The sequence below is a fragment of the Pezoporus wallicus genome, unplaced genomic scaffold (genome assembly GCF_028554395.1).
Source record: "Pezoporus wallicus isolate ANWC-B61680 ecotype Strahan unplaced genomic scaffold, APGP_CSIRO_Pwel_v1 scaffold_7392, whole genome shotgun sequence".
Classification (NCBI taxonomy): Eukaryota; Metazoa; Chordata; class Aves; order Psittaciformes; family Psittacidae; genus Pezoporus; species Pezoporus wallicus.
This window is the reverse complement of record NW_026639923.1, coordinates 4,767,392-4,870,930: the sequence shown is the minus strand read 5'-3', so window position 1 is coordinate 4,870,930 and position 103,539 is coordinate 4,767,392. Positions and strand designations below refer to the sequence as shown.

General features: G+C 40.6%; 4 protein-coding genes across 9 annotated transcripts; 1 reads left to right on the top strand and 3 right to left on the bottom strand.

Moving 5' to 3' along the window:
• The first annotated feature begins 12,656 nt into the window (after positions 1–12,656).
• RAC1 (Rac family small GTPase 1) lies at positions 12,657–29,779 on the top strand. Of its 3 annotated transcripts, XM_057416885.1 has the most exons (7): positions 12,657–12,912; positions 21,723–21,794; positions 23,199–23,316; positions 25,575–25,631; positions 27,120–27,182; positions 27,862–28,021; positions 28,171–29,779. In XM_057416885.1, exons 1-7 carry the CDS (start codon positions 12,878–12,880, stop codon positions 28,299–28,301), a joined length of 636 nt encoding a protein of 211 aa, XP_057272868.1. In that variant the 5' UTR covers positions 12,657–12,877; the 3' UTR covers positions 28,302–29,779. The 3 variants fall into 3 exon arrangements, with proteins under 3 accessions (XP_057272868.1, XP_057272866.1, XP_057272867.1); XM_057416883.1 differs by lacking the exon at positions 25,575–25,631 and having other exon boundaries at positions 12,661–12,912; XM_057416884.1 differs by lacking the exons at positions 12,657–12,912; positions 21,723–21,794; positions 23,199–23,316 and adding an exon at positions 25,359–25,487.
• A 1,301-nt stretch (positions 29,780–31,080) lies between these two features.
• On the bottom strand, positions 31,081–44,116 carry DAGLB (diacylglycerol lipase beta). Of its 3 annotated transcripts, XM_057416864.1 has the most exons (15): positions 43,979–44,116; positions 43,244–43,395; positions 41,006–41,180; positions 40,112–40,373; positions 38,876–39,001; positions 37,772–37,899; positions 36,712–36,838; positions 36,252–36,335; positions 35,735–35,812; positions 35,258–35,338; positions 35,035–35,162; positions 34,480–34,548; positions 34,311–34,383; positions 33,074–33,327; positions 31,082–31,628 (listed from the first exon to the last, which is right to left on the bottom strand). In XM_057416864.1, exons 1-15 carry the CDS (start codon positions 44,071–44,073, stop codon positions 31,436–31,438), a joined length of 2,025 nt encoding a protein of 674 aa, XP_057272847.1. In that variant the 5' UTR covers positions 44,074–44,116; the 3' UTR covers positions 31,082–31,435. The 3 variants fall into 3 exon arrangements, with proteins under 3 accessions (XP_057272848.1, XP_057272849.1, XP_057272847.1); XM_057416865.1 differs by lacking the exon at positions 34,480–34,548 and having other exon boundaries at positions 31,081–31,628; XM_057416866.1 differs by lacking the exon at positions 43,244–43,395 and having other exon boundaries at positions 31,081–31,628; positions 43,979–44,092.
• Positions 44,117–45,142: 1,026 nt separating this feature from the next.
• KDELR2 (KDEL endoplasmic reticulum protein retention receptor 2) lies at positions 45,143–58,627 on the bottom strand. 2 transcript variants are annotated; one of them, XM_057416881.1, is made up of 5 exons: positions 58,400–58,625; positions 51,555–51,655; positions 48,472–48,630; positions 47,175–47,427; positions 45,143–46,397 (listed from the first exon to the last, which is right to left on the bottom strand). In XM_057416881.1, exons 1-5 carry the CDS (start codon positions 58,488–58,490, stop codon positions 46,363–46,365), a joined length of 639 nt encoding a protein of 212 aa, XP_057272864.1. In that variant the 5' UTR covers positions 58,491–58,625; the 3' UTR covers positions 45,143–46,362. The 2 variants fall into 2 exon arrangements, with proteins under 2 accessions (XP_057272864.1, XP_057272865.1); XM_057416882.1 differs by lacking the exon at positions 47,175–47,427 and having other exon boundaries at positions 58,400–58,627.
• An 8,270-nt stretch (positions 58,628–66,897) lies between these two features.
• OTOA (otoancorin) lies at positions 66,898–102,502 on the bottom strand. Its single transcript, XM_057416890.1, is given in 28 exon segments — positions 66,898–66,978; positions 66,981–67,187; positions 69,050–69,147; positions 70,152–70,288; positions 70,681–70,823; positions 72,247–72,402; positions 76,436–76,623; positions 80,192–80,321; positions 82,527–82,620; positions 84,398–84,588; positions 85,965–86,100; positions 87,661–87,734; positions 88,232–88,349; positions 88,717–88,772; positions 89,392–89,532; positions 89,844–90,011; positions 90,557–90,772; positions 91,152–91,275; positions 93,776–93,915; positions 94,366–94,472; positions 97,059–97,162; positions 97,382–97,617; positions 98,784–98,915; positions 100,388–100,475; positions 101,384–101,411; positions 101,505–101,535; positions 101,628–101,656; positions 101,947–102,502. Coding segments are annotated over 28 exon segments (3,432 nt in total). The 5' UTR covers positions 102,026–102,502.
• Positions 102,503–103,539: the final 1,037 nt, after the last annotated feature.

The following is a 103,539-nucleotide window of genomic DNA, read 5'->3' as shown; positions in this document are numbered from 1 at the left end:
TCCAACATTTCTCTCCATAACACTCATAACCAGGATCTCCTCTTCATCATCAAGGACTCTGTGCAAACACCACATTAGATACTCTACTGGATTTCCAGGTGAATTCAGTTCAAAATAAATGCAACATCACTTACTCTCTTTCCAAAAGGAAGCAAGCTAGCTAGCAAAAAGGATACTTGGTGTGTGAATCACTGGCATGACTTTACCCTACATTAAGTCCTTACTTTTAACTCAAGAGTGAAGGATGAGCTGAAAATGCATCCTAACCATATCAAACCCTCGCTCCTTAGGTAAGCCCACCTACACCAACTCTTTTATTGAGAATTTTGGAAACAAGAGTTCAAAGTCTGACCTACTGCACAATGACCTTCTCCAACTACATGCTTGTGGAAGCCTATTCCTGCAATTCTTTTTCACAAGCTGCTCTATTGATTCCAACATTGTTCTCCATTCTTTGCCAAACCCTGTTGTCAGAAGTTTGTCCCAAAGCCAAAGTCAACAGGCCCAGAAATTATTACTGTGCTTCAGTGATAACAATCACTTTTTCAAGGAAAGAAAACATTCTTTTAAAAGTTGTTTATAGCGTCTATTGTCACGCAATAAAACTCATGAGATAGTTTAAATTAGAGCAGTACCATCCTCAAAAAGGAACACTGATGAGAATTATACTGTGTTGGAGATCACCCCCCCCACCCCCCCACCCCCAACAGCTTTCCAGTTTAAAGTATTTTAAGGACTGGTACATTAGATAGTGCTGGATTCAGAGAAGGAATTTAACTCTACCAGAAACAGTTTCAGTGGAAATGGTTGTAAATAGCAGCCAGAATACTCTGCTAATACAAACCCTAAAGAAAACAAAGGATCTGTGGTAAACAATCAGATTGGGTTCTAGTCTAGTGTTAATGGCAGACCTGCAGAAGTTGCAAAGAGTTTTGAGATTAACAAGTTCTTTCCACTCAGATGCAGATATAACCTACAAAAAAAAAAAGTCCCTATTTTTACAACAGCCAGTTTTACTAGCAATTACACAATATAATTTTTACTTCAGCTACTTCTCCCTGAAACTCACTGTAACCTTTTCTCCGTTAGTTTTCTATTAATGTTAAAAATAGTAACTATTAAAATCTAGTACTTTTTTACCTTCACTACTGCATACCAGAGACCTGGTAGTGCAAAAGCTAGCACCCAAATTACTAGCTGTATGATGTGAAGACTGTTAGTCACATATTGTATATTTGAAAGCATTTGCTTGTATCCAAGTATTTGCTCTGAAGATACAAGGTTTAAGTAACAAAGGAAAAAACATGCTTTCTCATTGTTTAGAAGTCCCATAACATATTCATTCAGTGGAGCAAGTCGGATAGAACAGAGATCAGGAATTCCACCAAGACCGAACTCTTTAAGAAATGCAAGCTGCAATTCATTCTCTTTGCTACTGCTCATTCCTAATTCCAGAATCTGCGCATTTTTATTAGACTGCAAATTTCCCAGCCAGAAGTGTGCAAAACATACAAAGTTGTCTCCTGGACAGCATGACCCGAAGTCTCCAGCAAAACTACAGGCTTCCTCAAACCAGCCTGGTACTGAAATATTGTTAATATCAAGGCTGTCTTTCCCAGAAGAAAAAAACAGATGAAATGAATCCTTCCAAGGAGCAGCAGCTGCACTTGAGGTCTTCCCTGCTGATTCACTCCAACCCAGAGGCATTTCCTTGCCAGTAGAAAGCAGAGGTATAGTGTTGAAGAGAGAACAATTCCTGGTGTTAAAATAAAATAACTCATGTAAACTGCTACTGGGATTTTGAGAACTGTTCAACACGGAATGCGCATGTGTCAGGTGAAGCGCTGCCTTGTGATGACCTGGGCCACTGTAATGAACTCGTTTCTGGTGCAAGTCTTCTTTCTTCATAGTCCTAGAGAAGATGAGCACAGCTTTGCTGTCTCACGACAGGCTGAACTAGAAGAGCATGACTGTCTCTAGTTGCAAGCAGCACACCAAGTCACAAGTCAGTGGATCTCAATATGGACCTAAAGAGAAAGAATGCAGGAAGTTATTACATTGATATCCCAGTTTTTTGGTGCCCAGTACATGGAAAAATAATTAAAACAAAATATCTTTAACACAAAGAAAATAGCAGGTACAAAGTAACAGTAGCCCAAACAGGAGTCTTCTTACATGCTGCTTGGGCACATCCAGAGGGCTGGGAAGCATACCCAAATACAAACTTTATTCTGTAGTTTCAGTTTTATCTGCTACAAACTCTCTTTTGGTAACAGGCATCCAAGTGAGTCAGCAAATGAGCAGCTGGAGAGATTCACTCTGTAACTGTACCACTTTCCTCCACCAGCAGAAAGGCAGACTGTAACTGATTAGAAGTGTAACATTAAAGGCCAATATTAAAGCAATCTTTCTGCAAGCTGCAGTCAGACACACAACACTGGAACCAAACAACACACCATGCACAGCTTCCCAAAGGAACTGGTCAGACTGGCTGTACCGGCACAGTCAGAAGGTATTGGCTCTATTGTAGACAAATGCCAAGCCAATGTTCTTACAGGAGAACTATTAGGTACCAGATAACAAGCAAAGGCAAAGCATTTTCAGCCATCCAGGTTACTAAGCTATGTGTACAACTCAGCAGTCTGGCTCCATTTCAAGCTTCAGCACTGTAGGATGAGTCCCAGAAATAAAAATATGAGATGCCACATTTTGACCTCTTCCCATTTCAACTTACCTTTTAAAAGGCACAAACTGCAACCAGACTTGTCTTTCAGCACTTGGCCACTGGCCACATGTCAAAGCTTTCATTACAGCTATGTTTATGAGGACAAATAGTGTCCAGTCTTTGGCTGGAACAGATGTTTGCTCTGACAGCCCATAGTCTGGTTCTGTTGCCAGTTAAAAAGTAAAGCTTTTCGTTTCATCATGAAACCAATGAAACTTCAAACCCTACAAAGAGCATGAGCTCCTAATGCCTTTAGGTCAAAGCTGGTTTAGGCAGTTCAATGTCTTGTAGAGACAGGCTCAAGGCAGGAGACACAAATTAAATCTGAACTTTCATTTTCAAGCAATTATATTATTATTTAAATCTACCTCTATTTCTTCCCTGCTACAATTGTTCTTGGCTTAAAAAGAAACAAACTGATGAAGGAAATTATTTTCTTTGCTCCTTACAGGGTGTCAGGGATGTGCTATCGAGGTGCACAGTCTCACAGGTTACTACCGGTCTGCAAGTTAACGCTGAGTTAGCAACACGAGCGAACTCGAATGCTGCCCGTTTGGTGCTGGCGCCCGGAGCAGGCGGTGTAGCGGGACACTCGCACATACACCGCCCGCCGGGTGAGAGGACGCATCCCACGGCACCTGGCCGTTACCCGGGGGAAGCGACAGCGGCCGCCGCGGGGGTGGGGGAGTGCCGCTGCCAGAGGCGGCACCACCAGTTGAGGCCCGGGATCGAGCCCTCCCCCAGCCCCCGCCCACCTGCAGCCGCACGTTGAGCATCATGGAGGCGACGATGTAGAGGTAGGGGAAGTTGATGCGGAGCTTCCAGGCCAGGTCGAAGAAGATGAGGGCGGAGCGCGGGCAGGGGCCGCTCCCCTCAGGGCTCTCAGCCTCGCAGGGCGCCGCGGGCTGGCTGCTCCGCTGTGGGGCCCAGCCCTGCAGTGTTGCAGTCGCCCGTGGAAAGATGCTGTGAGAGTCCTGAGCTCCGCTTTCATTTCAGGTAGCACCTCAGAGGGGGAGGGGACGCCCGATGGCTTGACCCGGGTGTGTGCTATAACCTGAACAACAAAACAATGGGCCATTGATATAACGATTTCTGGGTTTGGGAGGAGGTTTGTAATGTTTTTTTTTACAAAGGCTAAAGTGAATTTAAAATACACTGGTCAAGTACAGATTACATGTAAAGTTTCATCTCCCTCCCTCTTCCCCAAACTGTTCTATACCGTTTCCATTCAACCAACTTTTAATAACTAAAATAAAGCAGAAAAAGAAATACATTGCTCTAAACTCCTTGTAAAATTCCATCTTACTGCCACAGAATCAAGCAGGGGCACAGAGAAAGAATAATTCCAGAACAAAACCGGGCACCTGCCCAGATTTTTTCTGTGATCCTTTTGCCTATAATCCATTAGTAGCATAATAGAGTGGAAAATACTGGAAAACCCTGTGTGTCTAGAAACTGTAAATAGTTCAGTTAAAGAAACTACAGGCACTACCTTGTGCTCTTGGGAATGGGACTATTTTAAGGATAGAGGGTGTTTCCAGAACTTGCCCCTGCCTGGTGTCAGAAGGGGTAAAGCATGTTTTTACATGACAGAACCAGCCAGTGAAGCTATCCCTAATAGTTTTTAACCCCATCAAGTCTCTGGACAGACTTGAAGGAACACATCTGGATCTCAGGCCTTTAGATAGCTCCTTAGCATGAAAATCCCTGATCTACTTCCTTCAGACCCAGTTCTCCAGATATTGCAGGTCATTGCTGTAAGGTCAAGTAGGGCTGACTGAATTTCAGCTGTGGACTTAAATGTTCTCTTGGAGCTAAGATATCCTACTGATTCTTACAAAACAAAGCATCAATCACTCATTCAGATTTAAAAGGTTTCAAAAAGAGAAGTACCTCCAAACCTGGTTTCTCAAGAACTTGTCCATCTTCCACAGGGTATTCTAGAAAAAGCAAAACTCTTCAGACTCCTCTTTAGCCACAGACTTCTGTCAGTTCTTCTAATCACAGATGAAAGATCCTCTCTGACACCAGGATTGATCTGTCCATGATTTCCCATCTTCAATGTGCCTGGGTGTCTTGAGCCTACCTGTTACTATTCCAAAGAGGAAAAACGTCAGAGGACATGTTATCTGCACTGTTTTCATTATGGAGAACTTGAAAGAACAGCTCTCACTGTCCCCATGAGTTCATTCAAAAAGTATCCTTTGGGTTAATGTTACAGCAAGTTACAGAAAAAAAAAAGCCAGAAGCTATGAATATTTTCCATAAACTCCTAATTCCACAGTGTCCTAACGTGTGTCACAGTTTTTCAAAAACAGGTATAGTGCTGCCAGTGGAAAAGTAACGTACACAGCAGTCGTTTTACCACTGTGTGGTGTCCCCATCCTCCCTTCTACATCAGCTCAGCACATCTGGTTTGTGAAGACAGTGGAGATCTTTTTCCTCCTCATCTTAAGTTTTTAATAACCCTGTTAGTACTGGAGGCACAAGGAACTGAGGTGTGTCCAGGCCCTACACTGGAATTCCAAGGTAATTCAAATTCCCTATTTGGGAATTCCCTATTTTGGATCTCCCAAGGTAATTCAATATTCCCTATTCAAATTCCCCAATTCCGTTCCCTCCCTCTGTGAGTACTGAGACCATCTCCTCAACAGCTAAGCACAAATGCGATTTAGCTGCCTCATGATTAAATTGGAATGCAATGTGATACACAAAGGTTACATCAGGAAGCTGATTAACTTGTATCAGTAGATGTCTGCCAGATGCTCATCAGTTCTGGCTCATGTTGCACATTGAAACAGATGTGACACAGTATCAACTTTAAAATCTTCATAACCATGAATTACTTTTTACACTTGAATAGGCAATATAATTAATGAATTAGGTCATAATAACAGGTTAGCTTTAGTATTGATTTGGATCTAATTATTTAATTAAATAGTGAGATTGATAAAACACTCTTTAGCTTTCCAACAAAGAAAGTAGAGGATAATGCAACTGAATACCAATTGAAAAGATTCACCAGATTTTATCACATCCAGATCTGGAAATTAGCTAATTATTTTGACAGTGTAAACCTCAAAACCATCCCACACTTCCTCCTTTGGTTTCAGCTATGTAATGGTGGTAAATCAATTTACAATTTAGCCAGAAGTTGCAGAAGTGCAAAACTACTGACATGCCTTTTGTGGCTGATGGCTGCAGAGATCATTTTCCATCACTTTAATGCCATCTTCCCATTTTTGCTTCCTAACCCTGACTTGTTTGTCTCTGTTGCATCAGACAAGCACATCCTCATCTTTTCAAGTCTTTTCACGGTTTATTTTATTTTACCTAAAATTTCTTCTCAGGCATTCAAATATTCCTCTATTCAAAGAAAAAAAAAATTAATAAAAAATGAGTCAACATTGCTGAGTTGTTACATTTTAAAATGTCCTTGTAAGCTTTTTCAACATATATCCATTATATTTCAAAGTAGTTCCTTGGAGATTTATGCAAAGATTCCTCTGTTCTCCTTCAGGGCTCTTAACTTAACCATTCATCCAAAAGAACAAAGAACTGGGCCCTTGATGTGCCTACCACATAGACCACTATTACCTAATTGTGCTCCCCTGTCTGCTCTCCACTTGGGATAGATTTATTTTGGGAAGGGACCTCTCTTTGCTCTGGAGCGTGACAAAGAACAATTCTTACACTTGAAATCAGGTCTCCAGGGCTCTCTGTAAGAACTAATGACAACACAGATAAACTATGAGCATTTTGTATTTAAATGAGACAGAGCTTGGGGTTATTTATGCTTACACCTCTTTTTCTGGTGCTTTTTATATTCATTGCTATGTTTGCAAAAAATTATTGATAAAATGCTTGCAAAAGACTGAGATCGTAATAGTAACTTGAAAAAGGGGAAAAGCCGTAGACTTTAAACAATAAAACATTTTGTTCCCTTCAGTTCCTATGATCTTCTGTACCTTTTTGACTGGAAGATCAGTTTATGAAAAGCCAGACGGTTCCTAACAAACCCCTTCTCGTAAGCGGGTTTTTTTAGGACTGCAAGGAAACTTGTCACTAGCTATAGCAGGCTGTCTGCTGATGCCATGCTTGCCTTCCCCAGCAGTGATCTGCCTTGGCACTCTGGAATCCCAGGCACCCTTCAGAGAATGTATTGTCCCTGGTGACAAATGTGTTCACTTTATTCTTGGTTTGGGATGATGTCAAGCTTAGAGCCTCCTCTCTCCAAAATCTTTCAGAAAATTAAGTATATGACATACTTTTGATTCTAACAACAAGGTTTTGGCAAGTTACAGGTTGATACATGGAAGGCTATTGACAATATGAACAACTCTTGCAGAAGGTATTGAACACAGGCTGCACTTGAGAAGTGTTGGTAGCATAACACAGGCCATATTAAAAAGGCACAAGACCTCACTGGAACCAGTATTTTTTGTCTGTTTAATAAAGGCAGGATCTAACATTAAATCAAAGTACCAAGCTGCCTAAAGTATGCAGAAATAACAGTCACCCAACTGCATCTCTTGGTAAAACAGAAATAGGTGATTGACCAATGTCACCACTAACCTAGACTGTTTTACAAACAGGACATCTCTATATTTAGGAAATGGAGAATAAATCAAGCATCTTCTTTTGGGAAGTCTTTCACAGAAATAGCAGCTTATCAGTATACAGTCAGTTGGGGGGGGCAAGTAATTTGTGCTAAACTATTTTGTACTAATTTATGATATTTAGCCCTCTTACAAGTTCTTCAGAATTTCTACAATAGTTCCAGTGAGGAACTGATTCCAGAATATATCATCACTTTTTGACAATTGTCTTATTTCTGTAATAGACGGACCTTTCTTTGCCAAATGCTGACCGTGCTACATGAGAAGCCACTGATTTATATGATTCTATAATTTTAATTTCTGGGTTTCATCTAACATGTTTTTTGAAGCTGTATGGTTATTGGCTTCAAGCATGACAGCAAGAAGTAGGCTCCACAACACTCTATCTGTCCCCAGGAAAACTGACCACAAAAGACTTGGTTCTTTTAGGCCCCAGCTCTCTTTAAAGTCCATAAGCATGTCTGCAAGCCTGGAGCAAAAGAAACACTAAATCTTTCTAAGCAAACCAAGTGGCCAGGTCAAAGCCTGTAGCCTTCTGTCTTTACTCATGTGAAAAATGATTGGACAGCGGAAGGCAGTAAAACTAGTAATGTTGAATAGGCTTATGTAATGGTCAAACCTTTCTCCTTTGTCTTAATATTTGAAGGCTCAATTTCTTTGAAATGTTTGATATCAAGAGATGTGGAAGTTGAAAGGAATTTGCAGCTTACACATCTGTGTACATCTGTGTACTTCAGCAATGCCTCACCTCAAGGCATGATGTGATCCTTACAGTTATAAAAAGGCTTATTCCCATATTTCTGCTGAGGGAGTTGCAGCAGTAAAAAAACTGAAGTGACTCAGAGAAGTCTCAGACCCTTGTTTATAAATATATAATGATGTCTCTATTCCAAAAATCTTACAGCCATATAGAGGGATTACTGTACATAGTCCCACCGCCTTCAACAACAGCTCTCACTGTAGTAAGCACTGTCTGTTACTGCTTGCTAAACCTGAGGGTAGACATAAGTGAATGCAAAGCCTTATGCAGTTTTTATGACTGAAATTCTTGACAGAAGAGATACTTCTCAGAAGCTACCTAAATAAAATACAGGACTTGTTTCTGTTGTATATGTATGTCAGCTGAACCATCCATGCTAATATCACATGAATGTGCTGCATTTATTTTACAATGCTTTATTATTAATGTAGAGATTTATATACTAACATTTTATGTTTATGCTTCTTTAATCTATTCTCTCTGATGCAGTGATGCTGACATTTAGAAGTTGTGGTTCCCTTTTTATTGCTGCCTTTGGTTCCTCTAAAGCAGACTGAGCACTGTATTTGAACAGCACACATATCACATGGCAGTACAGGGGTATTTTTTCATCTGCCAGGAATATCCAGAAACTGCAGACCGTTACTTGTGGATTATAGTATTTTCTAACATGAATTTTATGTCACAGTATCTCCCCAACTTTAGTGGAGATACTCTGAATTTCCTCCACAGCAATTGTGTCACTTTCCTAATTAAAAATATGTGCATTATTAGCTTGATAAAGACATGTAACTAAAGAATTGAAAGATTATTAAGGGAAAAACTTCAGAATCTCAGGCAGCTGAGTGTTGGGTGTGAACCTTTGTGCTACCTACTATCCAAACAGCTTGAATAAGTCATACTTATCTAAAAGTGGCAAGGCATAGGGGTCAGTGAGAGACAGGCCACAAAGGCAGGTAACACGGGTGGAACTAGAGGCCACAAAAGAATTTTGGATGCCTAGTGTTGTGCATTAAGATTTCTTTCTACCGTCACTATATCCCTATTACCTCATCATTAATCACCTGACTTTTACCACCAACTCAAATTAGGATAAAATCAAGCATTAAGTAAAATTTTAAAGGCAATTCTTTTACCTATTTTAAGATGAAAAGCATCTGGAAGCCTTGTTTTTCTCCAGTAAAGAAATCTCTCTTCAGTTGTTTGGGGTCTTTTTGCTTCTGATTCCAATACAAATACCTAATGAGAGAAGAGTGCAATATGCTGAGAACCATAATTTGCCCTCCCACACTTTGTGATACACCTTTGCTTCCTTTAAAATTGGCTCTTGCACTTCAGTCCAACCCCTAGTTTGAAGTGGCTGTCAATTATTTGCCCCTAAAAAAGATTTTTTTCCCCTGAAACAGACTTTTACTTTTGACCTAGACATTGTAGCATGGCGTTTCCTGAAGGCAACTGAACTGACTGGTGTCAGCAGGAAGTGTCATTTAGGAGTAGGAGAATACACCTATGAATCACTCTTTCGTGTTCTGTTTCTTTCAGTGACATGCTTCCCTGTATATACAGTGTGTATACTGGTCCTTCTCTACTTCTCTGTGGCTTCATTAATGAGCTAACATGTTAAAGAACACAGTAATAGTCTGGGATGAAAGATACTATAACCGTGCAAATAATTATTGTCTCTGTAATGCTGATAGTCTGTGTCATGGTGAGCAGAAGTTTCCAGTATTGCATCAACATGATTACCCTGCCACTCCCCATCCACAAAGGAGAATAATTCTCCTTCAGTGCCAGCACATACACAATACACAGACAGTATCCAAAACCATTTTAAATAATGGTTTCCTCTCGATTTCTAAGAAAAAGACTTGACAACAATTGTAAGGGATGAGAGAAGATGAAGTATTAGATTGTGGAACAATATTAGGACTGATCTAAGCCTCAGCTTTATAATTCATGATCTTATCAGAATTCTGGAAAAATTTATAATTGGTTGTTGTTACTGCCATTCATTATTTTATTTTTTACATACTCCACTGTGTAGTGCATATTGTAACTATATACAATTCAGCACTGCAGTCATGTCTATCAAACTAATATTTTTCCTATTGTTACAAACTTCTCACTCCTTTGCCTTATCTTTCATATTGTTCTCTAAGTTTCTTTTCTAATGTTTCAGTATGTTCTCTGTGTTGATCTCTCCTCTCATTCTCACTGAAAAAAAAATACCTGCAAAGAGTGTTAAGCATTTGTAGCACCATATTAGCATTTAAAAACAAATACACTACATACTAGTGAAACTAAAAAGATGCAAGAATAAAGTAAAATGTAGCTGAAATATAGTAAAGTTTAATAATAGAATAGTTAATACAGCATGTCTTCTAAGGAGCGTACACACAAGTAACAATTTGTCTTCCAGGGCATATAAGGAAAGTTACCTTAAGAGAGATATCAACTAGGATTTCAAATGGAAAATTTTGAACTGTTCCAAAAGGCTCCTTTTTATCACATATGAGGAAATAAATATTTACAAACGTGTGGGGAAAAAATGGTATTAATCTGTTACCATCATCATCTATCCAAACTCTAATGTTGTTTTTAATGACTTACAATAAATATTTATCTAGGTATTTTCTAATGTTGGCAATTTATACCCAGTTGGGTATAGGGTTGTAAATTTAAAACATACTCAAAGCATACGCTGTGTTTTAACCTCATGTTTTTTTTGACAATGCAAAAAAAACAATTGATCCCAACAGAATAGGACGGAGGAGCACTAAAAAGAACATATATAAAGAGATATTGCTTGTCTCCTGACAGGATCATAAAAGCAATTTGTGCTAATGTTTTTACTCTATTACAGCCTTCATCCTTGTCTTTGTACACTATTTTGTAATAATATTGTAAATTTGTTAAACCTCTTTTTAATATAAAACCCTCTGATCATCCATCTGGTTTACACTGGATGAAAAAGAATCAGTGGAGGAATAAGCAGGTGGTGGGAAAATAGGAAACAGTTTTACACTTCCTTTTAATCTTCCCATGTTCTGTGTCTCCTCAGGACCACAACATAAATTAAGACAGTCTTCACGTCTGCTCTATTTCTGTGCAGTATCTCAAAGGCCCCAAAAGCTGCTGTAGCAGCCAGGAACAGCATGAGCACTTTGATACTGCCCACCTCTTCCACAGCTCCCGGCTGCTCTGTAGAGAACAGTTGCCAGGTCACTGGCAGCAGCTGAGTCTTGGGTTTAGCTTGAATGACAAGTCATTTCAGCTTCCATCTGTATGAGGTAGTGGACATAGAAGTGTTGCAAAAATAGTCTTTCAGTTCACAGCAATAGTTATGATGTGTTCCTCACTGATGTAAAATTATCTTTGTGCAGCAGAAGAAAAACAGAAAACAGTAAATACCACGGAATGCTCTGTCCACTGATGAGGTTGCTTTGTGTGGTACCAGAATAATTTAGAATTTTTCTGAAATTAATAGATCAAATCCTTAGAAAACCACCCATGATGATGTACTGCATTGATTTCACTGAATCCATCATCACTCTGCAGAAGCAGCATGTGCATGGGCCCTTTCCTCACACTTAGTCTCTGCAGTGGATAGCAATGCAAACAAAGGAATAGCAGTCATGTGCATTGGTTCTACCAGAAGCTTCTCTGCAAAGCAGAATTATAGCAAGAACTAACCATAGAAATTAAAGGACTGATGAGATCATTGGACCTGCTCTGCTTGACTTTTACTTATTAATGAAAATAACTGTTTTGCTTAAGGAAAAAGGAAACCAAAGACTCTGTGTAGCCTGAGAGTCTCTGGGCTGCCCCAACTTACGCACTGATCACAGTGCGTAAGACTGTGCTCTGAAGGCTGGGCATTGATCTAGTCTCAAACTTGCCAACAGTTATCTAACGTCCTAGCACATCAGGAGGAGAGAGGGTAGCATGCAGATCCCTCGATGAGGGAGATGTTCTGGCTCCACAGTGCTGGCATGCTGAGAGGGACCGTCCCACAGCGGGCGGCTGGATGAGGAAAATGGCAGCAACCCACTGCAGCACTTCAGGAGCATTGTGGGTTGCCTCTGGTAACTTGAGTTTCATTCGCACAGTACATCTGCAGGGCAAACGTTAATTTCACGTTAAAATGCTTCACAAGAAGAATGAGATTGCTGCATGGTGTCCTGACAGCGGACGGTCACAAGGTTTGTGCAAGACTTGTGTCAGGAGCAAGACAGGACCCTTGTTTCTCAGTGCATGCCATCACATTTCACCAGGGCTCTCAATGATTAAACAAAAACCAAGGGATCACCCTGGGGGCTTCCCTGGTTCTGAGGCCAAGGGTGCCAGGGGAAAGCCGCCTCACCCCCTTGACCGGGTGGGTACCTCAACCATGGCAGCTGCTTCTGCTCGGCGGCGAGGGGGGCCGAGCGCTGCCGAACGCGCCGGAAGCCCTCCGGCGTGACGGAGAAACCCGAGCGCTGCCGAAGCTTGCTCAGCGCCGTGCGCTGCCTGACCGAAGAGACCCGAAGCAGCAGCGCCGAACCGGCCCTCGTGAGGGCGGGACCGCGGGCCCGAGCGCAGCCCGGCCGGATGTGAGTGGAGCGGCCGCTTCCTGTTCCCCGGAGCCCGCCCTCTCCGCCTTGGGTGGTGGCCGCTGCTCGTCCCCGCTCCCAGGCACAGGGCGGAGGCGGCCGCGACCTGGTGCGGAGACCGCCGCCGGCTCGCTTCTTGCGTGGCCTTCCCCGTTCAGCAGCAGGACCCGCGGCGCAAGCGATGCAGGCCATTAAGTGTGTGGTGGTGGGCGACGGGTAAGTCTGAGGCGATCCTTCGGCCGGGCCCTCGCTTCGAGGAGCACTGCCGGCTCCGCGGGGAAAGGGGAGAGTGTCCACCCGGGGAAGGAGAGCGCCGCGGGCTGCATGGGCCCCGCCACAAGTTGTGGGTGACCCCGCCGCGGGGGCCTTTGCGCGGCCCCACCGCCCTGAGGGGGGCGGAGCTCCGCGGGGCTGGGGGTGTCCGCGCCGAGGCGGGGTGCGGTGGGTGTGGGGTGGTGGCCGCGGCTTCCTGCTGGTGGCGGGGGAGGGGAGGGAAGTGTGGGGCAAGGCGGTGACTGCTGCGAGCAAATGGTGGCTGCCTTCCGCGGGAGCGAGAAGCGAGGCTGCCGCGGGGGTGTCCGTGAGCGGGGGGTGGCTCCGGTGCTGGCTTCCTCCTCGAGTCCCGGATTCCTGCTGGGTTGCAGATTAATTCATATTCGTGCTGACAGAGGTGGCTTTCTCTGGCCGTGATGCGGGAGGGGTGCACTAAGGGGCGCGCCGCTTCCAGGCTCGTCCAGGAGCTGCCCCTTGCGTCTGGTGATCTTCATATCACTAGAAATACCGAAGTAATCAAAGGGTATTAAAAAAAGACACCATGCCTTTAATAATATGAGAAATTTAATACTGATCTGAAATACATTTTGCGGAAGTAGAAAACTTATTTCTTATTCCTGCTTATAGCTTGGCTTTTGACATCTGATTCTTGCAGTAAAAGCAAGTGAAATGTGCCAGACTCTAAGCAGATCATAAATACTTGTGAGCAGGGACTGTTTTCCTGCATGCGTACATCTAGTTCTGTAAAGCTCCTACCTAAAGGAGACTGATAAAACATGTAAAATTCAAGTAATTCGCAGTATACTTGTCTGTAAAGAACTGTTACTCCTACAGCTTTTTAATATGGTGTTACTTGTAAGTGAAACCACTTGAGGATGCTTTTTAGAATCAAGTTAACTCGTTGGATTTCAGTGTGAGGAATACTGGAATTGTGGGAAAAGAGTGTGTTTGCTACTTTTGAATAGTCTCCATGATGCTATTCCCATCAACTTGGAGGCATTTGTTCTCTTACTGGATGTCAGAGCTCAGGGGAACATCATAGGCCAGCTGGAAAACAAAACTTCTCTTATGCAGAGGGTTTTTTCTTCCCTTAAGAGAAACAAAAATCCCAGTTCCAATTTCCTTTGGAGAAACAAAAGAATAGTGTAGGCTGAGCATAGTTGGTATCACAGCAAACTTCTGTAGATGGCGAAGTGAAGTGTAGCTAAATGGTCTTGCCCCACTGTAATTTCATGTTGTGGGCTCATCTTCAGTTTGTCTGGATTTTTTTTTTTTTTTGTTGCTATGCTTTTTAAGATGTAGAAACCCTGAAAAGGCGGCTAAGTATGGTTGAGAGATAAATTTACCCTGTGTGACAAATTTGTTTTGACTTGCTGTGTAAGGTTTTGAGCAATATGAACATGAAAGTGGTATCCTGACAAATGAAGACTGTTCATAGTAACATAGTTCTTTGATGCTAGGTGGGATTACCATGGGCTGTTCTTTTGGTTGTATTGATTTTGAACCCAACACATTGGCTTTTCTATTATATATTTTTTAATTCAGCTGATCTATGTTGTCCATGACAATGCTGTAAATAAATGCAATGCATCATGTTTGGGTGGGGGAAAAATTTCAGTCTACTTCCTTCACTAGATTTGAGAACTCAGCACAGAAAAACTGTATAATATTCAGTAATTCATTCAGCAATACAGTTCTTTTGGTCATTTCCTTTGTAAACCATCCCACTTTGTAATGTGTTTATTGTTCTTTGTCTTGGAAGTGAAAGTGATGTAATTCTACCTGAGTTCTGTACATGTGTGAACAAGATACAGTAGTGTGTTTTCCTTCTTCCTTAGTTAGAAACAAGTATTTCTTTGGGTTCCATTCAGGTAATATTGCTCATTTTTGGTAGCTTTGTATCATTCTCCATTCAGTTTTTTTTAATATATGTATTTTTTTAAATATTTAACTATTTGTGTTTCCCTGTGTTGCTGCTGCTGCTTCAAAACTTCAAGCATTACACGTATTCTAGGAAATGTGCAATGTTTGCCTTAGATAAGGCTGAGGCTTTCTGTGAAACAATGTGAGTTAAAGATTTGCTTATGTGATACGAAACTTAGGTATTGTTTTATTTACCCTCCCCAAAGATCTGCTGGGAGCAAAGTAAACAAAGCTGTAGAAGTACCTGTGTGATTCTTAGTTTCTAAGTTAGTGAGTGGGCTGATTCTCATAAGTAACTCATGTTTGTTCTTAGACCGTTGTCTAGTACCTGTTTAGACAATTAATTTAACTAGCAAAACCTGGCATATATGCTAGTTGTGCTATCATATTTTGCCCTTGTTTTTTTTCCCTCTGTGAGGCTTGATAGAAAATAAATGGCAACTGTTGCTTCTTGATGAGACAGAGCAGTAGGAATGTGCAGGACAGATGAAGAGCACGCCACTTGAATAACTGCAGGAGTTGCTGTTGATTGATACTTGAGAAAAAGCATTGGTGTAAGTTATTTTTAGCAGCTTTTGTTTTCACTCTATAAATGCAGCTGTTAAGTGGTATGAAATCTCCAGTGATGTCATGTAGGGGAAGTTAGGGGAAGTTCTCTGTTTTGGAGGAGTGATTACTAGATGCTACAGGATTTGTCATATTTCATGCTCTTTTGTAGGCATTTTCTAATTGCAGAAGTACTGTAAGAACAAGAGCAGTCCCTGCTTGGAATTCTGCTTAATTGGAGGCTTTATTTGCTAGAGCAATGCAGTGTTTGTATAAGATGCAGAACACTTGAGGTCCCTCCCATGCAGTATGTAGCATGTGGTGACCTAAAATTTAGTAACTTGTGTTAATGAACTTTTCAAGTTTAAAAAATGTAGTAGTGTTGCAGGTACTGACCAGCATATTTGGGAGAGGGTGTGTCACAGTGAGTAAAACAGCTTATCTGGCAGAGACGGATGTAACTAAACCTGCTCTAGTAAAAATACGGAACCTTGTATCTCAGGATGGTCCTAGAGAAACTTCAGCTACTGTTTTAATGTTTTGAGTGAAAACCTGTACTGCTGTGCATCATGTCTGCTAGGGAGGTAGTTCATGTGGATCAAAGAAAGAAATGATATAATCAAAGCTTTTTATGAAGGCTGCCACCTGTTTGCAGATACCAGCATTTCTGGAATTAAACCACAAGTACTTCAGCTGGCCTCCATTACCATGGCTGCAAATGAGAACTAAATTCTCACAATTAGTTTTTAGTTGCAGGAAAGTTCTCAACCATCTGTGCAGCTCTGATGCCTTTAGAGTGAAAGAAATGCTGGTGCAGGTCATCCAATGGCATTTTCAGTGCATGTCACATACCATGGCTCCAAGTGGCTCTAACGCAGTGGGGAAACTTCATAAAGCTTGTTAGTGTCAGTAAGGCCAGGAAAGAGATGACACGTTTGTTTTCAGGAATTAATACATGTGTGGTTATATAAATACATTGATTCCTGGATGGGACCCAGAAGCAATAAGGGGCTCGGTGCTGCCTTTGCTTTCACTTATTGTTAAGTGGTTAAAATGCTGGATTTCTGTAAGCCATATTTTTAATTACAGTCAAATGTTACTGGTTTCATTTATGTAATAGTGGGTGGACAGAGCTATGATTAAGTAATTGTTAGAAATCTTGTTATGACTAATCTTGGTTTGGTGTTATTTTTGCTTCTTAGTCTCAGCCTTTATGTACGAGGATTTATATTTTGCCAAGCAGTTTTACTTCTGTATTAAAGCAACTCTCTCTAAAGAGAAGTCTCAAAAGCTTGTAAAGTATCTAGAGGAGGTACTTTATAAATAAAGGTAGGCAGTAGTGTTTATTTTTAAGACTGGTGACCATAATGATATGATTTGTAGGGCAGGGAGCCAAAAGGCGAGGAAAGCAGGAAACCTGGATGGAGCAAGTCTGAAACAGGGTTGTTGAACGTGTTTTTTCTTGTTAAATGACTCTGGCTGATTGGTGCTGCAGAAACACACTGCAGCCACTTCTAAGCTTGGAATGAAATCTCTTGCCACCTCCTTCCTGGGCTGTTTTGATTAGCCAGAGCAGACTCACCAGTTTCAATGCAAGATGAGCAAAGGAGCCAGGGTGCGGAGAGAATTATCCACTGCTGAAAATGTAGCACTCAACATTAATTTGTTGTAAGCTGAAATTATCTGTAATAAACCTACTGGAAAATGAAGCCTCAGACCAAACAGATTCTAGAAGCACGAGAGCACGTAGCCTTTGCACCTCCAGAAATTTCTCAAAGTAGCCAGCTTTTGCTCCTATTAGTATTTTGAAGGATTTCATGTTTGTCCTTTGTAAGCTGGAGCAGCAGATCCTGCTTTATAGTGTATTAGAGCGCAATTCAGTAATATATTCAAACTGATCTGACTGATAGCTCGGGGAGCTTTCCTGAAGTTCTTGTCCTGGCTTGTCACAGAGTCAGTGAATGCCAGTGCAAGAGGTAAGATGGGATCCCTTCTTCCGACAGCTGTTAAATGAGCTGCATTGTCATAATGCTACCTGATGCTTTCCCACGGAAGTTTTTGAAGGGTAAATACCTTGTCTACTTCTGAGCACAAGTACATCTGTGGAGTAATAGGGGAAGTTGGAGACCACCCCCCAAATCCTCAATTATGTTACAATATTAAAGAAACTTTAGGGTAAAATGTAGCTGCTAATTCTGGGATGGAATGTGGTAAACACGCGCCAAATCTACCCTACAGCAATTCCCCAGGCACCCCTGTGACCTTAGCTTATGCCAAGATAGAACCATAGAATCATAGAATAGAATCATAGAATAGTTAGGGTTGGAAAGGACCTTAAGATCATCTAGTTCCAACCCCCGGGCTATGGGCGGGGACACCTCACACTAAACCATGCCACCCAAGGCTTTGTCCAGCCTGGCCTTGAACACTGCCAGGGATGGAGCATTCACAACTTTCCTGGGCAACCTATTCCAGTGCCTCACCACCCTAAAAGGAAAGAATTTCCTCCTTATATCCTATCTAAACTTCCCCTGTTTAAGTTTTAACCTCTTATCCCTTGTCCTGTCACTACAGTCCCTAAAGAGGAGTCCCTCCCCAGCATCCCTGTAGGCCCCCTTCAGATACTGGAAGGCTGCTGTGAGGTCTCCATGCAGCCTTCTCTTCTCCAGGCTGAACAGCCCCAACTTTCTCAGCCTGTCTTCACATGGTGCTCCAGTCCCCTGATCATCCTCGTGGCCATCCTCTGGACTTGTTCCAACAGTTCCGTGTCCTTTTTATGTTGAGGACACCAGAACTGCACACAATACTCCAAGTGCGGTCTCACAAGAGCAGAGTAGAGGGGCAGGGTCACCTCCTTCAACCTGCTGGTCATGCTCCTTTTGATGCAGCCCAGGGTATGATTGGCTTTCAGGGCTGCAAGCACACACTGAAGCTGGCTCATGTTCATTTTCTCGTCGACCAACACCCTCAAGTCCTTCTCCGCAGGGCTGCTCTGAATCTCTTCTTTAGAAGAATATAAACTGAAAGGAGAGTGAACTCACCATGGCGAGTCTCTGTTACACTCCTCGCAGGTTTGGGGATGTGAAGAGGCCCTGTACTGATAAACCATCTAGCAACTGACTAACAAGGATTGTAAAGTGAGAGTGTCACACCAAAATAGGTATGACTAGAGCCACTAGAAGCTCCATAGGTACATACTCAGGCACCATAGGTGTTTAGTTAAAGCTCCATAGGCATATATTTAAACTCAGAATCATATTTTGTTAAAATTCCATAGTTACTTAGTTAAGAAATTGAAACTTGTATTACTGTGAAAGAGCCTGAACAGATACAAGGGCCTCTTAAAAGTGTCAGGAGGCCTGAGAAATGGCAGCGATTTATGATGAGAACTGATAGCTAGAGTACGCAGACTGAAAAAAGCCAGACTGATGGAAAACAGAATTGAGGAAAATAAGACTGAGGAAAAGCGAGACTAAGAAACCTGGAATCAAGAAGGACTGTTCTTGAGATCTGCTATATTCTGACAACACCTGGGCAATTGTCAAAATATGTTATTCATGAGTGAGAAGAACATTATTGGGTATCCTGTGGTGAACTATCTTAATTGTAATCTTATCTTAGTACTAAAAATCACACCCACAGGTCAAAAGACCCCTGCCTGCATAAACATATGTAGTTAAGCATTTAATTATGTGATCCTTATACAAGTTAGTTGATCAGTTGGTAAAAGATGGGAGTGTTATGGGGAGTTATTATTCCAACTAGATCCTATAAATCTGTGAAATTGGAGGGGGGGAATGAGAGGGAAGACTCCATCATCACTGGTGGGATCATTGACAGGCTGAACCTGTCGTTTCTCCCCCCTAGGGTCACCTGTTGGTTGGTCTGTGCTCATTTCATGATCAATTTTTATCTGGCTTTATATATTATTTTCACACTTGTTCTCACAGTATTTTATATTGTCACTCGTAATCTTCAAATCTTAAAGCTATTGCAAAATTATATAATAAAAATTCTCAGTTAAGATATATTTTGTATGAGTTTCTCGAGACTTAAATTGACTTACAATTGGCTTAAAAACTTAGAAAATGTTAACTTGGTGGGTGAACCTACTCCTGCGTACCCTGAATAGGACAGTCAAATCCCTCTCCGACACAATGTGCTGTCCTGGGGAGTGCCTCCAGAGGGCTCTGAGGGCTCTGACAGGCTGATGGGGCTCAAGGGTCTCTTTCCTGGAGTGGTAACAAACCTGTCCCACTTACAGGTGAAGGGCTGAAATCTTCCCCTTATGGGGAGCAGTGTGTGTGTGTGTGTAAACTGCTTACTGGGGTAAAGACCCTCTTAAAGTGACAACATCCCAAGTCTGCTATTACAGGAAAATGTTCAGAGGTTGTACGTACCAAGAACAGAATTAAATGCCCCCTTTTTGTTGTTGTTACAGCTTGGTAAAAGAGAATGCATGCTGAAAGGACAAAACAGTAATCTGTGCAAGGAGCTGGCATCTTCCTTCCATAGACGCAGGAGTGTAAAGTAGCATGGAAACTGCAGGGTATGATCAGAGAGTTGCAGCAGATGGGATGTTGTGCTGGCTGACAGCTCAGGAGCACAAAATGAAAACTAAAAAAAACCAGGTAGGATAAAATCCTAGATAATTTTGCACACTGAAGCAACTCTCATAGCTCAGGCATTTAAGGTAATGTTGTCAGGTGCTGCTAATAACTTCTTGGGCTATTGCAGTATGGAACTGCATAAAGTTCAGTGGAGAGACTTGTTACAGGTTGAGTTACGACATAAGCAGTAATACACTTATGGTTGTGACAAAGCTCAGGTTTCCTGAAATTGTGAGTCACTAGCTATGGCTGGCTGGCTGGCTAATAATGCCGAGTGTTACATCCTCTTAAACAAAATTTTGATATTTGAAGGGGCAGTCCCCATGCTTCCAAAGCAGGAGGAGAAATGCAGTGATTTAAGTGGAAGATACACAGTAAAATTCAGATATGACTGCCTTGGAGCATTTGCAGCTGGAAAGCCAGCAAGCCCTTGACAAAAAGTTTGTGAGTTATTTTTTTTTTTCTTCTGCAGAAGCTAAAGGATAATAGGATAATTTTAGCAATAGCATTTGGTATTTGGTTCTTGGGGTGGGTTTGTTTGGGTGTTTTATTCTTTTTGTTTGGTGTTTTTTATATTAACCATAGTTCTAGACTAAAACTTTAATGAGTTCCTTTACACAGTTCAGGAGGCTCATGAGAGAAGCCTAATACTAATGGCAAGATTGTATGTGCAAGTACAGTCAGGTTTCAAAGTTAACTGGCTTTGAGCAAATTGTTGTAGTGATAAACCATCTGCAAGACAAGGCAGTTTTCCTTGCATGGGAGCTGGAAGGGAGTGATGGGAAGGCTGCAAGCCTGGCTGGGCATTAGCGCTTTTGAGGAGCTAGATGCACACATATGTCTGGGAGGCAGTCTGCAGCATCAGAAACGCTCTTTGCAGTCTATTTTAAAAAAAGAAATATGGTTCAATTTAAAGTTTTCCAATCCTTTAATTGAAACTGTAACAAAAACTTAGTGATCTAATTTTCACTCTAGATAAGATGTGGGGAGGAGTGTGGAGAGGGAAGGAGCTGACTGCCAGAGTTTTGAAAGAAACCTTGAACAGAACCTTGCCCTACCCCCATTTGAGGCTGTTCAGAATTAGAGCAGTGGGGAAAGGTTCAGTATTCCAAGTTCTCCAATATTGGAATGTATCTATAAATCAGTTTATGAAATGTTTGAATAGTTGATGAATGGATGTGGGGAGTCATTCAGATACTCAGAAGTAATGATGTGTTGAGGAATTCTACTTTTCAAGCTTTTTCGGACTTAATGTGAAAGCATACCATTTCCTGGGAAAAATAGTGGGTTCAGAATTGTGTAAAGGGTATCTGGAAATACTTCTCAGGTTCGTTTTCAATTTCAGGGGTTTGGAGTAAGGTGGTCTTGATGCATATTCACTCGTGTCTAGCAGATGTTGGTAGTCTTAGTATTTGTGGGATTTTTTTTCCTAAAGATTGAAAAAAAAGATGGTAATTTACCATTTCATAAAGTGGGTTTTATATGAGGTGTGTTTTCACTACTGGTAATCTGAAGGCTACAGTTTATTGACTGTTCTCCTGTACAAAAGTGGCTATTGACACTGAGTTGTTCCTTAGCTGACTGGATGTAATTAGTCTTTTTTCCTAAAAGGAATATTATTTCTCATTATTCAAGATGAATTTGTTTTACTTGTGAACTTTCTCTTTTTTACAGTGCTGTAGGTAAAACATGCCTACTCATCAGTTACACAACCAATGCATTTCCTGGAGAATATATACCTACTGTGTAAGTACTAACAAAACCCTAAGAACTCATTTATGTCACATTCTCTGTGCTTACTGCCAGCCCAGGTTCCTTATTTGAATTGTTTGAATTGGCTGCAGACACCCCTCAGTTTCATCTTAAATGTTTAACTGAGTATCTATGTGTGTATTGTAAGGAGCAGCACTTCGAGCTTTTACTGCTCAGCACAGTCATACCAGGGCTGCTTCATGTCCTGTCAGTTTTGCCTCCATCTGCCCTCTAGCCCTAGCTTATTAGGGACTAACATTTTATCAGATGCTGTTCTCTTTTAAACTAACATATTATTTCTGTCTTTAGTATCATCCATAATAAGTAGTCCCAAGACTGTGCAACTTGTAAAGCATTGTATCATAGCCAGAAGTAGTTGGTTTACATGACTAATTTTTTTCCATTTGTTCCTTCTACTTTCTGTGCTACTGCCAGTCTTGCGCTGAGCCAGCCACAGCTCTAGAGTTCCACAGGCAAGATTGTGGGGACTCATTTATTTTGGTGCTTCCCCTTTTCTTGCAAGTAATTATTTGTCAGTATCAGTATTAGTGTAGTTCTGTTTTCAAGGGCCTGTGTGGAGGAGGCGTTTTATACACGAGCAGCTTCTTTGCCCTTTTCAGATGTCTCTCTGTTTATCTGGCTATATTGTTCTCTGTGAGTATGGATGAGTTTTTCAGACAACAGAACACATTCTAATGAGATTTACAGATGATTTTTACTACCCTTCCAAGGAAGTGTTGTCTTGATTACTCCCATTTCCTTTTATTTTTCTTTTTTTGGTCAGATTAATTCAGATTTTTGCATTACAGTATGCTTGTGTTCCCAGTGAGCTTAGTTTAGCCTCAACAAGTCATTAAGACCTTTGTGCTCACAGTGGCAATGAGATAAAAATGGTGCCTCTACTGGCCCCTGGTTATTAACTTTGATATTTCATTGGAGGGGGTTTTGGTTAGCAGCATTACCAAGTGTTTTGTTGTGCTTTTCCTTTTCTTACCTACTGTTGTTAGGAAGGATTCCTTGGTTGTTGCAAATCTGTCTTCTATCTCTTACAAAATGAGACAGATTAACTTGCTGACTGTTCCACGAAGACTGGAAGGTACTTGCTGAGTATATCATCTGCTTTCCTGCACTTACTGAGATTAACACTTCCTTTAGAAGAGCAGTGAAAAAGATGACTTCTGTTCGGACTGGACAAAGTCTGTTCCACACGTCTTTTTCTTCCATTACTCAATACCAGGCTCAGTATTTAAAGAACAACTTTACTGTTTCTGGGGAGCAGAAGGATGCAATAAAAATGTTCCCTTTCCTAGTGCTCCAAATTAGGACTCTGTAGGGAAAAAGTGCTTGGTGCCCTGTGTAATGCAAGCAAATGCAGCTAACTCTTCCTTTATTTTTTAGTTTTGACAACTACTCTGCTAATGTAATGGTCGATGGAAAACCGGTGAATCTAGGTTTGTGGGATACAGCTGGTCAAGAGGACTATGACAGGCTACGTCCACTCTCCTATCCGCAAACAGTAAGAACTACAGTGTGAAACTAGAAACAATCTATACAGCTTTGTCTAACCTAAAGGTTTTCTCTTTTTGAACATTAGGGAAAAGTTATCACTTCTGGAGATGTATTTTTTAGTAGCAGTGACTTGCTGCAAGCTATCTTCAATCTTTGTACAGTTGTACAAACATTAACATTTGCATGCTTGTGTATTTGCGTGCACCAGTACTTGTTGGCTTTTGTGTAGTTGCAGCCTCAGACTTGATTTAAACCAGGAAAAAACAAACAAAAAAAACCAAACCAAGCCCCAAAACAAACCCCAAAACCCCTCAGTGAATAGTCTCATCAGCTAGTCCATTGATTTTAAGGTTAGCATGCCTGCCAAAAGCAGGGTTTGTTTTTGTTTTTAGGCACATGTTTGGCTGCAACCTGACACTGTCACTGCTAAGCACTTGATATTGTTAGTCTGTGAAGATGTTCTAAATGTGAGAGGCAGAATGAATGAAGATACTATTGGGATTGACAGTGGCTGCATTAGAGCTTTCAAATGTACTTAAGACCATGGCTATTTTATTACTTACTGTAGCTTGTGCTATAACATCAATACAAATGTGCTTCTGTCTTCCATGCTTGCAACTGGTTAAGTCTGCATGCTGCATCCTTCCATGTATAAGGAAAATGCTGAAGTAATCTGCTCTTTGCTGTTCAGTGCGACTCCAGCTACAGTTAATGTGTGCAGAACCTGGTTTTCTAGTCTGTTTAGAGCAGTTACTTTTATATGGTGGAGCTGTGCTATAAGAAAGATGGTAATTTTCAGGGGGTTTGGCATTGATTATTGTTGTTGCTGTCAAATATACATTCAATGCTAATAGTGTAAAAAAGCAGAATTGTTCCAGTTACTCTACAGAATAACCGAGTAACTGCTCTCTTGAACAATGTGACTCTTATTTAAGAAACTCTGGTGCTTTTTTGGTTTGGGTGTTTTTTGTTTTTTTTTTTTTTTTAAGGAAACTGTCTTAATTCACAATTTTCCTTAACTCACTGATCACTAACAATTAGGCTTTCCCCTCCATTACTATACCCAGGATAGATGTGAACTTGCCAGTTGTAGGCAGCTCTAGTAGAAACGCCAGAAATATCTGCCTTTCCTAGGAAGTGAGACAATGGAAAGCTGTTTTTCTTTAATACCTAGATCTTTACAGGCTATCTAAAATACGTCTCAGCATAGATAAAGTTATGATGAAAGATCACAAAGTAGTGTGAGAAAGCAGAGCTGTTCCTGCTGTATGACAGAGACAGAATGCTTGTGCCTGTCTTCAGCCTCCTAAAATAACAGTGGCTTTCTGATACACTGCAAAAGAATTCCTTGTCAATCTAAGCATACTTTTTGGGAAAAAAAAATCTGTGCAAGCATGGGTAACTGTTAAGTAAAGGTCTGAAGTACTTCGAGTTATTTGGATTGTTTCTTACAGCAGAAAGTGAAACAGGGTGGTAAGTCTTGAAACTCCTTATGAAGCAGCCTTAAGATGTTTGCCTTGTGCAATATGTAAGAATCATCATCACTTAAGGGACAGAACCTCCAAAATACTAAGGAAAAGTACAGGGGAGCAGAGCAGTAGAGCCAATGAAGCCTGACTATTCTTAAGATCTGTGTTCAGCTTTCTTCTTCCTTCAGTGTGATACTTAAAACCCACCCCTCACATTTTGGTGGCCCTCCATTTCCCTGTATCTGCACCTGAGCTATGTTGTGGTTGAGGTGAAAGCAGGTTTTGCTGGGGACTTGGCCAATGTTTGTATCTCCATTAGCCTCCTGGCAGTTCAGCAGCTGTCGACTTCACAGTAAGGACTTTGCTGTAGTGGAGGCATTAATTTGGGTCTTTTTCCATTATTATTATTTCCTCCCTTAAAATATTCAGGAGTTTAATACCTTCTCCTGATTGTATTTGAAATCTACCACTATTTCAAAATATTTGGGCAAGGAAGTTGGGGCAGAAAAGGTGGCTTCCTTGGGAGACCTAAAAGGAAATTAAGTTAGGAGGATGCTTTTTGTGAGAGGTTTCCTCTCGCGAGTGTCCTCTAACAATGAAGACAGACATTTACAGGTTTGCGGGGAAGTCTGGTGGCCTGTTCTGGATGGAGGCAGTTGGTTGTGCTGAATCACAGGGCAGTGTCTCCCTTGAGAAGAAAAGCTGTTTTGTGAGCATTTGTGAGCACAAATTGCTGACTGAGAACATTTCCCCTTAAATCCGTTTTAGGAGTAACTTTATCTCCTACTGTTATTAGGTTGGAGGAACCAATGGTAAGAATCTATCTTCCAGTCTGACAGATCAACCTATTGCCGTATGTAAAACTTTAAACAAACTTCAGTTCCAAGTTCTGTCATCTTGTCTTGCTTATGATAGTGATAAATTGGCCCCTATTTTTTAAGCAGCTACTTTTCTTGGAACTATTGCATTGCTGCAACTGAGAAATCCATTACCAAATCTCTCTATATGAGTTGCTAAGACCAAACCTTTACTTGGAAATAAATAACTTTTCTTCCTGCTTAAGATTGATAGTGTGCAAGACACAAGAAATCATGACTACACTGAAGCTAGTAAAAGAGAGTCTGCATAATGTGCAGAACTTCAGTCACCACAAACATGCAGATTGGAAAACAGAAGTAGTGGCCATAGTATCACGTTATTTGATGTTGTTTCTTTCTTCTTCTGGGACGCTGCTACGGAAACTTGTTGGGGTGATGCATGAACAACTGGGTTGCAAGTGCTTAGCAGTGCAGATGTCAGCTGCTGACCTAACAAAATGCCTTGAAATGCAGCACAATCAACTAACATTCTGAAATGCCTGATTCTGTAACGCATTTGATGCCGGGATAAGTATGGATGCAGAGGTAGGTTGGGGAAAGTTGGGCTTGTTTGAGAGATGCTGATTGAGTTTGGGGTCATTCAGCAAGATTACAGTCTTCATCAGCTTAGAGAAAAGTAATTTTGAGGTTATTCTGAATGCTTCCAGACAACAGTGTATATGAAGCTCATTGGTTTTTGAAGGGAGTTGGTATAAATGTGCTCTAAAATGTTTTTACCAGGTCTTATGATCTTTCTTTTGCCTTCAGTTGAAAAGTGAGATGTGCAAGATTCCTAACTTCTGAACCCACTTCTGAAGTTTTCAAGGCTCTTAATCCTAATCTTGTTACAGAGGAATTCTGAGATCTTTTTATATTGGCAGTCAGTAGAAGTGATAGTTGTGCAAGACTCTTCTGATTTGGACACAGAAATAATAATTGTAGAAGTTATTGTATGACTCTGTTATTCCATACTGTATATTTTGCCATTGCAAAGACTGTAGTGTATTAATAGTATATTAATACTTAAAAAGGGGGTGTCAAGGGTTAACTCACTTAGAGGCCTGCAGAGAGTATCCAACCCCAGGTTAGAAGGCAGTCTTGACTCTTCCTGTGTTTGTGTGGTTTTGGTTTTTTTTTTCTGAATGTCAGTGAAGGAGAAGGGACATCTAGGGGGGAAAAGAAGCTTGCAGTGCAATGCTGCTAGACTTGTAGTTGCTGGCTCCTGCAGTAGCTGATTGTAAACCTGACTACAGTGTATTTGTTGTTGGTTCTCCCCCTCCTTTTGTCTGCTTGTAGCTGCCTGGGAATGGATTTCCCACTGGGACAGCTGCCTCCAACTGTTATGTGCAAGTGTACTATTGACCTTGCTTTTTGCAAGTGTGGTGCAGCTGACAGGGTGGTACAGGTGTGGCTGGTATTGGCCTCTGCATGAGCTTTTACAATAGTTGCTCTGATGTGCTAACTTCTATCAACTTGTTTTGTAGGATGTCTTCTTAATTTGCTTTTCCCTTGTGAGTCCTGCTTCCTTTGAAAATGTCCGTGCTAAGGTGAGTAGAAGCTGGTATTTTATTTAAGCATTCAGCATACTGCTCACTTTGCAGCAGTGGCTGGAAAATAGGAAGTGATTTATTTTTGGCAGGCAAAGTTTGTGAACTATAGTCTGAAAAGTCAGAAATCCATTTGCCGAAGTCAGCCATGGTAGTTTAGGGCACATGAAATGCTATGAATTGTTCTCTGATACAGTGATAGATTAGTAGTAGTTTAAGAGTGTTCAGCTGGTGAGGTGCTGAGATCACAAACAGGAACTTCCCTTTTAATGCAATTTACAGAAAAATATTAAAAACCAAATGCATATAATAATGAGGTTGATACCACTAGTGTGCTGCTGCTGCTGTTGCAGTCCGTTCGTGTCTGTGGACAACTCAGCTGTATGGCACTGGGGAAACCTCACAAAGGACAGGTGGTCTCTGTGGGTGAGGGAAGTGCAGATCAGGGCTCTCTTGGTGTGTGGAGAAAATCCAGCCCTTGGTAGGGTGAGCTTTTAAAAAGTATATGGAAACGACCATTGTATTCATGAGAAGTGTTTTGCAATTGTCTGCTCTTTTCTGATACTGCTTTGATGAGGTGTCACATTCTCCCTTTCCTCTTTTACTCTGGAAAGTGTCATGAAGGGCTGGAAGCCCTTGTGGGAATCTGCCCCCCCCAACCCACGCTGTTTCTTTGCAGTGGTATCCTGAGGTGCGGCACCATTGTCCCAACACTCCCATCATTTTAGTGGGCACCAAACTTGATCTCCGGGATGATAAGGACACTATTGAAAAACTGAAGGAGAAGAAGCTGACTCCCATCACCTACCCACAGGGCCTTGCAATGGCAAAAGAGATCGGTAGGATGGCAGCGGGGTTAATGTTGAGCTACACTTGGTTTGTGTTAGATGTACCTCAAAATAAGTGCCTGGCTTTTGTTGCAGTTAGCTTGCAGCAGTGCTACTCTGACTGGGAAAGCTGCTTTGTAACAGCCTTTCTGCTTCCGCAGGTGCAGTGAAATACCTCGAATGCTCAGCACTTACGCAGCGAGGCCTCAAGACAGTGTTTGATGAAGCCATCCGAGCAGTTCTGTGCCCCCCTCCTGTAAAGAAGAGGAAGAGAAAATGTCTGCTGCTGTAAACATTACCCTCCCCCACCCCACTCCAAACCCTGTGCTTTGCTCAGAACAATGGAGCATTCACACTCAATGCCAAGTTTTTCTGTTATAAATTAGTTCTTTTCCACAAATCCTTGAATCAATCAACAATTTCACAGTTTCCTTTTGTTTCAAGAATGACAGTTACCTTCTAAAAGCAAACTCCTGAAAAGACAAACGTATGTAAAGCCTTATTTTTAAAATCCTATTCTTGCTCAATTAAGTGTTGCCAAACTATCTGCTGAACTAAGTTGCGTTGTTGTGCTACGAACACTAAGCACTAAACCGTTTTTTAAAGATTCTTGAAGATGACTCTAATTTCTGGTAGGAAACGCAAAAATACTTTCTAGTTTTTCACAGTAAGTAGCAGTACTGGGTCATTAGTGAAACACTGCACTCGAATGTGGCTATTACTAAATGGTTCCTCAACCCACAGTCATTGCGCAGCGTCGTAGATCAGAACCAAGTTGCTGGCAATGACTGACACCCGTGAGTCACAGTGTAAAATGCTTTATCGTGGGTAAGGGCTTGGTTGCAATCTAGTTCTTGCTGCTGTGATCTAAAGAATAACTAACTATTTGTACTGAAGTGTATCTAGTCCTTTTGACAGCTTTGTGTTGTGATGGATAAAGGAAATAGTGGGTTGGATCAAATGATAGTGCCAGACAGTATTTCGACGCCGTACAGCTGACTTACACTACACTGCCAGGGTAGTTGAAACTGAACTGACTCTTAGTGCAGGTTAACACCGGGGCCTGCTGTCCCAGAGGAGCAGCAGTGGAAGAGAGGTTGGTGTTCACAGGTAAATTCCGTTGAATTTCAAGTAGGGCATTTGTTTAGGTACAACTCCAAACCAGTCATTCCCACAACTGTTGTGTAGTAAATGCTTTTCTTGTAGGACCTCTTCTTACTGAGCAATATAACTTGTATTTTAAAACCTTTCTGATGATACACATTTGCCTCTTTCTTTTTTCTTTGTAGAGTAGAATGTTGATGCATATCCTCCTTATTTTCCTGTTATTTCTGACTCAGTAAGTTATATGCTTTCTGAGGAGCTTTATTAACTAGGTGTAAAAATCATGTGAAGCAGCTTTACACATTTTAGTAATTTTTGTATTTTAAACCTCTATAAACTACGAACTTTTTCACCTATCCCTCTTTGCAAGCTCTCCCCACTACTGTAATGTTACTAATGCAGACAAGTGTTCTTTATGTCACTACATGTACGTGTGCAGCATAGGCTGAGTAATGGTAACCTGGGTCTGTGAGGTTCTGTAAACTAGTGCTCATGTTCTGTACATTCTAAGCAGGCAGGAATACGATGTTGAACTACACCCTTTCAACCACTAAAGCAAAATTTACAAGTAAAAGTTGCAAAATTGTGAAGTTTTTACATTGATCTTTTGCTAATGCAATTAGCAGTATGTTTTGCATGTATGACTTAATAAATCCTTGAATCATATGTGTGGTAATGTTTGAGTTTCTCAGCAAGTGTTCTCGTTCTTGCACCACTCTGTTTCAGAGTTGTTCTGTGCTGGCACCAGCAGGCTGGTGCAGTGCGCCACACTGGTGGTGTGAGGGGTGCCCTGATGTGAAGAACCAGAATTAAATACAGCAGTGGGCACCATTTCTTCGGAGGCCATGCATTATCCGTCGAGGTGGTAGTTAACGCCTGCATCTGCTTGTGCAGTGTTTTAAAGCTGCTGCCACCCAGCGGAAAAAACACCCATTTCACCATGTTGTGTACAAAGAGTGCTTTTCCTCTAAAACTGGGACTTGCTTTTAACAGCTGGCAGAATGATGGCTCTGTTTGTGTTTAAAAGCCTTGCATTTTAGCCTTTTAAAGTTACAGCTATGCTGTTGCATGTCAGGGCAGCAGCCTGCTGTGCTCCTGCTCACTCCAGGGGCACTGGGGGTGACTGCAGTACCCTGCTTGAGGAGGAAACATGTGCTTGGCCTTCACTGGTGGTGGTGCCTTACCTTGCTGCACAGCCTCTAGGCTCTCTGGACAGCTCTAACCTGGTAACTTTCATCTCACACCAGCATACCTCAATGTAATAAGACAGGTTTTTAGAGTGCATTTTATTTAGTCTCCATATCAAGTATCACAGCAAGAACAGCCACGCAGTTTTCTCAAACACATCATATTAATTTTTTTCTTTTAAATAAGAACTACTGCTGAGCCTTAAAAAAAGGGTTAAAATGGTTGCACGCTTAGAAACAAGGGATCCACTAAAAATCAGTATAACTGGTTATGTATTTTTGGCAGAATTGGGATCAGTGCTTTCAGCAGTCAGAGCTAGTGACTAAGATGATGCCACTAGCTAAGATGAATAAAGGGTTGAGTTTTTTAAATCTTCTCATTAAGTAGTCCTAATAGGGGTTAGTTTAAAATCAATAAAAGTAGTTATGTGGCTCAACAAATACAAACAACAGATAAAAGAATATTGCACATGTATGTCCAAGCAGCATTTAACCACGACACCCCCTGCCCCTGGGTGCTACCACAATCAGTAAGGAAAATAGTGCAATCAATGAGAACCACCCAGCGGGGCTGCCTGTTTCACCACAGTCTGTGCACCCTGACCTGCCCCAGACCTGCCCACTTACCCCTGCCAGCCGCTGTGCTGGGGCAGCTGCTCGTGCCCTGTGGGACTGCTGTCACTGAGCTCCCGCCACACTGCACCTCCAGGCTCCGCACAGGCTGGTCTCAGGCAGCAGCAGTATGTGACTGAAGCAGAACTGGAATTTTTTTACCATTTTTAAGGTCTGGCAGGGCTCTGCGCTCACCCACAGGCTCAGCTGTCCACACACACACGCTTGCTCTGGTTGAGTACTCAACTGGCACCTTGGCTCTCGTGCTCCAGCATCCACAGGCTCAGCTGGGACGTGTCAGACCATCACGGTTTGTAAAAGCTCAACCTTCAGCACAAGTGCAGACTGCTTTAAATCAGCCTCCTGCCATGCAAGGTTGCTGCACAGCCAAGGGCATGAAGACCCTTGTTTATTTTATGCAATGTGAGAAAAAAGTTCTGAAATCCACACGGGTATGAAAGTGGAATGGTCCCTGAATACCTGAAGCCTGCAGTGAAAACCCCCTCACCTTGGTGAACTATGGTTACACCACGTTGGTGTTACATTCTCGTGCCTGACAAGAAATACATGATCTGTGTTCCTGAGACAAACTATTCAGTGCTTTGAGCACAACATCTGGCATGTGGTCTGTTATCATCTTGGGACTTATTAAAATGCTGCTGAAGACTGCTTCATTTGACCATCTTGCTGTGTATTTAGTATCTGAAGAGCACCACCTAAAACAAAACACACCACAAATAAAACAGCTCAGCCTGTTGGATCTGGTGCCAGTGCCAGGCCTGGAACTGACAAAACCTCGAGGCTTCTGCCCTTGCTCAGGGAAGAACCAGAATCTTTTCCCAAACAGCCACCATTCAGCCCTCCAGCACACAGCTGGAAATGCTACCCGTCCTGAAGGCAGAACACCACCAAATTACACAGTGCTTTAAACAGGGAAAGAACTGAGCAAATCATCCCACCCACAGAAACAGGCTACAGCCTAAGCAAAGAGTGTGAGCGGTTAAGCACTGCAGAGCCACATAATTAATGTCAAATGTGGGGAGTAAGTCCCAGATGTACCAGTAGGAAACCGAACACTGGATTTAATGCTGCACATAGGATGTATTTAGGATTTTATTTTACAGAACAATACATGATAGGGGCTCTTGTGTGCTAGTCCAATTGAGAAAAAAACATGACCAACTGCTGTGCTGTGGAGTAAATAACAGGAAATGAACTCAAAGTAAATCAGAAGAGCAGCCATGGAGGAAACCTGCCAGGTCACAGGTGTTAAAGTATCTTAACTTGTAAAATCAGTACTAAAATTGTTCAACAGCAAAGATATGAAACAACAAATAAAATCCTAATCTACTGAAAGGGAGGAAAAAAAGGGATTTCTTCTCCAGCCCTTTTCTCTTTTTTCCCTTTGGTAGGATGGTTTTCTGCAACTTAACAGACATTCTTATTTCTGTTTCAGAGTGAAACAGGAGAGGATATCGAGTGCAATCTAGCTTGCGGGCTGGTTCAGATTGCTTTGTCTAAAGGAAACCTAACATCAACAAATCTCGAATAAACCTGCTAAACACACCATTGCCCCAACACCACAACCCTCACCCTCCCAGCAGTTTCAGCTTTCCTGCTTTGTCCCACCTTCCTGCATCCACAAAAAAGCAGGCAAGAACAGGAAAGCAGAGGCTGCATGGGCACACTGGTTACTGTGGGGCTGGACCTCTCCTATCTGTCTGGGCCAGTATTATGGGCAGTATTTTGCCTCCTTCTCATCACCAATATTCCAGTGACTACTCAGCAACAAGGTATTTTGTCATCACTTCATTATTACCAGGACATAAGACTTCAAGATCTGCAGCCTGGGGCAGGAACTGCAGCATGCCAAAGCTGAGCTGAACAGTCTGGTTAAAATCACCACCTGAGCATGTGCAATATACAGGCAAAGAAAGGCACATGGGCACAAAGAGGAACAGTTTCCAGGGCTTGAAGTGAAATTGAAAGCAGCAGGGAGGCACAGAATGAAAACTGAAAGGATGGCTAATGATTGATAACCGAAGATGGGTACTGGAGATGCAGATGAGACACAGAGCTGGAAACACGTACTTTGAAAGTGAGAAGCAGCTTTAAGTAAATTTTAGGCAAACAGGACAGTGGTATTTGTTACTCTACTTACCTCCTAGAGCTGGATTCTTCTACAATATGGATAATCTTGCCAGGAAGATAGAGACGAGGATACTGTGGTGGTGAACTGAGGTGTGGTTCATCCTCAAGGGTGTTGTATGAAGGTGACCGATGAACCATTAAGCTCTCCTCAGCTAGAAGTGGCTGGGTGAGGGCATCTTGGTTTCTACCATCCAGTTCAGTTGGGAAGTTATCCGGGTCTCCTCCAAAGACTTCATACCAACACCCATGCAGCAAGATCTGGTACTGAATTCAGACAGAAACAGTCAAATTGAGGTTTGGCAACTCTTCAACTAACTTACTCCAGTTGGGCACTTGCACACACATCACCCGAAACTACAGTCAGAAGATTAAAAATGACTGCATGCACATGCTCCTCTAACTTTCCGACTGATAAAACCTTCTTACTGGATTTTCCCCACAGTAGTATATATTTCAGCAATAGCTAACCCAAGCCACTAGTAACACGACTGAAAACATGACATTCTTCACAAGTCGAATTACTCAGTGTGGATTCAGCTCTGCAGATGTAGGTTTTCTTGTACCTATAACTTCTAACTGTCCATTACCTTATTCTGTATTTACAACATCACCCAGGTCCTTTACATGACACCTCATCCTGGGATTACATGGACACCCCCTGGGTACAGCAGGTTTAGCTTTAGATATTCAGAAGTGGCAGTTTAGAATCTTTAAGCCACTCCTCTATATCTCCACTATCACCTGCCTCACACCACAATGATTCAGCACCTTCAAGACTCTGTTACTTACTAACAGTGAAAAGAAGAGGTAAGCAATTAACACAGAGAAATATTTGCTTTCCAAATGAATTCTGAAGGTAAAATCTAGGTAAACCCACTACTGATACTAAGTGGTTCTTAGAGTAAATAATCTTACTTATTTTGAATCATTTTAGCTGGTTTGTTTTTTTTCTCCCCATTTTCATTTTTTTAGGTTTCCTTATCAACAGAACTAGCAAACAGGTAATTTGGGGCCTTGGAAGTTGTGCACAGGTATCTTCCAGGTCTTGTTGAATCTTAATTTCCGACAAGACAGCTTTATACGATAAGAGACTAAAACAAATGTCACTGAATTAAGAAACAAACACTTCTGTTCCAAACCCTCATCATTAAGATCAAAAATACACACACCAAGTGTCAATTCATTAAAAGTGTGGCTGAACCGAGGTAGCAATTCCCCTGACTTCAACCAGAACTACATTTAGTTACCTTGGGTCTGTTGCAGTTTGCCACAATTCTCACTATCCGCCTCTTTAAATCCTCCATGTTGGGCATACTTAACCTGTTTAAACACAGAGAACAAGATAAAGCCAAGCCTGCCATCTTCTGCAATCTAACACATGCCTGAAAGGGCAATTTAAAAGTATTTCCACCTCACCTTGCCACAAGATCCTTTCCAACAATGACTGAAACAATGAAGCGCTTCGTGTAATCTGCAAGTGATTTGCTTTAACAAAAAAGAGACACATTTTAGCTACACTAAAAGTATGCACACTTCAGTTTTATGATGATAAATTATAATTCAGTAAAAAAACAATTATGAAGCAACAGCAGCAGCATCTGCAGCCAGTTCTTCAGTACGCTTTCAGATCTACCTGCTACAGATGACAGAGTAACTTCAGTGCCGATTATAATGGTATGTGTAGATGTTACAGGCCAAGATAGGTGAGTCAGGTGATCATTTTATTTCCCAAACTTTTAATTTAAACTCCAATTATACTACCTGATAGTACATAACATTCACTAGATACATTTCATTCTGTAATATTCCTCCAAGAACTCGACTGTAACTCAGGATGGAGCAAATCCAGTTCTAGTGGAGAATATATAAACAAACTCTGAACAGAGAGAGTTATCATCTAACGGGTTTGTCAACTACCTTGAAAACATTTTTACATCTGAGACACAGAACCAAGTCATGCAAGTTTCTTACCTTAACAGTCCTCCTGGGGGAGAAAAGGCATAACACCTTAATGTCGGGAAAGAGTTCCTGAGCATGATCGCCAGTATAGAAGCCGTTCCACCACCCAAACTGTGACCAACTATCACAAGTTTATATTCCTATAGACAGAGACAGAAGACCGAAGTATAGACAGACACAGAAAAAGCTATGTGTAATTTTTGTGTCAAACCAAATTATTTAGAAGATAACTTACCGGAGCAATTGTGAAAGCCTGGTTTAAAATTCCATCATTTATTAGCTTTTGATAGATGTAGTTTGCAGCTTGAGTTATTCCCTACAAGACAGCATTCGAAGTTAGACGGATATATCTAATCAGAAGTGTGAGACATATACACTTCAAATACAACACCATCACAGAGCAACTTCCCTTTTGCAAAGCTGATCTTCTCTTTCTCATGCTCCTGACAAAGGTCTAGTTACAACCAAATGGTCTTATATGTAATGGCTAAAAAAGTTTTTAGAACATTTAATAAGGACATGGAGTCTGACAAGAGGATTACAAATTCTACCTTGCAGTTCCAGAGGCAGTATGTGATGCCACAACCAAGTCACTGAAATAATTTTGTAATCCAGCTCACAAGATTATTCCTGTGTTTAACTAAAGGATCCCAGGTGCTCACAGATTCCTTACTGCTGAGATGATCTATCCACAGCCACAGACTGCACACACCTTATGCACAAAGCCATTCTCTAGAACATCCTCCAGTGTCAAGTCTTCACAATCTGCTGACAGATCAGTGAGAATGTCCTGCGAACAAGACAGCTTTCGTCAGACCTCACTGCAGGGCTTCATGGCTCATGCTCTGCTTGCCAGCACTGTCACAGGGACATCAACAGCCTGACTTACAAGTGTGTAAGCAACAGAACACAGTCCCCTATAAAGCACCACCCAAGCAAATACAGCCATCACAGTCCTGATTTCAGCAACTATTTCCAAGCTGCAAACACAAGCACTACAAATGCACCTCTGCTTACAGAGGAATTACCACCACCCACCCTTCACACTCTCTTCCAGTGGCACAGGAATATTACCCATCCAAGGACAGGAGGGCTTACAACTTAAGCATGGAAGACTCACACCTGTGAGCGAGTTATTCTTAAATGTGCCAGTGTAAGACAATTTACTCTCATTACTGGGAGTTCACCCCTTTCTATAAAGCTGATTATTTCTATCAGATGGATGATACCTCAAAAGACAAGGTTCCTCTCACTGCAACCACAATAGCTTCTTTTTTGTGATCCAAAGCAACAAAAAATGGAATCTCATAGATCTGGAGAGGAATAAATGTAATAATTAAAGACACCAAGTTTTTGTAATAGTAAGCATTTGTTCTCACCTTCTGAAAGCTCCCTTTCTGAGCTCTCCATTGTGTTATGGAAAGAAGCTGAATTACTTACTTATCCCGTTACCTTAAGTGTCTTTTTTGCAATACTGACACAGATTTATGTCAATGATTTTGTGGTTGTTCCTTTAGATTAGAAAAACAAACAAACCCAAAACCAGAACCAAAAGTTTCAGGGCCTGTTTTCATTTGGCTTTGATTCTCACACCTTATAAATGCTAAAGGCAAACAAGAAACTTCACCCATTGCTTTCCCTGAATTAATCACTAAGTGTTTTTGCTGAATGCCTGTGCAGACTGTTTACCTTGTTATGAAAACTGATATGAATGAAGTCTCTGTACTGCAGTCCTGTTATTCTTAGGATGGATCCAAAGTGAAAGTTATGATGATCACTGCCGGTTATATCAGAATCTGTTGTTCTATTTCTGCAACTAACAAATACACAGAAGAGAAAAACTTTCATGCTCCAATTTTTTATGCTTCCTTTCAAGGAATCAAACTTAGTTACTTTTGCAAAAAGATTTCTGCCAGGAATCCAAAGCTCTTTTTGGTTTGGTTTCACAATAATACCATTAGCCTGATACAAGATGTTACCTCTGCCCACCAACCTGGTTTTGCCTGAGCAGCATGCCACACATTTTAAGTTCAAGGACTGGCAAACACACCGTTGCTACAAGACTATCAGCAGAGCAAACAATGCAATAAGAAAAGAATTCTTAAGACTACAGGCCAATGACAGAAAATACAACCAAAAAGGAAATTCAATACAAGTTCTGTACATCAGGCTTATCTCTTGTATCCATCTTACTATGTGGTGATTTTGTTCCAAGTCATTTATATTTCAGGATGTTGTATTTCTATTTCACATTTCTAATTAACAGAATCATGGTTACAGTCACAATTGTCAGTGGTCACTTAAATATACAGTAATCCTACACAGCATTACACATATTTCAATACAACTATAAACTTTTTTTTGAGTAAAGGAGGCAAGGGGAATAAAATGGAGGCTGGAGGGACAGGCAACTTTGCTAATGCCTTCAAGACAGGGAGAACTGTTGATACACTTTTATTTCTATACATATATATGTGTGCAAAAAGTGGCTCTAAAAAGCTGCATTTTAAAACATATTTGGTTTAATTCCAATTAAAAAAATAAGCTAACCTTTTTCTGAGGGTGGAAAGATGCTGGAATTTTGTTTCTACAGAATCTGTGAAAGATAACTCTACCAGTCAAGCTCACGTACTCCCAAGAGCAATATAATTTAATGCCACAAAAATACTGCTATTGAAACTATTTTATTTCTGCTAATGCTAGCTAAATAAAAGGAAGCCATGTGTCTTAAGCTCTTGATCAAACCTACCAGTCACCATTGAGCTTACAGAGTGCAGTAAATGGGTTGGTGTATACGTAATAGGGCCAGCCATAAGCAGCTGCAGCAAACAGCATATAGTGAGCAGCATTCTCCAGTTCAGCATCCAAATCATCTGTCTGAAAGGACACAGGGAAAGAAAAGGAAAGAGAGAGAGGAAGAAAGGTGCGTCAGGCAGCCCCAGAATAAAACCTGAACACAGACTAATGGAAATGAAGCCCCAGTGAAATACACACTATCCAAAAGGAAAACCTTGAGGTCAAAGAGGAACTAAAAATAGCCACTCATATTCTGGAAAAAAGTCTGTGTTTGTTTACATGGCTATAGAGCTCAGGAATCTTGAAATGCTCCTATTAAATCTGTTTCTTCCAGTACTTACGCACTGATCAGCCCAATACTGAAAACAACATTCACTCCAAGTATGTTACTTAAGGATGTCAAAAGAATAACTAAAGTGTCTGGGGCAGATCTCTTTGGCAAAGACTTCTAGAGCATGATCCCATCGTACTGGCTGGATTCAAAGGGAAGTTGACAGTAATGCACTGCTTGAAGTAGAATTATATACTTCTATGAAACACAGGCCAAAAGAAGGTAAAATAACTTACAAAGGCATTTTACTACAGAAGACTAGCAAAAATCAATTGGCAAACTGTAACCCATCATCTGCAAACATTTTAAAGATGCTACTTTTGTTTCTTACTTTGTCTTGTTATTTGCAGCAGGCATAATTTAAACAGACCATAATACTAAAAGGCTAGCTTTTCAGTTCTATGCAAATAGTACTAAATATGAAATTTTCTCTTTTCCCTTTCTCTCCTAGCTCTTCAACAATGATCACATGTCCTAAATGGTTCTTTTTTGCTGTTAATTCCCCATTAGTTATCCAAAAGCAGACAACTATTTTGATTGCATACCCATCAAGATGTTTTCACTGCATTTATTAATAATTTAAATTGTGGACTTTTATAGTAGTGTTTAATTTTCTTTAAAAAAAACCCCAAAACATAAAAACCCTTGCACCAAGAACTGCATTTCAATTTGACCTGGCACCATCTCCTAGAGTAATTACCAGAGGCTGCAAAAATCCTATCTTACCACAAGAGATGATGGAGAATGACACAGGACTTCTTCAGGCTCTTTTGGGCAACTTTCCATTTTATCCTGCTCTTGGTGGAGCAGAGTCAAACCAGCTGCTATGTCACTTGGCACCAGATCAGTGTCCTGTACAAAGAAATGAAAGAACGCTTAAAACCATCCCACACCTCAGAAATGGCAAAACCACCTCACAGGAAAATGCTTTATAAAGAAATACAGTGTGGACTGAAAACACAAGTCATAGCAGCATCCAATCTCCCACCCCTTCTGTACATACTGGGTATTTTTATTCAGTAAGACTGATGACTTCTACCTATGATTTTCATCACTTAACAAAATACCAAGTAAAAGGTATTTTTTTCAGCTGAGGACATGCTCAGCCATATAGCAAGTGATACTGATCACTGTTCTACATCACTGTGTAGAACACCGTGTAGAACTGAACACCCTGTGTGAAAAGTCCTCTACACTGAGAACAACTGAAAGGGATTTTACACAGGAGAAGGCTGAAGGGTTTATATTGAACTATCTGGGTCAGACATCTCGCCACAGTACTCACACCCTTTACCCTATAAGACACTGAGTAGGTTGTTGCTATAATCCACATGCCCAAGTACTTCTTAATAAACAAGAACTACTAGTCTTGAAATCATGGACAGATTTCAAAGTCAACACTGAACTACGACTGCCCAAGCAGTTAAGTGACACAAATTTGAGCTGAATCAACATGATGCAGACTCCAATTTGGCAGATGCTGTTGCCAAAAAGCAGCTTCTGGCATGTGCACGCTGTAGTCTGGCACGTGCTCGAAGTGGCTTAAAATGGGAAGACTGTCAAAACATACTGTGGGGCTCATTCTTTAACAGTCAGAAAGTAGTCAGATTATTTGTCGTAAATATGACTCCTTACTCATCAACAGGAAAAATGCCTGGATCTTCACAAATTGAGGAAAATAAACTCACCCTTGTTCTCCTGACTAGAAAGATACCTAAGAAAGAAGAATACTCTTTTCCCACAGCCCTTCATGCTTGTAAAGGGAGAGAAACCTTTGTTAAAGGGAGGGGAAAATCGGTGTTGTATACACTGCATGAGAATCACCTTTAATTTTGAAACGGACATATTCAAAACCTGATTTGAAGGCACAGGGACCTCTGGCTGACCAAAGGCACATGTGTGTTGCAAGGTTTGCAAATTCAGTTAGTCAAAAGAGAACATAAATAAAGCTTTCCATCTTACCGAAAAGTAGGTGCGGAAGAGCTCTGCGATACTTGTAAAAGCCACTCGATGGTCATCATCTTGCACAATGCAGCAGCACAGTAACCTGATTCTTTTTTCCCAGACCCTGGTGGCAGTGTTCTTCACATTGTACAGCAACTGCCCTGACTGACTGCTCTCCAGGTTCCGACAGACACTATTGGTGAGATAAAATGTCTTTTTCCCCCCAAGCGGATCAAAGACTATTACAACTCCAATGATTGTAAAGATGATGATAACCCAGCTGCAAAACAGAAGGAAGTGGGATAAAAAAAGGCTGTGAAACCAGATACTGACAAGAAAACACAACTGTAGCTCTTGACAGACAGAAAACTTATTTGGGTATGAAAACCATCTGCTACTGTCTTATGGGTGCATGCTTTGTTATCAGGCTTTCAATCCACCAGGCACATGAACAAGGCTGTCAGTTTATTTCACACAGGGCACCAAACTCAAAATCACAGCCCTGTGCTTTGGAAATAGCAACCCAGAGGTGTGATGGCTCCACTTTTCACTACCAGTGAAGAGATATAGCTACTACCCTCTTCACATTTATCCAGTTTTCTACATTCCCATCTATCCCTCTTACTCTTTCTGATCTTCACCTCCCTTCCATTACTCTAGCAAATGCTCTCTCCAGGCAAGTAGCTAAAGCTGGTTTAGGGAAGGGTACCAACTCATTCTAGCTGTCCAGATTCAAAAATTCTTCTCCTTTTACAATGAAAACTCTTCTATGAGAAACCACAATAATTTACAAGATACCAAAGTCTCCCACTGCTGGAAAAGCCTTCAATAAACATGTACAAAACCCACATCAGCAGTATTTTCCATTTCATATACACTATCAAGCCTGGATCTGGGTGAAGGAACCTTTACCTTGCAATAACTGTCCCCATGATGACATTTATCACAGTCTTCTCACACTGCACACTGCTGTCTGACACCCATACAGCTCCTACAACAGCCCAGATGAATTCAGGAAAATAGAGAAGTAGGCGAGTATAAAGTAGCTTGGGAAGTGATTTTCTTGGACCTGGATTAGAAATTGTTCCTGAAATCACAGGGAGAATTTAAAACAAAAACTGTCTATGACCACATCTTAAGTACACAAAATCCTACCTGAATATCTGAGCTTTTCAGAAAGAAATTTAACTGAAAATACAAAGTATTTTCATAGTCAATGCAAAGTTATTACTGAAGCTGAGAAAAGAAAAACAATGGATTTATCTATGTGGTTCTTTCGATCTCCTCTACTGATGCCTAAAACTTACTCTCTAGGCAGAACCAGTTCTGCAGCAAATGTGAGGCAGCAGTGCTGTGCCCAGCATACACCAAAGTGGCACGCTTGGAGTGCTGGCTCATGTACAGTTCCTTTTCACTTCTGGTGTCTGCTTTTATTATTCTATTTAGCTTTCAGTTGCCCGAGTATTTCATTTTCAGATGCTGTTTTGCTGGGCCACAATATACTTCTGCCAGGTCTCTAAATAATGAACTAATTTACGTTTTCATTTAGCAGAATGAAAGTAGGACCATTACCAGCAGAAATATTTCTTAGACTGTTTTCTGTATCAGCAGCTTAATAATGCCTTCCTTTTAGTACTCTCAGGCAATAAGAAAGGGAGTAATTTTTGGACAGCTCAGCTCCTTAAACCACTTTGTTGATCACAGGGTAATCAGATGGTGGGTATGTGTGCGCATGTGTAGGCAGGATAATTTGTAAAGGCTTAAACCAGAGCAGAACAAAAGAGACCAATTGTAAAGCTGTGGCTCACACCTAGTGACAAAGCTGTTTAAAAATCCCTTGATCCAGTGGTAACTTATTCCCATTCCCAGATTGCTGCCTGTTATGCAGCAGCATGGTTGCTGACAGAGACACAATCAGACAGAACTGTGATTCCTGAAAACAACTTCTTTCCTTTCCCAGCACCACAACCCAGTGTAAGAGTTCTCCGGTCAGGTTCACCACTTACATCACTAATGCCCACGTCAGTGCACTGCAAGGGGTCATGCAAAAACCACTGCTCCCAAACCCTCACATTATAACCAGGCCAAGACATCTCACCATTTTCTTGGAAATTCAGCCTCAGAATTCTTCCATGTCTTAGTTCTAATGGCCATGTAGCTGTATATATATATAAAACGAGGCTCTTTTCTCACTGCTATTTACAGTTACTTCTCCTGCCTCCTCAACTTTGATATAAATGTAAGGATCATAGCTTGGCTAATCCTCCTTTTCCCTCCTCTGGAAACTGTAGGAAAACCAGCGGTTAGATTCAAGGCCAGGATTATCATCCACATCCCTGCTCTGGCATAGTTTCTCTTGATGCTTCCTCCCACTTAAATAATTTAAATACTTTTATTTACAGTGTGTTTTGAGAACCAGTATATTAGAAATTGTGGGGTCTTGTCTGTTACTGCAGAGACCACATACGTATTCTGAATTAATCTCACATTACTTTGATAATGAGCTGCCTCACCAGGAAAAAAGCTCCCTACTGTTTTTTAGCTCAAAATGAACATTTCTACAAATGACTAAAGTTGCATTGTGTTCCTTACTCTTCACTTACTTGAAGTGAATGTTTAGCCATTCACTTCAAGCTGTAAGCTGTGTTCTATTTAACAGTACTTACTGAGTTACTTGCACTATGACATGCACACAGATTTCTTTCCTATGTGTGTTTTCCCCCAGGCTTCACTGCAGCTACTGATCTTTAACAAGTCATGACAATATCTACCTATGCAAGGCAAAGCTAACAAGACATTTTGGATGAGAAAACTATTTTGGATAATTTCCCCTGAATTCCTGTTGGAGAGGCTGAACAGTGTTCTGTCTGAGGTCATGTATTGATGGTGAATGCATAGGAAGGTTTCAAGGTGCTTTGATGACAGTGAACATATCACCATTAACTGCACTAACCTGTTGTGTCCACTTATGTTAGATTCCTGACTAACAGAGGCAAAACTAATACAGAAAATACATTGATACTGACAGTTTCTCAAGTTTGACTACCATTAAAGCACTTGAATTTTATTTCATTTTTAATGTCAACCACAGATTAAAAAAGCATATATGCTACAATCCTACTAGATTAATATAAACTATTAACTATTTACCTTGCATACTGATGTATACAAGAGCAGATAACGCACATATTATAGCAGCCAGGAGAGCGAGGAGGACAAGCAAGTAGCTGTGCAGCAATCCTCCTCCAGGACAGTTAAACCGCCCCTTGTGAACCGCATAAAGAGCAAGAATTCCAATCCACCTACAGGAAAGTAAGATAACAGAGTTCTAGTTGGAACCATACAAACCGCACAGCGATCACCTGATAAAGTCTTCATCTTGATGACAGCATCCCACAAAGATTAACAGAAAGGGAGCTGTTACATTAGGACTCTGTCGGGATGAAAGGCCTAAAGGGATGCTCAACAGTAATTACAACTGAGCAGAAGTCGCTGCAGACCGAGAAACGCTCTCTGGGGTGCGCTACTCACTGCCGCAGGTGCCAGACAACCTGGGCTCATCTCAACAAAAGAAGGAATCACCGTATTAACTCTGGCAGGACGAAACCACGTTCACACCAGTCACGGCTTAAACACAACCCAGCAGTTTCGGTTCCGCGCACAGCACACACGCGGTAACGCCGCGCTGGGCCGTTACGTCAGCCCAGGGGCTCTACCCCCAGCCGCCGCGTCCTCCGCGCCGACCCACGCTGCAGCTGAGGACCCAGCGCCGCCACCACAGCGCCTCAGGCGGAGGAGCCCTGCCGCGGGGAAGCGGCCGACAAGCGGCCACCGAGGCTGCCCCGGCCCCGCTGGCGGAGGTAGCGGCCGCGCTCGTCGCCTTACCACAGCAGCCTGACGAAGAGCTCGAAGGCCCCCGGGAGGACGAAGTCGTCGCTGCCGATGGCCCAGCGCCTGCCGAACACCACCAGCCCCGGCATCCCGCCGCCGCGTCAGGGGCACCCGAGCACCTGAACCGGTCCCTAGCCCACGGCCCGCAACGCCCGGTCCTCCCGCAGGCCACACCGCCCCCTCGGGACAAGCGCGACTTCACGGGAGAGCGACGTCATCACGCAACACACGGCGCCCTACGTTGACCGGTGGACATATCCCACCTCAAACTCGATTGGGCCAGGGCGCGCATGCGCTCTGGGAGGATCCGCCTTTCCCACCGCCAGCCCTGCCTACGGCGCATGTGCAGAGGGCCCGGCCGAGCGCGGCGCTGTGGGAGCGGGAGTGCTCGGCGGTGAGGATTAATCCCGTGCCGAGCTCCGGCACGCCCGCAGGCTGCACCCCCAGCACCGCGGGGCGCAAGCACAACAGCCTCTGCAGGGGGAGGCCACGGAGCTGGGCGGCCTTAAGAGGCCCTGCTGCCTTCTCCCTCAAGCTCCTTCCGCTCGGTGGCGAGCACGTACACAGTGGTGACGACAGCGCAGCTGAACTAAAGTACAAAGACAACAGCGTGGAAGAAAATAACCTACCGTGATCCTGAAGGGTTCTCTCACGCTAACAGGCACTTATCTCGTATAGCCCTCTGGCTACAGCTCAGATCAGGCTCTTCTATTTCATCACAGCGACGGACCTTGGTTTCAAGCAACTCCAGACAGCAACGAGACACTGGTATCTCCAAGCTACAAAGGAACTGCAGCACCTTGGCACACACACTGTACAAATAAAAACCACTATTCAAATGTTGGGTTAGGATAACTACCACTAATTACAGGGATAATTATGGTAAACAAGTTACAGAAATGATTTATTGAAAATAAAACCGACCACAAAAAATATCTACTTCACCTGCACCAGGCTGGAGCTTAAGCTATTTCAAGACAGTGACCATCGCTTCATCCCATGACAATGCTCCTCACAGCCTTAAAGAATTCATATTTCAATATAGCAAACACTGACAGTAAGCAGCTCATCCTTGCTACAACTTCTCATCTTGTCTCAGTCCTATCGGAAACTTTAATTCACAAATATATGTATATAAAAAATAAAGACTCCAAAACATTTTCACCATTTCATAAAGTGTTTATTGAGGATGGTAACACAGGATAAATCATGCAACAGCTCAGTAAAAAAAGGGAATCATTTAAAGGATAAAGAATGGAAACTGGTGCTGCTGATTTTGAGAAGTTTATAAAAAAAATTAATTGTCCAAAAGTGACATCAAAAAACCACGTGAAGCTGAACATGGAAGCTGCTTATAAAGCATTCATTTAAAGGAAAATGTAGACACTGTTTAAAATGATCACCTACAGATTACTGTAATCAGCAACTTATCCGTCTCCGTTTGTATAGCTGTAATGTTGTAGCCGGGCTGCACGTCTCAGATATTTAACCTTCTGTTCCTGAACAAAGAACACAGTCACACACATTTGCCACTGAGCAACACAACCCCATCTCTTATCCTTCATGACCTGTGCTGCCGAGTGCATTCATTATTGGGATTGCCTTCTCAAAGATCGTGGCGAAACAGGAACAGGTCCATCCTTGTGGTCTCCAGAGATTTCCTTACTGCCCTCTTGCCATCAGCCTGTTTCAGGAGGGGAACAACTAGAAAATGGGACTGCTCCCCTTCTGGCACCAACATTTATTTTCAATAAGGAACCCCATGTCAGCAGATGGCACAAAGACTGGGCACCAGCACATCACATCAACATCGGTGGTTTCAGATTTAGAGTTGACATATATTCACCTTTTGGAAAAAAATAAATATAGTGGAATGAAAACTGAATCAAAGGGAAAGAACAAATGACTACCATCCATCAAGGATGCACACACCTGTGCAATGGAGACAAAAACAAAAATAAACCCCCAGTCATTTCAAAGAAATTCTTGAAAATTAAAAAAAAAAAAAAAACACCAAAAAAAAGAAAAAAAGAAAAAAAAAGTTTGCACTTGTTCCTGGTCATAAACAATCTCACAAAAATCTCACTTTTGGAACTATTCCAATTGAAACCATACACTGAATTTATTAATACAGTATAAGTTTCTTTATGTAAAAAATCTTTATACATAGTAATAAAAAAGATAAAGGCAAGATGCATCAAACAGAAATCTGCTGGTTGTTTTTCCTCCGTTCTTACAGAGCCGCTGATGACTACCTGCACTAGAAAGAGCTGTGTTTCTGACTTTCTGTCTCAAGCATCTTCGCCTTTGCTTGTGATAAGGATTGTTCTGTCCAAGCATCCAAAAGGACAGATGCTGGTGATGGGTTTTTTTGGCACTTACGCTGGCAAACTGAGCTTCTTTCCCTTGAGTACTGTAAGGAAAAGTACGAAAGGAAAGAGTTAGCAAACCAAAGATGTGCTCTAGGAGAAACACATAATATGAAAGCTTCAGAGGGAGCAAAACTTGTCACAGAGTCACTTCATTACAATTGGGTACACCACAGAGAGTCCTCCCAAGCTTACCTCTCCCCTCTTCAATACATACTGGCAAAATATTCCAATCCTGCCCTCTTGTGGCACCCTGAATTATCATTCTGCATCCCCAGAGCACACACTAGCCTATGACCCTGGTTTCTTACGAGTTAACTGAAGTAACACAGCCCCATACAGTTTTGCAGTTGTATGATGGAAGTTGGAATGCAAATAAGAGCAGGATAATTAACACATCCAACAGAAATGACTGCTTCTACACTTAAAGAGAAACATCCAAGCCCTTTTGAGCTCTTTAAGGTATTTAAAACCCCAAGCGAGGATTCTATAAGCATGGAAATCTGCACAAAACAGGAAATGTCCCCTGGAGAAGGATGAGGATCATGCTTATTGATGGAAGACAACAACAACATGCATTGAACTATACTTAAACTTGTCAATTATGTTCATCAGACCATTTGTACATTTATATTCTATCCATATTCACATACAGCCCTCGGAAATGCCCCACACTAGCAGAAAGTGTATTTATCAAGGAGATTTCAGCAGTAATTTGCACACAGGATTACCATCCTAGTAATGTTGATACATCAGATCTCTACAAACATGTTAACTGCTACATTCCACAACCTGAAGCTAGAAGTTATTGCACTACTTACCTTTTGTAACATACAAATAGAAGAAGTCACAGTAAAGAACGGTCTGGACCACACCAGCAACAACAGCTATGAGGTCAAAAAATCCCTCAAAATAGTAGCGCCAAATCCAGTTGACTAAGTACAAGGCACGGTACAGGCCCAAGAAGAAAAGATAGTGAGTAGTGATGGTCTCTGCTTCCCCAGTTTTGCTGATCATAAAAAGTTGAGGGAGAATAGCAACCGATTCAAGATAGATGGAGAAGGTCCACAGTATCTGAAAACAAAACCAAGCCACAGGTATATTCAACTGTCTCACTGATAACAGCACAGAAGGTATTTGACTTGGCTTGACTCTTCACCCTCTAACAGTATTACAAACAAATTTTTGCAAACTATCCTTCCTGGTACAGGAAAAACTAAGTGAAAGCTTCATAATCAACCTTGGGACGGTACTAGGGAACAACTGTCTTGGCAGGCAACACTCTCCAAACCAGCTGTCTAGCACGCTGGCAGGTGCAGATTTACTCAGGAAGAAACTTATGTGCATCCATCAGTTCAGGATTCACAGTACCATCAAATACAGCTTGCAGAGCTGGTGCTGTGAAATGCCACAGGGAAGATAATGAAGTTCCACCCCCACCCCCCGCCATCTTCTAACTTTTTTAATCTATTGGTTTAAAGAACAAATTAATAGAGAACAAAATTTAAAATAATGCCTCCAAGTGTTGCAACTAAAATGCCTTTACTTCCCAGTAAAATAATTTAAATCTAATATATATAAAAATGCAGCTCAGTCCAGTGAATAAGCATCTGAAGTTATTCTCTATTCTGTGGAGAAAATTACCTAGTTGAACTCTAGAACTACATTTTTAATGTAATTTTTCTGACAGGAAAACACATAATTGCATTTCAAATACACACAATTCTAATACTCCAGACTATTTCAATTCTACAAAATTTAAGTGTAATAATTCCTTTTGTTTTCACCAGATGGCATAAACTATCCATAAACTGCAGCCTTGGGCGTTTCTTTACCAAATAACAAAAAAAGGATACTTTTGTATTAATATAACCATCAGTGCACTAGGAAAAAGTTTTCTGCTTAATGAAATGGTCAATGTAGGTAATAATGCTAGTTACCTGAAGTGCCTTAAATCCTCACAAAAACCCATGCTGTAAAGATGCATGAAGGTAACAGGAGTAGCCTGAACCTACTTCATGTAGGCATCTTTTAAGCATTCCTCAATCAGCCTAAAAATGTTAATGTTCTAAATTCTTCAGAGAAAACTCTATAACCTCCCACCCACAATCAACTTACCTCCAGAGGAGAGAAGTCATGATTGACAAGAAATGAGAGTCCACCAACAGGAACTATCAGAAACTCCACTCTGAATGTGTCATGGTTTCCATCATAGGTGGCCTTAAATTTCATGTAGATCAGATACACAGTGGCATACGAGCAAGCAATGTAGATAAGCTAAAGAGCAAGGAAAGAAAAAACAAAACAATCCACGGAGGTTCTAGGATTAGATCAAATAAAGATATTCCCAGGCACTAAGAGGACTAAACACTGTCTTTCTTCTTTGTTTTGTTGTACTGCTTGTTTACATGCTTTTGCAGTTCCAGGCTATGTGGTGGTATTTAACTTTTCTCAGCAGAGTAATAATTCAAAACCAATGATTCTGGGTTCTACTGATGTTGTTGCTTTAAAATCATCAGCCTGCCTCTGGCTGAAGTGACTGTCCAAAGCTTCTTTAAAGACCCTTTCCTGAGTAGACAGAACTAAGGAACTGACTGGAGAAGGAATACCCCTCCTACTACTGCAGGGGAAGTACTGCGCAAACCTTTATGTTAAAAATATGCATGTGCATACATGCAATAATGATAAAAGGGGTCTTGTGACCCCCATTCAAAAAGCTGGGGAGTGGTGTGGCTCCTGTGTGGCAATTAAAAACCCATTCAGCAAGCCACATTTAGATTCTGGCATTTAATATATCACAAATTAGCTGATTTGATCTAGACCTTTAAACATCTCTAAAATCTGAAGAGGGGAAAGTGGACACTGTTCTCCACCAAACAGCAGGCCACAAAACCTGCAACACAGACTGCTAGAAGCATCAAACCAGAATTCAGTTTCCGTTTCAGCTGTTGTCTGATGTTATTTTTAACTGTTATGGTATAGCAGACTTCATAGTTATTCTCCACAGAACAGGCAAATAGCCTTATTTTACAGATGAGAAAATGCAATCAGAGAAAATACATGGCTTTCCAAAGGTCAAGCTGTCATCATCAGGACAGAGCTCAGATTGTCCTGGAGACAATACAGTACAGTAGACGAGACAAACAGTTTAGTTCCTGCCTCTGTTTCATCACAAAGATCAAATACTCCAAACCATTCATCACATTAAATATAGGTTCTTTACAAGTGAAAAATAAAAGAATAAAACCCCCTCAGTTTGTAGATGCTACTGATCTCTTAAAGCACTGCTCACAGATATGGAATGCTACATTAAGAAACTCAGAATCCAATGACTCGACTATGCTAGCACCCTGGCTGACTGGAGATAAAGGACCATAGAACAGGAAATCAGATACAGGGAACCCCTACTATAGATGTAAACTAATCATAATTGATAGGGGCAGAAACAACACTAATAAAGCTTGAATGAACCCCAACTTTTTACTGAAGAGAGCTCTTCACAAGAATTATAGCGTGGTTTGGGACTCTCAAAAAGTTCTCATTTGTAAAGATACCATAACAAAAGAATGGTAGGAAAAGGAGTGCAGAGTGCACCAGCAAAAATGTATCCATTCAGACACAGATACCTTGAAAAAGAAACTGTAACATGCAGACCACTATAAATCACAGAACTTAGTCTGCAGGCCATTAAAAAGGTCAAGGCTAACCAGGTTATTTCTGTGTATGTTCCTGGAACACATCACAGCCAGACAAATACAGCAAGTTGGCACCTGTAGTTCAATATTTCTCAAAAAAAACCTGAATAAAATCCTACAGAAACGAACAAATTTTCTTGCTGCAAATTACAGCATTTTCCTCAAATGAGAAAGTACATCTAGATGTTCTCTGGGTAAACCTATTTGTGTAGTAGTTTCTATTTTCTACAACTGTGTAATGTTATATATTCCTAAATATATGTGAATAGAACAAGAAGCTGCATTGGGACACTCAAGCAGCTTTGTTTTGGCACTACAATAATGGGCTAAAAACTAACAGTCTCTCTAAACAGAGATCTTTGAAACTGTAATAGAGGCTTCCATTTTGCCAGTTAATGCTGGATTTGAACAGAGGACCACTCTTTCATTACTGGAAAGACTCAGTTTAGCATGAAGTCAAGTACCACAAGTATAAATTCCCATATTCATTCCTTTTCTGGATAGGAGGGCTGCAGAAAAAAAGACATGGTCATGACCCTGAATCACAACCAGTAAATAAACTGCAAAAACTCCAGGCTGTTCCTTTGGTGCATCCAACACGTTTTCAATATTCTCAGATTATTGGGGAAATATGTTTGTGTTTTAAGATAATTAATCCACAGTTCTTCGTCTAAACTGTTAATATTAAAACTTAAGCATACCTGTTTAACTTGTTAGAAGACAACAGCATGCTTAAGACCTAAAAGTTTACTACACAGCATTATTCCCCTAATTCTTCAGTACATTTTGCATTATTGAGTATCTTGTCTTTGCTCTTTGCAAAGTATGCTATGCTCTGAACTAAACTGGAGGAACATCAGGAAAATACAAGAGTAAGGGAACCAGATTAAAGAGGTGTCTGCTCTGGTGCCGCAAACACACCAGTCTGTACTGGTGCCACAAACACACTACACCCTCCCAGTCAATGGCTTTACTTTCTTGTACTCAGCATCAGAAATTGCAGGAATAAATAAAACCAGCTGTGGGCTCGCTAACATTCAGTGGGCAAGTGAACAGGGTATAATCTGATGGAAGCTAAATTCCTAAAAGTGTGCTCCTGACAACTTTTGATCAGCCTCTGACCAGACACTAGCTGCAATTTTGGCAATGCACCTGCAATACCAATTCACCTTGTAGTGGATAAAAAGAGATTTACTTAATCTCTAACATCTCAATTGAGAAATAAAATTTATTTGAACCCTTCTTCCAAAAGTTTTTATGTTCAATAGCAGAAATGGCATTTGTTCAAAATGTCACAGTCCCTATACAAACAGTCTTTTTCTCTACACTACATGCAATTTTAAAAGTAGAGGTTTTACTCTGTCTTCCACGCTCTTTATCCCAAGCCCATCTAGAACTTACTCTGTAATAACTATGCAGTGGGCCATTTAAAAAGTCTGTTATTTGTGAAATTATGCAGTTTGCATGCAACATTACTAGCTTTTCTAACTCTTCAGTATACTCTACCTTCATAGATGTGTTATACAATGAAATGAATGAAGTGAAGAGGTCCAGATAACGGGTAGTGAAGACCAGTGCAAACAGAAGCTGGCTTTTCCCAGAAATACCTAAAGTGATAAAGGAAATAATTAATTATTCAAAGAGTGATGATGTGCTTCAAAACAGTTGATGCCCAGGATGAGAAAGGCTACATCCTTTATTTCTAAGCACGTTGATTACAAAATTAGGATAAAATCCAGGCTTCCAAGCTGTAGAAATGGAACTGTTAAGTTCTTATCTCTTGGTAGTGTGAATGTAAGTTACCTTGTACTGAAAGAGGTGCTAGCACTACACAAGCTTTAGAATTTACAGCAGATAGCTTGCAGGTAATATTTCTGGAGATTACACTACCTGTTCTGCATTATCACTGGGCACTATGCATCAAGGCTGCATTAGCTTGCAATTCTCAGAGTACTGTCACACGCCTCAGTACATTCCCTAGATGCTGAATAGCTGGAAATATACAAGAGCAACACATACTACAGATGCAGTGATAATCAGAAAGTATGCTAGTGCCAATTACTTGATTTTAAAGAAATAAATCTATTTTAATACATAAGGCAATTCAATTCAGGAACTTAGCTGACCACACAGTGGGGTAAAAAATACTATCAAACCCAGATGTTACTATGTACTATTACAAAATAAAAAATGAGTAGTGAGCTAAAATGACAGACACCTACATTGCATCTCCAAAGCAACTTTTGATTTTAAGCAAAGGCCCACAAGTCAAAACATCTGTTTGTACTTAACTTCAACCATTACAGCAGTTAGAAGCATAAAAGCTTTGCACAATCAGTCACTACTAAAAGCAGCTGAAAACCCAGGCAAAGCATCGATCCATAACACTGCTGTGGTGGTGCCTCACAGCAGGGGGACAAAAAAACCTAGCCTGTGCCTCTATCTTGTTACCCCAATTATTCTTGGTTTCAATCATCCAGGGTGAAAGTATTTGAATCTGTTCAGCTAGGCATGCAGATATTGTTCAAAAAACAAGAGGGGAAAATATTCTGTGAGAGAGGGTTATGATGCAAGGCTGAAAATCCTTGTCCCTTTACACAGGTATTTCTGAGATTGGCTTTTATTAACAGCGCCAAAAACAACTAGCAAAAAGGCTCTCTGCCATGGTTATTGAACTCCTTTTTCACCCCAGCTTAAGAAACACTGAATAAGCTGCCCAGAGGAAGGGTCTTCATGTTTATACATAAAGTACAGGAATGGCTGAAGCAAAAACAATTAAAAAGAGGGGTTTTTTGCAATTTTCGTATGTGAACTGTCTACACGGTGAGCCTAATGTACTACCTCCAGAACCACGCAACTGCCCTCAAGCAGCTGAAGTACAAGAAACAGCAAATGCCTCAGAACCTCTAGTTATAGACTAAAATTGTCAAACAGAAGTACTAAATAAAACCAACAAAACACCCACAAACAAACCACTTTCCAACATTTAAAAAAAAAAAATAAAAATTAAAACCCAAAGACATTTCTAGAACCAGAACTACCAGCAAAGACAGCTGAAGCAGCACTCTCCACTGCATCCCAGCTGTGCTTGCAGCTCCTGACAGTGCCCCGCTCTCACGCCAATAAAACCTCTCAGCAAGGAACGAACGCTGTCCTAAGGCCAAAACCTACAGGACAAAGAAATCTGCCTGACAGATTACAGTACAGCATCACACATCAGCATATGGTTAAAATATATGTTAAATTACATATATTCTAAATAAAAATTATATCGTTAAAATATATGTTATATACTTTAGCATGCTATTTTAGTAAGTAACAGAAAAAATATAAGATACATTAATTATCGATTATGGCTATAAATTTGGACCTGGATGTACTCTCATGTAAATAAATACACACAGGATACCTGACAAATTCCTCTAAGCCACTGCCAGCATTGCCTCCCCACCAATCCAAAAGTTGTGGATTTTATTACAGTTTTCAGTATTTTCACTGAACTTTCAAAAGTTCCTGAAACACATCCTCAAGCCAAGTTTCAACTAATTTTCAAGTTAAGAGGGCTAGACTAGGAGAGGTTCAAAGTTTAAACCAAAGACCTACGGAGAGACAGGCAAACTGGGAGAAAGTAACATCTATACCACTAGCAAAAAACAGGGGGAGGGAACAAGTAAACACTCTGCTTTATGAAATTTATGGAACTTTAAGCATTACATTAGCATACGTGCCACAGCGCTGACTTTGGCTGATGGCTGGCAACTGCATTACACAGAGACCACACTGCTGTTATTCTCATCCTTCTCCCTTTCCTTTTACTCCCACAAACATAGTCCTTGAGCTAAACACATTTTTATTTCTTCTTCTCAAGCTTACATGTTGAAAAGCCAAACCTCTCAGTTCCCACACATCGAAAAAACTCCTTCAACTTCAGCACCTTGGCTTGGCTAAAAGCAACAGCCTGAAACTTGAATTCAAAAGCTCAGCTGGTTTCCCCAGCCAGGGAGGACAGCAGAGCTGAAATTGTGCTACTTTCTCATCAACTTCATCTTGCTATTGTGAGTTAGGTAAAGAGCAACAGGCAGCAGCAGAGGCAATCAGTCAGGCTGGCTCACAGCCAGTACTGTGCACGCTACTTACCAACTATGAAATGCATACCACAGTATGTGCATATCACATATTCAGTGTGCATATCACAACCATAAAATACAGAAACAAAAGTTTTCCTAAGGAAAGTCAGTCCATACTTTGTCATGGAAATTCCACAGACTTTTTGAATAATAATTAAAAAAAAAAGTAGCTTTGTTCAATATGAAGTCCGCATCAGCCACAGAACCACAACTTCTTTGGTTCCAATAAAATACTAAAATCGAGAATCCTGCAATTTCAATTAAAAAAAAACCCAAACTTCATTTTTTTTTGTTGTTTTCTAAACACAAATTTATCAATTAGAAAGGCAAAATTTTCCTTCAAAGAGACAGAAGATTCCAAACCTATCTATAGCAGCATTTTTTGAGAAAATACAGACAAATTGGCAGCAGCCTATTCAAGGTACTACATAAAGTCTTCAACATAGCCTATGATCTTTGGCATATCACAAACAAAACTATGAGACAGCTACACTACTAAGCAAAAGCATTACATATTTACTATATATGCTACTGTTTGAGTATTCAGCACCTAATTTGACAGCCTTGCAACTTGCAGGTCACCTTTAACAACTGCTTTAACATTTGACAACTGACACTGAGAAAAGCAAATCAATTTTCAGGCAGTAATTCACACTGCAAACAACCTAATTTGACTTGGAATAAATCAGAAAATACAGTCTGAACATGATGATGTGTGAAAACACAAGATTCTTCAAGTCTCATGAATTTCCTAATTAGGACATGAAGTCAATAATGGAGTTACCTGCTACATTCTCCACGGCTCCTAGTAATTACTTCTGAGCTGTTATTTGGAGTGGCAAACATTTTTCCAAATTCTAAATCTGGAAACAGAAATAAGCAGTCATGCAAAAAATTGTTTCCCTGCCAGCTCTGAAATCACGACTTGATTTGCTTTCCCCTTGTTCTCTTTTTAACATATTGACTAAATTAGTGAAAAAAATAGTTAAGTTTGTCAAACACTGAAAACACAGATTGCTTCATATTGCAGATTTTTCTGGCCTCACCTATTTTCCTCGCTTAGAGGAGTTGCTTCTTAGGAAAGAAAATGAGGGCTGGTGTCTTCAGAAAACAGCAGGTTGCAGCAGAGGTACACAGGCTGTCTCCCTCTCATTTCCAGCTGCTTTTACAGGCCTCTGAGCTCCTCTTGGAACAAAGGCCTCAGACACAGATGCAACCAGAAGAGAGTAGTCAGCACCATGTGGTTTGCCAGCTCTTCACGGATCACAGCCTGCAGTTTAGCAATCAGTTGGAAGCCTTTATTTATGCTCTAAGCTTCCACTGCTTCAGAAGTGCACAGTTAAAGTAGCAGCTGGTTTGTCCATGTTTCCTTAGCCCCCAGAAACCATGAGGTAGAAGTTTATTTCATTTATAAACTGTTCCAATATCCATGCAATGTAAAGGGATCACAGAAACCCCTCCAATAGGAGGCATTTAGCAGCTGCTCAACATTAACTGGTAACTAGGGTTTATGGTTGCATAAAAAAGTATTTTATGCAAATATATAGTTACGAAATTTTTATTGGTAGAAACCACAACTGACAAAAACCACTACAAGGAACAGGACGGAGCCCTAAAAATAAAATCCCATTCTCCTTTGAGGTGCTCTTCTAGACAAACTTGTTAGGCCTCATAAGAATAACATGGATCTGGATTTACTATTAAAGACTCCAGCAGACACCAAAAAAACAGTCCCAGACAAACACACCCATCTCTTTTTTTTTTTTTAGGAAAACAAATGAATGAGATGTTTTCTACTGAAAGAGCCCATGCACACACGTTTGTATTGATGGGTTCTGGCTAATTTGGCAAAGGGAGGAGTTCAGGCTGCTATATAATAGAGGCCCATTTACTTTTATGTGTTGGAGAAAGCAGTCTGAAGAAAATGACTGGTCTGAATCTACTTTCTTATTAATAAATCCCTAGTAATAGAGACCCTCAATCACAGCTGACTTAAGGAAAACACCAGATCACTTTTAAAACAGAAAGATGGGACTATGTTACACTGTATGATACTGTGTAAATAAGCCCCTGTCCAAAGGTCACTTAATCTCATGGCCACTTAAGAATCTCTTAGCTAAAACCCTATTTGAAATTCAGCCTTTTACTAGAATTTCTCATTTCCATTCTTTAGGCAGCAAGAGATACTTAGTTTTTAGATCACTAACTCTGTTGATTGTAATTTTGACTATATATCTCAAGTAAAGTGGAGGGCAAAGTTCCACAGAAGTTGAGGAAGGCCAGGTCCACTCCTGCCAGAGCTAGGCAGAAGCTCCACCAGAACTTGAGCCTGCAAAGTTCATTAAGAAGGAGCTCTCGCACTCCATAACCTCAGAAACAACAGTTCTGCACTACCACTGCAAAGCTGGAGCTCTTTTGCAACGTTAACAAAAATTTTTACTTTGTATTTAAAGCCAAAGCTATTCATTTACTATTTTTTTCTTTTGCACTATCAAGTGATTAACAGAAAGTGACCCGACATGAAAATATACAGCACCTGTACTTCCTCTTACCTGTAGTGTAAATCTCTTTCACTTCCCCATTCTCAGTTCTCTCAGGTTGCAGCTTATACTAATTCTTCACGCTTTTAAGACTTTACAGATACATCTGTTCAGCAGCGTTAACTCGGTATTTGAACAGCATTTCACATCAATACATGGCAAACCGATTTCAAGAATAATCACTCTTACTAACGAAGGAGAAGCTCATTTCTTCAAAGCCAAGCTCACAGTCACATCCCAGTCCACTGCAAAAACGGCATTTTCAGGGTCGGTGACCTGATCCGCTTATCACACAGAGCACCGAAATATCCATTTTTAAATACAACTCAGAGTTTTCTGATTGAAACCACCTATGCTGCAGTCAGAACTGCCTGCAATTCCCTCCAACCACCGCACCGTACATACACTAGAAGCGAAAACCACATCACACGGACCTGGAGCAAGCAGGTACAGAACCCAGGGACATGAACACGCGTTCCTCACCTGGGCGGGCTGGCGGAGGAGCCGCGGGAGGGGAGCTCACCCCCAACAACCAGCCCGGAGGGCGGCGGGGACCCAGCTCCCTCCCCGCCACACCTCTGCCGCTGCTGCCACGTCAGACCAGGCCGGGATCTCGACTGAGAGCCTGCTCCCTCCAGCTTGGAGCCTCTCTCCTAAAGCCTCCCGCTGCAGCCGGTGATACGAGCCAGAAAACACCCTAGAAGCCTTAAACAACCGCATGAATCCCAGTTTAACTCTCACCGCAGCGAGAGCTGGAAACAAAAGGGAAGAAGAGGGCGCGTTAGTCAGCAGCGAACGCAAACCAGTGCACGGAGGAAAGGGGAGAGGACGAGGAAAACTTCAGGATCTGCAAACTGCAAGTCAGCTACTCCCAACGCTGCACCAAAACCAGCCTTCACACACCGGAGCGGCGCTTAAAGCTGCCGAGCAAGCAGGCAGACGGAAGGCTGTGCACTGTCAGGAAAAGCAAGAAAATAAGCTCCGTCTCCCTTCGCTATAGCTGCCGGCGCGGGGAGGGGAGGCAGGCGGGCTGCCCGCCCCGCGGGGGATGCATTCCTCTTCCCTCCCCCCCCAACCTGCCTCCCCATTCATTCGCTCGCTGCCGGGCAGTTACATAAGGAAGAAGCGACCCTCCCGGGCACAACCGAGATGGCGGTGCCCAGGGTTTAAAGTACAAATAACAGCAACCGCTAAACCTATAACGGCAGCGCAGCCCCACCAGTGCACCCCCACGCCGGAGGGGAGAATGCGGCTCTCCCTCTCTCCCCCCCGGCGGCCTCACCCGTTTTCCTCACCCGTGGTTCGAAAGGGGGCCGGGTTAGGAGGGAGCTCGGTCAGGACGAGGGCTGAAGCCCCCTCCGCCCTGCGATCATTCCTTTTATCACCTGCCCTGGGAGCCGTCAGGAAGGAAACGCTACCCCCCCCCCCCGTTTTACCACAGCTACTTGCTAGGCAAGTAGGACAGGCGGGACTCGGCCGCTCACCGCCCCCCAGCCCCTCCAGAGCCGTCCCTAAAGGGCGGCAGAGGCGATCGAACCATATAGGCCCCCCCCTCCGCCTCGGCGAGGCGCCGGCGATCGCACCCAGCCCCCAGCGAGGCTCCCTTCAGGCACCGCGGCCCGGAGCTGCGCTGCCCGGCCCGGCCCGGCCCGGCCCGCCCCGCCCCGCGGCCTGCCGCACGCACCCGCGCAGGAGCGGCTCTTCCATATCTTGAGCAGCAGGATGATGATGGCCGCCAGGTGGGACAGATCCCCGGTGAGGCGGAAGATGTTCATGGCGGCGGCGGCAGAGGCGGCAGCGCAGCCCGGAGCCGGGGAGCGAAGATGGCGTGCTCAGCGGGCACCGAGCGACGTGGCCCGGGGACGTGGCCAGACAGCCGCCGCGCCCGGTGCACCCTGGGAAACGGGAGGGGCGGCCCCGGCGGCGGAGGGGCGGGGTCGTTCCCCACCGCGGTGCGGAGTGGTAGGGCTGGGGGCCGGCGCCGTCCCGCCCGACTGGGGAACGGACACGCAGGGTGCCGCTGACTTCCCGCAGACCCGTTCCCGGGGCTGCGAGGTAGCGGCCCGGCCCGGCGTCTGCGCGGCCTGTCTCCCTGTCGGTCTCGAGTCCTTGCTGCAGGTCATAGAATCAGCTAGGTGGCAAAGACGGTTAGGATCATCACGTCCAACTGTTCCCCAGCACTGCCAAGTCTACTCCTAAACCGTGTCACTAAGCGCCTTATCTACACGATTTGTGAACTCTTCCAGAGACAGTGATTCCACCACTGCCCTGGGCAGCCTGTTCCAATGCCTAATCATCCTTTTGGTGAAGAAATTGTTCCTAATATCCAGTCTTAACCTGCCCTGGTGCAACGTTGAGGCTGTTTCTTCTTATCCTATTGCTTGTTACTTGGGAGAAGAGTAACAATGACCCCACCTCACTACAACCTCCTTTCAGGTAGCTGTAGAGAGCTGTAAGATTGTCCCTGAGCCTTCTTGAGACTAAACACCAGCTCCCTCAGTCGTTCCACATCAGATTTGTGCTCCACATCCTCTACCAGCTTCGCTGCTCTTTTCTGGACCCGTTCCAGTATCGTATGTCATCTCATGAGTCCTGCATGGAGCAGGGAGTGGGCCTCGGCCTCTTTTTTACCTCCAACTCCTTAGAAGTCCGTTTAGGTGAATGAATGCTTTGTTAACTGGCAGTGAGCAGAGTGCATCCCTGGTCGGGAGCAGCTCCTGCTCCAGTGGCAGCTCCTGGCTGTGGCAGGGACCTGTCAGTGAATGGGGAGAAAGGGCTGCATAACCCAGCTGGTATTTAACAGTTGTCATGTTTGGTGACAACGAGCTATTGACTTGATTCATGGTTAGCAGCCCACGAGAGTATGCACATCTTCCATGGGATAACATAGCCATTATTCTCATCATTGTCCAGCATGCAGCTCAAAGAGGTATCTGCTCTTGAGCAGCATTCCAGTAACTCCCAGTGTTCTCTTGGAAAAAAAAAACCAAACCAACAAACCCAAAACAAACAATCAAACCAGCAACAAAGCAAGCTGGGAATAGCCCTACAGGAACAGGATTTCCAGTGACTGTGGAAAACAGGTAAGAGGTGATCCCAGATGAACAGTGGGGCTTTGCTTTTTTATAGCATTTCAGAAAGGGTAAGTTATTTCTTAAAAATGTCTTGGTTTACGCTATTTCATGCCCTGTTTGAGGAAATAGCATAAGGAATTTACTGTTAGAGAACAATGAGTACAGAACCATGTACACAGAATTTCCCACAGCAGAAAGTTATGTATTGTTTGAAGATTTATGAAAAGGATCCTAACTGGTCTCTCTTCTTTTCTCCATGTTCTCCAATGAGACCACAGAAACTAAGTGAGATGCTGTTAAAAATTTAAAATATTTTAATTAATACCAGCTAAAACATTAGATGGTAAATGTTATACTGTTGCTAGCAAAGCAAGAAATCCAGCAATCATAATTCCTTCTTTTAATACTCCAATGTATAGTCACTTGGATTGTAAGCTTTGAACATGCCTTGTTCTCCTGCGTCATAAGGGCAAGAAAAGCCTCTTATTAATCTGGATTGGAAAAGCAGACTGATGCTGAAAAGAAAGCGGCAGGAAGAGACAGATGGACATTGGCTGCTTGCTACTCACTGAACGAAAAATGTAATACATTTCTAGACTACCTATTTGTGGGTACAATTAAATAACCAGATGTGAATTTTGCTAAAATAGCCTACGGTAAAAAAATGCTACAGGTCCTGATCCCAAACAAGGTCAGGTGGGGTGTACACGTTAGTCTCTTAATTTCTGTGTTTAGGGACTGAGTAGGTAGGTGTGAAAATGAAGTCCAATCATGAATCAGATACTTTACTAAAATATGAAGTTCTGGATACCTGTATGGTACACAGATTTAGTCTGTTCTCTGAAAAGCTTGTCACTTATCTACACTTCTAAAAGCATGCTCTATAATGCACAAAATACTGTTTCTCAGGAGATGTTCTGGAGTACTGATAAAAGAAATCTAACTTACATTGGAGTTTGTGTTCATTCTTCATAGACCAGCCTTTTCTACCCAGTTTTCCTCCTGCCTTACTGGAAAGGGAAGTCAGGTTCCTCATCTGAGCAGCAGTGGAGTAAGCAGTGCACAAGGCTTTCCCACATCATATGACACAGGAAAGAATATTTCACTAACCAGGACTATAAGGGAGTAAAATAAGGTTCTTAGCCCTCCTTAGGCCCATGCCTACAGATCTTGCTTAAAAAAAACCTAACTAGCAAATAAACAACAAACCCCCACACTTCTCAAAAACATTTTCACTGAGATAAAGAGATCACATTGCTTGAAGCTGTGTACCAGCTGAGAACATCAGCCTTTTTGGATGGGGGGAGAGAGGAAAAGATTATTTGAAGTTTTATTTCTACTTCTGTCCAAGGAAGATGGTCTATCACAAGGGAACAAGGTACCACAGGTTAATGAGGTATCGCTCCTCAACTTACATGCTGTAATTGAAGCAGTGTGCGGTTTCTATAACCACAACACAGTATGAGCCAGAACACCAGCAAGTGCACTACAGCCAATGCTATGGGATTACCTGCTCATGTGACAAATTCCATTTGACTATTCAATTCCTTACTTATTTTTGAGAGTCATCAGGGTTAGTCAGACCTCTCCCAATACCCCAGGTGCATTTCTCCCACTATCCCTGGCAGGCGTGTGTCACCTCTGCTTCCACATGGGCAAACAATAGGACTGTAACAAGGTCCTAGTCTATATGACAGGGCTGCAACCTGTGTTAGGGGAAAATAAATCAGGTGGTGGTGATCCTAAAATAGGTGCAGCAGTCAAGTGATAAGCTAAATCTGCTATAATGCAGTACACAGCTGGCCATGGAATATTTGAGCAGTTTATGCAGAGGCATAAGGGGCTTCTTAAAATTGAAGAAGGATGCCTTTTTTTTTTTAAAGCAGTATCTTTAGAGCCTGACACTGATAGGAGTTGGTTAGCTCTGATGTGACAGATTGAGATCACTGGGAGTCAAACATTCCACATACTGTACAAAACCTGACAACAGCTGTAATGCCAGCTTTAACAAGGACAGTTTTCAGATACTGTGGATGGGTAGTTGTTTTCTTATCTTCATGGATTTAAAGATACCACAGATGCAGCATTTCCTCAGTACCAGGTGGTAGGGATGTTTTCTCTGTTGGTGATCTACATCTAGTAGCCCCTTTCTCTTTCTGAAACAATTCTTTATATAAAGGTGTCAGGCACTGAAATAATAAGCCAACAAAATATTCTTTCCCATCTGTTAACCCTTTAAGAATCCTACATTCAATGAAATTAATTAAATGAAATACCTCCTCCTACATACTGTTGGACAAGGCCACCTGCCACATGGTTACCACACTCAGAAGAGCTGGACTACACCAGAGTTATGTCAGACAATTGACAGCCAGATGTATATCCTGCAGTACGTACGGCAGTGCCTAGCAACCATCAGGGTAGTCACAAGTGGAGAGGAGAGCTGCAATTCTCACAATACCCAGATAAGAAAACGATTGCCATGCTATATATTGAACAGCAGATTTATGCCTTAATCTGATTTTGTTTGCCATTCTCAAATATAAATGTTAGAACTAAAAAGATATTGGAAAAATCAAGCTTGGTTTAGACAAATGTTACCCACATTGACAATAAAGAACCACATTTTTTTAAGGATCAAAGAAATCTTTACACAACAGTTCTCTGTAATATATTCTTCCTCAAAATCTTTTTGGTATGAAGAAGGACTGTGAGACATTTTTCCCATTAATACATTCCAGTAAAAGTGATCACATTCATTTTGTATGCACTACACATATGCACAGATCTGTATGACTAGTGGTATCCTGTGGTATGGATGTCTGCATTAGCTGTGCTTTGTTTCACAAGAGTGAAAAGTAAAGTTTCTGTTTCAGTTTTCTCTTAGCTACTGGAAGTGAACAGACAGCAGATTACATATACGGGTTACATACCATGTACACTAGCACTCTCCATCTCTTTCTCTCCTTTCCATCCATTCTTCCCAGAAATTCAGTTTCAACAGTTTTGAGGGAGGTATCTCATGAATCACAGTTTTTGTAGAATGGGTTTTTCCATCAGCGACCTCTACAAGAGCTACATTGGCAAAAGTGTAATTGCTTTTCTACAATACTCGCCATCCAAGATGCTCACACCATTTTACAAACCAAACAGGATTTGTAATCTCACCATGAAATAAGTACATTAAGTGGGTGCTAAATGTTTACCCTTCCTACAGCACTCTTGTAAGAAACAACATGTATTTGGCCAAATGTAAATGCAATGCCAAAATTATTAACATAATTATTAATTTAATAAAATAAATAAATAATCGAGGAGTTCAGCTACTTAAAAGCACTTGTGCTTGAAAGAAATTACAGCACAGATGGCAGCAAACAAAGAGTTCACTCCTGCTCCAATTAAAAGCTAAACTCTGACTCACATAATTGCAGACGGAATCACTCCCAGGTACATTGACAGAAGAAGATAATTTTCAGCTCATACAGATTTTTGAAGTGCTTGGTATAGCTAAGTCATGTATCTGACTTAAACAGCTCAACTGGAAATGCCGACTGTATCCTTGACTGAAAATATTCTCCTGCATCTTCACCGAAGTGCACAAAGAATTCAGAATTCAAGTCACGTAATTTCTAGAAAACAAACAACTTCTTGGTACTTTCACATCCAAATGAGGCAGAACTTTTTAATATGAAAAAACAGCTAAATCTTTATAACAAATTTGTTCCACTGAAGCATTTTTTTGTTTTAGTGGTCATTTTATTCTCTTTATTCTCTTTTTTCTCTTTACTCTCTTTTTTAAATTTTTTCAAAACAAATGCTGCAATCTACTGTTATATGCAGTAAAGGAAACACAGTGGGAGAGCTGGAATCTTATTGTTAGCATTAGATAAAAAGGTGCAAGGCAGTTGCAGCAATATTAGTTCTTTGCTCATAAAATGCATAACTAGAGCACATAGTGCTACCTGTAACATCATGTCACACTTGCCAGGGTTAGTTATAGGCACAGGCAGTTCCTAGAGCAGCAGGTTGCTAAAGAGGGAGAGGGATCAGGAGGGTGTGAAAAACGGCCACGCTCTCACTGCCTACTTTGCCAAAAACAAAGCCCTGAAAATTAGGCTGCCTCCTGCTGCTGCAGGAATTAGAGTATATGGGACTTCGGTGGGAGCTGTTACTCCCCAACAGCAGCAACAGCTAAGTTCACCCTCTCCCTGGCAGAAGCAGAAGCGGTAAACCTCTTCCCTCTGCCTCTCCCTCTCAGCCCCACTCCTACTGCTTTCCCACCTGTAGTAAAATTTCAATTCTTCTTTCAGTGCTGAGAGCTAGATGTAATGTTTGCCATAAAGAGATACAAATAAATATTTGAAAAGCATTTACTAGAGCAGAGCCCGAAATAAGTTTATGCATTGCCCTTCTTAGTCTAGAAAATCTAAAGACTTTTCCAATGGCAAAATGGAGAACTGTACCATGCTTTCTTGGTATTAAATCAAGTTGAACAATATCAGAAAGTATGTTCACATGCAGGGGGTTTTTAATGTTTTATCTACTGTTTAAAATACTGAGGTGTTGCATGAGAAACATTAGACACATAAGCCATATGTTGATAAAACACATGAGAATATTTGTGGTTTATAATTATGATAAATTAGATAGTATAGAACTTGTGGAAAGCGCTAGATTGACAGTCCTAGTAGTATGTAGACCCAGTGAACAGTTTTCCCTTATTATTCCCAGGTGTATGCTTCAACCCCATCTGAAGTGGAGGGAGCTTATGATAAACATAAGCATATTTCCATGGTGCATTTTGTTGCATGAAATAGTATTGCCAATGCCCTCTGTGTTGAATACATACACCCATGAGGAACTGCATTTCGTACAGGTGATTATACGAACACATCATCACTTCTTATCTGAGCAGGATTTAAACCATCAGCCCAAAGATGAAGTTATTTTATCACAGCAGCAGTAATTTTTAGTATGGCTTCTGCTAGGTCACACAGAAGGATAGCCTCTGTCTAGGGGAAAGTATGCTCAAACTATGAGAAGAAAACCCAATGGGAGGACACAATAGTGTGACCAAATTAGCCAATATAAAAAGCACTGGGTACAATACACCAGCTTCCAAATAACAGTCACCTGCTACCTGTCCCCTAGATAGTTTAGGCTCCTACTTAACACATAAGCATACCTTTTACTCATTGTCTCATGAGACAGATAAGCCATTTTCAGTTTTGAAATTTGTCTGAAGTATTTGGAGGGATACTGTGTTACTTGTTAATCCTAAAGACAGAGAACGGGAATACTTCATGATGGCAGAGGAAGGTGTTGCTTTTAAGAAATTAACCACTCTGCACTCAGGAATCTCAGAGCTTCTTGATTCTACTATTCGTGCTGAGCTGCAACTCTTTAGCATCTCCTCTGTAAGCTCCAGGACACTGAAAATCAAAAAGCAAAGAAAATTAAGTCATCTGACATAGTTTGATTTGCAGTTTTAAAGACTAAGTAGAACATTTTAGCATTTAGTCTGCTTAAATGGAATTTATACCTTAAGCCCAGGGCTCTCATTAAATTTTAGTCTATTAAAATGGTAAAATCCAATAAAAGTTAATAGCAACATTCTTTTAACTGGAGATTATCAAAGCAGTTGTGGAGTAAAATCTTAGACTGGAACAGGCACAATAGAGATTAAAACCAACAATATATTCCAAGTAACAATGCAGTAATGGAGTGGTGTTACATGGAATTTTAAGTAAACTTTTGTTAATGTTTGCCTTACAGTAAAGATAAAGGGCTTTCCCCTTGATTAGATTCAAAGATAGTCTAACAGAGGTACAAGACACCTCTGTAATACAGAAAAAATATTCAAAATTGTTGTCTCTGTACTTAAAGCAGGAAGAAGGTCCTACAGTCCTTCTCCCTGTGCTGTTCCCTGTTTCTGTTATAAAGCTACTTCTTACTGAAAACATAACTTACCTCAAGCTTAACAAATATGGATTCAGAAAGGCAGATGTAGTGTAATCACAGCATACAACCAGATGCCAAAGCCACTCAAACAAGGAGCATCTGAAAAACAGAAAGCATTACGGCTTAGTGTCACTAGTACAGTCTTACCTACATGACCTCAAAGAGGTGCAGCAAATTCCAACATCTGAATCCTAATTACATTCAGCTGCTCAAAAGATGACACTGCTCAGAATACTCCCAGTTTAACATACACAGCTCTGAAGAGCAGCTTTACCTAGGGGTGGTACTCACTAGAAGTAGGAAAAATGAACAAGAAGCTCACAAACTCAGGAGATCTTTACCCAGAAAACTCCTTACTTTGGCATATCTACAGAGGGACAGGTCAAACACAAGGGACCTAGACTGTTTCTGGGGAAGGTCTGCTCTAATTTCCAGCAAGGGCATCTTAGCAATTCAGTCCCCCTTACTCTTCTTTTAGCACCTCAACATTCCTCTCTTTTCTTCAACAGCTTATGTCTCACTGGTATCACTGGAAGCAACAATATTTGCTGTCTGATAGTGATGAATTCTCAGTGTTGGCTTGACTGAATCCAAACTCTCACTCATTGTAAAGCACCCACTAACATACTTGCCAGCACAACTTGTCTGGTATAAAGTGCAATATGGAGAAGTAAAAACCACTAAACATGTTAAACCACTAAAACGTAGGTGCTAATAAGCTTTAATTCCAAATAGGATGGGAACAGCAGGAAAAACTGCTCAAGAGGTCCTACAGTGTCGATAAAGATACTAATCCAACCCAGTGCTACCTCCTTTCAGCTTTGCAAAACAAGGTTCTGCTGCAGGTAATGGTTGTGATCTGAAGGTCCAGAGAGGGAGAGCCAAATTTAGCCAAAAATACGGGAAAGGAGGAGAGGAAAAAGCTCACTGTTTCAGACTGCCTTTTACATAAACTAGTACTTAGCATCGTGTAACACTACTAGCAACATATAGCTGCTAATGCCTTCTAACCATCATCCTCCATTATCTCTTGTTGTGGGTAAATCCAACAACATACGTCGTTTGTCTTGGTCAAACAAACGTTTTGAGGCATGAGATTTAAGGTGCGAGTTAAATAGTTGATTAGGAAACTCAGTGTAACCCACCTTCAAAATACAGGTGTGATCCTGGTGGATGATGCAGGACTGAACACCCCACTGCTGTGTGTCCTTCCCCTCTCTGAAGAAGGGAGCGACTATACTCACCACTTGGAGCTGCGGTTTGCACCTCCTGGGTAGTGCTTGCAGTGTTTTGTGTCTCTGGGGTGCTTGTCCTGGCTCCATCCAGTGCCAGCTGAAGGCTTTGGAGCTGTGATGTATTCAGATGCTCACGCTGTGACCTGGTAACCATGGCGGCACTTTCAGGGCCCAGGTTTGCTATTTGTTCTGGGGACAATGCCTAGGAGAAATAAAAGCCAGGCTGTCAATTACATAAAGCAGGTAAGGAATCAGAAGTCAGCATTGCCTTGCATTTGGAACAAGAGGAAGTAGCTTTCAACATTGTGTTGCCATAAAAAAAAAAAAAGCTCAATAGTGCTTAAAACCCCCCTCTGCATTCATTTACTGACCATTCATCTGGCTCTCACTCTTCTCTTTGTTGCTGGGATCTGACAGTTTGAAAAAGCTTTCTATGCCAACACTATATTGAACATTTCTTCAATATATTGCTGGAGTTTAATTTTCCAGCCGTTTCTTTTCTGATCTGTTCAAACACTGATGACACTGTGTATCCTCCCATTTTTGTCATTTGTTTTCTCTTACATCTGCTCCCAGGCAACATCACTTGAACCTATATTTGACCTTTGATTATAGTTAGCAGTAAAGCAATGACATGAAAAAAAAAAGTGCTTTAATTCCATTACTCAATTTTCTCATTTAGATTGAAAATCTTTCAAATTTGGTCATATTAAAACTTGAGTTTAAAAATGAAAGATGGCAATCATAATCTTACAGTAATTATCTTATATCACATAGCAATTAACCAGTTTGTAAAGCCTGCATGTATTGGGTATGCTGGATTGCTTTGATACTAGTTAACATTCTGCAGTCACAAGAATTTTAGCCCTCCTACACAGCAAGCCTACTTTGCTGCAGTAATTCTGTATCCAGGTTCTACTTTAGAAAGACTAAATTCCCCTTCCAAGTAGGTCAGACAATAGAGCAAACCCTTCCCGATTTTTGTCTGCCAAATGATGTGCTTTTTCAAACTGAATAAACACATGCAGATGCCTGTGGGTCCAGAAATTCTGAATTGAGCCTCTTCTTAATTAATGTCCATAATGTTTCATAAACCAGAAACTGAATAATGTATTCAGCCATAAAATGAAGTTACACAAAACTTGTGTAAAATCAAATTCTGCTTTGAATGTTTCAAATACTGAAAACTTCTTCCAAGAGGGTGCCGTTATTCATTAAGCACATTTTGTAGCATTGTTACCATTCTTACTAACAAAACATGATTATTTCAAGGAAATTCCACAAAATGCTATAGATCTTCAGTTTTGCCTGTTTTTCAAAGAAACAGTTGCACAAAGGACAATTCAGGGTCATCTAAACTGTCAGTGGTACTGTGCAAAATAATGGTCAAGGGTTTTTTTCTCTTTTATGGAAGCTGACACAATTAATTAACTGTTTAGCTCATCTATCCATAAGTACATTGCTTGCCTGAGCATCTGAAAGAGACCAGCATAGGCAGAATATTAAACTTGTCACTAGGTCAAATGATGTCTGGGGCAGAGATCTCAAGATCCATGTTCTTATTTCTGGTCCACGTTCAGATCTGATGTAATTGGGTGAAATTCCTTTCTATCCGTATCTGCTGTACAATCTGTTTTTTAGAGCTAACCTGGGAGAACGTTGCAAATTTTAGGATAATAGAAAAGCTCTTACATAGTCAGCAGAGAGCAGCTATGATAGCATCCTTGCTAATGTTAATAAACAGAGAAGAAAACTCATATCTGAATATAGGGTTGGAAGAAAGAGAGTTCGTTCCCTGCTTTCCAACCCTAGATCTTTGCTTTTTCCTTGGGATGCATTCTGAAGAATAAATAAAGCTTATCTAGCATATTTTATGGGCATCACAAATACAGATGATATAGCTGAAAGTTAATGTTTCAGATCCTTGACTGCCTCTCACTTAACACACCGTAGAAAAATTCTTGCTGAAACCCAAAACCAAACTATAAATCAGTGCTGCAGTTTATTTATACTAGAGTAAAAATGATAGAAGTTCGGTTACATCTTCAGTAACCAAGCTCTTACTTGGAAAATTTCAGGAGGTATAAGTCTTATTGCCACTGGCTGGAAATATGGCATCAAATTTTTATCAAAAGCTTTTAATTCATCCTCATTCAAACCACCTAAAAAACCAAACCACAATAAGAACACAACTCAGTTAACGCTCTTTTTATTTTTTTTAGGAAAATACAAATTTTAAGCATTCATACAAAACATCTAATAAATGGTTTACTTCAGTGTGTTATGGAGAGAGATACTGGTTCTTTTTTTTTGCTTTCTTTCATTATATTCCAACATTATAAATCATCTGACATCATTGACCACTGGAATGTACGCTATGGTATGGAATGTACTCTATCTGAGTTACTTTTGGAAACGAGAGAGTGATAAAAATCAATAAAATCATAAGCAGCATTATTAAGGAATACTTGTTCACAGCCTCTTCTGATACAAGATTAGGGAGTGTAAGCATGCAATGGGAATTACTTCTTCACTCATTAGGTACTTACAGTGTGGAATCATTGCTGCAGGCATCAGGGATGCTAAAATTTATGAGTTCAGTGCGCAGTTAAGTGATTACACGGAAAAAAAAAAAATCCATGAACAAAATTGTGTGGGACCTCTGGCTCAGGAAGTCTCAGAGACTGTGAGGACACTCTAGAGAAGTACCACTCCAGGCTGACAACCCTGCTGCTCTTTCGCTCTTCCCCAGGCAGCCCATTCTTTCCACTGTTGGAGGCAGAATGCTCGGTCAGCTAGAGCACTGCTCTGACCCAACACAGCCCCTCCTGTGGCAGCATGGCTGACAAACAGTGAGTGGGTTTGAAAACCTGACTGGTTTCACCCTCCTTGATTTACCCATTCCAGCTTACAGGACCCAAATGACTTCAAGGCTATGCTCCCCAAAGTCAGTTTGAGAGGACTGAGAGAACATTATGGACTGAGATAACACAACTTTTCCTTAAGTGTTAATGAAATTGCTGAATGTCCATCCCTGCAGGTAACTGCTTTCTAGAAGAAATGCCTTTTTCCAGCCTAGAAAAAGGCCCTGCTCTGTGAACCTGTCTCTTTATGCTTCATAACAATGCTTCAGAACCATCACCATCTGGAGTCTGATTTCTGTTACCTGCTATAGTACCAATTTCCTGCAAAACAGATCCGTTCCAGCTGGTAGTGGTACCAAACACAGATTCTGTCATCTTCTTAAACTGGCTCAGAACAGGGGTGCTACAAAACAACAGGCCAATTCTTGCAACAGCAGCACTGTAAAAGGCAACAAAGTTAATGTTACATGCTGCAATTACATAAATATACCTGGAATATACTTAGTCTACTGTAAGAAGTCTCTAAACCCATTTTCCATTCAAAACATATGTACACAAATTGCATACGAATGTTTAACACTTTGAGCAAAAACCTGGGTTTCTCAACGCAATACTTAAATGGTGAGATATCAATGGCAGAGGAAACCTAAAATAGAATATATTTTAAGTATCTAGTGTACACCTTCTGTAATAGTTATTACCTTTCTAAATGCATTTAAAATGTAAAATAGCATCCTTTAGGCTCTGGAAATCTTGAAGGAAAAAAAATGCACAATAAATGTTATCAACAGAGATACTAATGAATATTTCATTAAGTATTAAATATATTACCTGAATTCAGCAGGCCTTATGGACATGATTTCTGTGGAGTTCAAAGCACAGAGAATAGCTCCTAATCCAACTAAATCAAAGCTTTTCAGTGTACTGATTGTCTGGCCAGAGTCTTCTAGAAAACCTTGCAAAATAGATCTTGCCTACAAAAGCAGTAAAATATTATGCATGAACAGAGTAAATATAATTGAAGGCTTTGTTACTAAAGCTCAAAATCTTACTAGAAGCCATGTACCGTATGTAATCCTGAGGCTCCCTGATATAATTAATTGTAACTTTGCCATATTCAGGAGCAGCATTGTCACAATCTGTATGTGACTCTTAAACAAAGCACTGTTACACAACCACTTCCCAAGTGCAAGTGATTTGAAAGCACTTTGTACCTCTGCTTGTGACCCAGGTCACAAGCAAACACTTCACCAGAAGAAACAGGCACTGAGTTACCAACAGAACTGCCCAATTCATTTAAATTGCTGTAAGAAAACAAATTACTCAAGGGGTTCAGTATGAAATTTTTAGTTTTTCCTAATCCTCAGGTTGTCTTATCGAAGAGTCACCTACAGGTGATGACCTGTGTTTAGGCATAGTTTTCAGATATGAATGGGATATTGGTACTAAAATGCTTCTGCAAGCCTAAGTCATTTAGGACAGTGCTCATTCTAAGTTAACCATTTAAAAACTATGTATCTAGCTTAAGCCTGCCACCAAGGCATCCACCAAAGTCAGCAAAAGGAATAAGCATATTCCAAGATTTCCTAATCCACAATGCTGAGCCTCAAATGATTAGCTTAAACTAGCTGCCTAACGTCTAGACAACTGAAGTTAGGTAGGATGAGCCTCTTAACCAGCTATTCTTACTGACAGCAGGAAACCTCAAAAGCCAATTAATACTGTATAAATCCCCCCCTCCCCCACAAGTGCTGCTTTCTGATGGTGCTCTTCAGAATGAGAATCTATTACATGGATGTGTGATATTTTGCCAAAGCTGCCTGCCACCATACAGCATCTGTGCAGCTGAGGAGCCCTGATGGTATGGGTCCCAAAGTCAGAAATATGCTGCCAATTGCATATGCAATAAAAGCTTTTAACTCTTTTTATGAAAGTCCCATTGACATAACTAGTAATTATTCAAAGAAAGGAAGATGTGAGGGGCATATTTGCTAATAACTTGGGCTTCTATGGTAGTGGATGCTGGGGCTGGGGCCACACTACCTCTTCAGTGATTACTCTTAGGAAGGGTTAGTATCTCCTAGCAGTAGTATCTATTGTAGGGCTAGGGTGAGATGAGCTGCTGACCTCTTTCTACTATTTAGTGGGCAAGTGCTAAAGAATACATTCATCACCATCACAATTGAAAGCGATTGATGTCCTCTGTGCCATCTCACCAGGGAAGCCAGCAGCGAGGCAGACATCAGTGCTGACCTACCTGCCCACTTTCACTGGGGTCACAGCTGCAGAAAAGCAGCAGGGGGTAGTGTGGATTGCTATATCTGTTTCTAGGACTTCACTCCCAATGGGTGGGAATCCAGGGCTTTTCACCAGGAGTACCTCCAGTAACATACTTACCTGGGTAAGAGTCCATCCTGTTTGCTGACTAAGTACAGAAATGGTGTCAATAGAATGCAAATCCAGCTCTTCAATTTCATGTTCAGTGAGTGCTAGAGCAATGCGGCCCAGGGAAACAATATGATAACTCTTCCAGTCTGGCAGCAATCCCCAAACCTTTAGAAGAGATTCATTAATGTCTAATAGATCATTATGTATCTTCCTCCATATACACCATTCTCAAACCCGTTGATTTATAAAGTCCCAATACCAGGAGTATGCCTCTTTTCATACCAAAGGCAGAGCTTGTGTACTGTGAAGGTTTTTGAGGTTCTACACTAATAATGGTTAGTTTATCTAAAAATGCTGTAATTTGTACAGCTTGAGCTTGTTGATAAGTCAGCACAGGGACTCACGGAAGTGTTGCTGTAGGAGCAAGTACTACTAAAACCAATGAAAATGCAAGTCTGTGCTGAGATCCACACTGCTACACCACTACCATGAAAGCAGCACCTGGACAACCCAGACTTCCACAGTAGCTGCAATTACTCTGGTGGAGTGACCTTAAATTGCCTTTATGAGCAGTTATTCTGGCTCAGTCATTGACCAGAAAAGCAGAAATCGAAGTAGAGAATCAGGTAATACAGACAAACAGCCAGTTACTAAAGTTCTGATTTCTAGCTTGTGTGCATGCAATATAAAAAAATAATTAATAATTTAAATGTGTTTGTAAGTATTGATACAGTTAAATCTGTAAAGCTCTGTAAAAAACAAAGAAATAGGCAGGAACTCTTCTAAACCAGTACCAATGTATCTAAACTGACAAGTTCCAGTGGTTTTAACCTTATCTGTGATATCGTTACAGCGATTCAAAAGCTGTCACACATCAACTCTAAGAAAATTTTGATTTCAGGAAAAGGTCTGTCAGAATAAGGAACAATGAAGGTCCATCAAGAGTTGAATTTGCAGAGGGAAGAGATGCCAATTACATTTAGTTGGAAATGACACAACACGGTGATCAGTGGTCAGTACCTCTTAGGATGCGGCCAATTGTCTTTACAGAAAAAAGACACTGGCTTTTAGCTGGAGGAAGTGACTTGCACAAGACAGGTATTACATAAAGGTCCCTGTAAAGGTTTCCTGTATTCCAGCAATTTTACCTTATATCAGTCAATACATGACAGTTTTCTAGTACATGATTGTGCTGCTAACTCCACATAGAAAAATGAAACTAAAAACCCAGTCCTAGGCTTAGTTGATCATCCATGATCTCTGATTTGTGGAAATATTTATTCCATTTTCAGGATAGCTACAACAGAACATTAAAAAAAAAAAATGTAAAGGCCAAAGCTAGTATGGACTTGCTGAAGGAGAACCTCTATGGCTGTCTACTAAATACTGTTTGCACCTTCAGATACCTATGAAACTGCACAACCTGCATAAATAAAGGGTTGGATATCTGGAATAAGATATTCCTTACACAGAGCTGAAGACTATCTGCTGTTCACAGCAACGTGCATATTCGACACAGAGCAGCCTCAGGACTGCCGAGGTACTTTTCTCAACTATGACCCTCAGCTTAAGGATTTGTTTAGAAGATGCTTTGCTGGGCCTGAGTTTCCACCAGATCTTTTATGCTGGTTTTACGATGTCATAAAGAACAGAAAAAGAGTCTAAGCCTGGGAAATTTCAATCTTTTCCAAAGAAAATAGATAGTAGAAAGCATTAGCCCAATTTTAAAGCTCTTTATTCTCTAGCTTAAGAGATACATGAAACACATGCAGTTATAAATGTCGTGTGTCTATTTCTTGATTTAGGTCATAAACTACAGAATTTGAAGTACTTCATAAATAATATTATCTGACAGCACTGGATGAAATCTCAGATATAATGATATAAATAACACAACATATGAAAATAAAACACTCCTTTGTCCTCATTCACCTAGAGACTGCAGATCCATACATCTGTTACTATCACAGAGCTTGGAGACCTTCCACTTATGAGTGAGCTAAGCTTCTTACTTTCATTAGGCACAATCTGATAACTAGACTTTTTGAATTAGTTTGGAACAATGAGCAGTACACAGTTTCTTTTAGGGAAATTCAATCGATTTAGGAGAAATTAAAGGTGGCTTAATCAAACCTTTAATCAAAGATGCCCTTTAGTTAATAACATAACAGCATCATGTGCATATAATTACAAAGTTCTTTCTCTGTACTGTCTGATTTCTCATGCTTGACTTTCACTGTAACAGCCCATTGCATTTTGCCAACTAATATATAGGAAGTCTGTTTTTGTCTAGCAGCAATCTGCCCTCAAACACTCATATAGACAGAGTATAATTTCATGCAGTGCACTGCAGATCTGTGTATCTTTGAATTGCATATAGCTGGGATATGAGTGTATTAAACTTGTTGGCAATTTCTCTACAGCGGGTATCGCTCTCTTGGTATATGATTATGTTGCACTGCTGTAAAATGTTTTAGTTCCCATTATCTTGGATAAGCACTGGCTTTATTTTCTTCTAGGATTGTATTTTTTTTCCCTCCCTTTTCCAACTCACATGTCTCCATGCTGATAGAAGGAAGATGTCTTGGGAAGAATGCATTTTATGCAGTGGGCTGTTGCCCTGCTGCAACAAGGCAGCAGAGACAGAATTGCAGGGAGTCACCATCTGCCCTTGGAATCTGGTTAGTGCTACTTCTCTTTGAGCAGTTGCAGTACAGGAGTTTTAGAAGTGGAGCTTCATTGCTAAAAACTGCACTGTTGTCTTATCTACCCAAAAGTCATGATCAGCTTCCCTGTTTTGGCTGCAGCTGGTGGTTTAAGGAGATGCTGCCCAGGCCCACCTTGTCCCCTGCTCTGCTTTCCTCCAGAGGTCACAGCCTCAGATCTCCAAGCATCTGCACTTGTCCTGCTCACAACCAACTGCACTTGTAGATGCTTCCTAACCTCATTCTGTCAGAATCATCAGATGGAGCCTAAAAATGACTTTTTAAATGTTGGATCATTTTGACAGAACAGGATTACAGAGCAGCTAGTCATGCAGAGATGGAAACAGCAGATAACTTCCAGCAGATGCTGGTGACAGGAAGCTGAAGATCAGCTGGGGATGGTAACCTCTTCACCTCTGGGTTTTCTGCAACCAAAACAACTTGTTTTACTGCACCCTAAGGCTTTTCCTTGCTGGAACACAAGTATGTTTGGGTTCCTTGGCAGTGCAGCAACCACAAAGCAGCAAAGGGTCACCCTCAGGAAGAAGTACAACACCAACAGGGATGGGGTCTGACTTCTCTCCCAGCCCATAGCTGGCCAAGGCAGCATTGCTCAGAGCCCAGACACCTTGCTGATGCTCTGCACCAGATGCAGGGTGCTGAAATGCACCCCCCTCTCCCCTGAGTACTCTGGCACAAATCCTGCGCTGCAGTGCCAGATGAGGAGAGGTTTCAGTCCTGCACTGCTGCTGCAGTATGGGCATCACGTACAGAATGAAGCCAGGGCAAGTACCTCTCTGAGGAGCTCCAGAGGAGCTGCATTGCTGCACTCTGAAAGAAAGAGGTGCCAGCAGTGCTGCAGGAATGGTGGTGAGAGCTGAGACTACAGCCCTGTTCCTCTCTATAAATTTACAGCCTGGCAAATATAGAAGTCTTCTTTCTGCTCTGCTTCTTTAACTTGCACTCATCAGTAATATCCTAGTAAAGACAGACTAAATGCATGTGTGTTTTTTCCTCCCTACAATTTCCTACCGATGGGTTTGTCCCTGCCTGTGATAAGGAGGTAGAACAAGCTTTATTCATCTAATAACAGTATCTCTCAGTCAGTTTGGTTTTGCACCACTATAAACTATATTTAACACTGATGTAGACAGTTTAATGTGCCCAATTTAATTCTCAGCAGACCAATCAACAGCCTATAGTACTGCTTGCTGATTTTTCATTTATGAAAGAAAAGTGAGAAGCAAACAACTGAAAAGAAATTAAAAGCACTTACATTTTTCAGCTGCCAATAGCTCAGAACTACTTGCTTATTGACTCTAAAGCAAGGGCAATATTCTTCTACCACCATCTCATATTATTTTTCCAATAAACAACAGATATTCTTGCAGCAGTAGACACATTGCCATAGCACAGTTATTTTATAACTGCATAGTTCAATAGCAGCAAATCAAATTATGGATTTAATTTTCCTTCACAGACAGGATAGTTACCTGCTTGGCTTTTTCCTTCAAGGCAATAAGCTGAGAACTGTTAAAACCAGAGACAGTCCCAAGAAGTTCCACATTTTTGTCAAAAGTCCCTGCGTCCATGCATTTCAGTTCCTGAACTGACCAAAAGACATTTGCTTCTGCTAATTTAATGATTTCATCTGAAGTAGGAACTCTGGTTCCCAGGCAATCTGGAAAAAAAGTGAAATAGAAAGAGTTTTCTTCAAGGAGACTGTAAAAAGGAAATCAAAGCAATATATAGAGATTCAAGAAGGTGACAGTTTGTGAATTAACTGCAGCTGATGTGATATCGATAAATTAATTATCTTGCAATAAAATAATTTCTTTAAATAGTTACACTGTTAAATATTAACACTGTTAAATATTTACATTGTCCTAGATATAAAACTAGAATTTGCCTAACTTGGAAGAAATTAAGTTATATTCTTTGTCCTCCAAAGGTAGTGCATGCTGGAAAAGAAAACAAGAGCAGACATATTTCAGAACAGTTACAATACAGGATGGCACAATAAAATTAAAATCTGGATGTGTGCAATAAGAACAACCAGTATCTTGCAAGTTTCTTTCAAGTCTAATTCCCTAAAGGCATCAAAACCCAAGCAAGAGCTTATTCTGAGGTAAAACCATTGTTCTCTGCGAGCCTCGCTTTAAGTAAAAATGAAATGCAAATCTTTGGGATGACCTTGGTGGAAGTCTCCATACAGCTATGTCACTGTTCACAGAAAAATGTTGCAGCTGAATAAATCTCACATTCAAACAGCACGTATGTGATTCCAGTTGAACAGGAAAAATAACAGACATGAGAGGTCCTTTTACTCTGAAACACCCTGACAAAGACGTATGTCTTGCAAGACTTGCCTGACATTTAAACAAGGTGAAGACAGAAGCTGGATGTGTCAGAGAAGCATGGTGCTTGTTCTTTATGTCAAGCATGTTGTTAAAACGTCAGAATCTAGAGAGGGCTGCTCACTTACAACAAAACTGTATGGACAGAAAAACTCCATTTTAAAAAATCATATTTATGGTCAGGTTCTGGTGCTATGCATGATCAAATGAGACAGCTTCCATTCTGTGTTTTAACAAATCCTGGTCTCTGTTGGCATAATCTACCTCTAATATTGATGGAAAGCAGAAATTAGAATCCTAATGTAGTGGCTTACTGCTCTCTGTCCTGTCACTAATTTAGGAAAACCTTATTTAATAATTACCTAAACCAAATAATCCCTACGTGTCTTCGGATACGGTTGTTACCAGTAAAACCCAAGAACTTCACAGATGCTGTGCCTGAGCTAAGCTCCCTCAGATAGACAAATTAAAGTGAGGATGTACAAAGTAGATTTGTACTTTGAAAGGAGGCAGAGAAGGGATTTACTTGCATCAAAGGAAGCTGCAGTAGTGGGTAGAACACAGAAAAGACTGAATCTGTTGAGCAAACGAAAATGTTGTTCAGCTTCCACTGTACCAGCTGACATTCTGCTCTCCCTTTACACCACCCTCTTGTGAAGCTGCATTGTTTCACTTTCCCCTGCTGCAAAAGGTCAGCTTTTATTATGTAAATACTACCCATCAAGACACAATGCAGTTCCCTTCCCCAAGTCAAGTAAACCTAATATTTTGTGTTCTTACAAAAAAAAAAAACAAATATTGATTTTATTATTTGTAACACACCAGATACACTGGTGCAATTACAGAGGGAAATATTAACTAGACTCCTGGCTTTGCTTCCTGTGTCTGATACTACTTCACTCTTCCTTTTGCTATATAATTGCATTTAGTTTGATGAAGAACGTATACTATATGTAACATAGTATAATATCTCAGTGCTTGAAGTAAATAACTTGAATTCTTTTTCCAGCATTGCCACTGCTTTCCAGTAGCACCTCAGGCACACGATTTCCACATTTTACCACCTATTTTCCATTTTGCCCTAAGTACTACCTTTTTTTCTTGATGCAGACAGAGATGTAAGAACTCTGACACTGCTAATTGTTATCGTTATTAACATTAGCTTACAATGGGACTGCGAGAAATGTAAAATAGCAGGTTGGTACCATGAAGAGCATCAGTGTTATTCCAGAGCCATTTGCACAATACCCAATGTTTTAGTGAGTTACAGCCATATCATAATATAAGAGCCAAATCAGCCATAAAATTTAATTCCTTATTGAAACGACTGTGTGAGTTGTGTGGAGTTGATGTTTGGTAACAGAACTTCAGTAACACACTTGAACTGTGGAAATATTTCTTAGACTAGCATGAAAAATCCTTCAAATTTTTATCTTCCAGATACCCCCTCAGCTGAGCTCATGCACCCAAAGTGAATGACAAGTTCTCATAGCCCTGGAGCCAAGTTACCCTTTGACAAAGATCATTAGCTTCACTGGCAAGTTTGGTCCTCGCAATGCAGATGAGAGTGCTCTGCAACTGGGCTGTACCTGAGTTAGCATGCTTAAAGAAGTCTTTGGGATTCATGGTGTTGTGATCTCAGCCTAATAAAGCACATGTAAAGACACAAACATACAGAATTGCCTGATGCTGAACCTCTAGTCCTGTGTGCCATGTTTAAAGACTGGTGATCTGATGGTTTACTTGTTAAAGGAAGAGTGAATTTCATTCATACAGATGGACAAACACTGCTATTCCACCAGATAGATTCTGCACTTTATAGAGCATGTTAGCTGTGTAATGACTCCTCTGATCAACAGAGGTCATGTTTTTTTTCCAGGCTATGTAAAACTACAACTCTGTAGAACACCCTCTGTCTCTCTCTGTATACAAATACAGCAGTATCAGGAGCAAAAATTCATCCCCAGAGATACACAGTTATCATTATACAAGCAGATGGATTTCCATGGTGCCTCAAGGGCTTGCTGAGAGTTTGGATCTGTATTCTCTTGGGCAGAGAACCAATGGGAAAACTTTCAGACATAAACGCAAACAGTAACAAACTCCTTGAAATTGTGGGGGTCTAAATTCCCATTAGCGCTTTCCAAAGCCTCGGCCCCTAGTAGGGCTGTTATCCATGGCATAGGATGGCATAGCTTAAAAATTCTGCCTGGGTGAATTTCAAGAGAAAGAATAAAGTTATTGTAGTAACAGAATATAGTCAAAGAATGTACCTTATACAAAGAAAATGATCCATTTGTTACTAGAGATAATGTCACTAATAGATTAGTTCAGTTGCCAATTAAAATACTTTTTAGATTATAGCAAACTTTGTCCATTTGGACAGACAAAACACGGTGCCATCAATGTAGATTTAAGAACAGCCGAGTCAACATATGCCCATGTCTGGCAAAAGATTAGCTGTGTGCAATCTTTTGGCACAACAGTAACTTATCACCTTCATAGGTTTTTAATTCAAGGATTTTCACTTAAATTACACAGGAAAGTTAAAATAAACAAAACCTTCTAACTCAAATAATTCATCTTTCTCCTTTGTGCAGTCAGATAAATTCCAGAAGATGCTTAACTGTGCAATCTTGTAATGAAATTAAGTGTTTCAGCAATTGGTCAATGTATCAGACAACCATGGGCAAGAGAACAAAGACTAACCGGTTTTGCTGTAAGTCTGACCCTCTTTAAATTATTTGAGGCTTTGCTTTTTGTTGTTTGGCTTCTCAGAATGTATTTAATGATAAAGTGAAACAAAAAAGTCTGTTTGAACTGCACCAGCACAGCCCAAAATGGCATTATTGTAAATCTGTAACTTTGACTGATACCATGTGAAATACTGACCAGGTCTGGTGACAGGTGATTTGATGTTGGCAGTGGCATTGGAGACAGATTCAAATACAGTTGATAGAAGCTCTTCAGCTGAAGAAATTGGTCCGCTTGTCTTTGCTATTTGTAAAATGATATCTGGGAACTTCAAAAGGAAAGAAAGAATAAGTAGGACTTTTCCCTTTTAAAACAAACCAGTTTGCAGAGAAAGATTGTGCAGACCTCCTTCCTATATGTGCAGATGTTTAGAAAAGGAGAGTAAATTTGCTGCTACTCCAAAGGTCAACAGCATACATCTGAGGGAAAAAAAAAAAAGAGGAAACAAAGCAAATTCTGAATGATTCTCCCTCTTGTATGCCCTCTCAGCAACACCTGAGCACTGTCTTATTGCAGTCTGTGTCCAGATCCTCCTGTAACAATGAGTTCCACCATTTCAGTGTGTGTAGTACAGAAAGTACTTTATTTTGCCTTAAATTTGTCAGATAAGTATAAGAATTGAGGATAGGGACCCAATTAAATTAAGAGAAATAATTTTAACCTATTCACGTGTTTTAGGCTTTTTTGACCTCTCTTCTCCACTGTGCTAGACAACTTTCTTTCAGTGGAAGAGTCCTGTTCTATTTGTTCAGTTACAAACATTATCTTCTGAGGAATATTTACTGACTGTGCTCACATATTACTTTTGAAGAATTAATTCCTCATTCCAGTATAGTTTAGTCCTATACATAAACATTACAAGATTAGAAGAACTAAAGAGGGCAAAGAAACTACAAAGTGCAATGCTGAGGCTCACTGTTACATATGCTACACTGGCCCTAGGGCAAAGGGCCACATGAGTAAATGCTAATTTAATCAGTATGATCTCATTAATAGGATAAGAAACACAACTTTCATTGTTGGAAGGTAGGAGAAGGGAGGAAACAACACTGCAAGGTATAAAGTACTAAAAATGTTTGAGTCTCTGTCACTATAAATGCACTGGGTTTTTTCCTACATGACAATATATAACTATTATTGTATACATGAATATAATGCCAACCTCATGAAGTTCAACTAAGTCAAGTGCAAGATCCTACACCTGGGTTGGGGCAATCCCAGGCAGAGCTACAGGCTGGGTGGAGAAGAGATTCAGAGTAGCCCTGCGGAGAAGGACCTGGGTGTGTTGACTGATGAGAAACTTAACATAATCCAGCACTGTGTGCTCGCAGCCCAGAAAGCCAACCATACCCTGGGCTGCATCAAAAGGAGCATGACCAGCAGGTTGAAGGAGGTGATCCTGCCCCTCTACTCTGCTCTCGTGAGACCTCACCGGGAGTACTGTGTGCACTTCTGGTGTCCTCAACATAAAAAGGACATGGAACTGTTGGAACAAGTCCAGAGGAGGGCCATGAGGATGATCATGGGATCACCTCCCATATGAAGACAGGCTGAGAAAATTGGGGCTGTTCAGCCTGGAGAAGAGAAGGCTGCGTGGAGACCTCATAGCAGCCTTCCAGTATCTGAAGGGGGCCCACAGGGATTCTGGGGAGGGACTCTTTGTCGTACTAGAACAAGGGGTAATAGGTTCAAATGTGAACAGGGGAAGTTTAGGTTAGATAAAAGGAAGAAGTTCTTTACTGCAAGGCATTGGAATGGGTTGCACAAGGAAGTTGTGAATGCTCCACCCCTGACTGTTCAAGGTCAGGTTGGATGGAGGCTTGGGGTACGTGGTTTAGTGTGAGGTGTCCCTGCCCACAGCAGGGGGATTGAAACTAAATGATCTTAAGGTCCTTTCCAACCCAAACTATTCTATGGTTCTATAATTGGTTATACTACCACTACTTTGAAGAAGAAATTTTGATGGAGTGGAGAATGTGTGAAAGCAATACACACAGTTCCTTGCCAAGAGAATTATTTACCTAGTTTAGCATTCAGGTCACATAGACTGCATTATGACCTTACTTCTCTCTACAAGTACCTGATAGTTTGCAGGAGGTTGTAGTGAAGTGGGTGTCAGTCTCTTCTCCCAAGTAACAAGTGATAGGACAAGAGGTAAAAGCCTCAAGTTGCACCAGGGGAGGTTTAGGTTAGACATTCAGAAAAAATTCTTCACCAAAAGGGTTGTAAAGCATTGGAACAGGCTGCCCAGAGAAGTGGTTAATTCACCAGCTACGGAGGTACTTAAAAGACATGTAGATGTGGCACTGAGGGACATGGTTTAGCAGTGAACTTTGGTGAACTTGGCAGTACTACTAATGGTTGGACTCAATGATCTTAAGGGTCTTTTCCAACCTAAATGATTCCATGACATTCACAAAGCAAAATTCTAGCATTATCTTTTACAAATTTAAAAAGTATATTAAAAACATACCTTTTCAGCAAGGATGTTTAATTCCCCTTTTGACAGCAGAGTTATGAATGGTCCAACATCTAATGTCGTTTCCGCTGTCCAGTTGCTCGGGAAACTGAAGAAATATTTTGGAAAATTACATTAATGAATAATGTTTTCAATCAAAATTATACTAAAATTGCACAGGGTTTCTTTACACTGTATCATATATGTCTGAAACACAGACATTCTATGCCAATTGCTTATTAGCAACAGACTGCATTTTGTCATCTCTCTGATACAAAGAGCATTAGTGGCATTAGCAGAATTCTCAATATATCCAGATAAAGCCTTCAAATAGTGTGGTAACAGAGCTCTCTCTCTCCCTCAATAGTCACAGTATTCTCAGCATTTCTGAAGGAGAGGTCTGTGAAACACCTAGAAGTGAACAGTTTTCCCCTCATTCTGAGAAGACTGAGTTCACTGAACAACTCAGGAAAGTAACTCAGTATGGCACCAGTCTGCTCCCAATGCTGCCTTTTTAAAACTGAGGGAGAGAAACATGAAACACAGGTGATGGAACAGAGGATTTAAATCCATACCTTATTAGCTCTGTATTTTTACTGTCTGTTATTTCATTCATCTGAAATGTCAGGAGTTATGGAAGGCAGATCTAACACCTTGGAGAGCCACATCTAATGACACCTATGCCATTTCTGTATAAGAGCAATTGTATGATAGATACCATAGCTCTTAAAATAACATGCTAATTTTTTTTTTGTAGGAATTTCAGGTCTTAAAATCAAGTTCAGGTTCCATTCTGAGTGGTGACGGGTGTTTCAAAACGTATGTACTTTAGCACCATGCAGGTTTGGCCTTTTTGTTTGATAGAAATCTGACAAAAGTTAACCAACCCAGTTGGTGGTTGACTTTAGAAACCATTTAGATAAATAATTTTCAGCCTAAAAGAGCCTGAAGAAGGTCATAGTAACAAATCTGTTGCTGGTACGTGTTCTCACAGAAAACTTTCTTTGGTTTGTTGCTCAACTGTGAGGATGTTTGACTAGACAAGTAATAAACTAAACTAAACAATTTAGCACAGTAAGTTATGATTCAATAAAATGGATCTGTATCAAGATTAATGCAGGGGTGCGATCTGGTGGAAAATGTAGCTATTCCATTACTGGAAAAAATGCTGACTAGAAGGAAGCTGAATGAGCAACTAAAATTAGGTGAATCAAGTGACAGTCTTTAGGGCTGACGGGTGGTTAGAAACTATACATTCAGTCTTTCCAAATGCAACATACTTCTAAGAGACAAATGCAAGAGAGAAACAGTATATTCTTGCCAGACAGGGGATGGCTTTGTTTATTGTAGGACTGATACAGCAGTGTTCCAATCAGCCTCCAAATATGAGTCACTAATGATACCTAACATGCTGTCTGCTTTGTTGCTTCAGGTGGTTGAACTTCATATCCCTCTGCTTCTTTAGCTCTTTCCCACTGCCACAGGTGCTTGCAGTCATCTTAATTTCTCTTCTCACACCAGCATACTGAGTATCCCATCTCAATTTTCCCATTCTTTGCATTCCTGCACCATTCTTTGTCTGTAACACCATTTCTCTTGCCATATCAGAGACTCTCTTTGCCTGACCCTCCTCAAACGTTACACTTTCTCTCCTTTTCCTCTGGGAATTAAATCATGCCGGGTGTCCCTGGGGTTGTATTTTGTTCCACAGTTATGTTACACACAAGAACAGAAATGTCATTCTAGTGGACAGAGACCCCAAGTTCAGTCAGTGACAGAAGTTCTTTGTGTTGTTTTCATTGCAGTTCTATCTGGACAAAGAAAATGGTTGGTATTTGCATGGCTTAGCCATCAGCATAAGCAAGGTGGTATATTTAATACCTTACCCATATAACTCAAGTAGTTTGTATTTAATTTCAGTCTTCTGCTCGTGGCTGAGCTGTTGGCAGAGCTTGAAGGGATGAAGGGCTGTTGCCATTGCCTTCAGGGACATTCTGCCATGTAGAAAGGCTGGAGGTAAGTGGCAGATTAAATTTCCAAGTAGGTCAACATCATATTCATCAGCAATGGAGCCGTTCTGAAACAAGAAGCATTTACCTTGTTGGTAGAGCTAATCTTAGCTCTGTATCACTCAACTCCATCACAACACATTTAAGCTCCATGACCCTTTAAGGAACAAAGGCCCAACAGTTTGCACTGGCAACTTAATCTACAATTTCTGGTGAGACTGCTTTATACTTTTTACTTTTACCAATGCAACTGGTGATATTTAATAAGCACTTAGAGCTTTCAGTGTATTCTTTATCCCATATTGAAGCACACATAAAAAAATTAGACTAAATCTCCTGTCACAGTCTATCCAGGTGACTACCTGCAGACGTGGTGCAGTTCTGCCTGGCAGCAGAGCCCTCACATGGCCCCTTATGACAAAAGGGAGAGAAGTTCTTGCTGTCAGGTGGCTTAACTCTGAGGGTTTTCCATAGCAGCTGCGAAAGCTCTAGGGATTACATGGCTGGTTAGTATGTATAAGGATGTAAATATTCACAACTACATCAAAAAAATAGTTTCCCCTAAAAACTAATGACTGCTGAACTTCCTAGAGAGCAGAATTCACAGAATCCCCCTTGTACCACCTTCTCTCCCATGGAGCACAGCTTCCATGCACAGCTCTACAGGACTAGCACTGCTTGGAGCAAGAGGGAACAGCTCCAGATGCAAATGGATCAGCTCCAGGCTGTCCCAGCCTGTTCACTGTGGTCAGCAATGACATTTCATGAGAATACTTTGTAAGATCCATCGAGTCAAGGAAAATTGTTAAGGAAGCTACAAAAAGGTTTCTTTAGGCAGGGAACAACAAAATAAACTATACATGAGAAAAACATAATACAGATATATAATAAAACGTAATACAGACTACATATGGGCAAGTCAAGAATTTATGTAGATGGTGACTGACACTACTGCATGAAATGCAGTGCAATAACATGTGCAAACAGAACTGCAGAAGGGAGTTTGGACCTCTGGAGGTCACCAAGTCCACGCCTCCTGCTCAAAGCAGGTCAGGTACAGTAGGTTGCTTGGGCCCCTGGCACTAAGAGTTTCTCTGAGCTCAGCAATAGTCTAAGCTGCTCCTGCTTGTGACAATGAAGAAATTAGCATGCCTTGCTATTACCTTTTGGGCTCTCAGATACCATCAGCTATGGTTTCACTGCACAAACACAGAGCAGGAAAGCCTGTGTCTCGGGTTGCTCTCTGTATACAGGAGATCATGAGCATGTGCATGCAGGCTGGAGAGTTGAAGTAGGCAGAATAACTTTGTGAAGCACCGCATAACAATAAACGGAAAGAAAACTAATCAATCACTCTCGCTTAGTTTGGAACTGTCAGTGGCTCAGTATGGATTACTTATTTTGCAACTCCCCTCCACTGCTGATCCCTCCTAGCCATACCTACCAAGCACTCCTGTACTTTTTGTAGGACAGCATTCTTTTTGTGAAGGCTGGGATTCAAAAGATTCATCTCAGTCTTCCCCAGACTTGCAACAAAAGGGACACACAAGGGGCCTGAAACATACTCCAGGTACTCAATCCTGCAGAAAGAATTCAAATTATCTCATAATATAAACCTGACCTTCATACACCCATAACCACACCCATAAAATCTGCGATGATGGAAAAATTACACTTGAAAAACTGGACTTGAAATATTATAAATGGGCCGGACCCAAAAAGTTGAAATTAATCCACACCTTACTTTAACTTAGATCTTCTTCCAGTTCATGAGCACATGTGCCTCACTTCAAAAAAAGGCTAAGGGTTGTAAATAGCTGCAAGTGGATGAAAGTGCTCTGAGGTGCTTTAACACCATATGAAACGAGACTGTTTGCAATTCTTTTTTCCTTTCCTCTTTTTATTAGGAATAATTCTCTGATGAATGAAGATGTGGTGGGTGGACTAAGGACAGCAAGTAATTTTAGACTAGGCTTCCTTTTTATCAAAGTCCAAGAGGCCTGCCAAATTAACAAAATGATACTCTTTACCATCTAGAGTGGCCAGCAGCCTTTGTAAATAAAGCTATATCCCGGAGTTGCACAAGTCCAGCATTACCAGGGTTTGTAGGCAAGAGTACCAGTGACTTTTGATAGCCCTGAACAAGCAACACACAACTGTTGGCCAAATAACTTGGAGCTGCAGCTTATAGAAAGCCTTGTATTAAAGTCTTTCTAGTATTATTTTACTATTTTTAAAGAGAATAATGCCTTCCCAAAGAGAATGCTTTTCTTTCCTCACTTTTTTTCAATTAAAATTATTCCAGGAAAAGAACAGTTCTCATTCCCTTTTATCCCTTTAAGCTTGTAGGAAGAAAGAAAGAAAGAAAAAGGGGAATTAACAAGTTGTACAATTCAGGAATTTGTATCAAGGTACAATTATCTTTTTTCTTAAGGAAAAAAGCTGTCACTGAATATTACTTGGCTATTTACATAAAGCAAAGTTTTGCTAACTTACAAAAATGCCTTTAAACACACTGAAATGACTTTAAACATATGAAGTAATATGCTTGGGAGAGCCCAATGGCTTTGTTGTAAGATATTCACTCTCAAAAAAATACCTGAACAAATAAGCAAACCAAGTCTCCCAACCTAGGGGAAAAAAAAAAATAAAAAAAACCCACCCAAAACCCCAAACCAAAACCCAAAGAAAACAGAATCCAGCATAAGCCGTATTTATGTTATTTTTGTAATTCTAAACAAGTATGTTCAAGAAAGCCCAGCAAATGAGCCCCTTTCTTTTAGCAGAGATCAGCAACAGTATAAGCAGCAGCATTACAAGCTTTTTAATCTTCATTGCTGCCACACCACTGCACCATGTTTTAGTCTGGACACAAAGAGCTTCAGGGGATTCTGATTTCAAGGATGCAAAGGAATCCACAACTGTGACAAAAATGGGCTATACTAAAAGACACCAAGTATTGCCAACTTATATTTGAGACATTTCAGCTACATTCAGTGACCACTTTTTATAATCTACCATTTCTTTGAATCATCAATTTTCTCAGGACTGAAGAGATTATTTTAAAAGTGCTCAGAAGGACTAGTCTGAATGTGGTGCTACAGATGAATTAACTTCAGATGTAGTAAGATGTAACTCACGGAAGCACCAGTAAGAGGAATGGAGGAGTAGATACATTGGAGACTTTCCAAAACTTCCATGCCAAACAATTAATCTAAAAGAAACAAAACAGTAATATCTTGAACACGTGGAAATACGGAAAAAGAAGGAAATTATGGTTTATTACAATTTATAATTTAGCATATATAAAACTGCATATTATCTTCAAAGAGCATTTTTCTTTGGCTTTTTTATAGTAGTTTAGAGTTTTCTTTTTGTAAACATCAGAGATGAAACATCCTGTATTTGGGTGCATGAGAGCATTTATATGTTTTCAAAATCTACATACATTTCCAAACAGATTACTCATGAATTAGCAAGTAGGATGACTGTAGGAATTTCTTACAAATTGTAAAAAATGAAGTCGTCAAAACAAAGTATAAGAACAGACAAATTCACACATAAAAGATTTAAATGAAATATGTTAACAGACAAGCTCACACATACAAGATTAAAAAAAAAAAAAAAGAAGTATTAACCGAATTCTAATTTACCTACAGCTTGGCTATTAGGTAGTATGCTTATGTACACAAAGTCTTCCTTTGATTTTACCTGATATGGAGAAAGTAGATGAAGATTCGTTTCAAAGAATTTAAAAGTGTTTAAAAAAATGTCTGTACCCATACTTTCAATGTGTTGACAAGTTACTCCTTTCACAAGCTGTCCTGTGCTGATAGGAAAAGCAAAGTTCAGTCTTTTGAATGTTTAAGCAGGATCTAGTCCTTACTTCCCACAGCCATGTCCTAAAACACAGTTTCTTGACTGCCTCTCTTTCCCATTTCATGTAACTGAAAGGCTACTGAAAGTAAAACCATAATCAAATTGAAAAAATATTGACTGAGCTTTATACCAAAACCTCTGCAATCCTGATTTTGGATTTGAAGACCCTTTTTAATGAGGAAGGTGAATTACCCTGTGGCATCAAGGAATGAATAAACATAAGATAGTACAAAATAACCACATACTGTTTACCTCAAAAATGCTCCCATAGCAAAACTAAACTTAACCACCATTTCAAGATAGACTGTCATCCATACCTTAGAAGATCAACAGGGTAGTTTTTCTTAGACAGTAATTCATACAGATATAAAGCCTGAAATAAAACCCATCATATTTAAAGTTAAGCTTAGGTACTCCAGTTATAAGATACAATAACTACTGCAAGGTTTTTGCATGCTTAACTTTCTTATATAGTCTAAAGATATTTCTATGGTCCAGCTTGGCCAACCAAAACATTTGTCACCCAGTGCTGAATTTCTTCACAAGACAGGACATTGCTGACTGGCATTATAAGACGGTGTTAAACATGCCCATGGCACACAAGCACTGAATAATTTAGGTTTGAAGGGACCTCTGGAGATCATCTGGTTCAACCTTTCATCTTTCTGGACAGAGTCGAAGGGCTGACTACATGCAAATGTCTAGTATAGAGTACTGGAAAGAGAAAATGCATGTGGCAGAATCTTGAAGCCATTTAAACTCAGCATATTAATGCTTTCCTTTCCATAGCATTGTCTCATAATTGCTGCTTAGGTTTTAAATGACCTCTGGTTGTTTACATCAAGATATACATATATATATATATATATATATATATATGACAGTTCCCTCCTTTTCCCAATGTTCCTTGAACACATATGTGTTACAACACTTCTTCTATTCTTCTATCATACTAAATTGCATTGAAATGGGAACTGCATAATAATTTTTACCTGGCTTCTTCTTAGTTCTTTTTCTTTCATCATTGAAGAATTATATCCAGTCTGCTTCCATAAACCAGGAAGAGATATTTCTTTAAAGAAAGCTCCTGGTATATCTTTGACTGATGAAGAAAAATCTCCAGATGCAGCTATCTAAAAAGAATAACACATAATACATGGCATTTCAGAACTGATGCTTAGACTTACAGGATTTGTCCTTTCTATTCTGTGTAATATTTCTCTTAAGAGGATAAAAGTAAAACATGCTAGCATTAAAAACATCATGGAACTAAGCAAGAGAGAGCCTTCAAAATATACTTGGTATTCAGAAAAATACATTAGAAATATTAACCATTGAGCTAAAACACATATCTTAGTGACAACATTTTAAATCATGCCCTGCGTTTCTGGTTATTGTGCTCATGTGCACTGAGAATCTGCTGCACTGTCAAGTTTATAATCACCTTCCTGAGGATCCCTTGTTGCTGTGCAGGTGATAAGTCAGGTAAGTACTGGGATGTTGTGCCTCGAATAATGTGAGAAAGCTCTTTTGGGTTCATGCTGTAGAATGACTGGGTACTGATACCAGTTACCAATGCGCCCATTTGACTAACATTATAAAATGATAAAACCTGCAGAGATAACAGCACAAACAAACAAAGTTTTCTGGCTAGTGAACAGCAGATAGATATATTTTAAAGCAAAAGTTAATAAATCAAAACTATTATTGTTGAATACTTAAAACATTTCTTGCCTGAGGATGCACTTTTCTTAGATTTCTTCCAATTCAGATAAATCTGTCCAGGGAACAAATGCAGCAATTTTCCCAGACAGTCCTTTTTTTGACTCTGCAGAAAGGACCCTGACTCCTTCCATTACAGCATATTTGAATATATAGCCTGGGATCTCTGCTCATGCAAATTCTGCTTAGGGTAGTGACAGAGACAAAACAATATATACAACTGCCAAATACAAATAGTCATTCTCTCTGTTACTAGAGAATTACCCTGGGAGGTACACTCTTGGAAGTTTTTATTTGATTTAAACAATTTTTTCACACCACTAACAGTATTAAATAGAAATCCTGTACTAAACTTTTCAAGATCTACAGTTATTGTGGAGAAAAAGCCATTTCACTTTTGAAAATAAAAGGTAGGAAAGCTGTTATCAGAGGTACCTTTTCATAAGAGAGATATTTACTGGATAAAATCATAACTTGGCTTTTTGTCCACCCAGATACTTGGTTTAATGTTGCAATAGCATTATGCACTGCTTCAGGTGACAAAGATTCCAGCTGACTTGAGGTTAGTCCAACTACAGCATCTGACAGAGATCCAAGGATATCATTCAATGTCTGGTTTTGCATGGCAATGTCCAGGAGTTGAGATTTGAGCTAAAGCAAACAAACAAAAAAGCAGACGGGGAATAAAAGATTTTCAAGAACCAATTTCCATTATCACCCAAACATTTAAATGGAGTTTCTGGAATAGGCATTGGCAACCATTTAGTGACCATGCTTCATAAAAAATAAAAACAGAACCACAGTTCTGAAAGGAATATGGAACAGGAGGAAACAGAATGAAAAAAAGAATGAGCAGTATTTAAAAAAAGGAAGGACTTTTATTCTTTGCAGTATATGCTCAAGAACTATTTCTACTTATCTTTGACATGCCAGTAATTTTTCACTCTTTTCCTTCTATGTTCAAGTAGAAAGTCCCTTCTCCTCTCTTTTCAAGATTAGATTAGGCAAGAAGAACAAGTACTGTACCCACCTTCTGAACCTCGGCCTGGAAACCTCTTAGCTGATTACACTTAATCATTTGATGAAGTAGAGCCCGGGCCACAGCTGCATCCATCTGTTCCATGTCATCATAAAAGCAAACCAATAAACCTAACCTATATAGAAGAAATACTTTAGCTAACTTCTGACATAAAAGGTGTCACTCTCAGGAAACTGAAATACTGTGTGGTACACCCTACTTGTGCTCAAAACTTGAGCCATTTCTGTTTGTCGTCAGTGCGTTAAACTGCAATCCTTAAAACTCCACATAGCCTGAAACTGGGAGACATATGCACTATTCTCTGTATTCAGCTGAGCTCTGCCTAAAATTACTTGTGCTGTCAAAAATTTAATTTTCCTAGTTCCAGAGTCCATGGCTGGATTTTTCCAGCTAATGCCTCCCCCTCCCCTTGGCAGAATTTGCAGTGTAATCTCCGCTTTGAAAGGGATAGAGGGCTATTTAGTAAGTCACTAGAAGTGGCTTACTGAGTTCTTACCTGGATTGGTGGGATGTTTTGAACTCTGAATCCTGCTTGGATTTCACATGCAACATAACTCATTCACGTGTCAGAGTAGCAGCTAGAGCATATTAGATAGCCCCTAGCACTTCATGTTTAAACAAAGCCTGCTGTATGACACATCAAAAATATGACTGGCCAGTGTACGGAGACCTGTCCAATTCAACACTGGTTTGGAGAATCTGCACTGAGGTTCACTGTCTCAGTTGTGCCAGCACAGCAGTTTGCAAGGCAGTGTTATGAACTAGAAGTGGAGCTCATTTTCCTTCACAGTATTAGTGCTGTATTATTTAAGTTAGCATTTCCATTATCCTCTGTAATGCACAACCACAGCCATACTTGGTAGAGAGAAGTAGTCATGCCATGAAGGGTAAGCGCCTACTGTAGGTGGCCTTCTGACTTAGGCCTGCTGCTTATTTACTGCCATTACCTGCAGCCCTGCAAAGAGAGGTCTGAAGTGTGTATCCCTTTCTCTGGACTTAAAACTTCATAGTGATGGCGATGAATTAGTTTGTAGGAAGCCTAAATCAACCCCTATGTCCCTGAAAAATCTTAGTCTTTGTTTTTAGAATTTACTCAGAACTAGAACCTACAAAGACAAGGCCAAAGCCCAGCTTTCCTGCTACAGTCTCCGTTTTTCAGCAGTTCAGTAATGCAGGTATGAGCAGACTCTAATGTCCAGATGTGAACTAAATCAACAGTGGGCAATGCTGCAGCACTATCACAAGCTAAGTAAAATTCTCTGGAAAGGCTTAGCTTTTAGTTCCTTTAGTCCCTCAACAACAACCTGCTCAGCGATATAATAAAACACTGCTTCAGCAGCCCATCAGAATTCATGGGACATCATCAAACTAACATATAAATTAAAAAAAAAATCTATAACAGCATTTTTATAAGAAATAATTACCTTCTGATGCACTATTGCATAGCCTCCAAGAACTCTTCGTCTCCTTTGGGACTAGCAGCAATGAATAATACTACTTCTTTAAAGTAAAAGTGCATTTAAATCATCAGTATGGTTAAAATGAGTAATATAAAATAAGTGTGTTGTAAAAATGGAATATATTAAGGATTATGGAGCACAACATTTCTCTCATCTGTGAGAATGTGGCACCTCTTGTGAGTGGTAGAATAATCTTTAAGATTTCTGACACTGGAACTTAGAGTGTGGGCATAATTCTTCTCTTGCTTACACCTCCAACAACCAGCAGTATTTCATGGAAGTGCATGAATTACATTGCAATAATGACAGGAGCTCTGAAGCCATAAAGCATATTCTCCATTAGTTTAAAACTCCAAGGTATTCCCCAAAGAGACTACAAATAACGTCACAGACAGTGGTGTCTTGGGACTAAATACATCCCCTGATAGGACAGTGTAAATGCAAATGTGGAGTACAGCACTTCCTCACAGATAGCTCATGCTCACTGCGTATTTATGAGTAAGAGCAGTTTATTTTGGGTTTTTGTTATTGTTAAAGTAAGTTCAGTGCTGATTTGACTGCCCTGAAAATCCAGTTTCCTGCTTAGACACATAACAGTTACATTCATTTAAACATGGCTCATCTCTACCCTTCAGGACAGGCTTTAGATCTGTTCACTTTGCAACCTTTCTGGTGACACCCATGTAATTTAAAATGCACCTGCAGTCCTGGCTGGCATGAACTAAGATTTCCTCCTTCAATCTTAACTGTAACATGATTTCCACAAAACACCTCCATCTTCTGTGATTCAAACAGCCAAGTCAACTCATGTCCCTCCATCCCAAATTATTTTACTGCTGTACTGTACAATGTGATGGAACTCTGATTGGGACCCCCAGATACTGCTGTAGTCCTCCTATGAATACTACAGACAACTCCTCACTGTGAAGCAGGAGACAAAGCATTAGCTAATTAGGCATACTGCCAAATTTTCATAAAGCAGCAATTCTTCACTGTTGCTAAACAGGGCTGGATTTCAGCATAGATTTTTCTGCTGGAAGGAAAAAGCTATGCCACATCAACAGTTTCATCAGCTACTTATTGCTCCTCTCTCTCCTCCTTACTTATTCATTGTCTCCATACAGAGCCATAAAAGAAAAGGAAAAGCAATCTTGCCTGTAGATAGTTGAAGTGTTTCTCATATCAAATCCTGATGAGTTTATTCTTTCCAGGAAGCCTTGTGTAAGCTCTGGTGTGATATCATACACTGTGTCCAACTGCTTTGTTGCATTGTCATAGCTTATGAATAGTCTTATCTGACCAGTACAAACAAAATTATGAGTCAGGATTATGAAAAAATTACATCCAATAAAATGTTTGACACACTAAATTAATTGTCTTCATTCATGTAACACAGAAAAGAAGAAGCTACATTTGGATAATGCAGTATTTTTGAAGGCAAAGCTGAGTGAACAAGTCTCTGTCAAACTGTCAAATTACGTGAAGGTCTTCATCACTAGTCCCTCAGTATCTCTCAGTACAAGTCACAGAAGCCTGATCCAGACAAATAATTACATATTAATGATAGGCACTTTCAAATTCCAGAAATGGAAGAACATTTGCATGGCAATCAATTTGGATTCTCTTTATATTTAAATAACTAAATTATATTAACGTTTCTCATGTTTAAATTTACATCTGTGTTCATACTGTTTGTAGCTGACATCACTTGACAGTGATATATCCAACCATGTTTTATTACTTACTTCACTGAGACTAATTTTCAGAATTTCTTCCAGTGGGAGATGGACCATGTATCTTCCCAAGATCCATAAGCTTTCTGCAGTGACCCAAGAAGTTGATTCATTGAACTCTGTTTCATACAAATAAATACTCACTACAATGTTAAGAAAGTAATTATTTTTCAAATATATTTTACTCAGTATATTATTATTGGTAAATAATTAAAAGAAATCTGCAAATCAGAAAACTCCTTAGCAGAGTCAGGTTCCCTCCATTAGCTAGATTTCAGCACCACATTTTTAGAAGCCCATACATTTTTGAATTTAAATGCAATACTGGTTCCAATGTCTCAAATTTTCTCCTATGAAAGCCATTAAGGGTTTATGTTGTCAAAGTACAAAACGGATAAAGTATGGGGCAGAAAAAATGAAACCACTAGTATTAAATATGGAGCAGCATTTTTAAAATTCAGTTTTCCTAACCAAATATATCAATTAAGAACACCATGAAGGCATGATACTTTAAAATACTTTATAGATCTTATGTATTACTACTGATGATCCCACTTATTTCATCAATAGGCAATAGCAATAATGGAGAAAATGAAAAATCGTTCATACACCTATATGGAAATAGGTTGGCAGAAAATACAGAATACCACATAACAGTTAAAAAAATGTCATTCATTCAGTAATATTCTCTCAAGGACTGAAAGTGAAACAAAGATCCAAATATCCCTGAGAAAAAAGTATATATGGACTAGGTGGGCACTCTGAGACACAAAGACAATGTTTTCTCCAAGGTGTCATAATCGGGATGGCTCAGCATGTGACACCTCTGAACACATTCCTTAGCAGTGCTGATACAACTCTGCTAAAATAAAAGTCGGTGCACTTTGAAGAGTTCTGGTATTAACAGGCTACAAAACCCAGCCTATAAATATCAGAAGCTGAAAGACCCCATTTAGAAAGTGATTTTTTTTTGAAAACACAGATCTAAGTTCTTTAGCTGAGATGAGGCTCCCGGCAGACCTGGCATGCCTCCAGTTTTAAGCGCCTTAATTACCTCCCATTACCAGGAACATTAAGATAGTTGAAAGAGATGATAGAAAAGTTAATCAAAAACTAGCACAATTTAAGCATGTTAACTGTGGCCTTTAGTAGAACAAACCTACAGTTACCAACCACAGTTAACAGTCATCCCTCAAAACTATTTTTTTTTAAATTTTTAAATAAGGTACAAAATTCAACAGTTACTGTCTCCTGGGTTTGCAAGGCTACCAGCATGCTTCACCTCTGAACACCCCTGTGGGTTTAATATATGAAATGTAGTAACTGAGCGACAAAGAAATTTCTTAAAAGGTTTGACTCTTAAGACACGTCATCTCCTGCCAGCCCAGTGATCCAGCTGCAGGGACTGCCTGGCACAGTGGGGAGATGCAGCATGATGGGGAAGCCCTCTGCATTCTGCACAACAGAGACAGGGTGTTGAGCCCTCTGCCTCCAAAACCAGCAAAAATGCCTGGAAGGTAGCCCTGTAAGCACCACAAATATGAGGCTTCTTTCAAGTTTCTTTTCTGCTGAACTACAGAGAAGAAGATGCTGCTTGTGCAGAGGGTTGATTCCCTCCCCACATGATCCCAGTGGTATCCATGTAAAAAGTTAAAGTGAATGAATCAGACTATTGCAGGCCTCCTCTGCTGTCCTGCGCCCTGTGCTGTGATGAGTGGTGTGCAGATACACTCGAGTGAGCTGCAGACTTGCCAACCTGGACACTGGTAGCAGTCCAACTGTGCCTGCTCAGGGCTGATGAGCTCTGCAGCTCATACTACCACAACCAGCTGGCAATCACACAGTTCCTTCAGGAGAGTATTCACTGTATCTGCACTGCTTTGCATTTGGAGCAGCAATAAAGGCGTAAGAAAGGCATGGTAATTCTCAGTCCCTCCTGAGCTGGGTGATCTTATCTGAAACAGCAAAAACCCCAGGAGCCAAATTTAGCTGCACTGAGGGAAGCAGGCATTTTGCTTTTGATTTCCAGGGAAAGAGGAAGAGCATACACATCTAAAAGTCTAAAATAGTCCCACAACAGCACTGCTGGGATGTTCAGTGAAAGCCCAAGTACTGGCTCTTACACATTAGTGCTGCTGCTGCATAACAGCCCCCTCATGGAGCCTGTCCTGCGCTGTTCCAGCTGTGGCACATTTGTTTAAGACACATTAACAAGGCAAAAAGATGTGGTAAAATGCATAAAATCAGAATTAATTAACTTTGTCATCATCTCATCCCTTTTCTGAATGAGTCAGTGCCGTGTGCAATAGAACTTTCACAACATCCTGCATTTGTTGTACTTTAAACAGTGCATTGGCTGATGTATTCTGAGACAGACCTAATTTTCTACTCTAAATCAGAGTTCAGAAGTGAACAACACAGCTGTGCAGAGTACCTGACAACTGTATCCTATTTAAGTGTTAGAAAAAGGACCTGAGTAGTAGACAGACTTTATGTATAGCTCTGTGCACAAGAGATGAAGAGCAAGTATCTTTAGAGAACTATTTGCTGTGAATACCGAATATATTGTTTACTGTATTCAGGACAGCTACTCTTATACAGACCTGTGTTAAATTTGAGAAACTATTCAACACAATGGATAGGTCTTTTGCTGACTGTTTTTCTCTTATGATAAGAAAGTAGAAAACACTTTGTACATAACATACCACTCATGTTATAGGACTTTTGTAGAATCTGCTTCATCCAGCCATAGAGAGCTTTCTGCGTATTTGCTGAGGTTTTGTCATAGAGGTCCTTGAATACCGCTGATCTAAGTGATACAAGGGCATGTTAGTTCACTAATGAGTTAACTATCTAGGTGGGTTTTTTTTTTGATCACAAACATGGGCAAATGCTTTTAGAAACAGCCACACATAAGCAGAAAGCAGTATCTGGACAATAGATTGAGACCATAGAGTAACCTCTGTTTAAAAGTATATATAGTCAGCAAATACTAGTTTTAATTGTGTCTGGAAAATAAATGGCTTACAAGTTTCTGAAAGCATCCTCCGGCAGAATGGTTGGGAGGCTCCCAATGACATCAGGTTGGAGATAGTTCACCACTGACACACGCAAAACCTGGCTTAGGATATCCACACAGTCCAGAGCACTCAGAGCCAGAAAGCATTTATCCAGTGTTATAAGGAACAAGGTCCTGTTTACTCCTGGGCTTTGAAATATTCTCTCTCTAGTTTTGTCCCAATCAAGAATAATATTTCCCATTTCCTGCAAGCAACAAAGGGTTAATAGAACAACTCTATGATTAATTTAGTATATTGTTAATTTTGAGGCCTAACAGAAAGCATTCTATAAAAAATATGGTCCTGCTCTCATGAAAAATAGCTGCAAATTACTGTTTAGTGCATTCCTTCAGATAACTTGTTTCCGGCATTGCCCAGACAGCAGCTTGAATCTTTTGACAAAATCAAAATGAAAAACGTAAAAATAATCCAAATGGCTCAAGTTATAGTGTGTGCTCTCATGAAAGAATTATATATATTAAAGAAAGTTATAGTGTGTGCTCTCATGAAAGAATTATATATATTAAAGAAAGTTATAGTGTGTGCTCTCATGAAAGAATTATTGGAAAATGAAATAATATCAGAATTGAATGAGAATTATCTCATTATTACTTTTGTTTGAATAATTACTATGTTTATTAATATGTTCAATAATAATACTAATTTGATTATGTTGAATACTGGATTATACAGTGTTTGGTCTGGGCAGTCACCTCTTGCCTGGCGAAACACACTACAGTTCTCCCAGATTAATCTCTGCCCTCAGCGATACCCACACTGGAGGCCCTCCTCCTAGCAGAGAAGATGCCAAGTGCTCTCACACACCAGGCTGTGATCCCACCCCTGCAGTGAGATTCCTTCTGCAGGGTTAATCCTCTCTGGGTGGCACTCACTGATTTTGAGCAAGACTTTCAAGATGGGTCACACAGGGACACATCACAGAGGCAATGAATGACGTTATACTGCCTCTCTTCCAAATTGTCTAACAATTTGCTTGCATGCTCCCACAACTAATTAGTAAGTAATTTTGTCTTCTTTAGTCATTATTGCTCTCTTTCTAGCCACTGAAGAGAAGCAGGTACTCCCTGAGAACAACTGGTCCTACCTACTTTAGATACTGTATAGGAAGGTAAATCATTCCCTGGAGATGTGTTTCTCTCCACTGATTGCAGAGAAAATCCATATATCCAACTTGGACTTGGCATCAAACTTCTAAACAACAAGAATTAAGTAAGTCCAGCCTTAGGAGAGAGGCCTCTGGAATCTAATCCAAGCTGACTCAGTAACTGCAATACCCCAAGTCTGGCCTTGTCCCATTTATTTGAACCACTGACAGCAGCTTTTCTTTTCCACAAGTGCAGAGTAACTTACAAGATGGTCCTTTCTGCTGTTGAAGAGATACTTCATTGCAGTTTGGAACTGCTGCTGATCAAGCTGTTGAAATTCAGACAGTAGCTGCCTAGGCTGGTATAAGAGGTTCTTCAGGTAACTTTCTATGGACATCTAGAGTATAGAAAAATATGCATAATATACATAAAACTCATACTATTGTACTAGGGGCATCTTTTACTCCCTGAAAATCTCTGCTTAAGGAGGGTTAAGTGTTTACCTCCTGTATTGGCTGTTTTGTCAACAACTAGAACAAATATAAACACAAGTAGTAAACAAAATAATCTAAATGTAATTCTGAAAGACAGTAGTTTTTAAATCCTGTTCTTAGACTGAGCCAAGTGGCACAAGCGAGTCCTCTGAAGTGAATCATTTAACACAGATGCCTCAGGTTCTCACTTCATAAACCAAGAGTAATAATACTTTCCTGTTTCACACAGCAGGGCTGTGAAAATGAAACTTTTAAGGAGCTAAAAAAAAAAAAAAATATCAGGTACTGTGTGAATACAACTATTACTTAAAAAAAGGAAGGAAATGTGCAATTAGACGGGAGGAAAAGTCTGTACCAGGCTGTAAGGCAAAAATTCTCTCACATCAAATTGCATTAAGAGGTAACAATCTCATTCCTATTTTGAATATCTAAGGGGAATTCTAACACTGGAACAGAAAACACTGGAAGGCTCATTAGCATCAGACTGGAGTAAAATCCCTTCTAATTCCTGACAGAATTATTTCAGAATTAATTTGGAATTTGAGTTGAAACTGTTCTTTGTTGGTTTTGCTTAGCTTGCATTGCCACCAACAAATATTAACACAGATAGGTCCCTGCGGCATGCTTAGAGCCTTAAACTGTTAATAAATGTAATCAAATGGGAAGAAGCAATAGTAGTCTCATGTAGCTTTGGCTGAGCTGTGACAGTGAAATAGAACTTGGGAAATGGTTCAAGTGCTGTGGAGCTACATGGCAGTGGGCTTCTGGGAATGCCTGAGGCTCAGAGGGCACACATTTGACACCTTTTTCAGGGCATGTGTGTGTGCATGTAGAGAGGATGGAGGGGTTCAGGCTTTGATTAGCAGGCTACAGCTCCACTTAAACCAGCTCATAGCTAATCATAATGACCAGGGATGAAGAACAATGACTCTTTCCTACACCATTTTCACACTGACAATTTACAGAAACAGAGATCAGAGGAGCTTTAAAAGGTGAATGTATTTTGTAGGATGCTCTGGAGCCTCTCATTCCATCCAAAGCAGCACAAACTACCTCCACAGTCAAATCTGTGGAGAAACCTGCCATTTTGGGGAGAAGAGCATGTATATACACTCATTTACAATTTAGAAACAATAGCTGAATCTGAAAACTCCTAACATCTGCTTTCTATCAGAGGAAAAGCAAAAAATCTTACTATTATTTCTGCCTTGCATACCCCTGCAATCTTAGCGGAAAAAGACAACCAAAGCCCCTATTCCTATTTCATACTTATCTGCTACACTGTAGATCTGTTAGTTACCGCTATTACTGATAGTGTAATTTTGGCTACAGAGATAGGTTGCTTTTTTAAATAACATTTTTAAATGGCACAAACCTGTAGACTGCTAAGAGTGAACATAACTTCCTGCGCATGAAAATATGCCATGACTTTTGTAAGCATATCTGCTGTCCAGACATTAGAACTGTAACAGAAAACAGGACCAAAAATACCAGCAAAGTAACATAGCATGTAAAATAGCAGATTACAAGACAAAACAAAAAAACCCCACTACTACTAATACAATAATGACACGAGTACTTAGCTTTCTGGTCTAACTAGACTAATAGCCAACTGATTTAATGCAAAGAAAACACACAGTTCAGGGAGGAAGGGAATGAAGTTATTTTATCTAATGCCACAACCACCCACAATGATCTCTACTTTCCAATGTGTTGCCATTAGTATCATCTCCAGACATGAGACAACTTGTGCTGTGGCTACTCCGAAGCCATAGGTGTGCTTCCTGTCACCCATTATACCTCTTCTGATCTACTTCCAGAAAGAAAGTACAGTGACTAATGTCTGCTTCCTTTTCCTCAGCGGAGTCATTAATTTCAGTGTGTCTTCTTTACACAGCCATTGATTTTCTCAAAGAATGTAGGAGTAGAAATTGCTTTTGAGGCTTATAGTGCTCTTTCAAATTTAGACAAAATTAGCAAATAATTCAAAAGTCACCAGGAGCTGGAAGTGGGATAGATGGGGGATGGAGTGGGACTGAAAGAGGGAGATGGACAGAAAGCTGGAACTGCACCCGATTTCCTTAAGAAGCCATTCTGAAACATATGAACAAAGTTAATTGTCAGAACATTTGAAAACTGTAGCTGATGTTTATTCTCAGTCTCATTCTGTGTATGTTTCCTGCTTCATCGTGAAAACCATCTTTTTCCCTTGTTAAGAGGAAATATTCCTCACAGGAGATCTAAACCAAAGTAATCATACATGGCAATTTTATTCTATCCATAATGTTTCAGTTTCAATGTAAATGAAACAGATTGTATCTGAAGTGCAAGATAATACCAAAAGATCAAGATGGTGAGAATAATACATTACCTTTGAAAATGAAATATATCAAGGAGTGCTGCACATGAAAAATGGAACATAAAAAGTTATGGTGAGATATTGAGTTTTAATTCCTTTTAGAAGTATAAGTGGGAACAATTTTGTATATTACCATTCAGATATTTCCCAGTTATTACTTCCTCCTAAGAAAAAAAATCATAAATATATGTAATAAATTATTATTTATAGATTATAATACAAAATGTTAGTAGAGAGATCAAATAAAAATACTAACCACAGCTTTGTGTAATAATGGAGGCAAATCTGTAAAAGATTATCCTGTTACTGCAGTGATCAAAACTATATACACACATCTAATTTATTTATAAGTATTGAATGCAGTTTTGATTAAAGGTATTTACATAAAAACAGTGGAAAAAAAAAGGGCTAAATAATAAGCAATCTTGGTTAAATTCTTTGCTGACAGAGCTCCATGAAGTCAACAGAGCAGAGAATACAGTCTTAGCTACTAAATAGCACTGCATCTATTTTACTACACATAGCTTTTTCCATCCACACAAAATACATCCCTCACACAGGAGATCTGGTCTTACCTTCAGTGTTTCGACTGCGTATGATCTCAGCATGATTCACTGACATCAATAAGAAACATATCTTCAAAAGTCTGGACATTTCTTCTAGTGCTTATTAAAATCAGAAGATATTTAAATTGAAAAGGAAAACATAAAGAACAGTCAAAAGGCAATACTCACACAAAACTTTCATAGCTATAAATCAGAGACAGACTAAGCTATGGAGTATAGATAGAGATCAGAATGATCTAAAAGTGCTTGCTCCCAAGTTTTTATTATAGGTCTTTTCCCAAGATAGAGATACATTTTATGCAAATACAAGTCTGTCAAGTGTGCATGTGCAGACAGATTTATTTCTCTTTTACCAAGCAGCTCTTTTAATTTCCTTCCTAGAAGCACTGCTTACTTACTAACCCACTTTACACTTCAGTATTACTTAAATGCAATTTTGTTAAAGCGAACAAATCCTTTTAAATTCAGATAAAATAGAAAAGAAATTGGGGGAGCGAAAAAGGAAATAGTAAACAAGCTCCAAACAAACCCTAAGCTTTCTCTAGCTTAAGTTGCCTGCACAATTACTGCAGACCAGATCAGGGACCCTCCATTTGCAGGTCTCTGAACTCAAATGGCTGGAGGGTCCAGCCCTCTCGCTCACCACACGGCATTGCAGGGTGCTCCAGGCACGGAAGGTGAAGGATTGCTCCTCTTCCCTACTGCTGCCACTCTATAAAGAGGGCAATATCCTTATGCCCTTCGGAAACAGCAGGAAAGTGACACATGGGAAGGCTGGAGTTCAAGACCATGCCACTTTACTTAGATGGATGAAAGCTCTACTCTCAAACATACAATCAACTTTTCACCATCAGCTAGGACATAGTTTCTATGGAAATACATATTTTAGTAGCTCTTGCTATCGCTGCTATGAAGATCATTGAAAGATAAATTAGCTGGAAGAGCAGTAATGGGATACCTGGAGCAGTTCATCAAGGTGTGTCTCATTCTCCTCAGAAAAGACTGATAGTATCACAGTTGTCCTACATGAAATGAATTTGTCTCTTTCAGTCTAGTTCCTGAAGGACAAGAATGCAGACTGCAGTAATGCAATGGGATGGAAAGGAAGCACAGACTGAACAGATCTTGATGCAGGTATTTCTGCAGCCACATGCCCTCCGCAGTGCCGAGGACCACAGGCCACTTTAATCCACACTGCACTAAGTTTACTGCAGAGAGGATCTTCTGCCTCTGCACCCTCAGCCTGGCCCTCTGACCAGCCATGAGACTGGTGACTGTGAGGTATTAGATGACGCCCTGCTCTGCAGATTGCAGCTTCTTACACTGGGATTAGTCCCCAGTTTTAACAAATTACATGGAGATCCCTGTTGGCCAACTGCATTCTGACACTGGGATGACTTTGTTACAGTTTCTCTCCCTTTCCTTTAAGAGTATGTCTGAAGAGACCCAATTTCTGCATTTCCTTTTGCTGTTGAATTTGGATCCATTCTCTCTTTTTTAATTAAAAGTTCTCTGCCACAGCTTGTGTTACAGATCTGAACATCTGATAAATATGAACACCTTTTACAGATTGTTTAATCTCATGTTTCAGCAAGGTACTTT

Coding starts and splice junctions, on each gene's coding strand:
- RAC1 (XM_057416885.1), top strand. CDS start 12,878: ATGCAGGCCATTAAGTGTGTGGTGGTGGGCGACGG. Junction 23,317..25,574: donor CACTCTCCTATCCGCAAACA/GTAAGAACTACA, acceptor TACTGTTATTAG/GTTGGAGGAACCAATGGTAA. Junction 25,632..27,119: donor TGACAGATCAACCTATTGCC/GTATGTAAAACT, acceptor CTTGTTTTGTAG/GATGTCTTCTTAATTTGCTT.
- DAGLB (XM_057416864.1), bottom strand. CDS start 44,073: ATGCCGGGGCTGGTGGTGTTCGGCAGGCGCTGGGCCATCGGCAGCGAC. Junction 43,396..43,978: donor CTCTTCGTCAGGCTGCTGTG/GTAAGGCGACGA, acceptor ACTTTCCTGTAG/GTGGATTGGAATTCTTGCTC. Junction 35,813..36,251: donor GAGGAACCTTGTCTTTTGAG/GTATCATCCATC, acceptor TCTTGTTCGCAG/GACATTCTCACTGATCTGTC.
- KDELR2 (XM_057416881.1), bottom strand. CDS start 58,490: ATGAACATCTTCCGCCTCACCGGGGATCTGTCCCACCTGGCGGCCATC. Junction 51,656..58,399: donor GAAGAGCCGCTCCTGCGCGG/GTGCGTGCGGCA, acceptor TTATCACTTTAG/GTATTTCTGGGAAAAGCCAG. Junction 48,631..51,554: donor TGTATAACACATCTATGAAG/GTAGAGTATACT, acceptor CTTGCTCTTTAG/CTTATCTACATTGCTTGCTC.